Raw genomic sequence first — 143,705 nt, 5'->3', positions numbered from 1 at the left:
GGAATTTTTTTCTATAGAAAAAAGAGTCCTCAGAGTACTGAGGAATTTTTTTCTATAGAAAAGCGTCCTCAGAGTACTGAGGAATTTTTTTCTATAGAAAAAAGAGTCCTCAGAGTACTGAGGAATTTTTTTCTATAGAAAAAAGAATCCTCAGTGTACTGAGGAATTTTTTTCTGTAGAAAAAAGAATCCTCAGTGTACTGAGGAATTTTTTTCTATAGAAAAAAGAGTCCTCAGAGTACTGAGGAATTTTTTTCTATAGAAAAAAGAGTCCTCAGAGTACTGAGGAATTTTTTTCTATAGAAAAAAGAGTCCTCAGGGTACTGAGGAATTTTTTCTACAGAAATAAGTTGAAAAAAAATTCTTCGGAATTTTGACGAATTTTTTTTTATAAAAAAAAGTGTCACTCAGAGGTCCTGATGATTTTTTTTTTTATTGAAAAAAGTATTTTTTCGTCCATCTTTCGATGTTAATTAATTATCCATTCTACTTCATTTTTATTCTAAATCCCAATTATAAACACAAAACCGTATTCAATTATCCGGTTGTGGTTAAACCCAAAAGTAGGCAGGCTGTGCCTCATAGCCAGAATTATTGTCGAGTCAAAATTATGCAGTGGCAGGCGTTGCTGCCTGCCCGGCAGCCTGACGTTGACCAATAAAACTTTTAATTTGTTGCTGTTGTTGTTGCTAACAACCACAAATTAAATCGACTTTATTATTGTTTAAATAGCAATTTTTGTGATTTGTGTCGATGGGTGTCTGGGGGTCGGTAATTTTTTTTCTGTGGTGGGCCATTGTTCGGTTTTTCCATTTTTCAATTTATTATTTACCACACTTTTCAAACACCAACAAAAATGAAAAACAAAAACGAAAACTAATCACCCAAATAGAATAGATTTTCCACACAAAGGCTGCCTCAAGCTACTAACACCAGCATTTTGTTCTCTCCCTCTCCATTCCGAATATAAAGTTTTGAAACTTTTGATAGTTGGTATTTTGAGGTGGGGGAAATATTTTGTGGTTATCTCTTATTGGGTTTGTGAAACCACAAACTATTTTTCGGGATATATTTTGTATAGATTTTAAACAATTTTTTTTTGTTCCACACCGAATCCATTGTGTATATCTCTCTCGGCCCAACAATTGCTTAGGGGGTCTTATGTTGCAGCATAGCCGAACATTATTTGCTGTTATCATTGTTTCAAACTTGCGTCACATTTGGCCATGCATCTGTGGGCTGTTGCAACATGGGCAGGGTGGGGCCGCCTTAGATGGGTCGTTAGGTTAGGAGTCCAGTGGAACGATTATTATTTGTTCACTCGGTTTGAACTTTTGCATTTGCAGCGGCAACAGGAACGACAGCAACAGCTACAACAACAACAAATTGCATTGCAAATTAATTGCCTTCATAATTTGCCACTGTGAAGGGGGGAAGAGGAGGAGGTCACACTCAAAGAGGCTGATGAAAATGTGTGATTGTTTGACCTATCCTTGGTGTTTTGGTCATTTATAGGCAACACACAACCAACACACAACGTCATAACACGTCATATTTATTAGTAACTAATAATTATTTATTCAAATCTGAAGAAAAGAATTCCTCAGGCCAACCTGAGGTGTATTTTTTCAATAGAAAAAAAATTCCTCAGGTCCCTGAGGTGTCTTTTTTCTATAGAAAAAAATTCCACAGGTCCCTGAGGTGTCTTTTTTCTATAGAAAAAAATTCCTCAGGCCCACCTGAGGTGTATTTTTTCTATAGAAAAAAATTCCTCAGGCCCCCCTGAGGTGTATTTTTTCTAAAGAAAAAAAATCCTCAGGCCCACCTGAGGTGTATTTTTTCTATAGAAAAAAATTCCTCAGGCCCACCTGAGGTGTATTTTTTCTATAGAAAAAAATTCCTCAGGCCCACCTGAGGTGTATTTTTTCTATAGAAAAAAATTCCTTAGGCCCACATGAGGTGTATTTTTCTATAGAAAAAATTCCTCAGGCCCACCTGAGGTGTATTTTTCTATAGAAAAAAATCCTCAGGCCCACCTGAGGTGTATTTTTCTATAGAAAAAAATTCCTCAGGCCCACCTGAGGTGTATTTTTCTATAGAAAAACATTCCTCAGGCCCACCTGAGGTGTATTTTTCTATAGAAAAACATTCCTCAGGCCCACCTAAGGTTTATTTTTTCTATAGAAAAACATTCCTCAGGCCCACCTAAGGTTTATTTTTTCTATAGAAAATAATTCCTCAGGCCCACCTGAGGTGTATTTTTTCTCTAGAAAAAAATTCCTCAGGCCCACATGAGGTGTATTTTTTCTATAGAAAAAAATTCCTCAGGCCCACCTGAGGTGTATTTTTCTATAGAAAAAATTTCGGCAAGTCTTTTTATGAGGTGTCTTTTTTCTATAGAAAAAAATCCGACAGGTCCCTGGGTGTCTTTTTTCTATAGAAAAAAATCCGACAGGTCCCTGAGGTGTCTTTTTTCTATAGAAAAAAATCCGAGAGGTCCCTGAGGTGTCTTTTTTCTATAGAAAAAAATCCGACAGGTCCCTGAGGTGTCTTTTTTCTATAGAAAAAAATCCGACAGGTCCCTGAGGTGTCTTTTTTCTATAGAAAAAAATCCGTCAGGTCCCTGAGGTGTCTTTTTTCTATAGAAAAAAATCCGACAGGTCCCTGAGTTGTCTTTTTTCTATAGAAAAAAAAATCCGACAGGTCCCTGAGGTGTCTTTTTTCGATAGAAAAAATATGCCTCAGGTCCCAGAGGACACTTTTTTCTATAGGAAAAAATCCTCAGGTCCCAGAGACGTCTTTCCCTGAGGTGTCTTTTTTCTATAGAAAAAATATGCCTCAGGTCCCAGAGGACACTTTTTTCTATAGGAAAAAATCCTCAGGTCCCAGAGACGTCTTTTTCTATAAAAAAAAAACTTCAGGTCCCTGAGGTTTCTTTTTTCTATAGAAAAATTCCTGGAGTCCCTGAGGACACTTTTTTCCTCACTTCTCTGACTCCTTTTATATTCCATTTTTTAATCCTGGTTCAAGATCTCCTATGAATTGCATCACACTTCTTGTTTTATGTTGTACCTCAAACAAAGTTGCAACAAACATTGCCACCAAAATATCTGGGTTAGTTCTGTTCAGTCAACAGTATTACAGTCAATAGTCAACAGATTTATGGGTATTAGCTGCTGAGTACCTGCCTGCAGTTACATGCGTCCGATTGTGCGTCAAGTTTATCGCCACTACCAGCACCAGTGTCGATGGCTTGGTTATTTGTCTGGTTTTTCTTTTCTTCTTTAAGCGGATCAAGTTGTTACCATTTTGGGGGCTATTGGCCTATTCAAGTTTAACCACTGATTGCAGAGCATGGAGAGTGGCTGCACAGCAGCGATCCACAGCGATTCAATCCAACTAGCCTAGCCAGCCAAAGCCAAATTGCTGCCACGGACACCAGTGCGACAGGTCTTGGTGGCAAGATTCTTAAAATATGCCTTAATATTTTTTTGGTGGAGATTTTTGGTTACAAATTTGTTATTAAATTGTTGTTGTTGTTATTGTTGTAAAGCAAATGGTAATAGGATAGTTGACTAAACTTTCAAAAATTCATAAAAACGATTATTGAAATATTTTATTTTCAGATTTATTAGAAGGGTGCCTAACTTTATCCTCAACTTATTTGTTTGTTTGTTTGTATTTCGTCCCATATCGTATTGAGGCCATATTGAATATTTGATGCATTGCAAATATTTCAAAACCTCTGTCATCCTCAATTAACTTCAATTTCTAAAAAAAAAGAAAATAACTGCTTTGTTGGGACAATTTGTCAGTTTGCATTGTTGAAAACTGGCGGATTTCTCAATGAAATCTGGGCACTGTGGTTTTGAGATGTACAAAATTGACAAAAAATCTTCACCCATTCCCAGATTCTGAGAACTCTTTTTAATAGAATATTTTCTATAGAAAATAAGGAATTATTTTTTTATAATAGACATTCCCCTCAGGGACCTCCCTATTCTTGTTTTTTTTTTTTTTTTTTTTTTTTTAAAAAAACTTTCTTCAGGAACCTTTTTTTTTTTTTTTTTTGAAAAAAACTTTCTTCATTCCTTATAAAAAGTAGTCCTTAGGAACTTGAGTATTTTTTTTTTTTTTTTTTTTTTTGTATAAAAAATAGACCTCGCAGGCACTTACTCACCACAGGGACCTGAGGATTCTGAGAACTCGTTTTCTTTAAATTTATTTTCTACAAAAAATGAATTACTTGTATAGAAAAAATTGTCTTCAGGGACCTGACAATTTTTTTTGGGGAAAACTTTCCTGAGGGGCCTGAGAATTTTTTTATATACCATAGACACATAGTCACCACAGGGACGTGAGGAATTTTTTTCTATAGAAAAAAGTCACATCGGGTAACCAGAGGAATTTCCTCAGGGACCTGAGGAATTTTTTCTATAAAATAAAGTAGTTCTCAGGGACCAGATATTCAATAGAAAAATGTAGTCCTGAGGAATTTTTTTCCTGTCGAAATTTTTCTATAAAAAATTTTAGTCTTCAGAGACCTGTTGGATTTTTTTCTATAGAAACTAATTTTCCTCAGGGACCTGTCGAAACTTTTTTCTATAGAAGAAAAAATTTCCAAGGACTTTTCTCCAATAGAACAAGTGTCCTCAGGTGACTTTTTCCTCAGGTACCTGTCGGATTTTTTTTTCTATAGAAAAAAGTGTCCTCCTTTTTTCTATATGGAAAAAATTCCTCAGGGTCCCCTGAGGTGACTTTTTTCTATATGGAAAAAATTCCTCAGACCCTGAGGTGCCTTTTTTCTATAGGAAAAAATCTGTAGTACCCTAGGGACCCTTTATTCTATAGAAAAAAATTTCTTAGGTCCCTGAAGTGTCTTTTTTCCATAGAAAAAAATTCCTCAGGCCCCCGAAGGTGTCTTTTTTCCATAGAAAAAATTCCTTAGGTTCCTGAAGTCTCTTTTTTCTATAGAAACAAATTCCTCAGACCCACCGAGGTGTCTTTAGGTCTGTGAGGTATCTTTTTTTCTATAGAAAAAATTCGTAAGATCCCTGAGGTGTTTTTTTTCTATAGAAAAAATTCTTCAGGTCCCTGAGGTGTATTTTTTTTTCTATAGAAAAAAAAATTCCTCAGGCCCACATGGGGTGTCTTTTTTATATAGAAAAAATTCTGTACGGCCCTGAGGACACCCCGTTTCGTATGAAAAAAAACCCTCTATCCCTTTGGACTACTGTCTCCCCATTTTTTATTGTTGATGTTGTTGTTTTCATTTAGCAACATTTAATAAACTGCAAACAAATTGCCTACAAAATTTTCGAATTGCCTCGCCTGGCCTGGCCAGGCTTTGTTGGTTGTCACAGCGGCGTATCCATCCGTCCATCCATCCCCACCAACAGAAACAAAAATGAAAACTTTATGATTATGTTGTCACATTAGTTTTGTCACTCAACACGCAATGAGTGACTCTTTCCAAGCTGATGATGAATGCAAGTGGCGGCGGAGGCGACGGCCGTTGTTGTGGCATTTCCAGAGGTGCTCGATTACAAATGACAACAATGCTGATTGTCATTGTTATTGCGTTTTGTTGTTGTTGCTGTTTGGTGTTGCAATGTCTAGCAGCCATACCTTTGAAGTGACCAATTTGACCCTCCAAGCATATCAAATGTTTTTTTTTTCAAATTAATTGAGCTTCAATAATTTTGAAGGTTGACATTGTCAAGTGTGGTGGCAATGCGGTGGTAAAGGGGAGGGGGGATGGTAGGTGATTTAAGTTGGCTTGATGTCATCCGATGAAGATCTCCAACTAACGGATGTGTAGTAACTAATTTAATTAGCAATGACTTTGCTGGGGTCAGGTGGTTAAGTTGTTTTTTGCGGGGTAAGGAGAGAGGTGAAGGTAACTTCATATACATCTCCCCTCATTTGACAATCGGACTTCGAAGAAGGTAATTTCATACTTTTGACAATCAAACTTCGAAGAAGTCAGCGAAAATTCACGCCATTCTAGTTCTTTCCACAGGTGAAACGTTCGATAGACGAATTATTTTTTGGTTTCTAAAAGAATATTTTTTGATCGCAATAAAAAAATCTCCCCCACCTCCCACCACCCTCTAAGATTGCCAATTATTTTCAACAAATTTTGAATTAATAAACCATCAACTTTCAAAAAATTCACAATGCCAAACTGATTGCTACTAAATAAAGTAATCGATTATTTAATTTTTTTTATTTGAGAGGAACTCACGTTCTAATTGATTGGAGTAGCAGCCGCAGCACCACGACAGGCACGTCCCGCCACCGCATATTAACCAACCAACTTCTGTTTGTTTGTTGTAGGCAAACTAATAACAATAATCGAAATCCAAGCCAAAAATTCAAAATCGAAATTGTGCAATTTCCGCTAACATAAAAACGCCGCTTAATTTCAAACTAAACCAAGTTCGGAATACTAAAAAGGCAGCTAGAATTTTTATTTGGCTGATGTTCTTCAAATTTTGATCGATTTCGTCGTTGCTGCAACAACTAAACATCGATAGTGCCAATTTTTATTTTTTTTTTCGAAGCATAGCCTTGATTTCGTACAACACGTAAATAAATTTTGAAAATTATAGGTATTTCTAGAATTGAGAATTTTGCAGAAACGCATTATTCCAAATATTTCCGATAGAGGTTAATGACCCAGGTACCTGAGGAATTTTTTCTATAGAAAAAAGTCTTCTTCAGTGGACCTAAGGAATTTGTTTCTATAGAAAAGAGATACTTCAGAGACCTGAGGATTTTTTTCCAATAGAAAATAGTCATTCTCAGGGAACTGAGAAACTTTTTTCTATAGAAAAAAGATACCGCAGGGACCTGAGTATTTTTTTGTTTTCTATATAAAAAAGATACCGCAGGGACCTGAGTAATTTTTTTTATAGAAAAAAGATACCTCAGGGACCTGAGTATTTTTGTGTTCTATAGAAAAAAGATACCTCAGGGACCTGATCAATTTTTTTCTATAGAAAAAAGATACCTCAGGGACCTGATCAATTTTTTTCTATAGAAAAAAGATACCTCAGGGACCTGAACAATTTTTTTCTATAGAAAAAAGATACCTCAGGGACCTGAACAATTTTTTTCTATAGAAAAAAGACACCTCAGGGACCTGAGTAATTTTTTTTTTTCTATAGAAAAAAGTGTCCTCAGGGACCTGAGGCATATTTTTTTCTATAGAAAAAAGTGTCCTCAGGGACCTGAGGCATATTTTTTTCTATAGAAAAAAGTGTCCTCAGGGACCTGAGGCATATTTTTTTCTATAGGAAAAAAGTTTCCTCAGGGAGAGGTTAATGGCCCAGGGACCTGAGGATTTTTTTGTTATATAGAAAAAAGTCTTCTTCAGGGGACCTGAGGAATTCTTTTTCTATAGAAAAAAGACTTCTTCTGGGGACCTGAGGAATTTTTTTCTGTAGAAAAAAGTCTTCATCAGGGGACCTGAGGAATTTTTTCTATAGAAAAAAGTGTCCTTAGGGAACTGAGGCATATTTTTTCTATAGAAAAAAGTGTCCTCAGGGACCTGAGGCATATTTTTTCTATAGAAAAAAGTGTCCTCAGGGACCTGAGGCATATTTTTTCTATAGAAAAAAGTGTCCTCAGGGACCTGAGGCATATTTTTTCTATAGAAAAAAGTGTCCCCAGGGATCTGAGGCATATTTTTTCTATAGAAAAAAGTGTCCTCAGGGACCTGAGGCATATTTTTTCTATAGAAAAAAAGTGTCCTCAGGGACCTGAGGCATATTTTTTCTATAGAAAAAAGTGTCCTCAGGGACCTGAGGCATATTTTTTCTATAGAAAAAAGTGTCCTCAGGGACCTGAGGCATATTTTTTCTATAGGAAAAAGTGTCCTCAGGGACCTCAGGGACCTGAGGCATATTTTTTCTATAGAAAAAAGTGTCCTCAGGGACCTGAGGCATATTTTTTCTATAGAAAAAAGTGTCCTCAGGGACCTGAGGCATATTTTTTTCTATAGGAAAAAAGTTTCCTCAGGGACCTGAGGCATATTTTTTTCTATAGGAAAAAAGTTTCCTCAGGGAGAGGTTAATGGCCCAGGGACCTGAGTAATTTTTTTATATCGAAAAAAGTCTTCTTCAGGGGACCTGAGGATTTTTTTCTATAGAAAAAAGTCAACTCAGGGAACCTGAGGAATTTTTTTCTGTAGAAAAAAGTCTTCATCAGGGGACCTGAGGAATTTTTTCTATAAAAAGTGTCCTCAGGGAACTGAGGCATATTTTTTCTATAGAAGAAAGAGTCCTCAGGGAACTGAGGCATATTTTTTCTATAGAAAAAAAGTGTCCTCAGGAATCTGAGGCATAATTTTCTATAGAAAAAAGTACCCTTAAGATCTGAGGCATATTTTTTCTATAGAAAAAAGTGTCCTCAGGGACCTGAGGCATATTTTTCCTATAGAGAGAAGTGTCCTCAGAGACCTGAGGCATATTTTTCCTATAGAGAGAAGTGTCCTCAGAGACCTGAGGCATATTTTTTTATAGAAAAAAAGTGCCCTCAGGAATCTGAGGCATAATTTTCTATAGAAAAAAGTACCCTTAAGATCTGAGGCATATTTTTTCTATAGAAAAGTGTCCTCAGGGAGTGATTGAAAAGTGTCCTCAGGGTCTGGGGCATATTTGTTCTAAAAAAAGTGTCCTCAGGGACCTGAGGCATATGTTTTCTATAGAAAAAAGTGTCCTCAGAGACCTGAGCCATATTTTTCTATAGTAAAAAGTGTCCTCAGGAATCTGAGACATATTTTTTCTATAGAAAAACGTGTCCTCAGGGACCTGAGGCATATTTTTTCTATAGAAAAAAGTCTTCTTCAGAGGACCTGAGGAATTTTTTTCTATAGAAAAAAGTCTTCTTAATGCGACCTCTGAGACCTTAGGCATATTTTTTCTATAGAAAAAGTACCCTCAGGGACCTGAGTCATATTTGTTCTAAAAAAAGTGTCCTCAGGGACCTGAGGCATATTTTTCTATAGAAAAGTGTCCTCAGGGACCTGAGGCATATTTTTTCTATAGAAAAAAGTGTCCTCAGGGACCTGAGGCATATTTTTGCTATAGAAAAAAGTGTCCTCAGGGAACTGAAGCATGTTTTTTCTATACAAAAAAGTGTCCTCAGGGACCTGAGACATATTTTTTCTATAGAAAAAAGTGTCCTCAGGGACCTGAGGCATATTTTTGCTATAGAAAAAAGTGTCCTCAGGGACCTGAGGCATATTTTTTCTATAGAAAAAAGTGTCCTCAGGGACCTGAGGCATATTTTTTCTATAGAAAAAAGTGTCCTCAGGGTCCTGAGGCATATTTTTTCTATAGGAAAAAAGTGTCCTCAGGGACCTGAGGCATATTTTTCTATAGAAAAAAGTGTCCTCAGGGACCTTCGAAATTTTTTTCTATTGAAAAAGTGTCCTCAGGACCTTCGGAATTTTTTTCTATAGAAAAAAGAGTCCTCAGGGACCTTCGGAATTTTTTCTATAGAAAAAAGTGTCCTCAGGGATGTTCGGATTTTTTTCTATAGAAAAAGTGTTATCAGTGGCCTTCGGATTTTTTCTATAGAAAAAAGTGTCCTCAGGGACCTTCGGAATTGTTTTCTATAGAAAAAATGTCCTCAGGTACCTTCAGAATTTTTTTCTATAGAAAAAAGTGCCCTCAGGGACCTTCGGAATTTTTTCCTGTAGAAAAAAATGTCCTCGGATACCTTCGAAATTTTTTTCTATAGAAAAAAGTGTCCTCAGGGAATTTCGGCATTTTTTTCTATAGAATAAAATTCCTTAGATCCCCGATGTTAATTTTATCTATAGAATAGAACTTTGAAGTCCGCTTTTTTCATACAAGAAATTTTTCCGATTTTTTTATATATAGAGAAAACATTCCTACAATTGTCACTTATCCGACAAGCTGCAATTCTGGCATCGTTGTTATTGTTGTTGTTGAAATTGACCATACAACAACTGGCAAAACAAAAACATGACCTTAACATACCAACCGACTTAAAAACAATGTCCAAGTAATGAATGCGGCGACAGTAGCTAGGCCAAATATGTTGAAGTATGGGCGCAATATAGGCTATCATCATCATCTGCATTGTCTGCATCGTCGTCGGTACGCATAGCGGTCGGCGAAAAGAACAGCAGCATGACTTGGGCCTCAAAACAGCATTACAATGCCACATGATATATGAGACAAATAACTGAATTAACTTGTGGCAGCCAACGGACCAACACCAAAAAGAGCACCCGAAGAAGGTAGGTGCAGAACCGGCTGTAACCTGATATCACTTAACCATGGCCGGGTAGCATGGCACAGTTGCTTCTTGATTTTCGGCTAACCTCCAGTTATGTTTAACATAATAAAATTTTAATTAAAAAAAGATGGTGTGGCAGATACAGAATGGTACTTGGTGGTACCTCTCTCTCTCTCTCCTCCGCAGCAGTGGCTACCTTGGATCGTGCTGAATGGTACTTGCATTTGCGGTGAAGATCCTATCGTCTTGGCCAACGAAATTGGCATATATGTATCGGGTAATAAAACAAGATTCGTGTTTGTAAATAACAGGGGCAACCTTAGTGGTGCTGGCTGGGGCCGAAAAATAAACAACACCAAGAAAGAAAAAAAGAACGGCAACTAGAAGCCCCGGTTTTTGTTGATTTGGGTGCCGGGCAGCCGCAGCATAAAATTGCGTGAAGACGACAGACAACCAACGCCTTAACGACATTCATGAAAGTCGGAATGCCAAGATGACCTTTAAGGACGTTCAATTGCATTTTCGCGTGTCATAGCGCAATGACAACAACAACAACCACAACAACAATGCGGTTAATAACAAGAATTACAACATTAATACAGATGCCAACCGACAAAAATAAGAAATACAAAAAAGTTCTCTGATTGGTATTTTTATTGGGCCAAGAATGCGAATAAACGTCCTTAAAGGTCATTCTCACATTCCAATTTTTGTTGTTGTTTCTTTTTTTGTTTTGTGATTCAGCTAAGGATCAGGATAGGTAACTCAATTTGCATTTTGTAAAAGTTGACCAGAAAAAGATTGTGTTGTTTGTGATCAGCTCGAGGTGGTCAACATTGGCCCCTCTTTGAAATGGAGAAATAAAAAAACTTCAGCAACAACAACAACAAAAATAAATAAAGGACCTTGTCTTAATTTTTGCATAAATCTCTCAATTACTTCGTCAACCCTAAATTCGCGGAGGGGCATGTGGATGTGTTTATTACTTTTTTTATAGTCAATAAAACCTCAGGAACTATTGGATTTTTTTTTATTTAAAAACTCATCTGAGGGACCTGTCGGATTTTTTCCCCTATTGAAAAAAGGGTTCTCAGGGACCTGTCGGAATTTGTTCTATTAAAAAAAATATACTCAGAGACCTGACGAAATTATGTCTATAGAAAAATGTCACCTCATTAACCTGACGATTTGTTTCCATTGAGAAAAAAATCAGCTCAGAAACCATCGGAATTTTTTTCTATAGAAAAAAAACAGTCCTCCTGAGGTCCTTTGGATTATTTCCTTTAAAAAAACGTCACTCTAGTCACCAACAGTCATCAAGGAACTTCGGTATAAAAAATCGCTTCTGGAACCTGGACAAATTTTTCTATGGGAAACAGTGTCTCCTTGACCTGACGGAATTTTTTCTATAGAAAAACGTGTCCGCAGACACCTGAGGAATTTTGTTTTTCTATGGAAAAAAAGTGTCCTTATGCAACTTCCGAATTATTTTGTATAATGTCCTCCAGGTCCTAGTGGAATTTTTTTCCATACAAAGAAGTCCCTCTTTCGGGTTTTCCTTCTTTTCTATAGAAAAGTGTCCGCAGCAACCTGGTGATTTTTTTTGTGGAAAAAGTGTCCTCAGCTGTCTGAAGAATTTTTTTCTATAGAAAAAAGTGTCCTCAGCGATCTGAGGATTTTTATTTTTATAGAAAAAAAGTGTTCTCAGCGATCTGAGTATTTTTTTTTTCTATGGGAAAAACTGTCCTTATGGAACTTCCGAATTATGTTCTATAAAAAATGTTCTCACATATCTTTGAATATTTTTTCTATTGAAAAACAGTCCTCAGGCATATTCGAGATTTTTTGTATAGAAAAAAATCATCAGAGGGACATTCGGATTTTTTTCTATAAAAAAGTCACCTCAGACACCAATCATCAGGGACCTTCTGTATTAAAAATCACTTCTGATACCTGGGCCCTGGATGAATTTTTCCTGTCGGAATTTCTCTCTAAAGAAAAAAGTGTCTTTCGTGACCTGGCGCAATTTTTTCTAATAAGAACAGTGTCCTGACGGATTTTTTGTATACAAAATAATGCCCTCCGGGGCCTGTAGGAATTTTTTTCCTTCTCAGGAAAAAATTTATTTCTTTTTTTTTCTATAGAAAAAAAGTGTCCTTAGGGACCAGAGGATTTTTTTCCTATAGAATAAAAGAAAATTGTCTAAAGGAAACTGACGAATTTTTTTCTGTAGAAAAAATTGTCTTCAGGGACCTGGCGGTTTTTTTTTATAGAAAAAATTGTCCTCAGGGACCAGGCGATTTTTCCCTATAGAAAAAAATGTTCTTAGGAACCTGTCGGAAATTTTTTTTTATAGAAAAAATGGTCCTCAGTGACCTGACGAAATTTTTGAATAGAGAAAAATGTCCTCAGCTTTTTGAGGATTTTTTTTTTCCTACAGAAAAAAGTGTGCTCAGTGATGTAAGAAATTTTTTCCTATATGAAAAAAGGAGTCCTTAGGGACTTGACGAAATTTTTCCAATAGAAAAAAAAATTTCCTATATAAATGATTTAGGGACGCGAGGATTTTTTTCTATAGAAAAAAAGTAGTCATCAGGGATTTGTAGAAAAAATTCACATCAGGAATTTTTTTTTATAGAAAAAAAACTCGTCAGGTCCTTGAGGACAATTTTTTCTATACAATTTTCCTTCAGAAAAAAATCCGAAGCTCTGTGAGGACTATTTTTTTTTCTATAGAAAAAAATGTCCTCAGGGACCTGACAAAAATTTTTCCTATTGAAAAAGTGTCTTCATTAACCCGTGAAATTTTTTCCTATGGAAAAAAAGTAGTCCTTAGAGATCTTCGGAATTTTTTCTATAGAAAAAATAGTCCTCACAGAGCTTCGGATTTTTTTCTGAATGAAATTTGTATGGAAATAATTGTCCTCAAGGACCTGACGATTTTTTTTCTATAGAAAAAATGTGCTCAAGGACCTGACGAGTTTTTTTTTTATAGAAACAATTTTTCTATTGAAAAATTAGTCCTCACTGAATTTTTTTCTGTAGAAAAAAGTCACCTTCGAATTTGTTGTATAGAAAAAAACCAGTACTTAGTGATCATCGGAATTTTTTCCTGTAAAAAAGTTGTTCTTAGAGAACTTGTTATTCTATAGAAAGAGTCGTTTAGATATCTTCGAAATTTTTTCCTCTGGAAAAAGTGTCTTCGGGGACTTTCGGATTTCTTTTTCTGTAAAAAAAGTAGTCCTTGTGAACCTTCGGAATATTTTTCTTCGGATTTTTTTCTAAAAAAAAGACGTAATCAGCTATGGGGCCTGAAGATTTTTCTCTTTAGAAAAGAGGTAGTCTTTTCAGAGGATATGACTATTTCCTTCTATTGACAAAAAAATCCGAAGCTTCTTGAGGACCCCCTCAGGGACCTTCGATTTTTTTTTTTTGGTAAAAAAATTCATCAAAAACCTGACGAATTGTTTTTGTAGTAGTTATTTGATTTTCGACAAAGTTTTAAATTTTTCTTACCTAACCGAAAGAAAATCAAATATTTAAAAAAATAATATAAAATTTAATATTTTTTCCAAAAAATAAAATCGTATACTTTTTTTCTTAAATCACGTACTATTGAAACATTTCAATAATAATAAAAAAATAACTTAATATTCAACCGAAATTGTCATCTGTCTTAGGTTTTAATGCACACATATGGCCATAAATTGCATCTCGAATTGCAACAAAATAGCTCAAATAATAGTCATAATTTCATGTCATAAAGCAACAATGTATGTGGTTGGTTGGATGGATGGGGCATACACACATCCACTCACACACACACTCACATGTATGTAATTTATTTAAGTCACTGGGTTTATGGGACAAAACTTCGTTACACACATCCCAGGGTTTGGGGTTTTTTTTTTTTTGTTTTGTGTTAACTTGTAATACCCATCCATACCCCTATACTCAAATGGTTAAAGCTGGACCTTTTAATACGGAGACATAGCTAACTACGAGACCAACATACTGACACACAACATATGCACATATTCCGCATTAATTGACTTAGTGTTGTGGGCCAGTCAGTATTTCACAGAGAAAAAAAAACTACTACCTATTGTATATGGACTAGAGTTGAGCTTCAGTTCATTCCGAGTTGATTTACTTATGGTGTTAGTTTTTAATTGTGCGTTGGGTTTTTTGTGTGCCCCACATATCTCCTCTCAGACATCTGCCTCTGACGGACTGATCCGACATTATGTTGTTGTTGAAATGTTAGTTTTTTTAGTTGGCCACATTTTTGCGGTTTTCTGCGGCTAATTACTTCATTAAAAATTTTACTAATTTTTTGCAATGTTGATTTTATGTTTTCAGATGTGAGTGATGAAAATTTGATATATTTTTAATGCAAATAAAATCCTCAGCTCCCTGAGGGCTACTTTTTTCTATAGAAAAAAATTCCTCAGGTCCCTAAGGCTACTTTTTTCTATAGAAAAAAATCCTCAGGTCCCTGAGGACTACTTTTTTCTATAGAAAAAAAATCCTCAGGTCCCTGAGGACTACTTTTTTCTATAGAAAAAAATCCTCAGGTCCCTGAGGGCTACTTTTTTCTGTAGGAAAAAATTCCTCAGGTCCCTGAGGGCTACTTTTTTCTATAGGAAAAAAATCCTCAGGTCCCTGAGAGCTACTTTTTTCCGTAGGAAAACATTCCTCTGGTCCCTGAGGACTACTTTTTCCATAGAAAAAAATCCTTTGGTCCCTGAGAACTACTTTTTTTACATAGAAAAAAATCCTCAGGTCCCTGAGGGCTACTTTTTTCTATGGAAAAAATTCCTCAGGTCCCTGAGGGTTACTTTTATCTATAGAAAAAAAATCCTCAGGTCCCTGAGGACTACTTTTTTTCTATAGAAAAAAATTCCTCAGGTCACTGAGGTCTACTTTTTTCTATAGAAAAAATTCCTCAGGTCCCTGAGGACTACTTTTTCTATAGGACTACTTTTTTTCTATAGAAAAAATTCCTCTGGTCCCTGATGCGACTTTTTCCTAATGAAAAAAAAAATCGTCAGGTCCCTCAGTCGACTTATTTTTCGGAATTTTTTTCTATAGAAAAAGTGTCCATTTCCTTTGTGTAAATATCATGAATAGTTTTTGAAAATTATGAAATATCTTGATCATAATTCCAAAACATTCCAATGAAAGACAAAACATCGATCAATATTTGTTCAAAACATCGAACAATTTTTCCACGACAAAAACAATAAAAAAATATGCAATGCAGTTGGGCAAACAATGTGTAGCAAATTTGCTACAAACAAGACGTGGAAATGCATTTAATAAAAGGAAAAAGGGTGTTTCCATAGCGAGTGATAAAAATTAAAAAAATATATATTTCAGAAAGGAGCTTTAAGAGGGGTCAATGATTTCACCGAAGAAATTTTAAAAATATCCCCGAGCTATGAAATATTTTTGAAATTTTTTTGCTTTCACACCAAAATCCACACCCTTTTTACTTCGGTTTTATTCCAAAAACACACTTTATTATACTTTTAACCACACTCATATGAATTCATAGCCAGTCGGCTGTCAGCCAATATAAATCGCCAGCATAATGAAAATCACAATGGAAAATTCATTGAATTTTCTTTCTTTGCTTTCCAGTACACCACACACTTCACACATTGAGGTATATCTAAAAAATTGCATAATAGCCACAAATACATGTCTGCAAACAAGACAATGTATTTTGGGGTTCCCTTTCAAATATGAAATATTGACAAATATTTGTTCTACAGAAAAAGGTAGTCCTCAGAGACATGTCAGAATTTTTCCTATACAAAAAAGTTACCTCAGGGACCTGGAGGATTTTTTTTCTATAGAAAAAAGTCACCTCAGGGACCTGGAGGAATTTTTTTTTATAGAAAAAAGTCACCTCCGGGGCCTGACGGAATTTTTTCTATAGAAAAAAGTCACTTCAGGGACCTGACGGGATTTTTTCTATAGAAAAAAGTCACCTCAGGCACCTGACGGGATTTTTTCTATAGAAAAAAGTCACCTCAGGCACCTGACGTGATTTTTTCTATAGAAAAAAGTCACCTCAGGCACCTTACGTGATTTTTTCTATAGAAAAAAGTCACCTCAGGCACCTGACGGGATTTTTTCTATAGAAAAAAGTCAACTCAGGCACCTGACGGGATTTTTCTATAGAAAAAAGTCACCTCTGGGGCCAGACGGGAAAGTCACCTCAGGCACCTGACGGGATTTTTTTTATAGAAAAAAGTCACCTCAGGCAACTGACGGGATTTTTTCTATAGAAAAAAGTCACCTCAGGCACCTGACGGGATTTTTCTATAGAAAAAAGTCACCTCTGGGGCCAGACGGGATTTTTCTATAGAAAAAAGTCACCTCTGGGACCAGAAATCAATCCACGCCTTCTGCTGACCCTTTGAAAAAAATATTCTTTAAAAAATCCACGCCTTCTGCTGACCCTTTGAAAAAATATTCTTTAAAAAATCCACGCCTTTTGCTGACCCTTTGAAAAAATATTCTTTAAAAAACCCCCGCCTTCTGCTGACCCTTTGAAAAATATATTCTTTAAAAAATCCACGCCTTCTGCTGACCCTTTGAAAAGAATATTCTTTAAAAAATCCACGCCTTCTGCTGACCCTTTGAAAAAAATATTCTTTAAAAAATCCACGTCTTCTGCTGATCCTTTGAAAAAATATTCTTTAAAAAATCCACGCCTTCTATTAAACCTTGACAAATTAAAATCTGCGAGTAGAGGCATATGGTTTTATTTCAATAACGAATCACCAATCCACATTTGAGTCACCACTAAGGTTGCACTAGCGTCATCCTGCAACAAGTTGTATTTTTGACATGCACCCATATTCCACCAACTTCAACGCCATTTAAAAATAATAACAAATCTACGAGTAGGGGAATATGGGGTTACGTTCAATAACGAATCATCACTCCGGGTTTGAGTCCACACTAAGGTTGCACTAGCGCTATCTTGCGACTCGTGTCTGAATTGTTTTTAGGGGTTAAAATTATCCTATTCCCCCCACTTCAATACATTTTTCAAAGATGCTTGAAAAAATATTCTTCAAAAATCAATGTCTATTAATGATCCTTAAAAATATATTTTTTAAGCGCTAAGGTTGCACTAGCGCCATCCTGCGACAAGTTGTATTTTGGACATTGTCCCATATTCCCCAAACTTCAATGCCATTCAAAAATAATGACAAATCTACCAGTACGAATAACCACTCCAGGTTTGAGTCTACACTAAGGTTGCTCCAGCGCCATCTAGTTACACGTGGCTGAATTATGTTTACGAGTTAATATGATGCTGTTTTGGACATAGTCCCATATTCCCCCTACTTCAACGGATTTTTCGAAGATGCTTGAAAAAAATATTCTTTAAAAACTCAACGCCTATTAATGTCGCTTAAAAATATATTCTTAAAAAACCTTGGCTAATTTGATATAGCAAAAATCCAACTACCACAAATTGTTAGGGAGAAAAGAAACAGTATTCCAAATCCAATTTGAAAGCAATTTGCAAACAAGAAAAAATCCAATTGTTTCTTTCTGTTTTATTGAAAATGGGTGGGTGTTTTTTGAACAAAACTTTTTTATTGGATTTTTTCCATTTTTGTGGTTTGGTGGCACATTCTATTCCGCTTATCATTTGACCAAATGTTTACGACCAATTCAATTTTCCAATGAAAGCTAGGCAAATGGGTTCACTGCAGTTTTTTTTCTCAATCTGCAGTTTATTTTCTGTGGTTGAGAGGAATTGTAGCAACAATAAAAATATTATTACCAGCCACACTCCATCGTCAAGACAGGCGGACAGACAGAGGCAGACTATCAGATAAATTTACATATTTTTGTTAATTTAATAATAAATAAAATAAAAAATGAAAATGGCAACAACAATAAAACAAACATTAGCAATAACTTGTAATACTAAAGGCAGCGCCCAAATATTGTTCACCACCGGACAATGGATAAATTGAGAAATTGGGCAAGATTTGGCAAGTTAAAAACATTTGCGGATTATGTTTCTGGAATTGCTGAAAAAACTATTTGTAGCAAATCTGTGTCAGTTGTTTTTTTACATTGCTTAGGCAAGGCTGGTGAACTAATTTTTTAAATACCGACTTAGAAGAAAATTGCAATAGAGTTGAAATATTTTTTCACGCCCCTAAGAAGATCTCTGAAAATGGTAAGTGATGGTTTTGCAATAGCTATTAAAATATCTCCATTTGCAAAAAAGAAATTATAATTAAAGCCAAAGACACCACACTCTTTCTGACACTCTAAAAATATTTATTTTCCGCAACAAAAGTTGCCATCACCTCTTCTACCCAAAATGGCAATCAAAAAGCCATTACAACAATTTCCATTGAAAAACACTTTCATCTGCAAGGAAATGAAGTAAATTGTATGTAAATCTCCAAACTGCAAATCGCAGATTGACATACTAAGACATCTAAGTGATACCCAGACAAAAAACCTCGAAACATGATGAAAGCTATCATTCAAATATTGCTCAACAAAACGAAAAAAAATACCAATACTTCCCTTTATATTAACATGTTTTATTTTGCCTCATATCCCAACCAAGTGTCAAAATTGCTGCAATTACGAAGCTATTATCACCAATCGCTATAGTAACTGCTTAAAATTGTTTTGAATGTTTTTGTCATGATTATTGGAAAATGTGGAAAAGAGGTATGCTCAGGCAACTGCAGATTTTCTTCTATTGAAAAAAGGAAATATACACAAGAGACCCACAACAAAACTTTTACATTCGTTTCTATATAAAAAAAGTATCCTCAGGGATACATTTTTCAAGCATCAAGCATCCGAACATAACATAAAAACATTTTCAGACGTCAGCAAATGTTATTAATTTGTTAGAAATAATTTAATAAGCGACAACAGTAGTAGGAAGCATATGGGGCTACGCTCAAAATCGAATCAAATAACGTGTATAAACAGTATGGAAATTTGCCGCTAGATGGCATTGTTTGCATTTAATTATAGTGAAGACTTAAACCAGCAGTGATGAGATGCCTAAACTATGTTACAGGGCGATTCGATGATATTTTTAACCTTGTACCGTATTTCCTTACTCGTTGATTTTTTAAAGAATATTTCCTTTAAGCATCCAAAGAAGCTGTTATTTTTTATTTTAGGGCAGCTTGGGTTGATTTTTTTTTTAATATTTTTCAAGCAAAAACAGGCTGCGTTTAAAATAGCATCAAACTATGTCGTAAAATAATTCCGAAATTTAACGCTAGATGGTGAATTTAACGTTTAACCATATCTTAGAACCGAACCCAAGAGTAGTAAAATGTCTGGACTATGTTTGATGGTGATTCAATTCTATTTTTGAACGTGGATTATTTTACAGAATATTTTTTGGGCATCCGCAGACGACATAGAATTTTAAAAACATATTTTCAGACATCCTCAGAAGATATGGATGATTTTTGTTACGAATAGTTTCCAAGCAACAACAGAGGTAGGGGAATTTGGTGCTATACATTCAAAATCTGATCAAATTACATAGTAAAAATAGGCCAGATGTTTGTCGCTAGATAGCAACCATTTTGTCACAGGGTAGACTCAAACAAGCAGTGGTGAAACGTCTAAACTATGTTTACAGGGTGATTAGATTCTATTATTTTACGGTATGATCTATCCTATTTTGAACTTAGTTCAATATACAACATTATTAAAAATACATTTTCAGGAATCCGCAAGAGATGTGGATTTGTTTAAGAATATTTTTCATTTAACTGGAGAAGTAGGGGGAATATGGGGCTACGTTTAAAACATATTAAATTACATAGTTAAATTGTTCAGATACTTGCCAATAGATGTGGCAATTTCCGTTCTAACCAAGCGTACACTCAAACGGTATGATACGATCCTATATTGAAGGCAGTCCCATATGTCCCTACTCATTGATATTTTTGCAGAATATTTTTTTCCACAGGCAACGGGAATTTTATTAATAGAAAAATTTTCAGGCATAGACAGAACATGGCGCGACTTTAAAAATGAAATAAAACTACAATATAAAATAGTTCAACCATTTGCCGCTAGAAGTCGCTGTTCTCATTATAGCATAGACTCGAACTAGCAGTGGTGATAGTCTGAACTATGTTTACATTCACCAATCGATTATTTTTTGTACATAGTCCCATATTCCCTCGATCACTCGAACCAGAGTAGCTGTGATATGTCTGAACTATGTGTACGGTGTAATACGATCCTATATTGAAGGTATTCCCATATTTCACTACTCATTAATATTTTTGTGGAATATTTTTTCACATAAAACTGGAATTTTTTAAGAAGAATATTTTCAGGCATCTGCAGAATATTGGGCGTAGTTAAAAATCAAATAAAATTACATTATAAAATAGTTCAATCATTTGCCGCTAGAAGACGCTGTTCTCATTATAGCATAGACTCGAACTGGTGAAAGGTCTGAACTATGGTTACAGGGTGATTCGTTTATTTTTTTAACATAGTCCCATATTCCCCTACTATTTGATTTTTTAGATGCATTTTTTCAAACTTCCATACAATTCGTGAACTTTGTGACCTGAGGAATATCTATATCTATAGAAAAAACTCACCTCAATGACCTTAGGTATTTTATCTATATATAAAGAAATTAGTCAGAGATCAGTGCATTATGAATCATGATGGAAGCCAAATTTCAAACGATGCCCAAGTACATTTGTCAGAAATTAAAATGTTCGTTTGCATCGCAACCTAAGCAAGTGTCAAAATTCCTGCAATAACAGAGCTATTAGTGGCGAATCTCCTTAGTATCTATTTAAGATTATTTGAATTTTTTTATTATTGTCAAAAAAATATTTCTCTAGCTATTTTTTAATTTAATTTTAATGTTAATATTTTGGGATTTTTTGTGTGGTGGATACATGTGGTGTTAATACATTAAACGGAAATCACGTTTCTCATGTGGTCAACGATTTAAATTAATGAGATTTGCTGATGACCAAATCCGCGAGAAAAATAAAAACAAAACTATTAAAAATTGGAAACTTCGGGACTTTTTGATTGATAGATAAGTGAATCATCAAAGAAGCAAATTCTGATAGCTGCTCACAAAATAAGTGACAATTATGGAAAGTAGTGTGAAAAAAATGTATTTAAGCGTTTTCCACGCTTACCTGGCAGATGATGTGGCGGAAGAGATTGATCCAAGAAAATATAGATTTGGATGCAAAAAGGAAAGATGTCTGAGGAAGGGATCATATGTTCGGATGTTATTGATGCAGAGATAAACTTGTTGTTGTCATGGAGATTGGAAATCTATTAATAAACATTGAAGGGGATGCAACTAAAGCAAGCTCAGAGGATCTACTTCGAACTAGAAACGATCATTACTAGGTGGGGTCTTTTAATGGCTTGGATTGAACTAAAATTAATTATGGAACAAAATTTCTATTCCTATTTCTTTTTGCAAAGGGCAATCAATTGCAAATCACCAGGATGCCGAGTCAAATAAGTGTTGCGCCAAGGAACTTGGTGGTGACGGTTCTTCAAGTGATTTTCAAGTTTTTTGTGATGAGTGGCTAATCATCAAGCCAACCTGAATTGTCTTCAATCTTTATCTACAGAAAAGAAAAACTTTTTATTACAGAAAAAATCTTCAAGTCCCATTGAGAACTACTCTATTGATTCCGTCCGGTCCCTGAGGATTATAAAATTCCTCAGGTCTCAATGAAGTGTCTCCTTAATATAGCAAAACTTCCTCAGGTCCCCTGAGGTCTGTTTTTCCCCTGAGGTGTCTTATTCTATAGAAAAAAATTCCTCAGGTCTCCTGAGGTCTGTTTTTCTATAGAAAACAAATTCCTCAGGTCCCCTGAGGTCTGTTTTTCTATAGAAAACAAATTCCTCAGGTCCCCTGAGGTCTGTTTTTCTATAGAAAAAAATTCCTCAGGTCCCCTGAGGTCTGTTTTTCTATAGAAAAAAAAATTCCTCAGGTCCCCTGAGGTCTGTTTTTCTATAGAAAAAAATTCCTCAGCCCCAGCAGAGGTCTGTTTTTCTATAGAAAAAAAAAATTCCTCAGCCTCAGCTGAGGTCTGTTTTTCTATAGAAAAAAATTCCTCAGGTCCCCTGAGGTCTGTTTTTCTATAGAAAAAAAAAAATTCCTCAGGTCCCCTGAGGTCTGTTTTTCTATAGAAAAAAATTCCTCAGGTCCCCTGAGGTCTGTTTTTCTATAGAAAAAAATTCCTCAGGTCCCCTGAGGTCTGTTTTCCTATAGAAAAAAATTCCTCAGGTCCCCTGAGGTCTGTTTTCCTATAGAAAAAAATTCCTCAGGTCCCCTGAGGTCTGTTTTTTTCTATAGAAAAAAATTCCTCAGGTCCCCTGAGGTCTGTTTTTTTCTATAGAAAAAAATTCCTCAGGTCCCCTGAGGTCTGTTTTTCTATAGAAAAAAATTCCTCAGGTCCCCTGAGGTCTGTTTTTCTATAGAAAAAAATTACTCAAGTCCCCTGAGGTGGCTTTTTCTATAGAAAAAAATTCCTCAGGTCCCCTGAGGTGTCTTTTTCTATAGAAAAAAAATCCTCAGGTCCCCTGAGGTGTCTTTTTCTATAGAAAAAAAAAAAATTGCCAGGTCAGGTCCCATCAGGTGAGGTGTCTTTTTATAGAAAAAAATCCTCATCCCCTGAGTTCCGGTTTTCTAGAAAAAAAATCCTCAGGTCCCCTGAGGTGTCTTTTTCTATAGAAAAAAAATCCTCAGGTCCCCTGAGTTGTCTTTTTCTATAGTAGTTTTGGCTCAAATACAATGAGGATGGTGCAGTCATATCAATTCCTATTGAACACTGATTGGTGACAATGTTTAGAATTCCAAGCCCTCCAAAATTCCCCTCTAGCCTATAAAACCCATAAAAAAATAATACTCATCATCACCTTTGTTAATAATTAAACAAAAAACTGCCGACATGTTTGTCGGCGCTGTTCAACAAAAATTTATTTGTCGATTATCACATGCTTGTCACATAATTGTTATAAGCCGTGTTGTGTTTTTTCGAATCTTCTTTATTTAGTTGTAGTGTTATTTATTTTTTTGGCAACGTTCAACATTTTTTAAATTTCGGTTTCTGTTAATAAATGGTGACCTTGATTATTATGCAAAAATTTCACGTTCATGTCAATATCAGCGAACAAAACAAAAAATAAATAAATAACAAAATATAAATTGCAAAATTCCCAAAAGAAGAGGCTGAAGACCGACCAATGACCGGACAGACGGCTAGATAGGCAATGGCCAGCAGAGGCAGCAAATGGCAATAAAAACAAATACCAACATGGTCACTAGATACACAATGTCTTTAAAAATAATAACTAAACATCAAAAACAATCATCAGCTATAAAAATTAAACAGAAATAAAACTAACAACAGCAACAAGTTGTTAGTAATTTTATTAACACTTTTAATAATGGAATATCATTACAAAAACAATGGACATCAGCAACCACAAGTTTTGGTCTGGACACTTCTTGGATGTAACAAAAAAACATCTGCAGTACATTATAAAAAAATCGAAACGTCATCGCCACTAACCGTCCGCCTCGTGTGATGGCCATTATTTGAATTTCTTAATGTGGCAGCACGTAAAATTACTAAATTCGTTAAAATTTCTTGACGGCATCTGTTTTTTATTTTTCAACTCAAAGTGTTAACTATTTTTTGTCTTTTGTTTGATGCTGACGTAAAACCAAAATAAAATCGGGGCTAAACCCCAATTTTAGGGTCTATTGTCATTTAAACTAAACATTGACATTAAATACTCGATAAAATTCAATTTAATGCAGGCACTTGGTTTTAAAATGCACCTGAAGGCCACCATAATGCCTATAAAGGGGCGGGATCTTTATATGAGGACATTTTTTCCCATAGAAAAACCATTCTCAGGAGCCTGAGGACACTTTTTTCTAAAGAAAAAACCTCAGAACCCTTAGGATATTTTTTTCTAAGGAAAAAAATCCCCCAGACCCCTGATATGTCTTACTTCTATAGAAAAAATTCATCAGTCCCAAGTGAGGTGTCTCTTTCCATAGAAAAAAAAAATCCTCAGGCCCACCTGAGGAAGACTTTTTTCTATGGAAAAAAATTCCTCAGGCCCACCTGAGGAAGACTTTTTTCTATAGAAAAAAATTCCTCAGGCCCACCTGAGGTGTCTTTTTCTATAGAAAAAAATTCCTCAGGCCCACCTGAGGTATCTTTTTCTATAGAAAAAAATTCCTCAGGCCCACCTGAGGTGTCTTTTTCTATAGAAAAAAATTCCTCAGGCCCACCTGAGGTGTCTTTTTCTATAGAAAAAAATTCCTCAGGCCCACCTGAGGTGTCTTTTTCTATAGAAAAAAATTCCTCAGGCCCACCTGAGGTGTCTTTTTCTATAGAAAAAAATTCCTCAGGCCCACCTGAGGTGTCTTTTTCTATAGAAAAAAATCCTCAGGCCCACCTGGGGTGTCTTTTTCTATAGAAAAAAATTCCTCAGGCCCACCTGAGGTGTCTTTTTCTATAGAAAAAAATTCCTCAGGCCCACCTGAGGTGTCTTTTTCTATAGAAAAAAATTCCTCAGGCCCACCTGAGGTGTCTTTTTCTATAGAAAAAAATTCCTCAGGCCCACCTGAGGTGTCTTTTTCTATAGAAAAAAATTCCTCAGGCCCACCTGAGGTGTCTTTTTTCTATAGAAAAAAATTCCTCAGGCCCACCTGAGGTGTCTTTTTTCTATAGAAAAAAATTCCTCAGGCCCACCTGAGGTGTCTTTTTTCTATAGAAAAAAATTCCTCAGGCCCACCTGAGGTATCTTTTTCTATAGAAAAAAATTCCTCAGGCCCACCTGAGGTGTCTTTTTCTATAGAAAAAAATTCCTCAGGCCCACCTGAGGTGTCTTTTTCTATAGAAAAAAATTCATCAGGCCCACCTGAGGTGTCTTTTTCTATAGAAAAAAATTCCTCAGGCCCACCTGAGGTGTCTTTTTCTATAGAAAAAAATTCCTCAGGCCCACCTGAGGTGTCTTTTTCTATAGAAAAAAATTCCTCAGGCCCACCTGAGGTATCTTTTTCTATAGAAAAAAATTCCTCAGGCCCACCTGAGGTATCTTTTTCTATAGAAAAAAATTCCTCAGGCCCACCTGAGGTATCTTTTTCTATAGAAAAAAATTCCTCAGGCCCACCTGAGGTGTCTTTTTTCTATAGAAAAAAATTCCTCAGGCCCACCTGAGGTGTCTTTTTCTATAGAAAAAAATTCCTCAGGCCCACCTGAGGTGTCTTTTTCCATAGAAAAAAATTCTTTAGGCTCACCTGAGGTGTCTTTTTCTATAGCAAAAATTTCTCAGGCCCACCTGAGGTGTCTTTTTCTATAGAAAAAAATTCCTCAGGCCCACCTGAGGAAGACTTTTTTCTATAGAAAAAAATTCCTCAGGCCCACCTGAGGAAGACTTTTTTCTATAGAAAAAAATTCCTCTGGCCCACCTGAGGAAGACTTTTTTCTATAGAAAAAAATTCCTCAGGCCCACCTGAGGAAGACTTTTTTCTATAGAAAAAAATTCCTCAGGCCCACCTGAGGAAGACTTTTTTCTATAGAAAAAAATTCCTCAGGCCCACCTGAGGAAGACTTTTTTCTATAGAAAAAAATTCTTCAGGCCCAAATGAGGAAGACTTTTTTCTATAGAAAAAAATTCCTCAGGCCCACCTGAGGAAGACTTTTTTCTATAGAAAAAAATTTCTCAGGGCCACCTGAGTGTCTTTTTCTATAGAAAAAAAATCCTCAGGCCCACCTGAGGAAGACTTTTTTCTATAGAAAAAAAATTCTCAGGCCCACCTGAGGAATACTTTTCTATAGAAAAAAATCCTCAGGCTTACCTGAGGTGGCTTCTTTCTATAGAAAAAATTCATCAGGTCCCCTGAGGAAGATTTTTTTCTATAGAAAAAATTCCTCTGGCCCCTCTGAGGTGTTTATTTCTATTCTCATTTCAAATATGTTCGTTTCAAACATGTTGCTAAGTAATTGTAATACCAGAGAATTAATTGTCTTTTTCTCATTATTACCTCTTACAATTCGAATGAAATAGAAAGTGAAAATACAAGTTCCCGACAGTCTACAAAGCTGAGGTTTAACGATCGTTTAGATCCCGCGTAATGAATGTAAACAAAAAACGGCACGAGTGATAAACAAAAAATAAACAACAACAATGAAGACGAAGAAAGTTGAGAAGAGAAGGAAATTGGGCTATGACAACAACACCAGGTATCGGTGTGGGGCTTAGCTTGGCTTACCCCCCGAAGCAATTTGTAAACATTTAGCGTTGGTTATGACGTGATGGACACTGCAAGCCCCGCTCAAAATAATTATTGGTTAGCTGTGCTGACTGATAACAGACGCGGTTATGCGAGACATTTTTTTTTTCAAGGTTAAGACAACAAAAACATGGAAATATTTTTGGAAGTAAAAAAAATAACGTAACGTGCTAAATACAAATTTCGAAAAGTGTCAGATCATCGACAAGAAAACAAAAACCAGTAGCCAGTAGTGGTTATTGAATGGAAATGGGGCCAGTGTGGCAAAAAAAGCGATATGTAAACATCTTTGTTGATTGAGAACAAAGCTGCAAAAAAAAACATGTCTGGAAATTTTTATTGGAATGTTGTTGTGGTTTTTTCGTATTATTTAAGTAACTGAGGTAGAGGTATAGGTCAGTTATAGGGTGTTACTCTTTTGTTGAAGATGATACTTCATTTGTTATTTAATTAATGTTAACTTATGGACTGTAACCAACCTCCACCTTCCGAATTTTTGCATAGAGTGAAAGGTTTGCATCATCATCGTCATCATCTCCAAAGAAAGTACTTTTACTTTTTTTCTCCAGCCAGAAGCATAAAAGCTTCGCTTTACATAAATCAGAGCATTTAAAATGCTAATATGTTTATTATACACGATTCGAAATAAAATAAAAATTAAATGAATTGACAATCACTTCTTTATCTTCCTTCTTGTCTCGAAAAAAAAAACAAAGGCCATTGAACCAAGCACAGGGAAGTTATGGTGATTTCTTTTAAATATTTATTATAATTAAAAAAAATAGGAAAGAAAAATCATTAGTTCGGAATTAATTGGTTTTGAAACTAATGGCATTTTAAATGAAAAGGCTTCCTATTTTATAAGCAATTTTTTTTCTCTGGAAAGAAGACGCCTCAGTGAGAGCTGAGGATTTTTATACCCTTCACCACACTGTGGTACAGGGTATTATGTCTTTGTGCATATGTTTGCAACAGGCAAAAGGAATCGAAATAGACACATGGTTCCTTTTGAGAATATGCATAGAATCACTTTTTAAGTCGATTTATGCATGCCTGTCCTCCGTACGTCCGTCTGTCTGTCCATGTTAAATTGTAAACAAAGTACAGGTCGCATTTATGATCCGAATTGGATGAAATTTGACATAGGTAACTTATTTGGCCCAATGACGAACCCTATTGAAATTGGGAAATGGTGTACCAAAGTCCCTATATATCTTTCGATTTGCACGAAATTTGGTACAGCGTTATGAATTAGGTCTAGAATAATGTGTGTTAAGTTTCCTGAAATTCGATTTAGATTTAGATATAGCCCCCATATATATATATATATATATATATACATTCGTCCGATTTTATGTACATGGTGTACCAAAGTCCCTAAATATCTTTCGATTTGCACGAAATTTGGCACAGCGTACTGAATTAGGTCTAGAATGATGTCGGTTAAGTTTCCTGAAAATCGGTCCAGATTTAGATGTAATTCCCATATATATATATATATATATATATTCGTCCGATTTTATGTAAATGGTGTACCAAAGTCCCTAAATATCTTTCGATTTGCACGAAATTTGGCATAGCGTATTGATATAGGTCTAGAATAATGTGTGTTAAGTTTCCTGAAAATCGGTCCAGATTTAGATATAGCTCCCATATATATTTTCGTCCGATTTAATGTAAATGGTTTTCCAAAGTCGCTATGTATCATCCGATTTGCACGAAATTTGGCACAGCATACTGAATTAGGTCTAGAATGATGTGTGTTAAGTTTCCTGAAAATCGGTTCAGATTTAGATATAGCTCCCATATATATTTTCGTCCGATTTAATGTAAATGGTGAACCAAAGTCACTATATATCTTTTGATTTGCACAAAATTTGGCATAGCGTAATGATATAGGTCTAGAATAATGTGTGTTAAGTTTCCTGAAAATGCAGATTTATATATAGCGCACATATATATATATATATATATATTCGTCCGATTTAATGTAAATGGTGCACCAAAGTCCCTAAATATCTTTCGATTTGCACGAAATTTGGCACAGCGTACTGAATTAGGTCTAGAATGATGTTTGTTAAGTTTCCTGAAAATTGGTCCAGATTTAGATATAGCTCCCATATATATTTCCTTCCAATTTTATGTAAATTGTGCACTTGAGTGTCCGATTGCCACACAATTTTGTACAATAAACTGTAGTTAATCTCTGGCAAGTCTCATTGAAATCGGTTCAGATTTTGATATAGCTTCTACATATATATTTTCGTTCGATTTTACGCCAAATTGACACAAATTTTGCACAACGTACTGAAGTTAGTATAACCTAGATGTTGGATAAATGCTTCAACAAGGTGGGTCCAATCGGCACAAAATTTTGCACTACGTTCTGAAGTTAGTATAACATAAGAAGCAAACCTATATCTGACCAAATGAAAAATTTAGTATAGGTGGCAGATTGACATGGATCTATTTTCATGTTAATGATCCTTAAAAAATTCGACGTCTGTTAGGATTCATCTGTTGAATATGCCAAAGTGGTGAAGGGTATCATATAGTCGGCCCCGTCCGACTTTACTACTTTCCTTACTGGTTTTCTATAGAAAAATACACATGAGGATTTTTTTTCTATAGAAGAATTACTTTCTATTTTTTTAAGGACACCTTGGGATGATCCGAGGGATTTTTTCTATAGAATAAAATATAGAAAAATCCGACACCGGTTTACAGAGAGGTTTATATTTAAGCGTTTATTGAATACGAACACCGGATTTAAAATTTAATTGCCACCATTGAATATTGATTGTGGCTTCTGTGAAGGTGATTTTATTTTGGCTACTTCTTTGGAATGCTAAAAGAGGCAATGCTTCACACCAAGGGCTGCATAGTTTCAGTTGTGCTAAATACGTCATTGAAAGTGCGAAAACATATACATAACTTAAAAAAAATAAAAAAAAAATATCGCAGAGTGCGTAGAATATTAAGTTCAATTCGGGAATTCGTCTTTGAAACGAATTAATGAAGAATTTAAATTTTTTTCTACAAAAAAAGACACCTCAGGATTGTTTTCTTCTGTAGAAAAATCTTCCTCTGTTGGGCCTGAGAAAAATGTTTTTTCTATAGAAAATGATACCTCAGGGGGCCTAAGGAATTTTGTTCAGAGGGCCTGAGGATTTTTTTCTACAGAAAAAGCATTCCTTAAGAAAAGGCACCTCAAAAAAAGAACCTCAAGATTTTTTTCTATAGAAAAAAAAACCATCTCAGTTGGTCGGAGAATTGTTTTCTATAGAAAAAAGACACCACACGGGCCCTGAGGATTTTTTTCTATAGAAAAAAGTCTTCCTCTGGTGGGCCTGAGAATTTTTTTCTATAGAAAAATGATACCTCATGGGGCCTGAGGAATTTCGTTCAGGGTTTTTCTAAATTAATATTTTCAAATCTATGACATAGCCGCAAGAAAGGAGATTTGGTTATAACAGACATAGTGTCACCTAAAAATAAATGTATTCGAAAAAAATTGTTTGTTTTTGTATTCAAATTATAATAAATTATATAAATTTTAACTTGACAACATAATTCATTCATCAATTTAATAATTTTTCTTCTACTCTTCTTCTTCTTTTTCTCATTTTTGCTTTAGCCCTCATCCCGTCCCGAATCAGATTTCACATTGGATTTGCCTCGAGCCGAACAGTTGCGCATTAAAATGGAAAAAGAGAAGAAATTCCGCCAAAGATGTCGTGTTATTACCACATTTTTAAGTTTAGTCTTTTTTCTATTGACCGTAATGGTTGTAAGTCTGGTCTTGACCCGTGGCAAACGGATGTTTGGCAGTATGATATGATATAAAAATAACAACAACAACAACAATAGCAATAAGAACAACAAACATTCTAAAAATTATAGTCCTAGTTAGAAACACGCTCATTCATAATCCATTAAAAAACAAAACAACAACAACGATAAATAAATAAGTATGTATGTATGTCTTCTTAGAATATGAAAAATTATTCCTCAGCTTCTTCACACATTCGATTAGTTAAATTTTTGTTATTATTTTTTTTTATTTTTATATAAATGTGTATGTATATGAATATATTTAGTTATTAACTAATAATAAACGAAAAAATTTATGAATAGAAACTTTTTTATAAAAAATTAAAAAAAAACAATTTTATCATTTTTTGGAAAATAAAAAAATTTTTTGGGAGGGCAAAATAAATTCTTGGGTTCCTTGAGGTATCCTTTTCTATCGAAAAAAATTCCTCAGGTCCCCTGAGGTGTCTTTTTCTATAGAAAGAAATTCATCAGATCCCCTGAGGTGTCTTTTTCTATAGAAAGAAATTCCTCAGATCCCCTGAGGTGTCTTTTTCTATAGAAAAAAATTCCTCAGGCCCACAGAGGTGTCTTTTCTTATAAAAAAAATCCTCAGGCGCCCTGGGGTGTTTTTTTTTTTCAATAGAAAAAACTTCCTCATTCCTTTGAGGTGTTTTTTCTAATTAAAAAATTCCTCTGGCCCCCTTAGTTTCTTTTATCCACAGAAAAAAATTATTCAGACCCACCTGTGGTGTCTTTTTCTTTGGAAAAAAATCCTCGGGCAGCCTGAAATGCCTTTTCCTTAAAAAAAAATCTCAGGCCTCCTGAGGTGGCTTCTTTCATTTTTGTGTCCCAAAGGCTTGTTTACAGCTCGACCATGAACTTTTTAGAATTAGTTGAGAACATTGTGCCGTAAATAATATGAATGTAAATTTTAATGACAATACATAATTATGACCAATATCCTTTTCCCTAACAAAATAATCGTTAATATAATAAACATATGTATATGATATGTAATATATGTATATGTAATATTTGTTTTTTTTTTCTATTTTCTCTTCATCATATAGCAGCAGTATTGTTTAATAAATTATTTTTGTGATGTTAGCCATGTAAGTTTTGTTTGAATTTTTAATGAAAAATAACCATTGGGTCAGGGTACTCGGCTTCTGAAGATCCTAGCTCCTTTTTTGTAACAGCAAACTCCAATATTAAGTAAAAATATATTTCGTTTAGGTATGTGACACAATGACAAAGACTTTCGACGACTTTCATTGTAAATACCAACAACAAATTTTAAATATTAAAAAAAATAATAATAAAATATCATTTTTTAAAATAGAATAAAAAATAAAATTTGTAAAAATGTAAACTAGTTTTGTATAAAAATATTTTTTTACAAATAAAACGAAATTAAAAAAATAAAAGTGTTTTATTCAATCCTTATTTTGATTGTCGATTTTTTAAATCCACTCCTACAAATATTCTTTAAAAATCCACGCCATGTTGTGGTCTTTAAAAAAATCCACACCATGTTGTGGTCTTTAAAAAATCCACTCCATGTTGTGGTCTTTAAAAAATCCACGCCTTGTTGTGGTCTTTAAAAAGTCCACGCCTCTTATGACCGTTGAAAAATACTCTTAAAAAATCCACGCCTCTTATGACCGTTGAAAAATACTCTTAAAAAATCCACGCCTCTTCTGACCCTTGAAAAATATTCTTTAAAAGTCCACGCCTCTTATGACCCTAGAAAAAAACCTTTAAAAAACTCCCCAAAATACAAAAAAATTGCCTGCTTTTAGGCTGTTGAAATTAAAAACAACCTATTTCGATAACAAATATCGATAAATCGATTGCATTATTTTTTATCCCATTATGCTTCCCACTCATTCGTAAACACATTGCCGTATTCATGCATTTTGCTTTTATTCTCGTCTATGTCTCCCCAGCACATTCGTATCATTTGCAACGTTTTTCAATTCGGTGGATTAGAGGTTGATTCAGAGTCGAAGATAGAGGAGAGCAATAAAAATACAAATTTTCTAAAATTGAAATAATTTAGAAATAAATGTTTTTTGGGAATAAACGTAGAGCGGAATTAGTGAAAGCAAAATGCGGCTATATAGACAAAAACAAACAATTTTTATGGTAATTTGCGTTCTAATAATTTCCGGAAGCCTGGCGGAGGAAGTCGGACAACAACAACAAAATGCCAATGCATCATCATCTTCGTCGGCAACAAAAATTGAAGAAAACATAAAACCCGCAGCGGAACAGCCAATACCAAAGACGGTCAAAAAAGAATTGAAGGTAGCCGCATTGGAGACGACCCCAGAACCCATTGAGGTACCGAAAAGTGACGAAGCTATAAAAACTTCAAAAGAGCAACAGGCTGCCTCTCAGGCAGCAGCAGCACCACCTCAAGCAAAGCCAAATATAGAAACTGTAAAGACTCCTGATACAGTGGCCACGAGTCTTAATCGGACTGCGACCAACAACCCGGCATCCTCCACAAATGTCACCACCGACAAGAAGCCACCGTCATCACCTACCTCGGCCTCAGTATCACAACAACAACAACCGGCAGCAGCATCCTCCTCATCGGATCAATTCTACCATCAGGAGGAAACAATATTGAGAAGTAACGAGGAAATTTCCGATTCTCTAAAGACTGGTTTCTACTTTTTTGCGGCCTTGAGCTTGAGCTCGATAGTATTTATAATCTTTAAAATTTATAGGTAAGTATTGAAGGGAAATTTTTTTATGAGTCATTTGCAGGACCAAGATCCTTGGGAATTTATTAAAGAATAATTGGAACAACTCTAGTTTAGTAAAAACGCTCAACATTTTCTGAAATTTTTTGCAGAGGTAGGTATTTTTACCTAATTATGGGGATATCTTTTTTCTGGAGTGACGTACCCGGTTATTTGACCCGGAAGTTCGGATACGGGTACCCGTTTATATCCGGTTCTACGGATCCGGTTAATATAAAATGGGTATCATTTTAAAGGCTATAAAAATACCTATGATGGGGTGGAGATAAGTCAAACCGGTTTTGGACCCTGATTTATTGGAGATAAGTCAAAAAACTGGTTTTTGGACCCTGATTTTATTTAAAATCCCCCTAAAAGTCGAACTTGGGTCTATTATAGTCCCTATCCAATCCTGACCACAATTTGCCATTTCCAAAATGGTGCGACAAGTGGATGTATCTGTTGTAGATTAAAAGATATGTTCCTTAGAACCCTATAAAAACAAGGAAATTCTATCGCGTGGTGTTGGTATCTGTCCATAACCGGGTACCCGTACCCGAACTTCCGGGTCAAATCACGGGATACGTCCCCCAAGAAAAAAATATCCCCATAATTATGGTAAAAATACCAACCTCTGAAAAATGTTCAGAAAAATCTGATCGTTTTTACTAGAGTTAAGCCGAATAATTTTCCAAGACCACAACAAGGCCTGGATTTATTAAAGAATATTTTTTCAACACCCCATACAGGGTGTGGATTTTTTTAAAATAATATTTTTTTAAGACCCCATACAAGGTGTGGATTTTTTAAAGAATTGTTTTGAAGACCCCATACAGGGCGAGGATGTTTTAAAGAATAGTTTTCAATACCCCATACAAGGGTTGGATTTTTTAAAGAATAGTTTTCAAGACCTCATACAGGGCGTGTATTTTTTGAAGGATATTTTTTCACGACCCCATACAAGGTGTGGATTTTTTAAAGAATAGTTTTCAAGACCCCATATAGGGCGTAAATTCTTTAAAGAATATTTTTCAAGACCCCATACAGAGCTTGAATTCTTTAAAAAACATTTTTAAAGACCCTAACAAGTCTCGACTTACGTAAAGAATATTTTTTAGGGACCACAACCAGGCGTGAATATTTAAAAAATATTTATTCTAGACCAATGCGTGGATTTTTAAAAGAATATTTTTCAAGACCCCATACAAGGCTTGGATTTTAAAAAGATTGTTTTTTCAAGACCACAACAAGGCATTGATTTTAAGAGGATTATTTTTATAAGACCACAACAAGACATGGAGTTTGTAATGAATATTTTTTCAATATTTGAAGAATTTTGTTTCTGGGGTCTTAAGGTGTGGATTTTTGAAAGATGTTTTCTGAGGTCTTAAGGGACGATTTTTGTAAAAAAAATAAACTCAATTATTTTATATTTTTTCCAGGTTACGTCTCTCACGTGCCGAACGAAAATATGGCGTACAAGGTGATCGTTCCACCCAAGAACTAACACCCCTACCCATTGGCATTGAGGATGGTCACAGTGATGATGAAGATCAAACTGTTTTTGAAATTAATCGTCAAAATATCAGAATATTATGAAGTTCCAAGTAAACAACCCTAAAACAAAACTAAAAAAACAAAAGAAAAAAACTCTCCCAAAAATTTAGATTTAAGCAGCAAAATGCAAATGAAAAAAAAAATACGTGTGTGCTAAAAACAAAACTGAACTGTTTTCTAATACTGTTATTTTTATAAGCATATAAATGTCTTTTGTTATACGAAGAAGAAAGAACTACATGGCAACCAGAGTGGTATTTTTGTTCTTAACCATGAGCAAATCAAAAATTAACACAAACCAAAAAAAAAAAGAACGGAATCTTAAAAAGAGTCTCCTTTTCGAAATGCCATTGAGTGGCATTATGTGGGCCTAAGGCAATTTTTTGAAATGCCCTCTAACCAAAAAACCAAAATTCAAACAAGCCTTTGTTTACATTTCCGTTACAGAACCACAGAGCGCGCTAATGTTTATAGAACATTTTCTCCCAAATTTTTTTCTCAGTTCTATAAGTGGAAAATGTAACATAACTACTCTACTACTACTATCTATATATCTATCTACACAATGTTGTCTTATTTTTTCGTTGTTTATAATAATACTCTGTAAATGTTTGTGATACTAATAAAATGAAAAATAAATAAATAAAATGTGTATTTTATTATGCGGTTCAAACCCCGAAGGCGTGGATTTTTTCAAGACCACAACAAGGTGTGGATTTTTTCAAGACCACTACAAGACGTGGATTTTTTCAAGACCACAACAAGACGTGACTTTTTCAAGACCACAACAAGGCGTGGATTTTTTAAAGACCACATCAGGTCGTGTATTTTTTAAAGAATATTTTTTCAAGACCGCAAAATATAATATGCAATTCGCTACGGTTGAAGATAATGCCGATTTGCAGCCAGTCGGCGCAAAATTGTACATGAGTTAATAATTATATTCGCAGAATCCTCTATATTATTGATGAGCTTACCTCTTCGTTTATTCGTATATCACGATCATCATTCCATGTTGTTTCAGTACGATTCGAAACGACCCGGGGCTTACTCTGCAGTTTTGTTGAAAGTCGAACTTAACCGATTATTTCAATACTTAAGTTTAAATGTTGATGTTGTTTCACTACCGTATGCCGATTAGATTAAAATATGGATATATTTCTTCCCGAACAAAAAACCGCATGACAAGGATGTCCTATAAAATAGAAATTAATATGAAAAATTTAATTTAATGACAGTATTTAAAAACCTTACCTTTTTGCATTTTATATTGGATCATCAAATTTGAAAGGCGTGATTGGTAAGATCGTGTGTATAACATATACGAAATTATAATTCCAATAAGAAATTGAAACCATGATATTTTTTTCATAACAACACTTGAGGTATTGGCTGTTAGGTGGAAATTTGAATTCTCGGCTGATTATTATTTTCGCGACCCGCATACCGACTAGACCGACCGACCGAATAAAATGACGGAACATAGTTTGCCTGAAAAATTAAAGTAAAAAATATAAAAAAAACTTAATTTAATTAGAATTTTAAAACTCTCACCTTTTTTATATTCGCTGTCGCATAAATCGTTATCCATCATGCCTCTGATAAACACCAATTCAAAAAACACATTTTCCAATAAGAACTTGAACAAGATATTGCTTCTAAAGGCCAATACTAGAGAATGGCCAACACTATTTAATCTTGGAAACTTTCATTTCGATCACAATAACAACTATTTTATTTAAAATTGACAAAAGAAAAACCCGATGCAATACAAACGCCCTTATTATATTGCGCATTAAAAATCAATTATATTCAAAAACGAACATGCAAACTCCTTTGTTAACTCGACCGCACATAAATTAATCACAACAAACGTATACACTCGCGAATTATCAGCAAAATTAAACGCACGCAACACACAACCGATTTATATTTAATGAATTTTATGTAATTTTTCTAAAATAGTGATTTAATTCTTAAAAAATACACTTTTTTAAATAAATTCACGACAACGACGACTGGAAAATGGCGCAAAACTACAGTTATATTTGACGGATGTTCAGCATCATGCAAAGACGTAGTTGCATTTGCAACGGCGTTAAAAAGCTATACCAAAGCCACAATGGAGTTTTAAATTAAGGCTGCTTAAACGGCATATACATTAGAACTTTTTACCGGTTAACCTACTTTATGAGGATTTATTTAACGAAATCCGGTTAAATGTAAACGTACTATTATATGCAGTACAAATACAAAAACAATAAATACATATTTCAGCTATTTCATTGGAAAGACCAGATTCCTACCTCTAGAGGTAAACAGAAACCTTATAGGAATCCTCGGAAGACAAACTGGGACAAATTCAAAGCTAAAACAGAAGCCTCGACCCTGTATCATAAAGATCTTAAAACGGTTGAGGATGTTGAATTAGCTGTGAATAATGTCACGGCCAATCTTCTGAAGTGCTACCCTGGGAAAAAATCTCAGCCGGTATGGTGGTCACTAAACCTTGCAACCTTGCGGAAGGCTGCAAGGAAATCTTACAATAGAGCTAGTAAGACAAAGCTCAGTGCAGATTGGGATGTCTATGAAAGACAATTCAATTGGTACAAGAGCGAAATCAAGAAGGCTAAACGTGGGTCTGCTATAGCGAGTCAATCGAAGGAGTTAACGAAGCGGCCAGATTCCGCAGAGTACTATCTAAGGATCCAAAATCCATAGGTAGTATTAAGCGAAGTAATGGAACGTGGACAAACTTTGGCAGTGAGACTCTTGATCTTCTATCGTTAACCCACTTTCCTGGTTGTAGAGACTATAGGGAGGGTGCGCATTGTGTGCATTAGCCTAAAGTTCGGACGAGGTAGGAGGAGAAGTGGATAGAAGATACTATAAGACACTCAAAACTGATATGGGCGATTAACAATTTTCAACCCTATAAATCTCCTGGCCCAGATGGTATAATACCGGTCAAGCTGCAACACGCAGATGAACGAGTAATATCATCTCTGCAGGACATTTTTAGGGCTTGTTTACTTCTGTCGTACATACCAAGTCTATGGAAAGAGGTAACAGTTACCTTCATCCCGAAAGCCGGGAAGCCGAGTCATACGCTACCAAAAGACTATAGACCGATTAGTCTTTCTTCCTTTCTACTCAAGACTTTAGAAAGGTTACTAGACGCAGAAATTAGGAATACCATTGACCATAGTAAACTTAGCAAATCCCAACATGCTTACATCAAAGGCAGATCAGTGGATACAGCCCTGCATGAGGTGGTTTGGTGCATCGAGAAGAATATGGAGTCCTGTGGCTACACTTTTGCAGCATTCTTCGATATTGAGGGAGCTTTCAATAATGTGAAGCTAGAAGCCATCCATTCTGCTCTCGTAAGCACAGGTATCCCCTCACTCCTTACGGAATGAATTGATAGAATGCTGGAAAGCAGAATTATGCACTAATCCTTAGGAGGGAGTTCCGTGTGGAAATCTGTCAACAGAGGCACACCACAGGGAGGAGTACTATCCCCCCTTTTGTGGCTTCTGGTGATAAATTGAGATACATTTAACCGGATGAAATTCAATCATCTCATATATATCAAGGTTGTAGCCTATGCCGATGATGTAGTTCTAGTTGGGGTTAAGTTTCTAACGACAATTGCAGACATTCTGGAGGATATCCTTTCAACCCTGTCTAATTGGGCTTGCACCAAAGGTCTTGGTGTGAACCCCACTAAAACAGAACTGGTGCTCTTAACAAGGAAACGCAAGATTCCTAGTTTCCGTCTTCCATCACTGGGAGTAGTGACTTTAACCCTTTGTGAAGAAGCAAAATATCTTGGCACCATCCTTGCCCATTCTTAAACGACATGTACATTAGAACTTTTTACAGGGGTTAACCTTCTTTATGAGGATTTATTTGACATATATTCAAAGGAATTGACAATTGAAACCCACTGGGTTAACGAAATCAGGTTAAATGTAAACGTACTGTTACCTATGGTAAGCAATGCATATATAATTCTATACGGAGTAGCTATGTAATAAGGTGTAATCTTTGTAATTAACTTTAAATTGGCCACATGAATTATAAATTGGCTTAAAAAGCAACGGAATTAAATAAATAAAATAAAAGGCCCTAGAAAAAGCTCAAAATTCGCGTGGCTTAGTTCCGATCGTTCATTTCAAAGAGCCGCCTTTCTTTTGAACTACTGCGTTCACGAAACAAAACAACTCTAGACGACTTGTCAAAAATCGATCTACTCATCCCAACAGTAAATGAGAAAATTTACAATTACTTGGATGGAGAAAAATAATTTTTTGAACATTTTAAAAGAATTGAAAGGAAATTTTTAGTTTTTCACCTAAACAAAATACGAAATCAAAAGGTAATAATTGACAAGGAACGAGCAACAAAAACTATGTAAATTAAATAGCAATTGCAAAATGACGAATTTTTGTGGTTATGTTGCTAAAAAGGGAAAATGTCAGTGCTGTGACAAAAGAAAAAAAATAGACGTACAAATCAAAAAACCAATAAGAAACGAAATGAAAAAAAAAAATACAAATAAAACAACATTAAAGTGCGATGAATGTTAAAAAAGTTATTTATTAAATAAATGTATAAAAATTTATATTTTACAAAAGTGTTTTGCCAAAAAAAAACAAAAGAAAAAATTTTGTAAAGGCTGTGTGAACCAGAAAGAAAAAAAATTATTGAGAAATCATGGAGCCCCCATACATAATAACCCTTAGCGAGTAAAAGAGAAAGAGCACATCAAATAAGTGGTTTAATAACATTTGACATGAGTTGGAAAGAGTGAGCATGCTACACTAAACAAGGTTAAAACAAAAGTCAGCAGGAACAAAAAAAAAAAAATATAACAAGCCAACATTTCTTAACATTATTTTAATTTTTATTGCTTGATGGCTGGCTGGTTGTTGTTTTTCGTGTGCGTGTGTGTGTTTGTTGTTTTGGGGGAAAACAAAAATATATTTTGTGTGTGCAAAATAACAAACAAATAATAAACCAAGTGGCTCCAAAGGATTTATAAAATTAAAAATTATATATTTTTTAAATATATACCCTTAATTTTAATTTCTTCCTTGTGTTTTTTTGAGTATGTAAATTGTTAAGTATATGTGATTTTTTTTCTTTTATAAAAAATTAACTTCCTGTTTACTATCCCATTACCCAGTGTGAAACTTGAAACTCAAATTTGTGTGAGTGTTTGTGTGTGTTGCTCTTCAAGATGTTGAAATTATTAACTTTCACAAAAAAAAAATCGAGAAAAAACTAAATTAATTTGCAATTTTAAATGTAACATCATCATTGTTGTTGTAATGTGTCTACACATACACAATGTGTGGTTTGTTAAAATTTATTTAAATATTCTATGTGATTAACATATGGTGGTTTAACAAAACCAAGCAAACATCTTCCTGCTTGCCTGCCTGCATACATAACTGTTTTTCTTTTTTTTTACATCTTCTTTTGCTGCGCTTTGAAGTTTTTTTTGTTTTTGTGATCCATTTTGAAAACGATAACAACAACACCATAAAAAGCTTGGTTTATGGAGCCATCAGTGGCAGCTTGGCTTCTTTTTTTGTCCACTGCTTGACTTCTTCTTCTTTATGCTCATTGTTGTCCGTGGTTATGTGTGTTAATTTATTTTTTGGGTGATTTTGTTGTTGCATTGCGTTTTTTTCTGTATGTGTGTTTGTATGTACACAGAGGAGACAAAAGCACAGAGTGTGTTGTTGTTATGTATCATTACCCACACTCCACCAACAACAACGAAATAAAGAAACTGACAATAAATAACCTTCACTTTTTGTGTATTATTTTTTGGAGTTTATTTACTCCACCGCACTCTCGATATATTTTTCATTATCAATAATTTGTTTATTTGATCTTAATGGAAATATAAGTACGTGCGTACGTGATTATACGGATTATTTTTTGGAAAAAAAAAAATTGACAGCAAAACGATGACCGTTGTTGTTGGGCTTTGTGTCTATGAATTGCAAAATTTCAAGGCACTGAAGGTAAAACATAAACATATTTGTAGGCTTCGTGGAACTTATTTTTTATAAAATATGTTTAGTCATTTTCCTGCAGGAAACGATAATAAAAAATTAAGGATGTTAAAAATTAAAATCCTGGGGATGTTGGGCTTAAGGTCTAGTTTAAGGTCGCGGGTCATTACCACAGTTGATTAACCTGTGACCCCCTATTCAGGATAACCCAGCCAACTTTAACCGCTCATGAACAATCACGCGCGTTGTTATGATGATTTTTAGATAACGGTCAAGTAGTGACCAATGACGGCTACTTTTTGGTCATTCGGTAACATCCGTAAAGTTGTCGTTTCTGTCGTCACAGGTGAAAAGTTTAAGTTTCGAGATTTGTTTTTTCTGACATGTTATTTTCAGATTTAAATTTTAATCTATAAATTCCCATTCGACCCTGAAAAAATTTTTAACTTATAATAATTTGTAACACTTTATTTTTTCTATTTCAGATATTACAACAAATTTTCTCCAACACAACAAAGGAATTCTCAATTTTCTTATCATTTGCAATAATAACAACAACAAAAAATATTTTGTGCGTTTAAAAAACCCACTAGTAAAGCAAAGCTACAAACATACGGACCATTCGAACATTGAAAAGATCACGGCCACAATCACCACCTCCACCACCAATAAAAACAGAAGCAGCAACGGCTACAAAGGAGGATAACAATAAAAATCCATCAGCAGAAGTAGCAGCAACAACATCGTCGTCATCAGCAGCATCATCATCTTCATCACCAACCACAACAACATCGCATTATAGTAGGCCGTTGAAGACAGAACCACAAAGTAAACGAACATTACCATCCACAATTAATTCGTGTCCACACCCACATAAAATGCAACGTCCAAGTTCCCATGGAACTTCTTCTGCACAGAAACACACAAATTTGGATGAAATATGGACCGATTTGGAACAGGGCATAAAACAAGTATTCCAACAAGAACAATCACTGACAAAGGAACGTTATATGCAACTGTATACCTATGTCTATAACTATTGTACCAGTGTCAATACCGTTCAGAACAACAACAATCGTTCGAATAAGTTGGGTGGCGCCCAACTCGTGGGCAAAAAACTCTATGAACGTCTAAAGGATTTCCTTAAAGATTATCTAGCCGATTTGCTAACAAATTTCAAAGCCATCAAAGGTGAAGAAGTTCTCTTGGACCACTACACAAAACAATGGGTTCTATATCAGTTCTCCAGCACGGTTTTAAATGGAATTTGTTCATATCTGAATCGGCACTGGGTTAAGCGTGAATATGAAGAGGGTCAGAAGGGTATTTATGAGATTTATCGTTTGGCATTGGTCACATGGAAGGAACAATTGTTCAAGGTTCTCAATGAACCGGTTACCAATGCTGTCCTGAAATCCATAGATGAGGAACGTCGTGGTAAGACCATTAAACGATCATTGGTACGCGATGTCATCAATTGCTATGTGGAATTGGGTTTTGATGAGGAGGAGGATATGGACAACAAGGATACGAAAAAGCAGAAATTATCTGTCTACCGTGATCATTTTGAAAAGAAATTCCTGGCCGAAACAGCTGCTTTCTATAAACATGAATCGGAGGCATTTTTGAGCAGCAACACCGTGTCGGAGTACATGAAACATGTTGAGAAACGTTTGGATGAGGAACGTAAAAGGGTCAACAGTGCTGATTTTAATTCAGTGTTAACCTCATACTTGCATGTCAGTACTTTGGATAAACTGGTGGAGACCTGTGAAGTGGTAAGTGCATTACATGACTTGACTGAAATCAGTTTTAACTAATTTTCTTTTTTATCTTCAGGTTCTCATTGAAAAACACTTGGATATATTCCGTTCTGAATTCCAAAATCTCTTAAATGCCGACAAGAATGCCGATTTGAAACGCATGTACACCCTGGTAGCTCGTACGCCACGAAATCTCAACGAACTGAAAACCATTTTGGAGGAACACATTCTACAACAGGGATCACAGGCCATTGAAAAATGTGGCAATACCGAAGCCGCCAACGATCCCAAAATCTATGTCCAAACCATACTGGAGGTACACAAAAAATATAATGCTCTCGTTTTGACCGCCTTCAACAATGACAATGGCTTTGTGGCCGCCCTCGATAAGGCCTGTGGCAAGTTCATCAATTCCAATGTTGTTACCCAGGCCAGTAGCGCCAGCAAATCGCCAGAATTACTTGCCAAATATTGCGATATTCTCTTGAAGAAATCATCGAAAAATCCCGAAGAAAAAGAACTCGAAGATAATCTCAATCAGGTGATGGTCGTTTTCAAATATATCGAAGACAAAGATGTCTTCCAGAAGTTCTATTCGAAAATGTTGGCCAAACGTTTGGTGAATCACACCTCCGCCTCCGATGACGCCGAGGCTGTTATGATATCGAAATTGAAGCAGACCTGTGGCTATGAATACACCATTAAATTGCAACGCATGTTCCAGGACATTGGTCTATCCAAAGATCTAAATAATAATTTCAAACAATATCTACAGACGGCTAATATTCCAATGGAAATTGATTTTAGCATTGAAGTTCTATCCTCAGGTTCGTGGCCATTTAATCAGAGCAGTAGTTTCTCATTGCCGACGGAATTGGAGAAGGCTGTGCAACATTTCAATACATTCTATGCTGCTCGCCATTCGGGTCGTAAATTAAATTGGCTATATCATATGTGTAAGGGTGAATTGGTGACAAATTGTTTCCGCAACAAATATACACTGCAGGCCAGTACGTTTCAAATGGCTGTTCTATTGCAATTCAATGATCAGACACGTTATACCATAAAACAATTGTTGGATAATACACAAATACAATTGGAGAATTTAGTACAGGTAAATATAGCAACAAAACTCAATATTAAAAAAAACCGAATCTACTATAAAAAAAAATAATCCTGATTCAAAATGTATTTGTGTCAGAAGATGTTCAAAAGTCCTCCTGGTCGTTTAATTTTTTTAGTTTAATATCAAAGGTCTTCTTACGAAATAATGTTTACGGAAGTCCAAACAGTTTGTTTCTGCCTTTTTTGGATCTCGAAAAAATATTAATTTAAATTCTAAAATTTTAATTTATAATCCGCGCCTATTGTAGAAGACACTGTACATCCAGAAAAAATGTCCTCGCTCAGAAGAATTTAAAAACAAATTATTTTAAAATCCACGCCTATTAAAGACCCGGAAAAATATTCTTTTAAAATCCAAAACTATTGAAAAACCTGAAAAATATTCCCTTAAAATCCACGACTATTGATAACCCGAAAAAAAATCTTTTAAAATCCAAACCTATTGAAGACCCTGAAAATATTATTTTAAAATCCACAATTATTAAAGACCTTCAAAAAATATTCTTTTAAAATCCACGCCTTTTGAAGACCCTGAAAACATTTTCTTTTTAAATCCACGCCTATTGAAGATCTGGAAAACATAATTATTGCCCTTGAAAAGAATATTCTACCATGTAGATCCTAAGTTTTAATTCTTTTTTACTCATTTACAGGTTTTACAAATTTTACTCAAGGCAAAACTTCTAACCTGTCCCGATGATGAAAATTCCCTAACACCCAACTCGGTTGTGGAATTGTATGCCGACTATAAGAATAAGAAATTACGCATTAACATCAATCAACCTTTGAAGACTGAACTTAAGGTCGAACAAGAGGCCGTACATAAACACATTGAAGAGGATCGCAAGCTGTTGATTCAGGCCGCCATTGTGCGCATTATGAAAATGCGACGAAAGCTCAATCACACACAGCTCATTACCGAGGTCATCAATCAGTTGTCGTCGCGTTTCAAGCCCAAGGTGCCGGTTATCAAGAAATGCATAGACATTCTAATAGAGAAGGAATATTTGGAGCGGATGGAAGGACAAAAGGATACCTATAGCTATTTGGCGTAAACAACATTACACCAAACACAGCAAAAAGAAAACAAATCCAACAACAAGAATACAACAAAAGGAAACAAAAGCAACGATGTGTAATTGTCTCTCTGTGTAATTTGTTGTGTATGTATGTGTGTGTGCAGAAGCAGCAGCAGCAACTCATGCAAATTGAAAAAAGGAAATCTGCTGGTGAAGAAAATTAATGTTTCTTTGAATACAACCAGGGTTCATTCATTTTTTGTTTTCTATCACTGGCTCCTAGGGGCTCCCATCCATCCTCCTCCTCCTCCCCTAAAAGAAAAGACCAACTTTCACATCACTGCGCAGTAACAACTTCTTGTGTTTATGATCTTCAACATTTTTCATATTTTTATTACATATTTTTTTTAGTTTGTATTCATTGTCTCTGCACTTTATCGATCAATTGATTTCATTTTTTATTTACTTCTTTCCTAATTTCCTCCTCCCTAATTTTATCACATCATAAATTGAAATTATTATTTAAAAAATAAATTGTTTTATTTGTTTATAAGACGTTGTTTTTAAACATCGATATCCCATATATATTTTTGTGTTTTGCTTGTTTTCTAAATAACAAGACAATCTTTTTGTTTTCCCTCCCTCACTACCTTTGGCACTCAAAATTGATTTTGTTGTTCTCCATTAGAAATTAGTTAAAAACTAGAATATTAGATGAAATTTTTTTGAACAACTTATTTTTAATTTACAATAATTAGAGGACAATGATTTACCGCGAAATTCGATTAAGAGAAATTCTAGACAAAAAATAAATCAATATGAAATTATTCATGACATATTTGGTTATAAACATGTTTTAATATTTTGTTTATATACGTTTCCTACCACCCACCCGCACCCTCAAGCACAAATCCGCCAATATGTTCTTTGCTTAAAAACGAAATCGCCATCTCTCCACCCATACAAACAAAAAATATAAAAATGATGAAAACTAAAGTTTTCTTTAAAATTACGAAATACCACATTTTGCTCTTAGCTTTAAAAATAAAAATATAAATAACAAAAAAATAACAGATGTAAGCTTCGTATTTTTTTCTTGTAATATTTAAGATAATTTAAATAAAAAATATAAAACAATAAATTCTTATTTTATATTCTGTTTTCTTTTTGGTTTTCATATTTAAATATTATTATTATTATTATTTTTTGCCCATGACAACAACAACATTATAAATGATTTGTACGATGGGACGCGTCACCAGCAACACTCCTTCCCCCCTCATTCAAGAGAACAGAGAAAAAACAAAACATAATGTGTGTGTGTGTGTTAAATATAAATTAAGATATCAAAAATGAAATAAACAATAAAAATTATAATAAAAACTAATAAATTAATTTTTTAATCGAGTTGATTTCAATGAGGAGAGGCCGAAAGTGTTTCTATAGAGGACCTTAGGTCTATCTAGTGGACCATAAAAAATATTTTCTTTTAAAAGCAACGGCTAAAGGGGACACAGCCCTAAAAAAATTATTTTTAAAAATCCACGCCTTATGTAGACCCCTAAAAAATATTTAAAAAAACTTATGTAGACCCCTAAAAAAATTCACGCCTTATGTAGACCCCTGAAAATTTTGTTTTTAGAAAATAATGGATCCCTTAAAATAATTATTTTTGAAAATCCACGCTTTAGGTAGACCACAGAAAAAATTATTTTAAAAAACAACGCCATATTAGGATCCCTGAAAAAAAATTTTATTGGTATGTATTTATATACGACATTCTGGATTGGATCATGTTAATGCCACCGCAGTATTTAATTTTACTTCCATGATTCATCTATTAGCTGTGGCTCAGTCCACACTTGAAAAAGATTTCATCAGTTTTGTGTGTGCTTTAGTATATATAGCCTGCATCTGCAGTGATTTACTGTTGGCTATCGATCGTACCTTTTGTGACCCAATAAAATGGAACATCCGACATCTCCTAGAATTTCTCCACAGAAAAACACAAATTTTGATGAAATATGGACATATTTGGAACAAGGCATACAACAATTATATCGACAGGAACAACCACCAACAAAGGAGCGTTATATGCAACTCTATACACATGTCTATAATTATAAAACCGCTTGGGATAAAAACGGGCAAACCAATAGGTTTGTTACTGCCCAAGAGCCAGGCAAAAAACTCTATAATCATTTAAAAAATTGCTTAAAAAATTATGTTGCCGATTTAATTACGAATTTTAACGTGATCGTAGATGGAGAACTTCTCTTGGAACAATATACAAAACACTGGCTTCGGTATCAGACCTCCAGCAATCTATTAAATTCAATATATTCATATCTGAATAGGCATTGGGTACAGCGTAATTGTGATGAAGGCCAACAGGGTATTTATGAGATTTATCGCTTGGCCTTGGTATTATGGAAGGAACACATGTTCGATGTTCTCCATGAAACGCTAACAAATACTGCTTTAAAGTCAATTAATGAAGAACGTCGTGGTAAGATCATTGACCGCTCTATGATACATGATCTCATCAACAGCTATATAGAATTGGGTTTTGACGAGGACGAGACGTATTATTGGAGCAAAAGGATGACGAGAAATGCGAGCCTATCTGTTTATCGTGATTATTTCGAAAATAAATTTCTAGCTGAAACAGCGGATTTCTATAAACATGAGGCGGATGAATTATTGAGCAGCGAAAACTTATCGGATTATATGAAACATGTGGAGAAACGTTTGGCGGAGGAACGTGAAAGAACATATTTACATGCCAGTACTTTGGATAAATTGTTGGAGACTGGTAAAGAGGTAAGTGGTAGCAAACAATAAATTAATTCAATTCAGTTTTAACTTTGTTTTTCTCACTCCACAGGTATTTTTCCAACAATATTTGTGGTAATTTGTTACTCCGCTTGTTCCCAATGAACTGAAAAATGATTTTAAAGGACTCAGTTGTACAACAATCATATCCAAGCCGTAAATTACCCACTTCAATTGCAATCTGACCCATACCCAATTATTAAATATATCTACTCCTATATTAGCTCCTTTCAAAATCAATCCCCATTGAAGCTCATAAAAAAATGTTCTCATAAAAAAATATTTTAAAAAAATCCACGTCTTATGTAGGCCACTGAAAAGAAATTATTTTAAAAAATCCACGCCTTTTTTAGACCAGCTTTTATATGCCTCCTGTGCTATGGCATCTTCATCCATTCTCACAACATGACCTAGCCAACATAGTCGCTGGTACAACTCATGGTTCATTCGACGGCGATATTCACCATCAACGCAGATCCACCCATAGATCTTTCGGAGACTTTTTCTCTCAAACACTCCAAGAGCTGCCTCATCTGCTTGCGCAAGTACCCATGCTTCAGATCCATATAACAACACGAGTAGACCCCTTTAGAACTATTTTTAAAAATCCCCCAAAAGAAAAGAATAATTTGAAATATATTATATTCATATTATTTAAGAAAAAAATCTCTTTTCTTATACAAAAATATCTTAAAATTAACAAATGGCAACCATTTTCATGTGGAAGGCAAATATCAGAGAGAAATATTTAAAATTAAATTAAAAAATAAGAAATAATTTGCTTGTTATTTAGCAAATTTACAGAGAGACCATGATAAATAAAGGCAAGTTTGTGTTTTCGTAAAACTAAAAAAATTATGGAGGAGGTCATGAGGCCTCCCACCATTTACATAGCAAAACAAATTATTTGTATTATTGCTTTAAACAAATGCGTGATTTGTGAATGTTTTTTGTAATGTAATTAAGTATTGTTGATGATTGGATATTAAATGACTATATATGTATATATATATATATATATATATTGTATATAATTTCTTTAGCAAAAATTTGATTCTAACACAAATGAACAAAAATCTTATAACAATTTCGTTGTTAATTTTTTGTTTATCAGAAAATAGAAAATTTGTTCATATATTTCTTTTTCATTTTTTGAGAATTAGTTTGTAAATTTGTACGCAATGATGTGACACTTGGTTAAATTACACCTTCTTCATCAGAGTATATAAAGACAGACAGAGAGTGAAAGACAAAAAATGAGAATTGTTTTTAAGTTGTCTTATTCGACGACTTTTCATTGAAACGTAAAATACGTGTTAGCATCGATGTGAGGCAAGGTATTTGTTTTTGTTGATCCATAATGGGCCGCGAGGGTACACACGATTCAAAGCCCACAGCCACACGTTGGCTAACAAATGTCAATAGCGTAAGCATATCATATTTTTTACCATTTCTATTCAATTCTTCTACCAATGACTGAATATACCATGAGCCATCTGTGGTATTGCGCCAAGAATAGAAACCTAGAAAAAGAAAAAAAAAACGCAAAGAAAGATATTACACACACTAATTGTCATAATGGCAGAGCTTCAAACACAAACCTGGTATTGTTGAATAGGAGATTAGAAAATCCGCATGTACCGGTATACGATATGTCATTTCGGAAAATGTTTCACCATCCGTTTCAGTCTTTTGTAATTTAATTCCTGGATCTAAACGATCGCCTCGACAGGCTTGTATAAAGAACAATTTTGGTTTTCCAGCTAATGTGGGGCATTCATGGGCAGTAAAATAGTGCCAGATATTTTCGAGTTTATACATAACATCTTTGGCATATAGATAACCATGTTCACCATGGGTGAGTATTGCAACGGCTATACAATCATTATCGCTGTGATCTTGGGATGCAGCTGAAAGTATGGGGTAGAATATAAAATAGAATCATTAATAAATTATTTCATTTAAAAAAATTAAAAAAAAAATGTTTTTCAAGGTCTAATGGATAATAAAAATATTATTTCAGAAGCGTTGATTTTTGAAGATTATTCTTTTAAATCTAATAGATAATAAAAATATATATTTTGTCAATGCATATAAGTGGCGATGATATTTCTATACTAATAAAAGAGTAAAGTGATTGACTGACTGACTATGGGTTTTCGGAAAATCGAAATATATATATACGAAAAGTACTGAAATGTACTAAATTTGGTGCAATTTCGTAGCATGTGAATTGATTGAGCTAAAAACTTGAAATTTGGAATGCAAATTAAAGTTGAGAAGTAGGGTCGATATAAGGAGCTGGCTTTGGAAGCGTGTACTTATGTATACGAAAAGTACTATATGGTACTATATACGGTACAAATTTAATTTGGAGGTACAAATTGAGTTGGAATCCTGAAATTTGAAAATAACATTACCGTCGGAGTGTAGGATTGGGATATGTACGTAGTTTTGGCAATTTGTTAGTTATGTGTACGAAAAATACTAAATCGTAGTATAATCGGTACAGTTTGGATTTGGGTGAACCGATAGAGCGCGAACAATGAAATTTGTAGTCAGGATTACTGTTGGGGTGTAGAAATATTGTATGTAGAGAATTTTGAAAATTCGTAATAATGTGTACTACATGGTACCAAATTTGGGGTGAACCGATAGAGCTGGAATCATTACATTTGGAGTTAGGATCATTATTGGGGTTAAATTGAGCTATTTAGGAAGTTTTGGAAATTCCTACTAATGTGAACTAAATTTTGTACAATTTAAATTTTGGGTGAAACGATGCATGATGTTTTGGAAATTTGTACTAAATGGTACCAAATGCAGGTTTGTACTAAATGTACCAAATGCAGAACCGATTGAGCTGGAATTTTTAAATTTAACGTTCGGATCACTTTTGGGGTGTAGGATTGGGTTTTGTGGAAAGTTTTGGAAATTCGTTCTAATGTGTACTAAATTTAGTACAATTGAACTTTTAGGTGAACCAATTGAGATGGAAACATTGAAATTTGGAAATAAGGTAGTGTAGGATTAGGGGATGGATGCAGTTTTGGAAATTCATACTTATGGGTACTATGTTGTACTAGATTTGGTACAATTTGAATTTTGGGTGAACCGATAGAGCTGGAACATTGAAATTTGGAAATAAGGTTACAGTTGCAGTGTAAGATTAGGTTTGAGAAATTTATATTTATGGGTACTAAATTTGGTACAATTTGAATTTTGAGTGAACCGATAGAGCAGGGATCCTGAAATTTGAAGTTAGATCTTTGTTGGGATGTAGTATTGAGCTATGTAGAATATTTTGGAAATTTGAACTAATGTGTAAAAAATGGTACCAAATTGTGATTTGGATGAACCGATAGAGCTGGAATCTTGAAATTTGATGTTAGAATCACTGTTGGGTTGTAGGGTGGTGTTTGTAGAAAGTTTTGGAAATTCGTACTAAATTTGGTAGAATATTTTGTAAATTTGAACTAATGTGTAAAAAATGGTACCAAATGTGGATTTGGGTGAACAGATTGAGTTGGAATCTTGACATTATATGTTAGGATCACTGTTGGATTGTAGGTTGGGAGTTTGCTGGAAGTCCTGAAAATTCGTACTAATGTGTACTAAATTTTGTACAATTTAAATTTTGGGTGAATCAATACAGCTGGAATCCGGTAATTTGGTTATTGTTGGGGCGTAGGATTGGGATATGTAGAAAGTTTTGGAATTTTGTACCAATGTGTATAAAATGTTACCAAATAAGTATTTGAGTAAACCGATAGAGCTAGAATCTTGAAATTTGAAGATAGGATCACTATTTGGGTGTAGGATTTAGCTACGTATAAAGTTTTGGAAATTCGTACTAATGTGTAAAAATGGTATCAAATTTGCATTTACGTAAAATATCAGGTGAACCGATATTGATAATTTTTGGTAGGATTATTTACCACTCAATGATAATAGGAATGACAACTTTTATATACACTCCACCTTTTGGAGAAATGTATAAAAACACACACCACTTATTTATAAATATTCCTTTCTCCAATAAAAAAAAAATATTGAAGCAATTTTCCCAAACAAAAAATACTGAATAGAAATTAATTAGTGTAATTTATTATTTGTTTCGCAATACTGTATAAAAATTAATAAAAAGTAATCCCCCCATCCATGCCAAATTCAATCACGACAATGCAAAAATTATCTTATCTATTAAACGTCTATTCAAGAAAAAAATCCCTTTAAGTAGGCAATAAAATGCATTTCCAGTATTTCTATATTGTGTTTAGATTCTATATTGTGTTTACTTTAGATTAATACGATGACGATGACTACCATAATTTCGTTTCACTTTCATTTGCTGATTTGTGTGTGTGTGTGTTTTTTTTTTTTTTTTTTGTATTATTTGATTGATATTGGAGTATATACTTACCGCTTTCGATATGTTTATATAAATCACGCAATTTACAATCTTTGTAAATGTTCACATCAAAATCTAAATTCTTCAATGCCATCTTTAGTTTTTCACAGTCGACATTGGTACCTTTGCGCGGTTCCAACGATGGTATATCATAATATTCATGATTAAAAATTAGGGCTATACCGCGTCGTTTGTGATTCATATTGTATTCCATGGCGTTACGTTCGGTGGGCATGCGGGCGACCGATGCTATTTCAAAGCTAAAAAAGGAAATGATGAGAAATTTGAATGTACTTTTTTTGTTCACAAAGAAGAAGAAGAAAATTAAAAAATAATGATTTCTGTATGTTTATTATGCAAAGACGTATCACATCTACTACCTATGTTATCAGAAGATAAAACAACATTTCAGAGAACATTTTTCATAGAAGTCCAGCCACATTTCCAGGTTCCAGCCAGGCTTTATTGGTATTTCGGGTTCTCAAAGAATAAAATATGTTGTAAGTGTATTATAGCTTCTAGAGCGCTTAAGAGTTTGTAAAGCCGCGAAATACCCACCTTTTTGTATATCAATCATAATATCTCGACAAAGTCGAGGCCTTTGTAGCCATATGTGTCCGTCCGCCTCTTCCTTATAATTTGTAAACACGACACAGTCAAAGTTATGGACCAACTTTGGCAATGTACCAAAAACTTTATTTCTTTTGTTTTTCTGGACGCTGTAGAAGCTACAAGCTACATTTCATGGCCCGAATATCACAATAATCTACAAGGAGAAAGGGATCTGAACAAGGAACAATTGTGTCATTTTTCATGACAATCGGTCAATATTAAAATTTAGTGCCGAGGTTTGGGGATGCCGTTTTATGAGAGCTACCCTCCAACTTGGTCCAAATTAAGTGCAAGGATGTACCACACAATGATAACACCAATTTCAGTGAAACACGTGTCCAAAATCCTATGGGTGCTACACTGAAAATTGGGTCAATATTAATAATTATTGGTACGAAGATATGATATACAATGAGAACCCTAATAAAGCAGATCACAGCCAATTCCGTTGAAAAACGCGTCCAAAATCCCAAAAATACCGAATATTGCGGGCTACCTTTATATGGGGACTACCCTGAAACATGGGTCAATAATAATTAATTTTTTCGTAGTTAGAATTGATACCCAGTGAGAATACGAAATACCAAATTACAGCCAATATGGTTGAAAATCGGTTCCATACCTAACATCGAGGGTAACGTTATATGGGAGCCATACTGAAACTTGGGTCTATATTAATAATTTTTAGTACGGGGAAGTGCTATACAATAAGGACCCATAATATCAATTTACAGGCAATTCGGTTGGAAAATGTGTCCAAAATCCTAAAAAATACCGAATATTATGTGTGGTACCTTTATATGGGAACTACCCAGAAACTTGGATCAATATTAATCATTTTTTGGTAGTGTGATTTGACAGTCAATAAGAAACCAAAATAGCAAATCACAGCCAATTGGTTTGAAAACCCGTGTCCAAAATCCCAAAAATAACGAATATTACGGAGTACCATTATACGGAGGCTAAACCAAAACGTTTAACAAACTTAATGGGAGTACTAACAATGTCTGTGCAAAATTTCAAAGCTCCATCTTATGAGATAATTGGTTGGGGTGGTTTTGAAATTGTCCTGATCCGTCGTTGCATTCTTGGAAGATAATGTTTGTATTTTTTGAAATTCTTTGAAATTCGGTTCAAGATACTTTTTCAAAATCATATGCTGCAATAATGTTGAGGATAACTCCAAATTATGTTTGCATCCATATTTAAATGAATCTTCAAAATTTTGTTTTTTTCTCCTCTATACATGGACTTTAACCTAGACATTTCAGATTTGTAGCATTTTTATCTACAATTGGAGTTTTAGCATTTTTTATTTGTTATTATTAGATCTTCAGATAAAAAGGACTTACCTGGCGACTTTGCCATTTGTTTGATGCGATTGTAGAACACCGTTTGCAGTCTTATTTCCAGCAGATGGATCTTCACCACCCATAATGCCCATACCCAAAGCATCTGGACGATCACCAATCTCGTCGTAATCGTCGTCTGTACAACTACGACGAAACGTCGAATCCGTTGTTGCATTTCGTGTGGCAGCAGTTGTATTCATTTTTAGTGTAGCTTTTGTTATATATTCAATTGTTGTTGTTCTTCTAGTCGTTGTTGTAGTTGATATGCATTCGTCTGTCATTTTGATGGTTGGTGTCCACTCTGTTGATGTTGTTTTTATTTATTTGATTTTTTTTAATAAGTAATATGATTCAATAGTACTATATATTTTCTTTCAACTTAAGTTTTTCCCGATAAGAGAACGACGAACACACAATGTAAAACACCACAACGACGAACTGTGGCAAGCAGGCAGGCAATTTGAATAAAACAAAACTATTGCGTCGCGTTTGGAGGAAGTATTTGATTTGAGGAGTAGTGGAAATCAAAACACCATCTCTGTTCTTTAACTTTCCCAATGTTAATTCTGCTACTGCTCCTCCTCTATCCTTTAGTTTTCTCTAATTTCACCCACAATAAGGTATAGAGCGAGCATCGACGCCGACTATTGCAATGCACACGCACAATTCAAACACTCACTTTTCAGGACGAAACAAGCAGACACGCCAATTTTTTTTTTTTTTTTTTGGTTATAACCCCACACACTACTTATTGTCAAGGCCAAGAATAATCGGCCGGGCGCACTGTTTGCTGTTGCACTTGCCAGCAAAATAGATTAAACACTAGTTATTGCTATTTGTCACCGATTCAAAATCAAACTGTTTTAATTGTTCATTTTTTTGTCATTTCTTTGAACAAATTTGTTTACAAATATGGTCATCAAACGCCAAAACGGCTTTTATTGTTTTGCTGTTGTTGTAATGCATTTTTATGACGTTTGATTTTTTGGAGGTTATGCATTTTGTTTTAAAACTAACATCGTTCATCGAAGATGATAAAGTGCAACACACAAATCTATCGACAGCAACAACAACAAGCGGTATTTATTTTAACTGCACAATGCGCTCACAACACACGACTTTAATAATAATTAAAAAATAAAGCAAAACCGTCTCCGCCAGTCTAGAGTTCGATAATCAGTGATTTGTTGCTGTTGCTATTGTTTTTGTTCATTGATCTCTCTCTCTCTCTCAAGAGGAGAACCGATTGTTTATGCTCCGTCAAACAACGGCATAGAGTTTGTGGCCGCTTGACAATTGTGGGTGGCGGCGTCGTTGTCACAAGTGGCAAAGGTGTGTTTTGCATAACGGCGTCAAAAAACAAATGTTTGCAATTTAACCCTTTCGTTGCTAATAATTTTAAGTTTTTCTTTGAAATATTTTGATATTTCCTTTATTAAATACTTGTTTATATAATTTTCGTTTATATTAAATGTGTTTTATAATAAATCATTAGTAAAATTATACATTTCTTTGTATATATGTCACAAAAATTAACATTTTCATCCGATTAAAGAATTGAAATGTATTAAAAGAGCATTAAAAGTTCGCCCAGGGTGAACTTCTTATACCCTCCATCATAAGGTGGGCATCCTTAATATATGACATCGGTCGGGATCCATATATATATATATATATAAACATAAGTTACTAGTATCATGCGATAGAGTAACCAAGTTGATCCAAAATTGGCACAACTTTTTTCAAGATAATATAATGTTTGAACATTTGAAACATAGCCACAAAATTAATGAAAATTGGAAAATCCCATATGGGATTTATTGAGAATTCAAAAATTTTCAGGCCACCCTTAAACTTTTCCCAATAAATTGATGATTATTTAAAGCATTGTCCAACAAAGGGAAAGAGGTCCTGGATCTTTCCGTATTTTTGTACTACACGACGACAATGGCAGCTGTGAAATATTAATAACAATTGCCTCCACCTATGCAAAAATAAATGATACATGTCAAAATATTTTACAGCATATTCCGATTGGGAATTGTGTTTACAACAATGTCACAATATTTCACTTACATTCAGATATTATTGAATGAAACAAACAAATAAATAATAAATGTATACATTGTTGTTTTTTATGAAAGAAAAATAACAATGCAACATTTCGTAAAAATTCAACATCATCAAAAGAGGATACATTTTTTATTAAAAAAACACTACTTATTTTTTTACCATAAATATTGTTAACAGTTATTATTTTTTTATTTTTTAGTTTAAATTTAAATAACTTTACTCACTTTGAAAATGTTTTACTATTTTATACTTTTTTTAGATCGGAAAGCTTTGCCAATATTTGTGTTCATACTAAAGTTCGAAAGACACTCAAATCTCTGGGGAATAGGAACAAAGGGGGAACTGTGTGCTGTTTATATACAGTTTATAAAGGAAATATTCTACTATTTTTTTTCATGTGTTTTTTTGCATTCTAGCATATCTTTGTTGTAGATCAATCAAGAATCGGTCAAGAACCTTATAAAAAAAATAAATTTTAAAAAATTATGAAATCACAAGTAAAAATGTAGAACAACGACCAGGAAAATAATACTAAAACCAGTGAGCGGAGCAGTATAGACGGAAGGGATCGACCATACAATACCCTACACAACTACCACAGAACTCTATCTTTCTGCGGATTTTTATTCCGATCCTGGGTAATATTTCGTCATAGTTGCACCCTCTTGCCCGATTAAAGGTCAACAGTACCTTTTCCTTACACTGACATATTTTCCGAATATTACCAGTATTCCACACAGCCCTTCTAATTACTTGTCCATAATTCCTTCACCGCCGGTTGTGTTCTGATGTTCGGCTTATAATTGTAGCCTATATATGGAATCGCTATATTTCCGCCCTCCAGTGTGGCAATGGACTACTAAATAATATCTGAATACGTAAGCATCTGTATATATTTAACGTGTAACTCCCACATCCGAGTACATACCCCAATATTATTGGTATCAATTTAAAGGCCAAACACTCCTCTTGGATATACTATCATACGCTATAGAATACACATTTTGTCTTTTTTTCCATTTGACCCGCCAAATATTGACCGATCTTTATCAAACAGGGATATGGAGAAGGGTTCCATATAAAAATTCGCGATGTTTGGGCCATAATTGCGGCCTCTGGAGCGACCAGAAAATCAGACAAAAATAAAGTTTTTGGTCCATTTCTTCCCCTAAGATGAAGATTGGTCCATATCTGTGGCCTGTATCGTGTTTACAAATTATAATGGACAGACGTTCGGACACACATGTCTAGATCAACTCTGCTAGTCGAGATATGACCGGTATACTAAAAGGTAGGTCCTAGGACCAATATTTCGCGGCGTTACAAACTCTTGGGGCTGCACAAAGCTATAATACCCTGACAACATAGTTGTGTAGGGTATAATTAGGGTGGACGTCTTATTAAAACTTCCAATTTTTTTTTTTTTAATTCCAAAAACAATTTTTTTAATTAATAATTTTTTTTTAATTCCATGCCTTTTGAAAAAATCATGCATTTTGAATTCTTAAAAAACAGTTTTGAAAAAATCAACCCCTTTTTAGGTCTCGAAAAATATTTTTTTGAAAAATCCACGCCTTGTGAATTATAAAAAATATATATATTTTTAAAAATTCACGCCTTATGAAATATTTTTAGATTTTTTCTCTTTTTTAAATTAATTTTTTACTCTATCCAGCTTTTTAATTAATTCCCGATCAAAGAAAAAACCTCTCGGAATATTCCATAAATATTTATTTATCCGTTTTGTCAAAATAACATAAATTGTAGATATTAAAAATAAAATAGTAGAAGCATACATACATATATACATTATGTATTTTACTTCTAAATAAATACATATAGTGAACAATATATAAAAGAATAGTTCAATAATAATGCAAAAAAAAAAACTACAACTAGAGATATCAATTATAAAAGCATTGTTGGAAAACAAAACTGATAAAAAATATTTGTAAAAAAAATTTGAAATTATTTTTCCTTATTTAAAATCATTTGGCCATCTTTCATTTTAATGCGACCTTCTTTGACCAATTGTTCAGCCTGGGCTTTGGTAACACGCATACGTTGAATACGAACATTTGTAACGCCTGTTGGCGGAGAAGATGCCGACGATGATGTCGATGGTGAAACATTTAATGAGTTATTGGCGGATCGCGGAGATTTTGCGCTTGTGTTTGGTGATCGATTTTTATCATCAACCGTCGTTGAAGTTTTCTTTACAGTTATACCTTTGGGCATTTTCATTAGCGAATCTGCAATTGAGGGTTGATTCTTTTCTCTTGTCTGTGGTGCTGTTGTGGGCAGTTTACGTCGCAATTGAGATTGTGGTGACGTAGTATTTGGACTCACTACTTGAGCTATAATTTTATTATTGTTCATTTGGACTTTTCTTTGTTTCAGAGGAATTAAAAGACTGTTGTCTTCATTTTTGTTACCAGCTGCTGCTGCTGTTGGCTTTTTAGTGGCAGCACTTTTAATAATAACTTGTTGTAAAATTGCGGGAGCGTCTTTTTCTGTAAGGAAAGAGAAATATATCATTTATATATTTGAAATCAAATCCATATAATTTTTGTATGATTATCTCACCTTTCTTAATAACAACTTGTTCGTGATTATTTTCCCTCGACTCTGTGGCATCGTCAAACAGTATTTCATTAACCGTCTCTTGTAGAGGATCCTCTGTACCATCCGCCGTCGTTGTGTTTGGATTTGCCCCATCTTTCATTCGATCTGCCTGCATACGATCATCTTCATGATATGCTTCCATTTCTTGGGTATGCTCCGTATCAATATGTTTTTGTAATTTCTCAGCAACGGTAAAGATTAAATCGCAAAATTCACAGGCATACGCTTCGCCGACAGAATGTTCACTTATGTGTGCGGTTAGATCTTCCATATTTGCAAACACCTCTTTGCAGAGGGAACACGACAGGTTATTGGCATCAGCATGGCTGGCCGAGTGGTTTATAAGTTCATCGCGGGTTTGGAAACTTTCCGGACAGCGACTGCATATAAACGATGGTGTATTGGACTTATCGACATGCTCCTTGTGTGAACGCATATGACGTGTCAAATGATGTGACAGCAGATATGATTTGTTGCAATATTTGCAAGGATATGGCCGCTGGCCGGCATGGGCAGTTAGATGACGGGCCAATTTACTGGGTGTTGAAAAACTTTGGTTACAATATTGACATGGATAGGGTTGTTGGCGTGAATGGACAACTTCGTGGCGTTCTAGACCCTGCTTAAATGCAAAGCCCTTGTTGCACAATTTACATTGGAATGGTCGATTTATTTTATGACGTTCAGCATGTTTTTCCATGTCCTCCTTCGAAATGAAGGGTCGTTCACAGGTCACACATATAAATTTGGGTATTTCGGTGTGGGTTTTCTCGTGTCTCTGCAGTAGGGTTGAACGTGAAAAGGCCTGTAAATAAAAAAACATTTTAATATTTTTTAATAACGATTAAAAAAATGTTTTTTAAGACGATTTCAAATTGGGTTATAAAAATCTTACCTTATCACAAGCTGAACACTTGAATGGTTTTTCACCATTATGCGTAAAGACATGCCTCTGCAAGTCGTATTTGGAGAAGAAACTTTTGTCGCACTCCTCACAATCGAATTTCCTATCCCGAGTATGATTTTTCATATGCAGATCCCTTAGCTGCAGCAGTGGGAATGAACGATCGCAATGTGGACACGGATAGACTTGTGTGTCAATAACTTCAGCATTTTTGGGATCTGATTCATCTTCATAGGGTTGATCGGCATCTAGAATTTCCGCAACAATCTCCATATTACCATCCGAATCATGTTTAATTTTTGGCAAACTCAAACGTGGTTCATTATCACGTCCCGCCTCCTTGTTCAAAATACGTACCGAAGATTTATTCAATAATTTTGGTTTGGACTTTAGTCCAGCATCCAAATAAACTATCGGCATATCGGTGCTATTAAAATCTGTGGTACTAAAATCTGGCGTAATAAGTTCTTCTACACTTTGATTGGCTTCTTCTTCGGCCATCAATTGTTGTATATCATCGAAGGATATTTCGTCTGTGTTTTCCAGTTTAGCCAATAGACTTATTGTGGTATCTTCATCATCGACGTCGATCTTTTCGATTTTAGTACGTATTGGTGGTGTTTGGGGTTTTGCCGGAACCGTTGCCGGTGTGGCATTTAGAATTTTCTTTATTTGTGCCGGAGATTCCTGACCGGTTGATGATTGCCTGTTACCACCTCCACCACCCTGCTGCGGCTGCATACGTATCTGTGTTGTTTTGGTACATTGTTTATTGTTGAGGACATTCTGTTGCATCGGTCGAATAAGCACTGGTAAATTTAATGGTTTTGGCCATTGTCCCGTTAATGGAAACTGACGCAGTAAATTATCAGCTTGCTTACAAACTTGTTTGAATTGATAGGCAAATTCAAAGATGGCTGTACAATCGGAACATACATATCCCGGCATACCATCATTGCTGAATACCTGAAAATATACAGAGAAATATGGAAATTAGTAGAAAATATTTTTGGAAATTTGGGCAAGAATGATAAAATTCAGATTTTTATTTATATTGAGAATGAAAATAAGAAGCCATCATGTCAAAACAAGGTATGCTCTTCAGTGCTTCGAACTCAAGGCATTATTTATAAACACATTTTTTTGCAAAAAAATACACTTCGACCTCAACATCCCGGATTCCATAGCATTTACCCAACATCAATATTGGGTTTTGGTAGAGAGTTTCGGCTACAACTACAGTTGCTACCAAAGTTATGCACCACACACAAGTGGCGGGAATGTGGAGCTGCTAAACTATAACCATGACGCTTGTAAACACACAAAAACACTTTCACACTATCAGCTGCTGGTGGTCCGCGAAAAATGGTATTTGAATCTTGTAATTTGGACAAAAAAAAGAACTTACCTCAATTGAAGCTATGGCCATTATTTGTATGGGCAGCGGTGCTGATGTCTTAATTCGTGTATCACGCATATAAATATTACTCAGCTTGGGTATAGTTTCACACAAACAAAAACGACATATCTTTCGCTTTTTCAGCTCCTGCTGCAGTGTTTCTTGATCCAGTTGTTTTGCCATTTTTTAATGCACTCCTTTTTACCACCGGCACAACAATATTCTTGGAAATTAATAATTATTTTTCTTCAAAAATATCTATGCAAAAAATGCCGTAGTTTTAGGGTAAAAATTGGGTCTTGTCTTGTCTGTGACAGTAGTTAAGAAACCAAGCCACAATGAAATTAAGAATTGTCATTTTCTGTCTATTGGGGGCGCTGTAGAATGTCAATAGACCATTCACAATAGAGTTAGTCGTTTATGAATGGCATAAAGGCTCATTTAACTGGTCGACCAGTAAATAAGCAAATTACAACAATTTACCTCATCGAAATATTGATTTTCTTTGGACCCTCTTCATCTGTCTGTATCAGCCAGACACGAACAATTTCGGAGGAAGTAATCGATTTCATTTAAACCTTTCAAATCGCAAAAGTTCTTCCAAATTTAAATCAAGTTCAATGATGAGGATTATCGGCCCATTCTTTCTTCTACCTTAACCGCAAAGTGGTCAGAATTTACTTGGAAATTTATTTTATAATATCGTGATCTTTGCACAACCTAATATTTTAACCCAGCCTTTATGATGTTGGAAAACGGGACTTATATTTTGAAAACTTGTAAATATCAAAGTGAAGCGAACGGATTACCCTATTTCACGTTGCACATTACAATATTTTTATCATGTCTATATCACGTTAGAAAATTGGATCCTTCCATTGCCCTGTCAAGTCTATTTAACTTATTCCAAAAGATCTGGCTGCAGCCAGTGGAAGTAGATACATTTCTTAATTTGGAGACAAGTCCAGAACTGCTACAATAACCACTGCCCTGGCAGTGGGTTTCAATTGTCAACTCCTTTGCATATATGTCAAATAAATCCTCATAAAGTAGGTTAACCCGGTAAAAAGTTCTAATGTATATGGTGTTTAAGCCATTCAAAAATACAGGATAAAAATACCATCGGATAAAAACCGCCACAAATAGCAGCAAATTATATCGGAGAGACAAACTATATTGAGTAAGACCTGCCCCACGCTACACACCTTTGATTGTCCAGTCAAACCCACTAACGTAACCCCATCTTCCTATGTACTCAACCTATACCATTGCCTATAAATAAGGTCATCCATGCATATCTGCGCCATTTAAGTTTGCTGTCAAAATACATTATTTCGAATTGACTTCTATTATGAAAACGTAAACAAAGTCGAAATTTTTGACATTAGACTTGAGAACAAAACAGCTGTTTTCCGATTTTGATTGCTACATGGGTGACCTTATTAATAGATCTTGACCTATACAGTTCGCCTATTAATAAGGTCATCCAGGAAAAATAGTTAATTTTCAAGTTTGCTGTCAAAATCCTTTATTGTGAACTGACTTCCATTGTGAAAACGTAAACAACGTCCAAATTTTTGACATTTGACTTGACACTGCAATAAAATTTCCCACAACATCAACACCTACTTCAATAAACAATTCACAATAGATACGGAACTCAATCGCTGTATGTTGTTAACAGAGGGCGCTCGGTGCACTTCGTGCCAGAGTACATAGTTTATGTTCAACGGCGTAACTTTAGCGTTGTAGATACGTGTATGACGGCTATAGCAGTGTTCCAGCAAAAATATACCCGTTTGAAGTTCTTTTAACCTTTTTTAATAAAAACTAACAACATTTTAAGTAAAATTTCAGAGTGAAAACTGATCTCGAACTCAAATATTTAAAAAACTTTTCAAATATATATGAAAAAAATTGTTCTGAAATAGAGCAAATAATAAATGTATTGTATGTATTGACTCAAAAATTTGATTGAATAAAAATAGTTAAACGATTGTCTGTATATTTTTTTATCTTCAGCCTAAAGGAGGAAGCATATTAAGTTAACTTTGTTTTATTTAAAAGAACAAAGAAGAACGGCATCCAAAATCAAATTTGACTCTGATATTCCTTTAAAATGTTTATGATTTTTATTAAAATATTCATTGTGGGACTTCCCCCATGTCCCTTATGTTGTGAATTCAATTCTCAATTTGATTATAAGCTATCAGCTGATCACGCTGGCTGACCTTATTAATTGGCCTTGCCATTGTCGATACAAGCAAAAGTCGATCAGGCTATCCCTATTGGACACGTTTGTTGTGACTTATTACGAAGAAAAAAAACCTCGGAAAAAGTTGATAAATCGCTGAAAAATCTACAATTTACCAAATTTTCAGTTCGCATTCAACAGAAATCAGAATATCTATTAAAATGAGCGGTGACAATAACAAGAAATCATCAAAAAAATCCAATCAAAATGGAAAAACTAATGCTGTTGCTGCTTCCAATGGGTCCACCAATTCCAATGCCACCACGAACACCACCACTGTCGATGATAATGCCTGTGTGGTTTGTTTTAAGACGGTGGAAATATTTTCAATAGGAGAATGTGACCATCCCGTTTGTTATGAGTGTTCGACTCGGATGAGGGTGCTGTGTGAGCAGAATGAGTGTCCCATTTGTAGGCAGGTATTATCAAAGGTAAGTATCGATTTAGCTAATGACAAGGAATTCCAATTAGAAAAAATTACAAGGTTTTTTTTGCAAATAATTGAAATTTCAAAAACATTTACATTTTACATTTTTTCTAGGTTATATTTACCTATGATAAACTGCCTTACCGTGAATTAGAGGCCAAAAATCGTTCCGAATACTATAGTAAGAAATATAAGATATGTTTCTATACTAGTGACATACAGAATCGATTCTTTGAGCTATTGGATCATCCATGTCCCAAGTAAGTACTATGGCGACTTTTGTCCATTTGAATTTGCCCATTACATTGACTCTGTTGTTCTTTGTCTCTTTTGTGTGTTTGTAGATGTGATTGCCCACCGTATCGTACCTTTCAAGGCCTTCGCAATCACGTTCGCAAAGAACATGACCATTTCTATTGTGATTTGTGCGTGGAAAATTTGAAAATATTCACGTTTGAACGTCGTTGTTATACCCAGGCTGAATTGGGTATCCATCGGACCAAAGGCGACCCAGACAATCGTTCACATCGTGGCCATCCATTGTGTGAATACTGTAACAAACGCTACTTGGATCGTGATGAGCTGTTCCGCCATTTGCGACGAGAACATTACTACTGCCACTTTTGTGATGCAGATGGTTGTAATGAATTCTATCGAGATTATTCCGCATTGGCGGAACATTTTCGTCAGGATCACTTTTTGTGTGAAGAGGGAAAATGTGCCACGGAAGAATTTACGGGAGCATTTCGTACCGAAATAGATTTTAAGGCTCACGTTGCAAATGTCCATGGCAAAGGTATGAACAAGCAGCAGGCGAAACAAACGCGAACACTACAACTGGAGATAACATTGGGACCAAGAGGGAGATCGGGACAAACGGAGCAGGGTGTGGCCAATATGAGAAGTCGAGGAAGGTATGGCTAACATTAATTGAATGAGGATTTATGTATGCATGATTTCGAATGTTTTTTCTCCTTAGCAACAACCATGAACCGGAGCCTGAAATTCCGGAGCCCTCCTATCCCCAGCAAAGTCAAACCCCAACACGTCAAAATATTAATCCATGCAGTGAGCAGGAGTTCCCATCACTTTCCGGTGGTTCAACTGGACCAAGTTTGTCTCTTACACGACCACCGCCACCAACAATTATCAATCATAATAGAATATCGGGTTTGGCTCGAACAAAGGAGAACTTCCCCGCCTTAGGTGGCAGTTCAACCAGTGGTGCCAGCAATAGCGGTGATGGTGGTGGCTTCGGTGGTGCAGCTAGATCTGCCCAGCATCATCAACCGCAACCTATTTCAGCAATGTTGAAAAAGAAACCCACACCTGCCACGGGAGCTGTACCAAGAACACCTGCGCCTAAAGCTGGACCATCGACCAGCAGTGGTATGGTCATACATGTCTCAAATCGTCCAACAAATCCGCCGCCGCAAACCAAAAAACCAAGTGCAATGGATTTTCCAGCTCTGCCCACAGCCAGCAAATCTAAAAAGGGTAAAGCTGCTGTATTGACCGAAGATATGGGTACCTCTGGCCTACAATTACCCGTATCCACGGTGGCAGCCAAACATCGTACCCTTGTGGATGATTATGTGTCCGTTGCTAATCCTGCAAATTTCCAAAAAATCCAAATGGTACAAAAAGAAGAACTTGAGGCCAAGGCCAGAAGGGAAGCTGAGGCACGTAGTGCACCAAAATTAACATCTCAAGATTTCCCCTCATTGGGAGGCCCCTCAACGGCCAAGTCATCTGCTGCAAATACATGGGTAAAACCGGTTGTTAATGAAAAGCGTCAAAAGGAGCTGGAGAATCGTAAAAATAAAGTGGCACCTGCCCCTCTCCTACCGGCAAAATCAAACAATTATGCCACCGCACCAACTACTAAGCCTGCAGCGGCAGTATTAACTAACGGTAATGTTCAATCAAATGCAGCCAACATTGCTGCCAATAATAAAAAGGATAAAAAGGAAAAATCTAAAGAGAAGAAGACAAAGGAGCCGAGCAATAACAACAACAACAACGAAAATAAAGCGACGAACAATAATTTAAATAGCAGCAACAATAACAATCAAAAACAATCTTCCTCCCCACCACCAGCGGCAGCAGCGGCACCGTCTAAATCACCACAAGCCAAGAAATCATCATCATCGCCCTCATCAAAGGAACATCATTCGAATGTCACGGTTAATTCGGTGGCAAAGTCACCAAACAATTTAACATTTACCAGTTCTTTGGGTGAGAGTTATAGCATTTTGCCGGCTCACACTTTTACCCCGCCCACTGATGCTATGCTGCGCAATCAGGTAAGGAGTGACAATCAGTTAATGACTTTTTTCAAAGATTAGAAAAAAGTGTGGATTCTTTAAAATTATTTTTAAGGCGTGGATTTTTTAAACAGATGTTTTCTCAACGTGGATTTTCCAAAAAGATATTTTCTAACCGTGGATTTTTTAAGAACAATTTTTAAGATGTGAATTAAAAAAATATTTAAGGCGTGGATTTTTTAAAAATATTTTTTTTAGGCATGGATTTTTAAAAATATTTTTTTCAAGTTGTGGATTTTTTAAAAATGTTTTTTTCAAGGCTTGGGTGTTTAAAAATATTTTTTTCCAGGCATGGATTTTTAAAAATATTTTTCAAGGCGTGAATTTTTTAAAAATATTTTTTTCAAGGCTTTGGTGTTTAAAAATATTTTGTTCCAAATGTTTTTCAGGGACTATCAACAGACGTGGATTTTTTTAAAAATATTTTTTCAGACATGGATTTTTTAAAAAAAAAAATTTTTTTTAAAAATACACACGCGTGGATTTTTTTAAAAAATATTTTTTCAAGGATTTTTTAAAAATATTTTTTCAAGACTTGAAGGCGTGGATTTTTTAAAAATATTTTTTCAAGACTTGGATTTTTTAAAAATATTTTTTCAAGGCGTGGATTTTTTAAAAATATTTTTTTCAAGGTGTGGATTTTTAAAAAATAATTTTTTAAAGGTGTGGATTTTTAAAAAATTTTTATCTTTTTAACCCTTTTTTTGTTCTATTTTTTATTTTCTTTACAGAGATTAATTTTATACTTTAGAGATATTTTAGAATCCATGGAAGCCTTAGAAGAATTCCGTAATATTTCACAACTATATCGCGATGGTGTGGTCAAGGCGGATTCCTATTATGAACATTGCCAAGCTGCCTTAAAGGATAAATTTGATTATGTTTTTCCCGAGCTGGTAGTACTACTACCCGACATTAGCAAACAACAGGTATGAAGAAGATCGCTTTCAATACAAAACTTGAAATTTAAATAATTTCCTAATTTTAGGGTTTGTATTTGGTGCACCAACAACGTTTAAACACAATGTCTGCGGCTAAACGTAAAAATCTTCCCACCATGGAGGTTTGTTCGACATGTAAACAGGTTTTGCTGCCAGTCGATATGGCCGATCACAAGAAAATGCATGAAATTGTGCAAAACTTTCCCGAACTTAGTGGAAATCGCAAATCCCTTACAAAGGCTTAAACATGAACATCAACATTAACAGCAACAACAACAATAGCCTTTCGCATTTTCACAGATATTGACATGACAATGCACAGTGTTTATACTCTGGCGAAAGTAATGAAACAAAACTAAAATATACAAAAAAGAAACAAGAAACAAATCGCTTTAAATCGCATATGACTTTTTCCGATTCACCAGTTTTATTTTAGTTAGCTGTTGTTTTTTTTTTAATTTTTTGATTTTAATATACATACATTTTAGTAGTTAAGAAAACCAACAAAACTATTTTTTCAGTAGTCTTGAGCCAATGAATATTGATTTTTTCCAGATTTTAAGTGTTTTTTTATTTCAATTTTGACTAAACTTTTTTTTATAAAAATACGTTTTCGCAAAAATGTGTATAAATAGCCTAGCCATATGATATCGTCGTTGTTCCCCCTTTTCACTTGTTTCCTCTTTTTGCGAACAAAGCTTTATGAGTTTTATACTTTTGTTTTTGTCTCAAAGTCATCTTTTACTTTGTTTAAAACAAATGTAAACCATTTTGAATGGATTTAAATTTTAATTCGTTTTTTAATTACTACCGATCATATTTCTATTACACAATATCCGCCCCTTGCTTTATTGTATACCTTAGATATTATTTGTTTTTAGTTCAATTTCGATGATTTATTTGAAATAGAAAACAAACTGCAACAACAATACAAGGAAGTCGAACAACAACAAATCCTAAAGAAAAAAAATACATTTAAAAACATATATAAATATTGCAACAAATGGTGATTTCATTTTGTTTAGAACAAAACTAAAAAAACAAACAGTTTATGCATAATATTGTTTACAATAACAATAACAACAACTACAATAAACCATCAACAAAATACATATATATATAATTTATATAAGAGAGAGAGTGTTCGTTTTTTTATATTACAATATATATACAATTATATGAAAATATGTACGTAAAACTAACTGAAATGTTATTTTGAGATAATAATAATACAAAAAGAAAAATAAAGATAATAACAGAATAATAAAAACAATACACTCCAAAAAAATAAAAGTATGTAATTGTCTTTTTAATGTCTTATAGGGATGAGAATTTGTTTTTAAATATTTTTTCGAGGTCCTTTTTTTTAAGGTTATATAGTCAATAAAAGTTATTAGCCATGTTGGCTTATTATACCCTACACAACTATGTTGTCAGGGTATTATAGCTTTGTGCGGTCCCAAAAGTTTGTAACGCCGCGAAATATTGGTCCTAGACCCACAATTAAGTATACCGATCTATCTATCATATGTCGACTAGCTGTATGTCCGTCCGTCCATAATAATTTGTAAAAGCGATACAGGCCACAATTACGGACCAATCTTCACGAAATTTTGCATGTAGAATGGGTTCTGGCCAACGAAGACCCTTATTGTTTTTGGTAAAGATCGGTTAATATTTAGGGGATAAAATGGGCCAAAAACTTTTTTTCTGATTTTCTAGTCGCTCCAGAGGGCGCAATTATGACCCAAACTTCGAGAATTTTTACATGGAGAAGGGAATCGGGCCAATAAGGTTCCAGTTATGGTCAAGGACAATACCTATAATATTCGGTGATGATCAGATAATAATTTTGGGATGAAGTGGAGCAAAAACTTATTTTTTTGTGTTTTTTTGGAGTCGATATATAGACTACATTTGAAAGCAGAACATCACAACACAACCCACGGTACAGGGAAGGGACAAGTATTTAGAAGAGCTGTACTGAATATTATTAATATTTGTTGACCTCTAGTTATTCAAAAGGGTGCAAGTATCGCGAAATATTGCCCAAGCTCAGAATGTAGTACCACAGAAAGTTAGATTTTCGTGGAAGTTGTGTAGGGTATCATATGGTCGGCCCCCCGACTTATAGCCATATAGCTTGAAAAATTAAGCTCCCATGGCGACCAGCGCAAAAGCGGGATCTTTATATGGAGGTTATACCAAAAAATGGGGGGTAAATTGAACATATTTTGTTTATCCATCTAGAATACGTTCACATGGTCAAGAGAATTCCTAAAGCCTTTTTATAGAGGGACTACATTAAAAATTTGATTTAAAAATTGGAAATTATTGGCAAATATGTTTTGTAACATTCCGAGTATTCAGGAAGTAAAATTACAGCCACCTCGTTTGGAAAATGCTCCCATGAACCTACAGTGAACATTTTTTTGAAAATGTTTTTCATTCTCCATGAATCTTTAATGAAAAATTCCAATCTGAGATATCGTCCATATAGACATCCTATATCATATTTTCTATAAAAAGCTAGTCTATAAACATTCAGATCCCAATGTTTATAAACTTTCATTGTTCTATCAAGACTCCCTTCAGCTGTCTATAAAGACTCCACTCAACTTGTCTGTAAAGACTTCATTTAGTTCTTCCCTTCAGCTCGACTATAAATCAATCGGCCCTTCAATTCGTCTACAAAGACTTCCGTCAATAAAATTCAGTTGGTCTATAAAGACTCCTTTCAGTATATATGGACCGCTTCATTCCTTTCAATACATAAAATATCTAAAGCAATTGGTCAGCTCCAAAAGGACTTTCTGCTGTAAAATAAATTAAACGTTTCGGTGTGGTATTCTTAAATGTATTTAATAAAAAGTGGGGGTATTTTTTGAACTTTGGAACCCCATATCTCGGGAAGTACAGATTTCCCCCCGAAAAAAATTATGCTGCTGTAATCAGCATCAGAAGGGCTAAGGGCTAAGCCAAGGCATGATTTGTCAGGATTCTATTGATTTGTTTGATCTCGCTTGGCTTGGCTGTGGTTTTATGGAACCATAAATACTCGCATTTCTGGAACAACTCAACACCCGCCATTAGAAAATAAAAATTAAATGTATAATTGATACACCCTGTTATTTCGATAACAATTCTTATCGAAAGCTCTCATGTTGTTATGTGCTCTCAGGTGATTTCTACGCCGCAACACTTCGATTCCCCAATAAATCGATTTATTTGCCTTTTTTGCACCGTTTTTTTTCTGCATCATGTCGATGGCAGTTCGATTTGTATTCACAAAAATTCCGAGCCATAACGTGTTTGGCAGAAACTTGTTTTCGTCATCATCAGCTAAAGGAACTCGACGTTTCCACGCCACGACCGCTGCGGCACAACAACATTTGCAAACGTTAGCTACAGATAAACGCAAGAAAATGTCCAACTATCAAATTGTCGAGAAGGGTGCTCCCAATTCAACAAATTACAGCATTTATTTCAGTAAGTATAGAATACCAAATAAATTTTGAGAATATAGAAGAAAAAATCGACCGGCTTTTTCTGTGTGAGCTGCATACATTTATTAATTCCGATGTGTCCAATTGAAATGACATTGACCGTAACCCATTCATCCCGACGATGTTTAATTATTATTGAAAATGTGAAGTGGTTGTATTCTGACTGCTGTTATCTGTTCGGTGTTCGGCATTAATTGTCCTAAGCCTCTGTAAGCTTATGCAATATTTTTTATAAACGGTGAAATTGATAAGAAACCCCCATCAGCACCGTAAATTGCCTTTTGTGGTGTGTCCGATTGTTTGTACGTCTGTCACACCGTCAAAGTCCGTTGTGATTTGTTGTTATTGTTTTTTACATGCATTTGCGTGTGCGGAAGGTATTTGAAGAGGAGGTATTCCCCCGAAAAAGATTAGAAATGTAACAATTATTGTTTTTTTTTTTTTTTTATGTGAAATGTTTGCAGTTCTGCTGATTATGCATTTTACATGCGCACCTGAGTTCCGCTTTCCGGAAATTATTCTAAGAACATTTGACATACAAGTGAAATGCTTGTTTGAGGCACAGTGTTTTGAGGTGTTTAAAAAATTTGCAGATAAAATAAAATAAAAAAAATTAACTTGAACTGGCGACTTAGACGATCTGATGACAGGCATTCTATATAGAACTTTGGTAGTGTTGAAGGGAGTCTTTTATAGACGTGGTGAAGGGAGTCTTTTATAGACGAGGTGAAGGGAGTCTTATAGACGAGCTGAAGGGAGTCTTTTTATAGACGAGCTGAAGGGAGTCTTTTATAGACGAGCTGAAGGGAGTCTTTTATAGACGAGCTGAAGGGAGTCTTTTATAGACGAGCTGAAGGGAGTCTTTTATAGACGAGCTGAAGGGAGTCTTTTATAGACGAGCTGAAGGGAGTCTTTTATAGACGAGCTTTTTAGAGGAGCTGAAGGCGGTTTTCATAGATCAGACAAAAGCATTCCTTAGGTCCCCAAGAACTACAACTTCCTATCAAAAAAAAATAAATAAATAAATAAAAATCCTACTACTTTTTTTCTATAGAAAAGAATTTCTCAGGTCCCTGAGGACTACTTTTTCTATAGAAAAAGATTCCTCAGGTCCCTGAGGACTACTTTTTTCTTTAGAAAAAAATTCTTCAGGTCCCTGAGGAATACCTTTTTCTATAGAAAAAAAATCCTCAGGTCCCTAAGGACTACTTTTTCGATAAAAAAAAAAAAAATCCTCAGGTCCCTGAGGACTACTTTTTTTCTATCGAAAAAAATCCTCAGGTCCCTAAGTACTACTTTTTTCTATAGAAAAAATTCTCAGGTCCCTGAGGATTACTTTTTTTCCATATGCATTTTATGCAGAAATTTAAAAAAAAATCTTGAAAGTCTTCGATTTTGATGAAAATTTTAAATAAAATACTAATCTGCTTATTCATCTCCTCTCTTCCATTTTTATCTTATATAAACGTGACTTTTTAAATAAATACGAACAACAAAACTTTCCGTGCCCAATACACAGACCCATAATCATAATTTCAATATGATGATTTAGCTATTTTTATATTTATATTCATTTTGTTTTATTATCTCCCTCTCTCTCTTATTGTTTTTTATCTTTTGTCTGATCACTTGAAATAATCCCGCAACCCTTTTTCTAAAGATAGAATTATTTGTTAAGGTCCAAAGACTATCACTTTTTGTGATAATAAAGAAGCGGTAATTTCCACTTTTGATTTAAATCTCAAAATTTTGAAAAATCAAATAATTTAGCTGGTAAAGCTATTGCTATATGGAAAAAATAATACTTTAGTTTTTTTTTTAATTTTATATATTTCATACCACAGTGCTGCGGGTTTCTTTGTACTGTTGTGTATTGGTCATCACTGTTATCAGCGATTAGCTGGTGAATATAAACCCTACCTATTTCAATTAGAATTTTTGTATTTCGTAATAAGCAAAAATTCGAATTAATTTATTGGTCAAATGCAAAGTACAGTGGTAAAATGATATTTTATCTAGCTTCAATATAATTGGTAAGATAAAATATTTTTTTATCATTTATTTAATTTGAAAAATTTATAAAGCAGAAAAAGAGTGGGTATGAAGAGAAAGGAAGTAAATTGTTGAATATTTTTGTATTTTTGAGAAAAGAAGCAAGGGGAATTAGTAATAGCTATTAAAATGTCCCCATATTTGTGTAAGTCCATCCTAATGTATTTACACACAAACAAATTTATTCAACGTGTTTTTGACACACAGACACAAATTGGTTTTTTGAATTGCTTGTCCATCCATTGTTACTCGGTCGTTTTTTTATTAATGATTAATTGAAATTATAATTGATGTCTGCTCCAATTCTTGTATTTGTATTTGTTTTGTGTTTTCTTTAATTGATTTTCCTTTGCAGAAACTGCTTGCGGTAAAGGTGTTTCTCCATTGCACGATATCCCCCTCTATGCCAATGAAGAGAAGACCGTGTACAATATGGTGGTTGAAGTACCACGTTGGACAAATGCTAAAATGGAGGTAAGCATGTCATGGTTTATAAAAGAAAAACAAAAGAAAAAATTGTCCTCATAGTTTTTTCTATAGAAAGAAGTGTCCTGAGGATTTTTTTCTATAGAAAAAATTGACCTCAAAGTCCTGAAGAATTTTTTCTATAAAAAAGTATCCTCTAGTCCCTGAGGATTTTTTTCTATAGAAAAAAGTGTCCCCAGAGTCCTGAGGAATTTTTTTCTATAGAAAAATGTGTCCCCAGAGCCCTGAGGAATTTTTTTCTATAGAAAAATTTTCCTCAGAGTCCTGAGGAATTTTTTTCTATAGAAAAATTTTCCTCAGAGTCCTGAGGAATTTTTTTCTATAGAAAAAAGTGTCCTCAGAGTCCTGAGGATTTTTTTTTCTATAGAAAAAGGTCTTCAGTGTCCTGAGGAATTTTTTTCTATAGAAAAAAGTGTCCTCAGTGTCCTGAGGAATTTTTTTCTATAGAAAAAAGTGTCCTCAGAGTCCTGAGGAATTTTTTTCTATAGAAAAAAGTGTCCTCAGAGTCCTGAGGAATTTTTTCTATAGAAAAAAGTGTCCTCAGAGTCCTGAGGAATTTTTTTCTATAGAAAAAAGTGTCCTCAGAGTCCTGAGGAATTTTTTTCTATAGAAAAAAGTGTCCTCAGAGTCCTGAGGAATTTTTTTCTATAGAAAAAAGTGTCCTCAGAGTCCTGAGGAATTTTTTTCTATAGAAAAAAGTGTCCTCAGGCTCCTGAGGAATTTTTTTCTATAGAAAAAAGTGTCCTCAGAGTCCTGAGGAATTTTTTTCTATAGAAAAAAGTGTCCTCAGAGTCCTGAGGATTTTTTTCTATAGAAAAAAGTGTCATCCGGTAACTGAGGAGTTTATTTCTGCTTTTGCAAATGTAAACAAAAAAATTATATTTAATGACCGTATCGATTGATTCCTCTTCGTCTTCTCTTGTTTTTAGATTAGCTTAAAGAATCCCTTGAACCCCATCAAACAAGATGTTAAAAAGGGTAAATTGCGTTTCGTTGCCAATTGCTTCCCCCACAAAGGCTACATCTGGAATTATGGTGCCTTCCCACAGACATGGGAAAATCCCGATCACATTGAACCCAGCACTGGCTGCAAGGGTGATAATGATCCCATTGATGTCTTGGAAATTGGTTATCGTGTTGCCAAACGTGGTGAAGTTGTTCAAGTTAAAATTTTGGGCACCATTGCTCTAATCGATGAGGGTGAAACTGATTGGAAAATTATTGCCATTGATGTTAAGGATCCATTGGCTGATAAGCTGAATGATATCGGTGATGTTGATAAACATTTCCCCGGTTTGTTGAGAGCCACCGTTGAATGGTTCAAAATCTACAAGATTCCCGATGGTAAACCCGAAAATCAATTTGCTTTCAATGGTGATGCCAAGAATGCCGCCTTCGCCACCAATGTTGTGGCCGAAACTCACAAATTCTGGCAGGGTTTGATTAGTCAACAATTGGAGGGTGGTTCTATTTCAAGGTACATTTAATTTTAATTGTTAAAATAAATGAAACAATATTTTATTAAATTTATTATTTTTTCATAGATTGAACACAACCGTCACCGATTCACCATTCCTTACAAATCCCGATGAGGCTGAAAAAATTATCTCTGAAGCACCCGAAGGTGGTGATGTTGAAGAGGTCACCGACATAGGTAAGATACATTTTCTTCACACAAATGTCTATGCTAAATTGTAGCTAGGTGTACGGGACTACCGCTATTAGTTTTGGAATGCTTATGCACATAACACCCTTACACAGAAACAAAACAACAACTAATACACAATAACAATGGTGATTTTTAGTAACTAAGTAAAATATTTTTTTTATAACCAATGTATATATTTCCCTTTTTTACAAATAAAATTTGTGGTGTGTGTAGTTACTTTTTAACATACATTTTTGGATCTAATTAAAAATTGACTATACTTTTCCCTTTTCTCCAATTTATTTTTCATTTCAGTCGATAAGTGGCATTTCATTCATCTTAAGTGAAACAAACAAGGCTCCGCAACATTGATATTTATGAAAAATGTTTGTATTAAATGGTATAAGAAACCTTGAATTTACTTACTTGCATATTGTAATGTAATACAAGTTCTTAGACACCCTAGTTTGTATCCTTATATTATTAATTAAAAAAAAGAATAACAAAATGAAGAAAAAATACACCACTGAAAAAGAAACTTTGCACTTGAATTTAAATTTGTTTTTCTTCGGGATTTTTTCAAGAATATTATTCAATACCTATAGGAGGAGTGGATTTTGTATAGAATATTTTTCACGGCCCACAAAGCGTGGATTTTGTAAAGAATATAAAGAATATATTTTCAAGGCCTACATAAAGAATATGTTTTCAAGGCCAACAAGGGGATTGGATTGTTTAAAGAATATATTTTCAAGGCCTACAAGGGGCTTGGTTTGTTTAAAGAATATTATTAAAAGGGCTATTAAATAAAAAAATCCTCAGGGGTGAGAGGATTTTTTCTTTAGAAAATAAATACCGTTTTTATGTTTTCCTCAGAGTACTGTTTTTATATTTTTCTATAGAAAAAACAGTTCTAAGCGTCTCTGAGGAATTGTTAGTAGAGAAAGAATAGGTCTCAGTTCACTGAGGATTTTTTCCGTAGAAAACTCACCTCAGCGTCACTAAAGTTTTTTTTTCCTATAGAAAAAAAGAGTCCTTAGAGTCACAGAGGAATTTGTTCTATAGAAAATATAGCACTCGGATTACTGAGAATTGTTTTCTTCTAATAGAGTACTCAGACATTTTTTATATAGATAATAGAGTCCTTAAAGTACTGAGGATTTTTTTCTATAGAAAAAAAGAGGCCTCAGCGAACTGAGAATTTTTTCTGTAGAGAAAAAAGAGTTCCCAGCTGACTGAGGAATTTTTTTCTATAGGAAAAAGTCTCCAGCTCACTGAGGAATATTTAAATATTAGTATTAGTTCTTTCGACAAACACTGTGTGTAATGCTAGTCGTTATTGTGAATGATATGCTACTATTGTAAATGAAAACTTTGGCTGACGAATCATTAACGATTGTGAATTACGACTTTGGGTGTAACAGCTGATTTTTGCAATTGTTTGTGTTTGACCGGCATACCATGGGCCAATGTAAATGAAACGAAGAGATTTTAAGAAAACAATTTACACAAAATTTTAAATAAAACCCTATAAAGTGTTATTACAAATAGTCCTTTTAATATTATAAAAGCACATCACCGAAAAAAATTCAATTATAAAAATTAAACTTGGGAAACCCCTAGTTCACATAATTTCATTTAATGAATATTGATATTGAACCATATACAACTCGAATGTCCACATAGGCCAGTTGATCTCAATTGTTGTCCCTAACAAGAAACGGAAGGCAGAATGTCCTCAAAGGAAACAAAAGCTTTGTTTAAAGAAATCCGAGAAGCTATAAAAACGGAAAAATACGAAGAGGCCATAAAGAAATGTGAGGTTGGTGTTTTGATTGGTTGTGGTTTTTGGTAGATCTTATTAATGACCATTTATTATTATTCCCGAAATTTAGGAAGTCTTGAAGCTAGAACCTAAAAGTTATATGGGCCATATATTGCTGGGAGCAGCCTATCAAAATAGTAATAAACAAGAAGCGGCCAAATATTTGCGTAAAGCCGTCGAATATTCGGCACCTCAGCCACCAACTGTTGCACTTCAGGTATGCAGGTCGACTGAAAAAAAATACAGTCGAAATTGTTTATAACGATAACGTTTTTAAGGACACGTAGTTTATTACCACGTTATACAAAAGTCCGGAAAAAAGCTTAACTCTGTACTTATAACGACTAGGGCTTTTAGTGATCAAACCTGTAGGTCCCTTGAATATCGTTATAAATGATATCGATTGTAAATAATTGAATGTGGTGTTTTTGTTTTTATTGTTATTAATAATATATTTTGCTTAATAGGGCCTGGCAAATTGTGCCCCCAGTGAAGAGCTGCCACACATTTTTGAACAATTAATAAAATTGGTTCCGTAAGTACTACTTTTTGATAATTTTGTAAATAAATTTCTAATTTTTGCATATTTATCTTTTAGAGAAAAACAATTGGATTATTTTGAGAAATTATATAATGTCTCCACGAATAGTTCCAAGGTGGCCACGGAGTGTTTTCATACATTTAAACGTCTATTAGCCATCACGGATTTAGAAACTCACAAGACTGTTTTATTAAAATATTATGGTAGACTTTTAATACAAAAGGACATCACAGTTGAGGAGGAGGATGAGGAGAATGTAAGTTTAACTGTTTTTAAGTGGAATATAAGAACTGGGCTAAGATCGGAACTTAAACAAATATAACGTCTAGAAATTTCATACTTCCTAGACAATGGACACGTGAGGACTTTTTATAGGACTTCTATGGGTCTTCAGCTCAATTCGAAATAAATATAATGTCTAGAAATTTCATACTTCCTAGACAATGGACACGTGAGGACTTTTTATAGGACTTCTATGGGTCTTCAGTTCAATTCGAGTCCAGCTCTTATATTCAATACAAGTCATATTTCTTTTGATTATTTGTTCCATTAATTCAATATCCTACTTTCAGTACAAATCAAGTTTGGAAGAATTATTAAAGGACAACGCATTGGATGTTTACCTGCCGGCCTATAAACGCTATTTAAAACTTTTATATAAACAACAAGATTTGGCAAAATGTTTGGAATATGCCTGCAAACTGGTGGATTTGTATCCACAAGATATTTATGCCTATGAATGGATATGCAAAATATATTGTGAAAATTATGATTGCACAGAGGAGAATAACAATTGTTTAGAAAGTTTACAACAAAATATCGAATACTATGCAACAAAACTGGGAGAATTAAATTCTGAATCCAGTTTGGCTTTGCTAATACAAGCCATTGAAAAATATAGTGCCGAACAATATGTTGCCGCCCGAGATATATTGTATAGGGTGTTAGTGATACAACCAAATTATTCAGTAGCAATGAAATTATTAGCTCGTTGTGAAATGCATTTAGAGGCGTTCGGTTTGGCCTATCCGTTATGGCAACAATTGAATGATAAAACCAATGTTGATTATGCCATATGTGTTTCGTATTCGTGTGTGGATTCAGAGATATTAAATGAAGCAGTTGATGTTCTAAAGGCACTGGAAGAGAAAGAGAAAACTGAAGATGCTGTTAGAGCATTGGCAAGGTAGGTGGATACATATATTCCTATTCAATTTATAATTGTTCCCTCTTTTCTAGATGTTATTTAAAATTGGGCGATGCACGTAATCTCAATCGTCTGCAAATGAGTGATGTTTCGAAGGCGGAATTTTTCTAGTAAGTATTTCACCAATCATACATTTGATTTGAGTATTTTTTTTTTGTATAGAAAAAAGTGTCCCCAGCGGGCCTGAGGTTTTTTTCAGGAAATTGGAATCCTCAGCTCAAGTAGGATTTTTTTCATAGAAAAAAATAGACCTCAACTCACAAAGTTTTTTTCTGTATAAAAAAGTCTCCACAGCGGACTGAGTAATTTGTTTCCATTGAAAAAAGAATATTTTCTATAGTAAAGTTATAATTTCAAAAAAATTCTATGATTTTTCCAGCTATGATACACCCTCCGAAGCCATTCAATTCTTAGGCTCAACATGGGAAGATTTGGAAACTTATAACGCATTAGTTTTACGCGCCCAATACTATTATGAATTACAGGACTATGATGTAGCCCTGACATGTGCCTTAAAAGCCACTCGCTTGAGGCCTTACAGTTCCGTGTGTTTTTATCATTTGGGTAAAATATATTTGGCCACCAATGATATGGTACGTTCACGTAAATGTTTTGAGAAATGTATTACCCTGAATCCCATCAATGAGGATGCTGTGGAAAATCTTTCGGCAATTTATCAGCAATTGGGTGAAGAGGTAAGTATCAAATCAAATTTGAAATAATAGCAGATTTATTGAATAATTATTATTTAATATTTAGGATCTCAATGTTGCCTTACTTTTGAATACCTTGAAGAAAGTCAAAACGCCATCGAAATTTAAACACATTCACTATAAACTGGGTCTACACTATTTGAATGTGAATAATTGTGATGAGGTAAGAAGAAAATTCCCTCAAGAGGTCATGAAGGAAAATAGGAGTCTTGTCTTCCTTTCCCCAAACCTCATTTTTCTTTATTTGGATTCCACATAAAAACATTCTATTTTTTCTTCTAGGCCATTCACTGCTTCCGCACGGCCATAAAACATGATGTCTCTTGTATGATATATTGGGAGTCCTTGGGTGATGCTTATGCAGCCAGAGGTTCATACAATTCAGCAATAAGAGTTTATCAGAAAATTTTGGAAATGCAGCCGGATAATGTATATGCCAAGCTACAAATGGCCATTATGAAAACAACAATACGCATGTATTCCGAGGCAATAGAAGATTTTGATAATTTACTAAAAGAACATGAAGACTATTTGCCGGCCCTAAAGGGAGCTGCTGAGGCGCATATTGGTTTGGCCAATTTTCTGAATCAGGAAAATCGTTATGGTCGGGCCAAGGATCATTTTCAAATGGCCATCAATATGTTGCAAAGGTACCATAAAAATAATCTAATTAAGGAACATATATCTAAACCGTTATTTTTTTCCATTTTAGATGTTTCCTAAACCCCGATAATTTAAATATGGTTTGGCTATGGCGTCTAACGGCCAATGTGTTTGTTTCAACCGCCCAAATGCCTGAGTCCTTGGCGAATTTAGATGTTAGCGGAAAACTGGCCAAGCGGGAGTCGGATATAGCTTTTTTGACACGCAAAGATTTGCTGAATTTGGCCTTGAGGTGGGGTATAATTTTTTGTTTCTAAAGAATAAAATCATTTTTTTGGTTTGTATTTTCAGATTCTATACCTGCGCCTTGAAAATCAAACAAAACACCTACCTTTGGTATGAGCTGGCTTTGTGTTCCTATTACTGTGCCAATATTTTATGTGAGGAATCCGAGTCACATTTGGAAATGGCCACCAAGGCCTGTCAAATGGCAATTAAAGAAGATCCAAACAGATGGCAGAACTGGAATTTATTGGGTGTTATTAATATGCATACATGTAAGTGGATAAGAATATTTTTCAAAGGCTCCTGTAGTCGTCGTTTTTTAAGAAATATTTATTCAAAATATAGTTCAAGGCTTCATTTTAAATAATATTCTTCTCCTCTCTCTCTCTCTCTCTCTTTCCAGCCATCAACAATTTACCCTTGGCCCAACACTGCTTCGTTCAAGCCCTAACCCTTGAACGTAAATCCTATACCACCTGGACCAATTTGGGTGTGCTGTATTTAAAATTAAATGAAATTCGCATGGCCAATCAAGCTTTCCAGAGAGCCCAACAATCCTCTCCAGTCTACCAAAATGCATGGATTGGTCAGGCCATGATTGCTGAATATATTCATGAAGAGGAAGAGGCGGTGGATTTATTCCGTCATTGTCAACAATTCGATTATCATCCGGAATCCGCTATAGGCTATGCTCATTGGGTTTGCCATATTTTATCCGATGAAGAGAAATGCAAATTACCCCATTATAAACATGCCATCGATTCAATGTATGCTGATGTGGTTGCCTTCGATGCCATTAGTTGGTATACGATAAATGAAGAGAATGATGCCTCCACGAGTGCATGGTCTTTTTTGGGATTCCTATGTGAACGTCATCGTCTATATCGTTTGGCCACGAAGGCCTATAGTAAGGCGGCCGAAAAGGCCACGGGAAATGAACGTGATTTAATGTACACAAATCTGGGCTATAGTCATTTGCGTTTAAATGAACCCAATGAAGCGATTATGGCTTTTAATAAAATTGCTCATGCCTCGTTTAAGCCAATGATTGGTTTAGCATTAGCCTATTACAAGGCTGGGCAACATCAGGAATCTTATTCGGTATATAAATCGGTATTGAAAAGTGTGGCCGGCATTGAAGATGATAAGGCATCGCGGATTTTGGTGGCAATGGCTTCGATGGTTTATGCTTTTCAGGGTGAAGCGGATACGAAAACTATTTTGTATCAATGGTAAGCTAAACATGATCTAAGTTATTAATATTTTTGAATAAATGTTTATGTTTTTAGTATCCTCCTAAAAGACTCTCCCATACAAGCCTTGTTTTCGGCCTGTGCCTTGGGTATTTTACATCATGACAATCAATTATCCGAAACTATTTTAACTGAACTGAAGAAACGTGAAAACTCGGAAAAACATGTGGCTGATATTGCCTATCTAACAGCCCAATATTATTTAGTAAATGTAAGTTTTCAAGGCCTGTAAAAATCCAATCAAAATATTTTGTTTCGGAATTTGCAGGAAATATTCTTATTTTTTAATTGAATTTTATTTACATACACCCTCGTTCCCCTATTTAGAATCAACCTCGCAAAGCTTTATGCTACCTCATGACACGTGTTCACATCTTTCCCAACTGTGCCCAATTGCGTAAAGTTTTGGCCAATTTCCTATTGGAAAACTATGGACAAAAACGTCAATATCAAACGGCCACCAGTCAAATAGCATTGAGTGCTATATCCCTGGTGCATTCAAGCAAGACAAAGAAGTATGCCACTCTGCATTTTTTCCCAATAAAATTCTAATTTCATTTTGTTCTTTTTCAGGAGTGACTCTCTGGAAGATTCTCAAACCTTGTTGGTTGCCAGCCAAGCTTTAGAGCCAGTCAATAGAAATCGTTCATTGAAACTGATACAAAAGGCAATTTTATTGCATCCCAAAAATGTAAATGCCTGGAATGCTTTATTGGCCGTACACTAAATTCGCAATGAAATTTAAAATTTATAATTGTGGAAATAAATAAATGCAGAAAATTGATTAAGTTATATAATTTTTTACTATATGCAAAAACTGAAATTTTAATTAATTGATAGGACTACAGAATATTTTTTTTAAAAATATTTCCTCAGCTACAAGCATTGTTTTTCAAGGGCTACAAGAGGCGTGGATTTCACCCATAAGAACTATAAAAAAAATGGGTTGAGGAGTCGGGTTAGTTGCCCACACTTGGAAAACCGAACCTACTATGAAAAAGCAAAGAAAAAGAAAACCAAACCCACCTAATGTTGACGACCCCCGCAAACGTATAAAGGACCACGATCTGCGAATCAGCACTTGGAATGTGCTCACGTTGTACAGAACAGGCGCAGTGTTCGCTTTAACGGATGTACTCATGAAGTACAAAGCCCATATTATTGCCTCACAGGAAATGCGATGGAAAGGGACTGGCATAAGTAAATCAGAAGATTACGCCCTGTATTATAGCTGTCATGAAACGAGACATGAATTTGGCTGCGGATTTATGGTTAACAGGAGAATAAAAGACCTCGTCTACAGATTCACTCCAGTAGATGAGCGAATTGCTATAATCACAGAAAATTCTGGTAGGAGATTTTAATGCAAAAATCGGAAGGCAACAAAAAAAAAAAAAACATGGTAGTTAGCAGCACCAGATTCAAGCATTTCGATATACACAAGGCCACTTGGATTTCTCCCGATCGAACAACGAGAAATCAAATCGATCATGTTGTGATAGACGGAAGGCATTCATCCAGTGTTTTAGACGTCCGATCGATCCGGGGAGCGAATATCGATTCGGACCATTACCTTGTGGCAGCCAAGGTACGCACCCGTCTTAATGTAGCAGCAAAAGTGCGATCTAATGTAATACGGACATTTGACGTCGAAAAGCCAAAAAAATTGACACCTAGCCAAGATGGAGTCAGAATAGCAATCAATCGGCTGAAGAATAATAAAGCAGCAAGTGCCGATGAGCTACAAGCCGAACTATTCAAGACTGGTGGTCAGATGCTGGTAAGCAGCATGCATCAGATGATTAGTACAATTTGACTAGTAGAATGCATGCTCAATGATTGGAACCTCAGCATCGATATGTGCCAACTATAGAGGAATAAGTCTCCTTCCCATCGCATATAAAGTGCTATCTAGCGTACTGCGTGAACGACTGAAGCCAATGGTCAATGACATTACTGGACCATACCAATGCGGCTTCAGACCTGGCAAATCTCCCATTAACCAGATTTTCACTCTCCTCCAGATCCTGAAAAAGACCCACGAAAAACACATCGACACATTCCACCTATTCGTCGACTATAAAGTCGCATTCGTCAGCCCTATCCGTTCAGAGGTGTATAAAGCCATGTCTGCGTTTGGCATTCCTGCAAAATTAATACGACTATGCAGGATAACTTTAACTGGCACAAGATCAGCAGTTAAAGTCGGAAATGACCTCCTCGAGGATTCGTACAAGGTGACAGTTTGTCGTGTGACCTTTTTAACATCCTGCTGGAAAAGGTCATCCGAGAGGCAAAAGTGAACAGAAATGTACACCAAACTACACATGTTACTCGCCTACGCCGATGGCATCGACACGATGGGTCGAACACTGAGAGCGGTAACAGCCACCTTTGAACAAATTAAGAAAGAGTCTTCCAAAGTGGGTCTGGCAATAAACGGCGAGAAGACCAAGCTGATGGTATCAATGCGCAAGACGTCCAGTAGACTCGGATCAGCTGTGGAACTTGAGAACTACAGCTTTGAGTTAGTCAAAGATTTTATATATCTTGGTACCGCCATAAGTAGAACGAATGACATCAGTTTTGAAATTCGAAGAAGGATAGTGATGGCCAACTGGTGCTACTATGGTCTGAGCAAACAACTCAAAAGCAAGACCACCTCCCGCCAAAACAAACTCACACTCTACAAGACGCTAATACTACTCGTGCTGTTATATGTAACTGAAGCATGGGTACTTGCGCAAGCAGATGAGGCAGCTCTTGGAGTGTTTGAGAGAAAAATTCTCCGAAAGATCTATGGGGCGATCTGCGTTGACGGTGAATATCGCCGTCGAATAAACTATGAGTTGTACCAGCTATTCTCGGACATCGACATTGTTAGACGTATTGAGCTGCAGCGACTACTTTGCCTAGGTCATGTTGTGAGAATGGATGAAGATGTCCCAGCCCAGAAGGCATATAAAAGCGAACCAGCTGAAGGTTCACGCAGAAGGGAAAGGCCATGAATAAGATAGAAAGATCAAGTGGAAGATACCATTGCCGAACATGGTCTTTCAAATTGGAACAACTGCACAAAAGACCGATGCGCCTGGAAATCTTTTTCAAACTCGGCTTATGGAACGAAAGTTCTGTCACAAGCCAGCTAAGTAAGTAAGTCTTTATGCGTGGATTTTTTAAAGATTGATTTTTAAAGACTATTTTTTTAACTCTTCTTTAGGCGTGGATTTTTTAAAGTGCTTGATTGTCCATCCCTGGCAACCGTATGAGTAATATTAATTCGTATACGCACCCATGAGCACATCTTTCATCATTTACCACTCAATGTGCTATATCGTATGTATGTACGTGTGTGTGGATCTGATTGCAATAGTTTCTTTCCTCCGAATATTACTATTCTAATTATAAATGTTGTAGCATTTTTTTTTTCAATTATTAGTTTAGTACCTAATGAGGTGAATAGCAGCAATAGTAAAAAAATAAAGAAAGGGATGTATACCCAGTTCGGAAAATCGTAAACAAATTTCAATATTTTCTATAAAAAAAAAAATAGAAAAAAACACAAATTAGTAAATTATTTGTGTAAAATTAATTTTTTTTTTTAAATTTTATTAATTATTAAGCACCGAAAAATAATCTTGGGATTATTTCCTCTTTTTGGAAAATATAGGTAGGTGATAATAATAAAAAAATGTATTGAAATAACCCCAGCTACCAGTAACAATAATAATCATGCTCATCGTTTATTTTTTTTTTGTTCTGGTGCAAGTATACAAATCCCGAAAAAATGTAAACAAAATATTTCACACAGCCCAGCTGGACTAGTTCTCACAATGGAGGATGAGCGAGCGAACGAACAATCAACCTATCGACCGACAAAGACAACCCCCAATTTCACTTTCATTCAATACTGGCTCGGCTGGAAAAAATATGTGATAGATGTTCATGCATCCGCCAAGTGCGTGTGTTTGTGTGTAATAATAAATATCATTAGAAATCGATAACATCAACTAATGAGAATTGATAAGAAGACAGCTGCAAGCTGATAAAAAAAACGAAAACTTCGAAACTAAACAGGTTCGCTTGAAGTCCTTGCAAAAATTCACGAAATCGCTTACATTAGTCTATAGAACGCAATATTAATAAACGGTACGGTACGGTTCCACAAACGCTTAGGCAAATGTAGACACACACAAAAGAAATTTCTAATTTTATATAAAGATAATAATTCGCAGATACGTTTTCCGAAAAGAGAAAAAGCTAATGATTTGTCGAGAATTAAATTTTTATAGAAAATATATTGTAAAAAATTAAAAGGATTTAAAAAGAAAATAATTTTTGGAAAATTATATTACAACAAAAAAATAGTTATTTTAAAGTTGACCACCAATAAAATGCTTTCAAAGCATTTTATTTTATGTGCTGTGTGCTTCCATATTTTTGGTATTTTCAATAATTCCTGGTCATTGGATATTACCAAATCAGCTGCAAATTTAGAGCTCATGAAAAATGTAGTCAAAATAATGGATAACCAACTTCAAGTGACGTGAGTATAGAAGAAAAAATTTCCAAAGACTTCCATAGGTCTTAAAAACATTTGAAATTGATTTTTTTTTTCGTTGACATAAAGCCAAAAAACACATTTTTATTAAAAAAAATTAATTTCTGAAGAAGAATAATATATGTATAAACGTTCTCACTAATCTGCTCGGCCTAGTTTTGTATGTAAATAATTGAAAATAGTGGGAACATGCGAAAGAAAAATGATTTCCTGTCGCCATTGCAGCTGGGGAGCCAATATGTCTACCATACGTAATCCCATGTAAATAAATGATAGCTGTATAGACATTTTATAGGTGGGATTATATTGAACACAATAGTTACAGGTTTTATTGCTAGCATGTTTCTCTATCATAAAACTCAGACAATTTACGGAAAAAAAATAAATTAAGAGACCTCTACAAAATCAACACAATAGTTACCACCACTCTGTAGTACAGGGTATTATGTCTTTGTGCATATGTATGTAACAGGCAAAAGGAAACGAGATAGACACATGGTTCCATTTGAGAATATGCATAGAATCACTTTCTGAGTCGATTTATGCATGTCCGTCCGTCTGTCCATGTTAAATTATAAACAAAGTACAGGTCGCATTTATGAAATACGACAATTGGCATATGTCACTTATTTCGCCCAAGGAAGAACCCTATAGAAACTGGGAAAAAATCGGCTCAGATTTAGATATAGCTCACATATATATTTTCAGCCGATGTAATGTAAATGGTATATCAACGTCCCTATATATCTTTCGATTTGCACGAAATTTTGCAAAGCCTAATGATTTAGGTCTACAATGCTGTGTGTCAAGTTTCCCGGAAATCGGTTCAGATTTAGATATAGTTCCTATATATGTTTTGGTTCGATTTAAGGTAAATGGTATACCAAAGTCCCATATCTTTCGATTTGCAAGTAATTTGGTACAGCGTAATGAATTAGGTCTAGAATGTTGTGTGTTAAGTTTCGTGAAAATCGGTACAGATTTATATATAGCTCCCATATATATTTTCGTCCGATTTAAGGTAAATGGTGCACCAAAGTCCCTATATATCTTTCGATTTGAACGAAATTTTGCACAGCCTAATGATTTAGGTCTAGAATGATGTGTGTTAAGTTTCCTGAACATCGGTTCAGATTTAGATATAGCTCCCATGTATATTTTCGGCCGATTTAATGTAAATGGTGTACCAAAGTTTCTATATATCTTTCAATTTGGATGAAATTTTGCACAGCGTAATAAATTAGGTCTATTATATATTTTGGTCCGATTTAAGGTAAATGGTGTACGAAAGTTCCTATACATCTTTCAATTTAGATGAAATTTGGCATAGCGTGTCTAGAATGACGTGTGCTAAGTTTCGTGAAAATCGGTTCAGATTTAAATATAGCTCCCATATATATTTTCGTCGGATTTAATGTAAATGGTGCACCAATGTAATTCTATATCTTTCGATTTGCACGAAAGTGGGCATAGCGTAATGAATTAGGTCTAGAATGAAATGTGTTAAGTTTCCTGAATATCGGTCCAGATTTAGATATAGCTCCCATATATATTTTCATCCGATTTAATGTAAGTTGTGCACCAAAGTCCACATATATCTTTCGATTTGCACGAAATTTTGCACAGCCTAATGATTTAGGTCTAGAATGATGTGTGTTAAGTTTCGTGAAAATCGGTTCAGATTTAGATATAGCTCCTATATATATTTTCTTCCGATTTTATGTAAATTGTGCACTAAAGATCCGAAGTTTGTCCGAAGTTAGATATAGCCCCCATATATTAGGATTCATCTGTTGAATATACCCAAAGTGGTGAAGGGTATCACATAGTCGGCCCCGTCCGACTTTACTACTTTCATTACTGGTTTATAAATATTTTTTGAAGGCCTCTAAGTGGCGTGGATTTTTTAAAGAATATCTTTTCAAGGCCTCTAAGAGGCGTGGATTTTTTAAACAATATCTTTTCAAGGCCTCTAAGAGGCGTGGATTTTTTTAAAGAATGTCTTTTCAAGGCCTCTAAGAGGCGTGGATTTTTTAAACAATGTATTTACAAGGCCTCTAAGAGGCGTGGATTTTTTTAAAGAATGTCTTTTTAAGGCCTCTAAGAGGCGTGGATTATTTAAAGAATATCTTTTCAAGACCCCTAAGAGGCGTGGATTTTTTAAAGAATATATTTTCAAGGCCTCTAAGAGGCGTGGATTTTTTAAGGACATTTTTTTAAGGCCTCTAAGAGGCGTGGATTTTTTTAAGGATATTTTTTTAAGGCCTATAATAGGCGTGGATTTTTTTAAGGATATTTTTTTAAGGCCTATAAGAGGCGTGGAGTTTTTAAAGGATATTTTTTTAAGGCCTCTAAGAGGCGTGGATTTTTTCAAGGCTTCTAAGAGGCGTGGATTTTTTAAAGGATATTTTTTCAAGGCTTCTAAGAGGCGTGGATTTTTTAAAGGATATTTTTTCAAGGCCACTAAAAGGCGTGGACTTTTTATAGAATATCTTTTCAAGGCTTCTAAGAGGCGTGGATTTTTTAAAGGATATTTTTTCAAGGCTTCTAAGAGGCGTGGATTTTTTAAAGGATATTTTTCAAGGCTTCTAAGAGGCGTGGATTTTTTAAAGGATATTTTTTCAAGGCCACTAAAAGGCGTGGACTTTTTATAGAATATCTTTTCAAGGCTTCTAAGAGGCGTGGATTTTTTAAAGGATATTTTTTCAAGGCCACTAAAAGGCGTGGACTTTTTATAGAATATTTTTTCAAGGCCACTAAAAGGCGTGGACTTTTTATGGAATATTTTTTCAAGGCCACTAAAAGGCGTGGACTTTTAATAAAATATTTTTTCAAGGCCTGTAAAAGGCGTGGACTTTTTATAGAATATCTTTTCAAGGCTTCTAAGAGGCGTGGATTTTTTAAAGGATATTTTTTCAAGGCCACTAAAAGGCGTGGACTTTTTATAGAATATTTTTTCAAGGCCACTAAAAGGCGTGGACTTTTAATAAAATATTTTTTCAAGGCCTGTAAAAGGCGTGGACTTTTTATAGAATATATTTTCAAGGTCTATAAAAAGCAACGATTTTTAAAGAATAGCCTTGAAAAATATTCTCTATAAAGCCTCGAAAAATTATGTTTTAAAAAATCCACGCTTTTTATAGACCTTGATAAAAATATTCATTAAAAAATCCACGCCTCTGTCTGGGCTTGAAAAATTATTCTTTAAATATTAAAGTATCTAATTATTTTGTTCTTTTATTCTTTGTAGCCCCTTCCTGAACATCACCATTTCGGCTGTACCTCCCAATTGTGTCCAGATGGTCTGTAAATTCGTTTGCTTTAATGGCCAATCATCGGAAATCGATCAGGACATTGATATTGTGGTCAAGAAAAATGTAAGTTTCGAAATTCGATTTTTATTTTTTTTTATTCTCCAACATTAAAACTCTCTCCTTCTTCTCTCCCAGGACCAACCCTGCGATGTCATTGAGGAGTTACGTTTGTATAACTACAAATTTACGGATAACCGCTTATACCATGGCTTCCTGGGTACTTATACGGATAAGGTGGAGGCATTATATGTGGCATCATCGAATGTCAGTGACGTGGCTGCGGGTACCTTTGCCGGGGGGATATTTCAAAAAATCTACTTCGAAGATTTGAAATTACGAGAATTGCGTAAAGATTTCTTTGAGGATATCAGTCGGGATTTTCAACTCCTCTCGATAATCCAAAAGGAGAATCCCTTGCGCGCGGTCAATGGAGATTTTTTGGATTATGTCAAGTATCAAATTAAACATTTGACCATGCAAGTGGGCCTGTCGTGTGTTCGCAACATCACCGGAAGTTCAAATTTATTGAATAATTTGATTTATGTGGATTTTAGTTACAATAACTTTAGGGACCATTTTACGGATAAGGTATTCAGCAAGGTATCGATGGTCGAGCATATTGATTTGTCCCACTCGAATTTGGAATATTTACCACCCTATGCGTTTGCGGATGTTGTGGACACTTTGGAATATTTGGATTTGTCGCACAATAAGTTGAAGACCCTGACGCATACGATTTTCGGTTGGCATGAAATTCCGAGGGAATTGAAAGTCTATGCCCATGGTAATCCGTGGGAATGTTCGTGTGATTTGCAGCGGGAAATGAAAGAGATTTTTATTTATCAAACTACGAAGTTGACATGTTCCGAACCAGAATCGTATGAGCATTGGTCGCTATTTGATGATCGGATTTGTGAAGAGTTTGAAACGGAGACTACAAAGATATTGGAGGTGGAGAATAACGATTCAACGCTGGCCATTGAAAAGGAGGAGGAACAGGGTGATGGGGAGAGAGATGTGGTAATTTCAACTACGACCTCCACCACGACCACCTTGGTAGCGGAGGAATTGCCGGACATTATAAATCAAGTACCTCTGCTACCGTCTTTCCCTATTGTAGTGGAATTGAAATGTTGGATCCCAGAGGCTGATAAATCTAAGGAGAATTATACGAATCAGCCTTTGAAGGTTCCCATTGTGCAGTTTGAGTTGGTACCCAGGGACCACCTAAGTGTAGATGTGGTTGTGGAAAAAATTGAAGAAAATTCAGATCCCAACTCCTCATCATCGGAATCTTCATCAGATAGTTTATCTTCGTCCACCTCCTCCTCCTCCTCGGCATCCCTGGAAGCCTACAACGAAACCATTGGCCTAATTTGGTTCAGCAAAGCCACCACCCAATTTTATAAAATGGAAATCAATTACAATGAATATGGACTGGGCTGCTACCATTCGATAACCTATACGAACACGGTCACCGAATTGGTACCCAATGTGGCCTATACCTTTTGTATGATCATTAAAGATCAATTGATGATATCTCCCTTCAATTGTAAGTCCATACATGTTAGCGGTAATCTATCGATCCAGAGTAGTGCCTGGTTGACCCGAGACATGAAGGTGACTGGACTTTCGTTGGTCGTTTTTGGTATTGTCATGTTCTCCTTTGCTGGGATTCTGATGATTTATTTGCTGCTCAAGAGGAAACCGATTCTATTGAAGGGTAGCAAAAGGGTAACCACCGTGGGTTCGCACAGTGATGAGATTGTGGTAATGCCCCGGGCCAAGTCCATAAAAGTTATGAAGGAGAAAGAAAATGCCCTGGCCAGAAAGAGGTGGGTTCTGAAGATCATTTTTTATATTCAAAAAAATTTTACATTTTCTCTCTTCCCACACAGCTCCAAACCCATTGTCATCAAGCGTCGCAAATCCACCGATAGCGTGGCCAGCTATCAAAGCTATATGAATACGAATCTGTATGAGGTAATACCAGCCTATTCTCAGATAACCGCCTCACCTACACAAAGTCGCAGCTTCGATAGCAATACTTCTTCCTCGCTTTCGTCAACCCTAACCTTGGTTAATAATGATGCCAACGCTGATTCTCAGGTGGAAATGCAGTCGTCAGCAAATCTTCATCAGCCGAAGACGAATGACACTTACGATTTGGAATCGTGCTATTTAACACCTCTAAATAGTACCGTTTCCAGTTCAGCAGATTTGGTAAATTATGCCGAAATACCATATCGTACGAAACGGGTCTCCAATGATCCGCTGCCGGCAGTACCGAAGGAGCAAAGGCGCCTGGAAGAGAGTGCCAATCGAGATATTGGTGTCATTTATATGTTGGACAGTCAGGTGTGATGGGCGTGTGTGAAGTGCCATGGAGGGTAGGGAGAGAGGAGGATTAAATACATTGAAATATCAATTTTATGTAAAATATTTTTTCCCATTTAATGTAAAGACCAATAAAGATTTTTTGCAAAAAATTCTAAACTTTAAAAATATATATATTTAAAAAAAATCACGCCTTCTATAGGCTCTTGAAAAAATATTCTTTAAAAAATCCACGCCTTCTATAGGCTCTTGAAAAAATATTCTTTAAAAAATCCACGCCTTCTATAGTCTCTTGAAAAAATATTCTTGAAAAAATCCACGCCTTCTATAGGCTCTTGAAAAAATATTCTTTAAAAAATCCACGCCTTCTATAGGCTCTTGAAAAAATATTCTTTAAAAAATCCACGCCTTCTATAGGCTCTTGAAAAAATATTCTTCAAAAAATCCACGCCTTCTATAGGCTCTTGAAAAAATATTCTTTAAAAAATCCACGCCTTCTATAGGCTCTTGAAAAAATATTCTTTAAAAAATCCACGCCTTCTATAGGCTCTTGAAAAAATATTCTTTAAAAAATCCACGCCTTCTATAGGCTTTTGAAAAAATATTCTTTAAAAAATTCACGCCTTCTATAGGCTCTTGAAAAAATATTCTTTAAAAAATCCACGCCTTCTATAGGCTCTTGAAAAAATATTCTTTAAAAAATCCACGCCTTCTATAGGCTCTTGAAAAAATATTCTTTAAAAAATCCACGACTTCTATAGACCCTTGAAAAAATATTCTTTAAGGAATCCACGCCTTCTATAGACCCTTGAAAAAATATTCTTTAAAAAATCCACGCCTTCTATGGACCCTTGAAAAAATATTCTTTAAAAAATCCACGCCTTCTATGGACCCTTGAAAAAATATTCTTTAAAAAATCCACGCCTTCTATAGACCTTTGAAAAAATATTCTTTAAAAAATCCACGCCTTCTATAGACCTTTGAAAAAATATTCTTTAAAAAATCCACGCCTTCTATAGACCTTTGAAAAAATATTCTTTAAAAAATCCACGCCTTCTATGGACCTCTGGCAGGACTTGAAAAAATATTCTTTAAAAAATCCACGCCTTCTATAGACCCTTGAAAAAATATTCTTTAAAAAATCCACGCCTTCTTTAGACCCTTGAAAAAATATTCTTTAAAAAATCCACGCCTTCTATAGACCCTTGAAAAAATATTCTTTAAAAAATCCACGCCTTGTTGTGAACCTTGGAAAAATATTCTTTAAAAAATCCACGCCTTCTATAGACCCTTGAAAATATATTCTTTAAAAAATCCACGCCTTCTATAGACCCTTGAAAAAATATTCTTTAAAAAATCCACGCCTTCTATGGACCCTTGAAAAAATATTCTTTAAAAAATCCACGCCTTCTATAGACACTTGAAAAAATATTCTTTAAAAAAGCCACGCCTTCTATAGACCCTTGAAATATATCCTTTAAAAACTCCACGCCTTCTATAGACTCTTCAATAAATATCCACGCCTCTTTAAACCTTGAATATTCTTTAAATGTCCATAATGCTGCCCCTCGTTGGGCGCCATTATTTTTTTTTAACTTTCATTGCCTTCATGGAGGTCAAAAAATTTACTTTCATTATCAGTAGTAGAATCTATTAAATAGAAAAAAAAATTATTCATCCAACTAAAAATAGGTACAACAAAACGAAAACAAAAATGAAACACAGCTTTACACTTAGATCAAGTTCTGCCCTCTTCACCTGCTAACCCCTAAATTCCGATACATTGAAACATTTGATAAGCGTAAATCTAATTTATCAATTAAAATCAGTTATAAATCATAATTGCCGTAATAAAGATAAGCTAATCGAATCAACAACAAAAACACTACACAGGGATGATGGTGATGGAATCCAATCACTCCAGTCCAGGCAGGGCAAGTTTCTGTTAGTTGCGGGTGAAATTCGGTGGCATAAGGATCAGTGCAAATATTTTTTTTGGGAAATTTGAAGTTTTGAAAATCAAAAATGGCGAAGAGAAAAACCTTTGTCTTGAGACAAGAGGATAATACAACCAAGGCCCAGGAGAAATTATATCAGCCCAAGAAATTTCGGTAGGAGAGATATATTGGAAATAAAAAATGTGTTCTTTGTTTTATTAATGACGAAATCTTACTTCATAGTTGGTGTAAATTTGTGGTCATCCCGCTGCTAATTGGTTTTATTTTATTGCTGGTCTTATCAAATGTGGATTTTACGGGAACGGCCTATAACCAAACTTCGTTGATGTTAAAGGATAATACAGTCAATATTGATAATATATCGTCGGTGGCCAAACGAATCAGGTATGTATTCGAATTTCTATTTTAGGAAAAAACTGGAAAGAATTATAAGGGCTTTGAAAAATATTTTTCAAAAAAAAAAAATCGGCTCTTGGAGGTGTGCTGGATAACAATTAAAATTAATAAATAAAACGAGTCTTAAAGGACAGTCAAAAATATTTATAAAAAATGTCTAAACAAAATGTTTTTTGTGCTGGTCGTCCGATAGGCATTGAAAAAATATTCTTTAAAAACCCACGCCTTGTAAAGGCCTTGAAAAAGTATTCTTTAAAAATCGATGCCTTGTAAAGGCATTGAAAAAAAATATTCTTTAAAAATCCACGCCTTGTATAGGCCTTGAAAAATATTCTTTATAAGTCCATGCCTCTTATAGACCTTGACAAAAATATTATTTAAATAAAATCCACGCCTTGTAAAGGCCTTGAATAAAATATTCTTTAAAAATCCATGTATCTTATAGGCCTTGAAAAAAATATTTTTTTAAAATTCCACGAATCCAAGGCCTTAAAAATATATTCTTTAGAAAGTCCACAACTTTTATTGACCCTGAAAAAATTCCTTAAAACATTTAAGCCTCTTAATGACCTTGAAAAAATGTCCGCAACCTCCAGAAACTTCTCATATGTTCATAGGATCCGTCGATGAAACCCACGTTGGGCGCCAATTAAAAAAAAAACTTTAGACGGTCTTTTATACATGTAGAGAACGTATTGATGTTCCTTAATCTATATACCCCATACTCCATATGTATATATATATATATAATTAGGAAGATCACATATTGGGCGCCATTTCCCATAACCACATTTTTTATGCGATTTATTATAAAATATTGGGCGCATATAAATTGCCTTTATGGGGACGTAAGGCCAACATGCTTAAAAAGTTTCACATTGGGCGCCACCATTAGAAGACCTTGGAAAGTTGTTCCATACTTAGGGAATCAGTACAAACTTTTCGATGTAAAACGTGTTGCTTGTATTATCTAAGGCAAAATTAATGAAGAGGAAACATGTTGGGCGCCATTAATAAAACCAGTAAGGAAAGTAGTAAAGTCGGACGGAGCCGACTATATGATACCCTTCACCACTTTGGGTATATTGTACATATGTACCCTAAAAGACGTCGCCTTTTTGAAGGAACTTTGACATGAAATTGAACGAACTTAAATATGTGATTTTTATCTATATCTAAACCGACTAACACCAATCCCTCACATGTCATTCCGCAACCTATGCAAAATTTTGTAAATCGATTTAAGGCAAACTTGACACACGCTATTCGGTATGCTGCACTCTTTAAAATTTAATCTTAATCGGACACCCATTGATTATTTGGTGTACAATTAACATGAATAAGTCGAAATGGAAGCTATTCTATATCTGAACCGATTCTTGCACCAATTACCTTAAATCGGAAGAAGATATATATGGTAGCTATATCTAAATCAGAACCGATTTTCACAAAACTTTGCACTCATCATTCTAGATATAATTCAGTACGCTATGCCAAATTTCGTGCAAATCGAAAGATATATAGGGACTTTGGTACACAATTTACCTTAAATCGGACGAAGCTATATATGGGTGCTATATCTAAATCTGAACAGATTTTTACAAAACTTGGCATATATCATTCTGGACCTTATTTATTACGCTGTGCCAAATTTCGTGGAAATCGAAAGATATATAGGGACTTTGGTACACCATTTACCTTAAATCGGACGAAAATATATATGGCAGCTATATCTAAATCTGAACAGATTTTTACAAAACTTGGCATATATCATTCTGGACCTTATTTATTACGCTGTGCCAAATTTCGTGCAAATCGAAAGATATATAGGGACTTTGATACACCATTTACCTTAAATCGGACGAAAATATATATGGGAGCTATATCTAAATCTGAACCGATCGTCACGAAGCTTTGCAAACATCATTCTAAACTTAATTTAGTACGCTATGCCAAATTTCGTGCAAATCGAAAGCAAAGATACATAGGGACTTTGGTACACAATTTACCTTAAATCGGACGAAGATATATATGGGAGCTATATCTAAATCTGAACCGACTTTCACGAAACTTTGCACACATCATTCCAGACATTATTCATTACGTTGTGCTAAATTTCGTGCAAATCGTAAGATATATAGGGACTTTGGTACACCATTTACCTTAAATCGGAATAAAATATATATGGGAGCTATATCTAAATATGAACCGATTTGTCCCAATTTCAATAGAGTTCGTCCTTGGGCCAAACAAATGACCTGTGTCAAATTTCATCCAATTCGAAACATAAATGCAACCTGTACTTTGTTTAACATGGACAGACGGACGGACATGCATAAATAAACTTAGAAAGTGATTCTATGCATATTCTCAAAAGGAACCATGGGTCTATGTAGAGTCCTTTTGCCTGTTACAAACATATGCACAACGAAATAATACCCTGTACCACAGTGTGGTGAAGGGTATAAAAAAATTTGTAGACGCTCTTCGAAGAGACTGTACATCCCATAGAAAAATCGCTATTTATGTAACATACCGAGAAGAAACGTTGGGCGCCATTTTTTCAAGTATTATTATTTTGTTTGGTAATTGTTAAGGTTATGCATAATAGAATTTAAAAAAATTGTAGCTTGCTATAAAAACCATCCGAAGTATATGTAATACCCTAAGGCTATACAGTGTAGATGAAGCGTCACGTTGGGCGCCACATTTTTAAGTTTTATTTTTTTGTTTCTTTTTAAGGTTATTATTTATGAAATATCCAAAAATTATTATTCGTTATTCCTTAGGAAAAAACCAACGTTGGGCGCCATTGTGATGCTATATTTTTTGGGCTATTTTTAAAGATTTCTTCTTGAAAATCCCATGTTCCATTTTTAATTGTTTTAATATTAGAATTTAAAAATATTTTTTTAGCTGATGTTGGGCGCCATTTTTTAAAGTCTCATTTTTGACAATTGAATAATATAAATTCGTAATTAATTTTCATTTTCTAGGTTAATACAATTTCTTGTTTGTTATAAGAAGCCCCACGTTGGGCGCCAGCTCTGAAATATATGTTGAAGCTACTCTATATATAGAGGAGCTCTAGAATTTAATCTCTATATACAAAATATATAAAGGTGTGGTTATTTCTTTAGTTTTCGTTTGAAGTTGCCCCACGTTGGGCGCCATTTTTTTATTTGGTAATTTTCATAAATAAATATTAACTTACTTTTTTGTAATTTATGATACCCAAAAGATAACAGAATAATTTGTAATCTATGACTAAATTATTATGATGATTGTTGTTATTGTTATTTTTTTCATTTTCAGACAACTACCGTCTGCACGTGGCCTGACGTGTATTCCCGCAAATTGTCGTCTGACCTGTTATGGTGGCAATGTGAATAATTTATATCAGGCACTAGAACCCATGTATAAATCATGTGGTACAGATGTGGAATTATTTCTCTACAATTGTAGTTTTCCGGCGAATACAATGAAATCCAATTTTCTGGAAGGAAATTTCCAGTTGAAGGTGCTCCTGATAGACAATTGTGAATTGTCATCTATTGAAGAGGGGGCATTTGAAAAAAATTCCGTACGAAATCTGAAAAGTCTGCATCTACTGAATAGTCAATTTACGAGATTACAAGAATGGAGTTTCGAGGGTCTACAAGCTTTGGAGGTGCTAAATATTAGTAATCGAAATTGGTATGGTTCGTCATTTTATGGAAATAATTGTTTGGCACCGGTAAGTGGAACTTTGGAGATTTTAAAGATATGTCATCAAAGCAAAGGTAGTGAAACTTTTGATCCTAAGGATTGGTTAGGTGGGAGTGTGATGAAAAAATTACGTTCGGTGGATTTTAGTGAAAATTATTTTCGTGACATCTTGACAGCAAAGAGTTTTGAAAATTTGGGTCCAGTGGAGTCTCTCAATTTGGCCAATTGCAGTTTGAGTTATGTGCCCTTGCATACATTTGATCGGATGTTGGATACCTTGCATTATTTGGATTTAAGTCGTAATCAATTGAGGCGATTGGATGTTGAGTTGCTGACAAAGCTAAGGGATGTTACAAATTTGAATCTGGCCCACAACAACTGGGATTGTAGTTGTGAGAACTATCAATTTTTGGAATTACTGCAGGGAAGTTTTTACACCAAAATTGTGGATAAGGAGAATACCAAATGTTATTCGCCGGCTTATTTAAAGGGTGAAGGAATTTTCACGGTGAAATTGTTATGTAAAGAAGAGACCACCACCACCACAGATTTAGCCAGCTCCTCTACAGCTGTCCTGACAACCGAAGAAAGTATTACAACAACTTCGGAGGATACAAATTTAACTACCTATGGAACAGAATCTGATGAAGAGACCACTAGCGAAGTCATTACGACTACCACAACCTATCCAGAAGGGCAACCCACAACAATAGAAGTACAGACCACAACAACGATCCTACCCTGCATAGAAACTACCACAATTTTTATAACGGAAGAGCAAACAACAACAACAACTATTCCAATAATGACTACAACATTACCTGGCATGGAGGATACAACAACCCCCAGAGATGAAGTAACAACTACAGCAGGAATTAAGACCACCACTACGACACCACTGCCAACCTCACCTCCTTCCTCCATTGTCCAAATTTGTTGTCGCAATTTTTACAATGGACATTGGAATTTCTATTTGGCCCTATATCCCTCCCAAAGTCCCTTTACAATAACGCCCCTCTCATCGACCAGTGTTCGCATACACGTACCACACAGTTCGCTGATTTTCGATATTATACATTTTACCAAATACACACAAGATCTACACTGGCTAGGCGGGGGAGGCAGGGGCCGGACATTGGGTTCCCACATATTCGACTATAGCCTACTAATCAATGATTTGAGTCCTGGATCGGTCTATGTTTTTTGTCTCATCTCAAAATTCAGCAACAAAGTATCACCATTCGATTGTAAAAGTTATTATGTCCCCACACCGGATGACTGCGTCATCGAAGCCTGGGTGTGGGAAGATGATAAGGGTTGGATATTGTCGTTGGTCGGATTGGGTATTTGCCTTTTTATATTTTTTGGTCTGATTATTAGTTTTGCCGTGTTGCGTTTGAAAAATCATCGTCGGGCTAAGCGGCAAAGGCAGCAAATGATACAGGCCCAGTCTGAGCAGTCGATGGAAGGAGGAGAGTAAGTTTTTGGATTTTGTTTTTCAAATTAATTTTTTTAATTTTCTTTTTCTTGTTGTAGTGTGGCTCTACAACCTTCCACGGGAATTTCATTGGCCGAAGTCCAGTCCTATTTGAGGGTATCCCTGGATCCAGCCTCGAGATCTTCGAATTTTTTTAAAGAACAATATTTAAATTTGAACATGAATTACTATGAAGAGTTGCAAATGTAAAAAGAAAGTACAGAAAGAAAATAAAAAATAAAATTTTAAAAAATCTGGCTCTTGAAAAAATTAAAAAAAATGATTTTTTAATCAATGGTTTTTGATTAAGAAGATTCACGTTGGGCGCCATTGTCTGTATCACGTTGGTCGCCAACTTTAGAAGATAATCAGAAGCTATTCTACAGAACATGTAGACTGTTCTGAGATCAAAAGACCCATGTAAAAAATATTTGTCTATTATTATGTATTTTCTGTGAACAATGCTGAAATGATTATGAAGACCCACGTTGGGCGCCATTTTTTTTACTATGCACAATGAAACTCTTATTTTTAACACAAAAACATCATTCTTTAAAAATTGAAATTTTATTGAAAATATTTAATTTTTTTAAAATATATTTTTGAAAAAAATACTTTATTAAACTTTTAATTATTGACAACCTCATAATGATCTATTTCATGATATAGCTCCTCTTCTATTTGTTGCGGATTAATTATGACCTCAGTTTTACATAGCTCGGCAGCAAAATTATTCACCGAACTTCTTCTGCCCATCTCAGTTATATCTTCGTAAATATTCGTGTCATTATTTAATTTCGAATTTAAATTATATTCCGAATTAATATTTTGATTAGGTATTTTCTTCGAATATCCAGGTGACTGATGTAGGCCATTATATTGTTGTGGTGGATTGGGAGCCGATTCCTGGGGTGGTTGGTGAAATGAATTGTATAACAGGGTGGGCGTGTCATGAAAATCATCCATAGACAGGCTGGGATTTAAATATGTGGTGCCATTGTTAATGGAGAGACTAAAAAAATGGGAAGAGAGAAAAATTAAATTGAAGAGCAAAAATTTGGGGACTTTTTTCCGCTCACCTTGACATCCTCAGCAACAGCGGAGACTTTCTTGTGGTCCACTCATGATAGTCGATGGAGCTCAAATTCCAATGTGGTTTCTTGCGCAGCAGTACGAAGCCCAACAACATAGCCAATAGATAGCTACCAAGGCAGCCAATAGCCATGACCAGGGAAAACCAATGCAAATCGGAATGGTATAGCCATCCTTCTTCCGAAAACTGTAGCTTCACAGCCTGACAATCATAGGGCGAGGGTATGGTGTTGGTATTGTTTAGGACACAAAAGAGATATGACCCTCCAATTTCTAAATTATCGACCTTCCATTGATTTTGGGCAATTTGCAGGGTATTATTGTGAGCCTCTGTGGAATTTCGAAAGTAGATGAACTGGAAGGGGAGGATTGGGATGGTTTGTGGTTGTTATCAGCACACTATTTGCGGTATGGGGAGTTACAGAAAATTCCAATAATTTATTGGCTATGTAGAATGAGAAACATAGCTCATAGGAGTTTTGAACATCCCTACATTCCACAAAGGTTTCATTGTCCATTGGAGGGGTAACCGACGGGGTGGATGTTGATGTGGAGGGTAGAGAAGTTGTGGTACTAGGGGTTTTGGATGAAGTTGATGTTGTTGTTGTTGTTGACAATGTGGTAATCGGATCCAATGGTTGCTCCACACACTTCAACTCCACCCTTATCATTGGAACCTCTTGATATTCCTTCGGGTCATGGCATATTAAATCCTCAACATGAATTGTGGTCGTGGTGGATTCCAGCTCCTGTAAATATTCAATAATTTCCCGGTGTTCACAATCACACTGCCACTCATTACCCTGGAGGCCAACTTCAATATCGCGTACATGGAAATGTTGTAAAAATCCCAAATCCAAAGATTTCAAATGATTGAAATTTAAATTTAACAACATCAAATTGGTCAAAACTCCGAAGGGGGCCAGGTCCAAGGCATTTAAATTACAATTTTCCAAATATAAATCTTCCAAAACCCCGAAATTTCGGAATGTTTCCACATTCAGCGAATCTCTGAAATTATTGTGTCTTAAATTCAAATAAGTTAGAAGTGGGAAATCTCCACCCGACCACCATTCCAGAGGATTCAAAATTTTCTCATCCTTCGTTAATTGTTGCACAAGGGCCCACTGCAGAGTCTTGCCAAATGTATTAAGAAATTTCGTACCCCGAAATTCCTTTCCCTCGCCCAATAGCTCCTGGGAAAATTCAAAATATGTCAAAGCTTTGAGACCCGCAAAAGTCTCCGCAGTTAGTGTTGTTATTGTATTATTTATTAACTGCAGTTTTAGTAAATTTTCCACAGTGGATTTTTTGAAAGTTCCCTCCTGTATGGTTTCCAGATTACAATTTTTAATTTGTAACTCCTTTAGCTTGTAAAAACCCGAGAAGAATGTCGACTTCATAGTTCCACCGGTGAAGGTACAGTCTTCCAATATTAACGTCAGCTCTTTATTGGTACAGGCCGTTTGTAAATATTCCAAATCCTGATCCAAATAATTGACGCTGCCACCGGAACATGAGAGCGTACAAGTTGGCACATCTTCTTTGCAGGGTATGGCATTTACCAAGGGTAATTGGATAACATTTTGTTGAAGCAGCTCACGTTTTTGGCGATTTTTCAAAATTGGAGTTGCCAACTCAGATGTTTTTATATTTATAAAATGGCCAGATTTATTTAAATTTGCTTTAGATGTAAGGTTAAAATAATAATTTGGCACTTTTTTATACTTTTCATTAACATTTGCATAATTTGGAGTTGCCAACTCATTCATGTTTTCGTCCCTATTGTCATAAAAAATCTCCAATTCATCTTCATAATAACCTACATTTGTTCTAGAGTTATTATTTTCAACAAATTCATTATTTCTCAAAATTCGCGTTGCCAACTTATGTGTGTTTATAGCCTTAAAATGATAATTTTCATTGAAATCTGCATCGGATGTAGAATCGAAATCATAATGTGTAACATTTTTATAATTTTCGATAAATTCTGCCTCATTTCGCGTTGCCAACTTGATTATATATGAATTTAAGTCATTTTCATCTTTAGCCACTTCCAATATATTACCAGCGTCATAAGGCGTAGTCGCTCTAAAGTCATTCTTTTGTACAATTTTATGATTTTCCAATTCATGAGTTGCCAACTCATGTTTGCTTATAGCCTTGAAATGTTCATTTTCATTGAGAAATGCATTAGGCGTAGAGTTCAAATCATAATTTGAAGCATTTTTATAATTACCAACAAGATGTGTTTCCTTTTCCCGAGTTGCCAAATCTTTCATATTTGAATTTCCACCAATATCGACATTAGAAATCTCAAATCCATTTCGATCACTAATTGAACTTGTTCTTAGGTTATTACTTTGTGCATCTTTATGAGATTTCAAACTGTGAGTTGCCAACTCTGGTGTGTTGATTGCCATTAAATGTCCATTTTTATTTGAATCTTCGTTTGATTTATTGGTAAAATCATTAATTGAAATGTTGTTATTAATTTCAATACTGTTTGTGTGGTTTCGAGTTGCCAACTCTTTCATATTTGAATTTCCATCAATGTTTTCATTAGTAATCGACAATCCATCATCAGAAATATGGGAATTAATTTCAGATTTAGTATTTTGTTCGATGTTAGGGCTTTCCAAAATTCGAGTTGCCAACTCCTGCATTTTTACTGCCTTTAAATACATCTCTTCATTGAAATCTCCATTAGTTGTAGCGGTAAAATCATATTTTAAATCATTTTCATTATTTTTAACAATATTTCTTCCTTTTAGTGTTGCCAACTTGTTCATATTTGAATTTTCATCATCATTTTCTTTAACAATTTTCAATTTGTCACCTTTATTATGTGAATTTGTCTCAGATTTATTATTTGTTGCGACTTCATGCAGCAAAACATACGTTTTCAGATTTGGAGTTGCCAACTCCTTACTCAAGGAAGCATTTAAACTTACATTTCCTGCGTAATTTTCAATTATTCCATTTAAATTACTTTTATTTAGTGGATTTGTCTCATTTTCTTCATTTGGCGTTGCCAACCCTACATTATTTGTTGCCTTTATAACATGATTATTGCCAATTTGTGGGGAAGTCTGACCTACTCCAGTGACATTTTCTTTGTCAGTTACTTCGTTCTGTAAAGAAGTTTTACTTTCTTGCTTTAGAGTTGCCATCGGCATCTTAGTAATGACCTTTAATTCATGATTTGCACTATCAGATGTCTTGTAAACATCACTTGGACTCATAATTTGATTTATGTCACTTGAATTTAGCAACATTTTGGGTGAAATAACAATTTTTTCCTTCCGAGTTGCCAACTGAATCTTGGTGGTTGTGTCTAAATCATTGCCCGGTAAAATATTTTGCGATATTAGACTTGTGACGTTAGTACTGACTTCCTTTGCTGATAAACTAGTGTTTAGTGTTGCCAACCCGTTAATAATTGGCCTCTCCAAATCATTGGAAGAATGTAGTTTTTGCATCATTGGCCTTATGACATTGTTAGTTGTTGGTTTTTGTGCCAGAATATTGGGTTTAAGTTTTTGAGTTGCCAACCATTTATCATTTGGAGTCATTCTCAACTCATGGTTTGCGCCTCTTCCTTTCAAAACTAAATGGGGTTCATTATAATTTTCTATTTTATGTGCTTGCATGCGATTAAGTTTATTTGGAGTTGCCAACCATATATTGTTGTTTACCAAAACATCATTTCGTGTGGATGTTTTCTTCAGAAATGCATTAATGTATCCATTTTGTTGATGATTTTTCTCATATCTTTGAATTGAGTCCGAACTTGAATTGTGTATTTTTGTAGTTGGCAACACTGTTGATGCATTATTTAACCTTGTTAATCGGTGTGTTGTATTTTCATGAAGAAACTCATTCGGATTGTTGTTTTTGAAATTTTGATAATTTCCTGGGGATAAACTGATGTTCGTGGCGTTGCCAACTATATTGCTAGGAGTGTTAATTTGCAGTTTTGAAGTTTTTAAAGTTGTTTGTATTAAATTTTTGCCATTCAGAACAGACTTCTTTGTAAGTGTTTGAATATTTCTATCCGATTTTTTATTAGTTGGCAACGCATCGGTGTTAAAGGTATTGTGTTGTAATTTCTTCGTTATAAGGCGTTGAGATCTCCGTCTTTTATTTTTATTACGTTTTGACAGACTGTTGCTGACCATAAGGCTATTCACCTTAAATGAGGGAAACTTTTCTGCTAACATGTCGAATTTTTCCGAAGATTGAACTTCGGCTCTTTCAGGTTCTTTGTTGGTTATTCCGCCGATAGAGGCCTCCAATTTTTTGTCTTTCATTTCAATTTGAAGTGAAAAGTCATGGGCTTCATCCTTACCATGATGCTTCTCATTAAAGTCCACATTTATTAGAATGCAGAGCAGCATAAATCCAATAACAGCTGGGACCAATAAAAATTTCAAATATCTGGGGAGATTTTAGAGAGAAATTAATTTGCCGGAATTTCCAAAAAACCTCTACTTACGGATATTTTTTGTCCGGCTCATAGAACCTTCTTTCCGATTCCCTTCTTTGGGATATATCAAAGGATTCATGTTTGATTAACATATTCACCGCGATGTTCGATTCATCAAAAAAAAAAACTTGACTTGTGCTTGTGATCCTGGCTAGTTACGGACTGATTCAATAAACGTATCAAAATCAATCAGAAAAATTCGAAATGTTCTGCATTCGGTTATGCTTATTAAGCGTTAGACAAATAATAAAATTAAATCTGTTTAATATAATTTCTATCTTATCGCGGAGATAGCGAGGACAATTGTTATTGAATTGTTGCGATTGATTATTTGGCGAAATTAATTCGCAGCATAATTGAAGGGAATACCCCTACACAATGCCAATACCTCAACAAGGCCAACACAAGGCGTGGATTTTTTAAGAATCATTTTTCAGGGCCTATAAGAGGCGTTGATTTTGTAAAGAATAAGAGACGTGGATTTTTTAAAGAATATTTTTGAAGGCCTACAAGAGGCCTGGATTTTTTAAAGAATATTTTTTCGAGGCCTACAGAAGGCTTGGATTATTTAAAGAATATTTTTTCGAGGCCTACAAGAGGCGTGGATTTTTTAAAGAATATTTTTTCGAGGCCTACAAGAGGCGTGGATTTTTTAAAGAATATTTTTTCGAGGCCTACAAGAGGCGTGGATTTTTTAAAGAATATTTTTTCGAGGCCTACAAGAGGCGTGGATTTTTTAAAGAATATTTTTTCGAGGCCTACAAGAGGCGTGGATTTTTTAAAGAATATTTTTTCGAGGCCTACAAGAGGCGTGGATTTTTTAAAGAATATTTTTTCGAGGCCTACAAGAGGCGTGGATTTTTTAAAGAATATTTTTTCGAGGCCTACAAGAGGCGTGGATTTTTTAAAGAATATTTTTTCGAGGCCTACAAGAGGCGTGGATTTTTTAAAGAATATTTTTTCGAAACCTACAAGGGGCGTGGATTTATTTTTCGAGGCCTACAAGAGGCGTGGATTTTTTAAAGAATATTTTTTCGAGGCCTACAAGAGGCGTGGATTTTTTAAAGAATATTTTTTCGAGGCCTACAAGAGGCGTGGATTTTTTAAAGAATATTTTTTCGAGGCCTACAAGAGGCGTGGATTTTTTAAAGAATATTTTTTCGAGGCCTACAAGAGGCGTGGATTTTTTAAAGAATATTTTTTCGAGGCCTACAAGAGGCGTGGATTTTTTAAAGAATATTTTTTCGAGGCCTACAAGAGGCGTGGATTTTTTAAAGAATATTTTTTCGAGGCCTACAAGAGGCGTGGATTTTTTAAAGAATATTTTTTCGAGGCCTACAAGAGGCGTGGATTTTTTAAAGAATATTTTTTCGAGGCCTACAAGAGGCGTGGATTTTTTAAAGAATATTTTTTCGAGGCCTACAAGAGGCGTGGATTTTTTAAAGAATATTTTTTCGAGGCCTACAAGAGGCGTGGATTTTTTAAATAATATTTGTTCGACGTCTTTCAAGGCCTACAAGAGGCGTGGATTTTTTAAAGAATATTTTTTCGAGGCCTACAAGAGGCGTGGATTTTTTAAAGAATATTTTTTCGAGGCCTACAAGAGGCGTGGATTTTTTAAAGAATATTTTTTCGAGGCCTACAAGAGGCGTGGATTTTTTAAAGAATATTTTTTCGAGGCCTACAAGAGGCGTGGATTTTTTAAAGAATATTTTTTCGAGGCCTACAAGAGGCGTGGATTTTTTAAAGAATATTTTTTCGAGGCCTACAAGAGGCGTGGATTTTTTAAAGAATATTTTTTCGAGGCCTACAAGAGGCGTGGATTTTTTAAAGAATATTTTTTCGAGGCCTACAAGAGGCGTGGTCTTCAGGGAAATTATGATTTTTTTCAATAGAAAAAGAAGTCTTCAGGGACATGATGATTTTTTCAATTGAAAAAGAAGTCTTCAGGGTCATGATGATTTTTTCAATTGAAAAAGAAGTCCTCAGAGACCTGATGCTTTTTCTATAGAAAAATAATTTATCATGGACCTGACGGATGTTTTTCTATTTAAAAAGATGTTCTCAGGGATTTTTGGATCTTTTCAAGAATATTTTTTTCAAGGCCTACAAGAGGCGTCGATTTTTTAAAGAAAATTTTTTCGAGGCCTACGAGAGGTGTGGTCTTCCGGGACATGATTTTTTTTTTCAATAGAAAAATAAGTCCTCATGGACCTGATGCTTTTTCTATAGAAAAATAATTTATCATGGACCTGACGGATTTTTTTCTATTTAAAAAGAAGTTCTCAGGGACCTGACGCATTGTTTTTCCGTAGAAAAAAAGGAGTCTTCAGGGACCTGACGAATTTTTTTCTATTGAAAAATAAGTCCTTGGGGACATGACGATTTTTTTCGATAGAAAAATCTGCCTAAATAAATATTTACATTACTCTTCAGATGTTTAGGAAATTATGCAAATTTATTTTTACCTAATCAGTGGAGGTGGCAGAGCCATCACACACGCCACAGTAAACAACAAATCGAACTTAAATGATTAGATAAACAATGATAATAGACTATCATGAAATGGTAAAAGTCCCCGGGTGGGTGGGGAGACAAACATAGGTCCCAGATAGACTAACCTGTTCGATGTGTAGATAAGAGTTATTAAATCTGATAACAAATCCGATAGTGTATGTCCTTAAAATTACTGGTGTCACAGAGCACGGCAGTCAGTAGTTGCCTATCAGTCTTGGAGACATGACATTCCTGGCAATAAATAATTCAGCAGAACCCTCCAAAACGGATACCAAGAAGCTCCAAAAGAAGGGAAATGGAACAGAATCGGAAAAGTAAGTTCAAGTTCGAGATAAGGAAAATATAGGTTAGTATTATTTTCCGGCTCTCTTCTCTATTTCTTTTTTTTCTTTCTAGAAACTCTCTCTGCGGTATGAGCGAAGTTTGTATCCAGACCTGCGCCTGGATATTACTAACCGTTGGACTTTGTATTATCATTGTGGTCTTCTATTTGGCCATACACCAACAGAATCATGATAATGTCCGCTCATTTGACTTGGATTCCCGTAATGAAATTTCCATTGCCAATGTTTCCATTGTCCATGAGGATGCGGCTGTAGTCGTCAATGAGAGTGGTGGTGGTGATGATGATGACGATGATTCCGACGATAACAATTCGGAAGATAATTTATTGCGTGTCAACCAAGATAATGAATGGCTGGATTCACCACGCAGCAGTCGGTAGGTTATTGATTCTATTATTTTTAATTATTGGGGGAACTGATTTATGAGGCTTATTTTTTGTTGCTCTTCGACAGGATGATTATTGAAAATGTATTCGGTTCAATATCGACGAATTTAATTGGTTGCCAAGAGAAGCTTTGTAAGATTGCCTGTTCGAATGATAAACATATTTATACCTCATTGTTTGCGACCATGAAGGTAAGTGGAAGAAAAAAGTCCCCTGAGGCTATTCTTTTTCTATAGAAAAAAATTCGTCAGGCCCCCTGAGGCTATTCTTTTTCTATAGAAAAAAATTCGTCAGGCCCCCTGAGGCTATTCTTTTTCTATAGAAAAAAATTCGTCAGATCCCCTGAGGCTATTCTTTTTCTATAGAAAAAAAATTCGTCAGGTCCCCTGAGGCTATTCTTTTTCTATAGAAAACAAATCGTCAGGTCCTCTGAGGTTATTCTTTTTCTATAGAAAAAATTCGTCAGGTCCCCTGAGGCTATTCTTTTCTATAGAAAAAAAATCGTCCAGTCCCCTGAGGCCATTATTTTTCTATAGAAAAAAAATTCGTCAGGCCCCCTGAGGCTATTATTTTTCTATAGAAAAAATATTCGTCAGGTCCCCTGAGGCTATTCTTTTTCTATAGAAAAAAATTCGTCAGGTCCCCTGAGGCTATTCTTTTTCTATAGAAAAAAATTCGTCAGGTCCCCTGAGGCTATTCTTTTTCTATAGAAAAAAATTCGTCAGGTCCCCTGAGGCTATTCTTTTTCTATAGAAAAAAATTCGTCAGGTCCCCTGAGGCTATTCTTTTTCTATAGAAAAAAATTCGTCAGGTCCCCTGAGGCTATTATTTTTCTATAGAAAAAAATTAGTCAGGTCCCCTGAGGCTATTCTTTTTCTATAGAAAAAAATTCGTCAGGTCCCCTGAGGCTATTCTTTTTCTATAGAAAAAAAATTCGTCAGGTCCCCTGGGGCTATTCTTTTTCTATAGAAAAAAAATTCGTCAGGTCCCCTGGGGCTATTCTTTTTCTATAGAAAAAAAAATCGTCAGGTCCCCTGGGGCTATTCTTTTTCTATAGAAAAAATTCTTCAGGTCCCCAGAGGCTATTATTTTTCTATAGAAAAAATTCTTCAGGTCCCCTGATGCTATTTTATTATTCTAATGAAAGCATCGGTTATGTTTTTTCTTTCCCTTTTCCAGACCACCTCCTGCCCCTCCATTGATGTATTGCTCATGGAATCCCAAAATTTCCCCGATAATATTTTAACAAATTCCTGGCTGCCGGCTAATCTTTCCGTGTATGAGATTATCTTACGGTCAAGTAATGTAACCCGGATCAAGGGCAACTCCTTTAATACGCCTATGTTTATGGGTGTATTTCTAATGTCCTGGTTCGATTTGGAACTGGATACAGTGGAAAGTGGAGCCCTATTGGGCCTTTTTAAACTGAGATATCTGACGATCGATAGTAAAATTAAAAAATTGGAACCGGCCTTCTTTCAACCGGTCCAAACTACCCTAACCCATTTGAAATTGAATGCCCGACTCGAGATGAGTGGCAATCGGAATCTCTTCGATGTCGGCTATATGAGTAAACTGGAATATTTGGATTTAAGTTATAATAACATCAGCGGAACATTGACACGACGAATGTTCCAGTCCACACCGAATTTGAAATATCTGATCATGATCGATTGTAAATTGGAACATATCGAGGAGCATGCCTTTCGGAATTTGACGAATAGGTTGATATTTTTGAATTTAGCCAAGAATCGTTTGATCACACTGGAGGCACAGATTGTGGAGCCGATATTGCGGAACAATGTCGGTGCTATGGTTAGCCTCAGTCGCAATGAATGGCGTTGTGATTGTGATATGGAACATCTGGCATCGCTGTATCGTGAACAGCGGAATAAATTTATAGAAGATGTTTATTGTACGGCCCCTAGGATTCTCTATGGCATACCCATTGATGAGGTGAACTATGAGGAGCAGGGTTGTGATAAATTTGTAACCACCGAAGCTACCATTGAAGAAATAGAAATTTCGCCCACGATCCCCCTGACAACTCCCAAGACAACTGATAGTACCCCGAAAATGGATTTCGATGCCAGCGAGGATGATAATATCGATGATTCCGGGGAAATAACGAAGTTGTTTAAAATGCGTTGTGTCAATGCCGAATCGGCAGAGTCGAGTGTGGCGGAAATTACCGCCTCGGCAGAGGTACTCGAACGCAATTTGGATGCCGGTGATGACAATGATATTTTCCAATTGCCACCACCCTCCCATGAATTCGATTTGGAATTAATCGAAGAAAACAACACCGTCATTGTACTGGTCAAGGATCCCGGGGATCTGGTCATTATGTGGTTCAGCGAACAAGAAGAAGCCGACTTTGTAACCTGTAATGGTCGCACTGTGGACTATGAATGTATGCGTTATGCCCAGCCCCAGCTAATGGTGGGCCCCTTGGTGGAGAATACCACCTACACGTTTTGTTTGGTACCACCCTATCAAAATGCCATATCCCCATTCAATTGTATGCCTCTCCACGTGCCCCTCAAGAGGCAGGAGAACATTTGGATATCTCAGGACAATAAACAATTTACCATTGGCATGTTGTGCCTCATCTTTTTGGTCTCCACCATTATGGGGGCCTTGGTTGCCTATTTTGGCATTAAAACCTATCCCGATCTCTTGGAGGGTTCGAAAAATGTTTTAGTTGTCAAGAAACCTGACAAGTCGTGTTATGTTTCAACCATATCGGAAACGGAATATATGAAACAGAATTCGCTGAAGAAGCGTAAGACCTACATCAATAATGAGAAAAAGGATTCGCTGAGCAAAGAGGTCCTAAGGAAGAAATCGTCCATCAAGTGAGTCCAAGTTTCATTAAAAAAAATTGAAATTTATAATCATTAATTTCCTCTTAGACTACCCCTACCCGCCATACCACCCGAAACACCACCACCTTCCTTTCAAATGTCTGTACAAAATTTGCCGCCCAGCTTGATATCGAATTCGCCCTATTTGGATGATCCATTCTCTTCGGATTTTATTTGTCGTGATGAAAACTATGAGACACCAAGATCCTGTGAAAATGAATATACCCTGGAACAGCGTTCGGCCCCAAATAATTATGCCATGAGTCCAGCATCACCACCTCCGCTACCGAAAAGGAATTCGAATTTATCGGATACCTCTACACTTGTTCTGCAACGATCCTCTAAGGAAATGTAAAATCCGAGGGAAAAGTACTTCGAAGTAAAATAAAAAATCCTTAGGACCTTCAGGATTATTTTTTTATAGAACAAACTAATCATCAGCTCCTAATCGGATTTTTGTTTTCTTTCGAAAATTATCCCTCGGAGTGACCCGATGTCTATTTTTTCTATTGAAAAATATCCTCAGCTTCCTGAGGATTTATTTGCTATTGAAAAAAATCCGACAGGTCTCTATCCACTTCTTTTTCTATACAAAAAAAAAAAGAAAAAAATCCGACGGGTCCCTGTCGACCTCTTTTTTATAAAAAAATGCTGACAAGTCCCTGTCGACTTCTTTTTCTACAGAAAAAAATTCCCACAGGTCCCTGTCGACTTCTTTTTCCATAGAAAAAATTCAGACAGGTCCCTGTCGACTTCTTTTTCCAAAAAAAAAAAAAAATTCCGACAGGTCCCTGTCGACTTCTTTTCTTTTTTTATAGAAAAAAATTCCGACAGGTCCCTGTCGACTTCTTTTTCTACAGAAAAAAAAATTCCGACAGATCCCTGTCGACTTCTTTTTCTATAGAAAAAAATTCCGACAGGTCCATGTCCACTTTTTTTCTATAGAAAAAAATTCCGACAGGTCCATGTCGAGTTCTTTTTCTATAGAAAAAAATCCGACAGGTCCCTGTCGACTTCTTTTTCTATAGAAAAAAATCCGACAGGTCCCTGTCGACTTCTTTTTCTATAGAAAAAAATTCCGACAGGTCCCTGTCGACTTCTTTTTCTATAAAAAAAATCCGACAGGTCCCTGTCGACTTCTTTTTCTATAGAAAAAAAATCTGGCAGGTCCCTGTCGACTTCTTTTTCTATAGAAAAAAATTCCGACAGGTCCCTGTCGACTTCTTTTTCTATAGAAAAAAATTCCGAAAAGTCCCTGTTGACTTGTTTCTATAGAAAAAAATTGCTCTGGCATGCTGAGGGGTTTTTCTATAGAAAAAAATCTGTCTTCTTTTTCTATATAAAATATTACTGTACTATTTTTAAATATATTTTTTCCATCGATATCGTATTTGTATTTTATGTTTAAAAATTAATTTGGAAAAAAAATAATTCAAACAAACCTTCCGAACCCTTATCACCGATTTTTTCCCTAAATATATTTTCATAAATTCAATTTTTTCCAAAAATATCACAATGGTAAGTTCTAATCCCGTAAGGAGATCCCATACCAACACCAGATTTGTTATCCCTTTCCTAAGGATCCTGATAACAACCATGATGCTGAGGAACGAATTCAATCACCATTTGTTCCCATTACCCCTAAGGATTCCCTATCCGCCATGGATTCCGAACCACCAATTTCACCACCCAAAAAACCCATGCCAAGAAAAATCGCCCCGCTTCCCACTCGAAAGACAATACCAACAAAAACAATGGTAATGGAGGCCCTAAAGACCATAACCAAATTAGACGAACCACAACCCGATCCCTTATCACGACAACGTAAAACTCTTAGCTTACGTGGTATTCAGAAATTTATGGCCCTGAAATATTTCGTAACAAAGCCGGATATGAAATCGCGTATGCCTTATGTGAAGAAATACGTTCGAGATTTATTGGCCAAGGGCCAATTGAAGAGTGTCAAACCGGGTGCCGGTATAACGGGGTCATTTTGGGTGCCAGCTAAAAGTGAATTAAAAAAGGAATTGAGGAGTAAACCGAAAAGAAGGGGTTCTAAGCCCAAGAAATCTTTGGCAAGGAAGCAAAAGGGTGGTCGGAAGGTCAGACGAGGTGGTGGAAAAATGCGAATGTCGGGTCACAATTAAAACATTATTCTATTTTGTTATTTTTCGATATTGGTTAATAAAATTTATTTTCAAAACCTACTTCACCGCTGTACACATTTTTATAGAGGTCGGAACTTGTCATGGTAAGTCTCCCTCTGAGGTGCTTCACCTATAGCACAAAATATGCCCCAGTGACCTCCTTGAACAATTTAAAAGTCATAACGGAAAACTAATTGCCGCTGATTGATATTTTCAGATCTTTTCTTTGTTAGGTTCCGACCGAACTTCTCTATTACTTATTTTTTAAAAATAACGCAGAAACATGTGGTCTCCATCAAAATTATGAAGACGAAAGCGGGGCGGTTCCTTTATAGTACCTACAAATAAATCAAACGCAACATTCTTGCAATCTACAACGACAGGAACACTTATTGAGGCAAACATACACGCACACATACAAAAAAAGAAAACAAAATGTTACAGGGTTGCCAATTCACATTGCAAAGAATAAGAAGAGGGGACTTAAAAAAAATAATATTTTTCAAGGCCTACAAGGACCTACAAGAGGCGTGGATTTTTTAATGAATATTTTTCAAGGCCTACAAGAGGCGTGGATTTTTTAATGAATATTTTTCAAGGCCTACAAGAGGCGTGGATTTTTTAATGAATATTTTTCAAGGCCTACAAGAGGCGTGGATTTTTTAAAGAATATTTTTTCAAGGCCTACAAGGACCTACGAGAGGTGTGGATTTTTTAAAGAATATTTTTCAAGGCCTACAAGAGGCGTGGATTTTTTAATGAATATTTTACCTACAAGAGGCGTGGATTTTTTAAATAATATTTTTCAAGGCCTACAAGGACCTACAAGAGGCGTGGATTTTTTAAAGAATATTTTTTCAAGGCCTACAAGGACCTACAAGAGGCGTGGATTTTTTAAAGAATATTCTTTCAAGACCTACAAGAGGCGTGGATTTTTTAAAGAATATTTTTAAGGGGCGGGCTATCAAGAGGCGTGGATTTTTTAAAGAATATTTTTAAGGGGCGGGCTATCAAGAGGCGTGGATTTTTTAAAGAATATTTTTCAAGGCCTACAACGACCTACGAGAGGTGTGGATTTTTTAAAGAATATTTTTCAAGGCCTACAACGACCTACAAGAGGCGTGGATTTTTTAAAGAATATTTTTCAAGGCCTACAACGACCTACGAGAGGTGTGGATTTTTTAAAGAATATTTTTCAAGGCCTACAAGAGGCGTGGATTTTTTAATGAATATTTTTCAAGGCCAACAAGAGGCGTGGATTTTTTAATGAATATTTTTCAAGGCCTACAAGAGGCGTGGATTTTTTAATGAATATTTTTCAAGGCGTGGATTTTTTAAAGAATATTTTTCAAGGGCCAACTGAGGCGTGGATTTTTTAATGAATATTTTTCAAGGGCCAACTGAGGCGTGGATTTTTTAAAGAATATTTTTCAAGGGCCAACTGAGGCGTGGATTTTTTAATGAATATTTTTCAAGGGCCAACTGAGGCGTGGATTTTTTAAAGAATATTTTTCAAGGGCCAACTGAGGCGTGGATTTTTTAAAGAATATTTTTCAAGGGCCAACTGAGGCGTGGATTTATTAAAGAATATTTTTCAAGGGCCAACTGAGGCGTGGATTTATTAAAGAATATTTTTCAAGGGCCAACTGAGGCGTGGATTTATTAAAGAATATTTTTCAAGGGCCAACAGAGGCGTGGATTTTTTAATGAATATTTTTCAAGGGCCAACTGAGGCGTGGATTTTTTAATGAATATTTTTCAAGGGCCAACTGAGGCGTGGATTTTTTAATGAATATTTTTCAAGGGCCAACTGAGGCGTGGATTTATTAATGAATATTTTTCAAGGGCCTACTGAGGCGTGGATTTATTAATGAATATTTTTCAAGGGCCAACTGAGGCGTGGATTTATTAATGAATATTTTTCAAGGGCCAACTGAGGCGTGGATTTTTTAAAGAATATTTTTCAAGGGCCAACTGAGGCGTGGATTTTTTAAATAATTTTTTCTCAGATCTACAAGAGGCGTGGATTTTTTAAAGAATATTTTTCAAGGCCTACAAGAGGCGTGGATTTTTTAATGAATATTTTTCAAGGGCCTACAAGAGGCGTGGATTTATTAAAGAATATTTTTCAAGGGCCAACTGAGGCGTGGATTTTTTAAAGAATATTTTTCAAGGGCCAACTGAGGCGTGGATTTTTTAAAGAATATTTTTCAAGGCCTACAAGAGGCGTGGATTTTTTAATGAATATTTTTTCAAGGCCTACAAGAGGCGTGGATTTTTTAATGAATATTTTTCAAGGCCTAAAAGAGGCGTGGATTTTTTAATGAATATTTTTCAAGGGCCAACTGAGGCGTGGATTTTTTAAAGAATATTTTTCAAGGGCCAACTGAGGCGTGGATTTTTTAATGAATATTTTTCAAGGGCCAGGCGTGGATTTTTTAATGAATATTTTTCAAGGCCTACAAGAGGCGTGGATTTTTTAATGAATATTTTTCAAGGCCTACAAGAGGCGTGGATTTTTTAATGAATATTTTTCAAGGCCTACAAGAGGCGTGGATTTTTTAATGAATATTTTTCAAGGCCTACAAGAGGCGTGGATTTATTAATGAATATTTTTTCAAGGCCTACAAGAGGCGTGGATTTATTAAAGAATATTTTTTCAAGGCCTATAAGAGGCGTGGATTTATTAAAGAAATTTTTTTCGAGGCCTATAAGAGGCGTGGATTTATTAAAGAAAATTTTTTCAAGGCCTATAAGAGGCGTGGATTTATTAAAGAAATTTTTTTCAAGGCCTATAAGAGGCGTGGATTTATTTTTTTTCAAGGCCTATAAAGGCGTAGTCCTCAGGGGACCTGATGAATTTTTTTAGTCTAGGGGACCTAAAATTTTTTCTATAAAAAAAAAGTCCTCAGGGGTGAATTTTTTTCTATAGAAAAAAATAGTCCTCAGGGGTGAATTTTTTTCTATAGAAAAAAATAGTCCTCATGGGGACCTGAGGAATTTTTTTGTAGATAAAAATAGTCCTCAGGGGACCTAATGATTTTTTTTTTTTCTATAGAAAAAAATAGTCCTCAATATTCCTCAGGGGGCCTGATGAATTTTTTTCTATAGAAAAAAGTAGGCCTCAGGGAAAAGTAGTCTCAGGGACCTGAGGATTTTTCTTCTTTAGAAAAAAGTAGTCCTCAGGGGACCTGATGATTTTTTTCTATAGAAAAAGATAGTCCTCAGGGGACCTGATGATTTTTTTCTATAGAAAAAAAATAGTCCTCAATGACCTGGGGAATTTTTTTCTATAGAAAAAGTGGTCCTCAAGGACCAGAGGAATTTTTTGTTATAAAAAATAGTCCTCAGGGGACCTGATGAATTTTTTCTATAGAAAAAATAGTCTTCAATGACCTGGGGATTTTTTTTCTATAGAAAAAGTGGTCCTCAAGGACCAGAGGAATTTTTTCCTATAAAAAAATAGAAGAAGTATTTCTCAAGGACCTGAGGTATTTTTTCACAGAAGGTGGCCACTCTGCACACACATCATGAGAAACAAATTTTAGAAAGAAAAACATAAAACCCTTGAATCACCTGTTACATGTCGAATGTGTGTGCGGTGTGTCGCCGAGTGCCAAAGACACGCGATGTCATTCACGCGACATAAGAGTAAAATGAAAATTAAAAAATACAAAAACAACAACACGTAGGGGGAAAAAGTACCCATTCACCATCGCAATAATGTAGTCGTTTTCGTTAGAACAGCTATTTGTTGTTGTTGGCCATTGGGTAGGATGTTCGAACTGTTTGTTTGACTCATCTAAAAATAAATTGATGCCGCATTAAAAGATGCGTATAGCTGAAGTACTTGACAAGTATCGAGATATATGCATGTATGAATGTGCGTCGATTCGTTGTGTGAGTGGATACAACGTATTTTCGATGTTCGCATGTAAAATTAGAAATTCAAATTGTTTTCGATTTGTTTTCATTTTCTTTTTGTTAATCTTTTAATTTTTTTTGTTTGTCGGTCTGTCTGTCGGAAGATTATAGGGATTGTGGGAAGATATAAATAAATGTGTGTCAATAGAGGTAAAATGGAATGGATATACCTGTAGGAAAGAGGGTATTTTCTGTCATTAGGATAAAGGAGGGGGTTTTTCTGCACAAATGTCCTCAAGTTAATTCAGGAAGAAAAAAAAACAAAAGCGTTCCCTGGTTCCTGACGATTTTTTTTCAAATGAAAATAATGATGATTTTTTTTCTACAGAAAAAAATCGTCCTAATGAACATGAGGCCATAAAAAAATATTCTTTAATGAACATGTAGGTATTTAAAAAAATTCTTTATTCTTTATGTAGGCCTTGAAAAAACATTCTTTAATCCACTCCTTATGTAGGCCTTGAAAAAATATTCTTTAAAAAATCCACGCCCTAGATAGGCATTGGAAAATATTCTTTAAAAAAATTTAAGCCTCTTGAAGGCCTTAATAAATTATCTTTAGAAAATGTGTCGGATCAAAATTTTTTATCGTGTTCGATATATTGCCCCGCATAAAATAATTGTTTACAAATATAGTTGGTTTGTTGTAAAAAAAAAAATTAAAATAGAAAATCAGGAAAAAAATCCACTTGTTGATCATTTCGTGCAGTTTGAGGTGCATTGAATGCCTCTCTGCAACGATGCCAAAAAACAATTTCATACCGACAGACAGACGAACGAAATGAAAAGTCAGAAGCTTATCGTACAATTGTCGAAATAAAAAGGGCAGCAATTGCCAAAAAACATATACATCCAAATCAAATACACATACACACACCATGAAACAACACCCAGCCACACATGCACTCACAAAAAAACACACACACACAGAGACAACTACCCTGAACCAGAAATAGAAAAATGTTGCTTAAAAATAAATTGCAAATTTTTCAGCAAATGACTACAAATAAGATGAACAACAGCTAGAAAAAGCGGAAAACGTCATTTGGCCCACCGGTATGCCACAAAAACGGCGCAGCACCCCCAGCAACCAACCAAACCAACCGCCAACACTAACAAGGAATTCAATTATTTTTTCAAAAAAAATTAAGAAAATAGAAATGAAAATTTAACTAAGTGAACAAAACAAATGAAGAGGAAAATAATGAAAACCATAGCTCTTTGCTGTGGCCACTCAACCAAGATAAATTGAATTCTTGGCAGAACACATATTTTTTGGGTACTTGAAAAAAATTAAATGAAAAAATTTTTATAAAAAATCCATGCCTGAGTCCCCAAAAAAAAAAATATTCTTTAAACAATCCACGCCTCTTGTAGGCCTTGAGAAAATGTTCTTTAAAAAATCCACGCCTCTTGTAGGCCTTGAGAAAATGTTCTCTAAAATATCCACGCCTCTTGTAGGCCTTGAGAAAATGTTCTTTAAAAAATCCACGCCTCTTGTAGGCCTTGAGAAAATGTTCTCTAAAATATCCACGCCTCTTGTAGGCCTTGAGAAAATGTTCTTTAAAAAATCCACGCCTCTTGTAGGCCTTGAGAAAATTTCTGTCAAAAATCCACGCCTCTTCATCAGGTCTCCTGTAGGCCTTTTGCTATAGAAAAAATTCATCAGGTCTCCCTCTTGTAGGCCTTTTGTTCTTTAAAAAAAAATTCATCAGGTCTCCTGAGGACTTTTTTTCTATAGAAAAAATTCATCAGGTCTCCTGAGGACTATTTTTTCTATAGAAAAAAATTCATCAGGTCTCCTGAGGACTATTTTTTCTATAGAAAAAACTTCATCAGGTCTCCTGAAGACTATTTTTTGCTATGTGTTTTTCATATCCTGGCAAAAAATTCATCAGGTCTCACGTTTTTCTTTTTTTTACCTTTAGAAAAAAATTCATCAGGTCTCCTGAGGATAGTTCTCCGTCGCGTTATGAAAAAATGTCCGCAGGTCTCCTACGCTGTTTTTTTCATATCAGAAAAAAATTCATCAGGTCTTTTGCTGCAGTTTGTAGGACTATTTTTTTTACCTTAAATCGAAAAATATATGCATCAGGTCTCCTTTTCACGAGGACATATTTTTTTCCCTATAGAAAAAAATCATCTTGGTGCACCATTTACATAAATTCGGACTATTTTTTTTTCTATAGAAAAAAATTCATCAGGTCTCCTGAGGACTTTTTTTCTATAGAAAAAATTCATCAGGTCTCCTGAGGACTTTTTTTCTATAGAAAAAAATTCATCAGGTCTCCTGAGGACTTTTTTTCTATAGAAAAAAATCATCAGTTCTCCTGAGGACTATTTTTTTTTTTCTATAGAAAAAAATTCATCAGGTCTCCTGAGGACTATTTTTTTCTATAGGAAAAAAAATCATCAGGTCTCCTGAGGACTATTATTTTCTATAGAAAAAAAATCATCAGGTCTCCTGAGGACTATTTTTTTCTATAGAAAAAAATTCATCAGGTCTACTGAGGACTATTTTTTTATAGAAAAAAATTCTCCTGAGAAAACCGTAAGGACAGTAGTAAAGTCTACATATGTATCCTAACAGACGTCGCCCTTTCGAAGGAATACTAATTTCAGTACGTTTTGCCAATCAGTTTACATTAAATAGGACGAAAATATATATGGGAGCTATATATAAATCTGACCCGATTTTCTCGAAACTTAGCACACTTTGTTCTAGACTTAAAAAAAAATATATATATATATATAAAGATATATAGGAACTTTGGTATACCATTTACCTTAAATCGGACGAAAATATATATGGGAGCTATATCTAAATCTGAACCGATATTCAAGAAACTTAGCACACATCATTCTGGACCTAATTCAGTACCTTAAATGCGACCTGTACTTTGTTTACAATTTAACATGGCCAGACATGCATAAATCGATTCAGAAAGTGATTCTATTCATATTCTCAAAAGAAACCATGGGTCTATCTCGATTATTTTTGCCTGTTACAATCTTATGCACAAAGACATAATACCCTGTGGTGAAGGGTATAAAAATCCATGTCTTAAAAAATATTCTTTAAAAATTCACGCTTCTTGTAGGCCTTGAAAACAACATTCTTTAAAAAATCCACGCCTCTTTTAGGCCTTGAAAAAAATTCTTTAAGAAATCCACGCCTATTATAGGCCTTGAAAAAAATATTCTTTAAAAAATCCAAGCCTCTTGTAGACCTTGGAAAAATAGTTTGAGGACTATTTTTTCATGTCATAGACTGAAAATAATCCTCAGGGGACCTGATGTATTTTATTTTCCAGAGGACTATTTTTTCTATAGGAAAAAATTCATCAGGTCCCCACAGGACTATCATCTGTATCTTTTCTCCATTCTCTTTTCGTCTCAATATTCTTCATTCCATTTTTTTGTTCTTTATTAAATAATTTATGACATCAATTCCGAAAACCTCATTTGATCTATAACACGAGTGAATAATCCAAAAGAATTCGTCGAAAAAAAGAACGACATAATTTAGCACTTGTCTGCCAATATTTTATAATGGAGACATTTATCGGGTCCATTTCTCCTTTAATGTTGTCATCGCATAAAACAAAACAATTTGTACCAATCACCAAAAAACAATTCATTTTGGTGTTCAACGAATTCTCACGCCTCACCCACCACCCTCCAACCCCAATAGTGGATAATGGACTATTCGAAAATAATAGCCAGCTTCTGGTTGTCATTCTTTTCGTTTGTACGAGAATAACGTCAGAGGAAAGATATTTTTTGCTTTCAAGAGCATTTGCGTTGACAATTGGGGAAATTAATTGCTACGATATTGGAAGACGAAAAAGGGGTTAGGGGATCCAAAATATTCCATTAAAGAATCTGAAATACTTATTTTCTATAATGACTCCTCACATCATCTTATTAGGCCCCAGATTAAAAAGGGTCGACGAAAGGAACCCCCTACCTCAAGAGTTTGTCAGGAGGTCGGTATTTAGTCTTTAAATATCTCATGATCCTCTTTGCCTACCTGTTTACAAATGTCGTACAAATATTTTTTGTTTAAATTTTCCAAGAAGCTCATAAATCACCTTGACATTTCAATGGGAATGGATCACGCCCCATCCACACAATGTACCGTTCACAGCATTTTCCGGTTGCTGATGATGTGGATGAGGTGCTAACAGATACATTTTCGATGTTTGACATTTATTTGATAAACATCCATAGATCATAAAGGTGTATATTAGGGTGGTTGAGTGTTTTTTTAGTTGGGCGCCATTTTACATTTCAGATATCCAGTAGTAACAAAAATCTTGTCAACACAGGTATCGATATTGGAACTCAAAGCATTGTTATTTATTCACTCTAATATACATTTATATGTTTCTGTTCTGTCAACAGTCAATTTGCATTGGAATTTCGAATAAACAATTTTGTATTGAAAACTCATTCATTATTTAGAAATAGGCCTTAAAAAAATATTTTTAAAAAATCCACGCCTCTTTTAGGAGTTGAAAAATATTTTTTAAAAAATCCACGCCCCTTTTAGGCCTTAAAAAAATATTTTTAAAAAATCCACGCCTCTTTTAGGAGTTGAAAAATATTTTAAAAAATCCACGCCTCTTTTAGGAGTTGAAAAAATATTTAAAAAAAATCCACGCCACTTTTAGGCCTTGAAAAAATATTTTTTAAAAAATCCACGCCTCTTTTAGGCCTTAAAAAAGTATTTTTTAAAAAATTCACGCCTCTATTAGGGCTTAAAGGGTGGCGAAAGGGATGATAGATACCAAGCAACGGCTCTAAGTAGCTTCAACATGGCCAAGTCCAGTCTTATCATGGCCCCTCGGTGTCACCTGGGTACCTATTTTCATCACCCGATGAAATAGTGGGCTAATATGTTCCGCGAGTTCACCCATAAGAACTATAAAAAATGGGTTGAGGCGTCGGGTTAGTTGCCCACACTCGCAAAACCGAACCTACTATGAAAAAGCAAAGAAAAAGAAAATTCTGCTAGGAGATTTTAATGCAAAAATCGGAAGGGAAAATATCCCACCCACCGTCGGAAAATTCAGCCTCCATGAAGAAACATCAGACAACGGCATGAGGTTGATTGACTTCGCGGCAGCAAAAAAACATGGTAATTAGCAGCACCAGATTCAAGCATCTCGATATACACAAGGGCACCTGGACTTCTCTGATCAAGCAACGAGAAATCAAATTGACTATGTTGTGATAGACGGAAGGCATTCATCCAGTGTATTAGACGTTCGATCGATCCGAGGAGCGAATATCGATTCGGTTAGCAGCCAAGGTTCGCACTCGTCTTAATTTTGCAGCAAAGGTGCGATCTAATACAAAACGGAAACTCTACGTCGAAAAGCTACAAACACAACAGGTAGCAGAGGCCTACCTCGCTCAACTTACCTACCTGCTTGACAAAAGCACTTCTTGTCCCGATAATAGTATAGAAGCACAATGGTAAAGAATTGCACACTCCCTACGAACTGCAGCAAAAACAACGCTTGGATACCAAAAAAAGAAATCTATGGTACCGTCAGGAGTGTCGTAATGCTACTGATGTGAAAAACGCAGCGTATAGGTTAACCTTGGAGAGGAGAAACGTATTTTCAGAAAAAAGAAGAAGAAAAACGTGAATGTGTGCAAATCTAGATGTATAGGAGCCAGAATCAAGTCCGGAAATTTTACCAACGAGTAAAACACCATACCGAAGGTTTTGGTGCAGGCACATCCTCCTGTAGATATGAATAAGAAAACCTGGTGACAGATACAGACAGCGTGCTGAGGATCCTGGTGACAGATACAGACAGCTTGCTGAGGATCTGGAAGGAGCATTTTGAAAAACTTCTGGTATGAAATAGTAGCGGTGTAGAGGATACCCCAGAACCAATAATAGATGACGGTATAGAGTGTATACCACCTAGCCAACATGAGGTCATAAAATCAATTAATCGTCTCAAGAACAATAAAGTAGCTAGTGCCGATGGGTTACCAGCCGAACTATTCAAGACTGGTGGTCAGATGCTGGTCAGGAGCATGCACCAGCTGATTAGTACAATTTGGCTAGAAGAATGTATGCCCAACGATTGGAACCACAGCATACTGTGTCCCGTGCACAAAAAAGGAGACAAGACGATATGTGCCAACTATAGAGGAATATAAAGTGCATATAAAGTGCTATCTAGCGTACTGTGTGAACGACTGAATCTAATGGTCAATGGCATTATTGGACCATACAAATGTGGCTTCAGACCTGGCAAATCCACCATTGACCAGATTTTCACTCTGCGCCAAATCCTGGAAACAGCCCACAAAAAACACATCGACAAATAGAATCTATTCGTCGACTATAAACCCACATTCGAAAGCCCTATCCGTTCAGAGATGTTTAAAGCCATGTCTACGTTCGGCATTCCTGCATAATTAATACGGCTATGCAGGATAACTTTAAGTGACACAAGGTCAGCAGTTAACGTCGGAAAGGCCCTATCGGAGACCTTCAATGCCGAACGTGGATTCATACATGGTGGCAATTTGTCGTGTGATCTTTTTAACATCCTGCTGGAAAAGGTCATACGAGACGCAAAGGTGAACAGAAATGGCTCTATGTACACCAAACTACACATGTTATTCGCCTACGCCGATGACATCGACATAATGGGTCGAACACTGAGAGCGGTAATATCCACATTTGAACAAATTGAGAAGGAGTCTGCCAAAGTGGGTCTGGCAATAAACGGCGAGAAGACCAAGATGATGGTATCAACGCACAAGACGTCCAGTAGACTCGGACCAACTGTGGAACTTGAGAACTACAGCTTCGAGGTAGTTAAAGATTACCTTGGTACAGTCATAAATAAAACGAATGACATCAGTTTTGAAATTCGGAGAAGGATAGTGATGACCAATCGATGCTACTATGGTCTAAGTAAGCAGTTTAGAAACAAGATCACCTTTTGCCAGACCAAACTCACACTTTACAAGACGCTGATACTACCCGCGCTGTTATATGGATCTGAGCATGGGTACATGCGCAAGCAGATGAGGCAGTTCTTGGGGCGTTTAAAAGAAGAATTCTCTGAAAGATCTACGGGCCTATCTGCGTCGATGGTGAATATCGGCGTCGAATGAATTACGAGCTCTACAATTTATACGCGGACGACGTAGTCAGTCGTATTGAGCTGCAGCGACTACGTTGGCTAGGCCATGAATGAGAATGCCCCAACTCAAAAAGCATATATAAGCAAGTCTATTGATGGTTCCCGTAGAAGGGGAAGGCCACGAATCAGATGGAAAGACCAAGTAGACAAACAACATCTCGGAACGTGGTCTATCAATTGGAGGACGCGCTTGGAAATCTTTTATAAGCTCGGCTTATGAAACAACCGTTCTGTAACAAGTCAGCTAAGTAAATACTCAGTTGAACTTCGGACATTTATCCCCTCGAATATTTTTTTTCTATAGAAATTAATTAAAGAAAATTCTTAACAAAAAATGTCATCCGGATCCTGTAATTTTTTTTTAATTATCCCCCAGGTTGGTGGTAATGTTTTCTGTAGAAAAAACATGTTTCCAGGTTCCTGATGAAATTTTTTCTACAGGATAAAAATTTCGCGATTTTTTCTTCTTTTCCTCAAAGCTGTCTACTTGTGTTCAACATTTTTAATTGAATTTGTTTTAATTATTTCCTCATAACTTTTTTTTGCTTGTTCTTTTTTTGAAATGTTCACAACAACAACACCACCATATTTATTATAGTGGATTTCCAAAAGTAAACAAGATTGCGATTCAGAATTCATTTATTTTGGCCGTCTGGGATGTCTTATTTCTGGTCAGATTTATTATTTTTATTTGGCTCTTGCAGTTGCCGTTTATTGTTCTTATTTTCGAAGGTATTTCACTTAGATGCCCCCAAAAGACCTCCCCCACCTCCAACACCCGCACTTCTCAAGATGTGTCATGTCAGTCAACCCAAGAAAATAAATAATATTCTATTCGGTGGATACTTTCGACGTCATAATGGATAACAACAAATACCAATACTAACAACAACCCCAACCCGCGAATGGCATTACTAGAACGAACAGCGATTTTGGTGAAATGTAGACGGCTGGCTGGCAGGGCAAAAGCAAAAAAAAAGTTCCGACTATATGATCTGTTGGCTATGGATTTCTTGTTATTGTTTTTGTTCGGGTTCTATTTTGTTGTTGTTGCTGATAATTATGGATATGGTATATTAGTTTGCAAGTATGTCGACGAAGTCTGGTGTGTGCATGTGAGGGTGTGTGTGTGATCTTTTGTTTGACTTTTGGTATCCGCCATAGAAATTCTAGCCAAAATAAATTATGGCTTACCTCCATAAAGCACATCCAGTCAGCCAGTTTAGTTTTGTCACTAATTCGGAACGGAAAATACCAACCTCCTCCATACAAAACGTAACCTAACCAAATTCCGAGTGCTGAAACTCAAATTCGGGAAACTTTGTTTTTTTCTATTGTTCTGTGCTGCCAAGTGAAAATAAAAACCATTCAATATGACCAGCTCCAGTATTATGGTAAATAATTTTGTGTTGTGAAATGTGAATTAAAATGGGACTGAAAATTCTTAGAAAATATCTTCGGAATTGAATTTAAGTGATAATTGATTACTTCTAAGACAAAAAAGGCCTACAAGAGACGTGGATTCTTTAATAAAGATTTTTTCAAGGCCTATCCAAGGCGTGGATTTTTTAAAGAATATTTTTTCAAGGCCTATCCAAGGCGTGGATTTTTTAAAGAATATTTTTTTCAAGGTCAACAAGAGGCATGGTTTTTCTATAGAAAAAATTTCCTCAGGTTCCTGACGATTTTTTTCTATAGAAAAAAGTGCTCAGGTTCCTGACAATTTTTTATTCTTTAAAAAATGTCCTTAGGTTCCTGACGATTTTTATTCTATAGAAAAAATGTCTTCAGGTTACTGACGAGTTTTTTCCACAGAAAAAATGTCCTCAAGTTCCTACCGATTTTTTTCTATAGAAAAAAATTTCCTCAGGTTCCTGACGATTTTTTTCTATAGAAAAAAAGTTCTCAGGTTCTTGGCGATTTTTATTCTATAGAAAAACTGTCTTCAGGTTACTGACGAGTTTTTTCTACAGAAAAAAATTTCCTCAGTTTCCCAACAATTTTAGAAAAAAATTTCCTCAGGTTCCTGACGATTTTTTTTCTATAGAAAAAATGTCCTCAGGTTCCTGACGATTTTTTTTTTCTATAGAAAAAAGTGCCCTCAGGTTCCTGACGATTTTTTTTCTGTAGAAAAAAATGTCCTCAGGTTCCTGACAATTTTTTTTCTGTAGAAAAAAAAATGTCCTCAGGTTCCTGACGATTTTTTTCTGAAAAAAAAATGTCCTCAGGTTCCTGACGACTTTTTTCTACAGAAAAGAATGCCCTCAGGTTCTTGACGATTTTTTTTCTATAGAAAAAAATGTTCTCAGGTTCCTGACGATTTTTTTTCTATAGAAAAAAATTTCCTCTGGTTCCAGACGATCTTTTTTCTATAGAAAAAAATTTCCTCATGTTCCTGACAATCTTTTTTCTATAGAAAATATGTCCTCAGGTTCTTGACGATTTTTTTTCTATAGAAAAAAATGTTCTCTGGTTCCTGACGATTTTGTTTTTTATATAAAAAAATGTCTCTAATTCCAGACGATATTTTTTCTATAGAAGAAAATGTTTTTTATAGAAAAAAATGTCCTCAGGTTCCTGATGATTTTTTTTCTATAGAAAAAAATTCGTCAGGTCTCCTGACGACTACTTTTTTCCATAGAAAAAAATTCGTCAGGTCCCCTGAGGACTACTATTTCTTATAGAAAAAATTCGTCACGTTCTGTGAGGACTACAAAAAAATTGGTCAGGTCCCCTCAGTTTCCTGACGATTTTTCCTATAGAAAAAATATTTTCAGGTTCCCGACGATTTTTTCCATAGAAAAAAATATCATCAGGTTCCTGGCGTTTTTTTTTTGTATAGAAAAAATGTCCTCAGGTTCCTTGCAAATTTTTTGTATGTAAAAATATCCTCGGGTTCCTTACAAACTTATTCTTTAAAAATAAAAAAAAATGTTCTTAGGTTTCAGACAAATTTTTGTTTCGAGATTAAAACCAGTGAGTAAAGCAGTATGGTCGGACGGGGCCGACCATACGATACCCTACACAACTACCATGGAACTCTAACTTCCTGCCGATTTTTATTCCGAGCCGGAGCAATATTTCGTGATAGTTGTAACCTCTATATATTTAAGTGTAACTACCACCTCCGAGTACATAGGACAATATAATTGGTATCAATTTTAAGGCCAACCACTCCTCTAGGATATACCATCAAATTCTCGGGTCTATGTCCTTCAGGAGTAAATATATACGCCATAGAATATAAATTTTGTCATTTTTCACACAAAAATCAGGGTCCATATTGAAAGATCTTCATCAAAACAAACATGCTTATTCTTTGGCCCGATCCCCTTCTCCATGTAAAATTTCGCGATGTTGCGGCCTCTGGAGTGATCAGAAAATCAGGCAAAAATAAAGTTTTTGATTACTTTCATCCCCTAAATATTAATCGATCTTTACCCAATAGAGGTCTTCATTGGCCAGAACCCATCCTACATGCAAAATTTCTTGAAGATTGGTCAATAACTGTGGCCTGTATCGTGTTTACCAATTATAATGGACAGACGGACGGACGGACACACATGTCTAAATCGACTCAGCTAGTCGAAATATGACGATCGATATACTTAAAGATGGGTCTAGGATAAATATTTCGAGACGTTACAAACTCTTGGGGCTGCACACAGCTATAATGCCTTGACAACATAATTGTGTAGTTGTGTATCCTCAGGTCCTGGCGATTTTTTTTTTCAAATGGATCCTAATGATTTTTTATTAAGAAAAAAAATGAGCCATTTTTTCTATAAAAAATGACTCAGGTTGATGGCGAGGTTTAGTGAACTTAAAAAAAACATTTCGCCGGTGTTGTGTTGAAAAAATCATAGTCACACAAAATTATTACCGCTGTTGAACCAAACGCATTAACCCCTCAGTTAATTGTTGCGTATGAGTAACATTGTTTACAACCACACACATTATTACTCATACGTCTAAATTACCAAACAATGAACTTTGGTTTGGCGAACCACGAACACAATGAACATGATTTTCAAACCTCTAAAAAAAATAAAATTGATTATCTTCAAAATGTAAATAAAAAACGTGCATTTTGTTCGCATTTGTTTAGCATCTAATCAGCATGTGAGCTAAAACATATGCTGACATAGAAGCATGACACACACACACACACACACACACACAAACTCATCTATTCACATTGTACTTAACATATTTTCTTATTATTATTTTTTTCTTTTCTTTTCCTATGACACTGTTTATAGTTGTTTATACATTTTTTTTTGATTTCCTAAAATTTTTGCGGGTTAGCATCGTCTCAATATTCTATTGAAATAAACAATAAATATTTTAAATGACATTTTTAGCTATGACACTCCGAAACCTTCTCTACGTGTACCTTAATCTCTATATTCAGATGTATGTGTGTGTGTGTTTTAATGTTTATAATATGAAAATTTATTGCTGTTTGCATGCAGCAGCCAAAACACCCCTGAAATAAACTAAATTTCGGAATACTTGAAAAAATACACTTCAGGGTCAGAATAATTAGGCGTTGCTCTGTTTAGAAATTATCTCGGAGACTGACAGCAGCAGAAGAAGAAGAGAAGCTAGTGCAACAGGTTTTTCGTTGACGATATATGTATGTATATATTGTTGAAAATAATTGATGATGATATATGACTTATGATATATGTATAAATATAATTTTGTTTTTGAAAAATAAAATATTTGAATTTTTTATTATATTTTAAGGAAAATCTGAAAAATTTCAAAATTTTGAAAATGATAAAGATTTATTTTTATATTTTTTGTGTAGAAAAAATGAGGTATTTTTTTCTATAGCACAAAAAAATGCTTCCGAATTTAAGGTATTTTATCTATAGGAAAATTTCGTCAGGAACCCGGGGATAATTTTTTATCTACAGAAAAAATATTTATTAACCATAGGATATATTTTTCTATGGAAAAACTTCCTCAGGAACCTGAGGATATTTTTTATTAAATAGAAATTCATTTGTATTCTCTTACCCTTTGGCAAACTGCATTGTGTTCGGGCCTACCATATAAAATCGAAAAAGGCACATTTTCTTCTATGCAACATGAAGCACATGGCAAAAGTCTCATTTCTCTTGCCACAGCAGCGGAATGTGATCTAAAATAGTAGTCAAGAGAAAATTTGATGCCTGCCTATTTTATGGTACTTTTCTCTATTTTTTAATTAAATTCAATATTTTTTCTCAAAATTAAAAAAAGAAAAAAACTCGTGTTGGCAACATAAGTAGCAAACATTGGATTATAGTGTTTAACAAAATGAGCAATTTATTATTACAAAATTATATCATATTTACATTGAAGTGTTTCCCCCGGCGCGGAATTTCTATTTCAATTTTTTGTCATTTGCTGCTGATGGTGGTGATGACGTGATCATAAAGATAAAAAATAAAACTAATAACAGAAAAAAATTGAACTCCCACATCCGAGTACATACGCCAATATAATTGGTATCAATTTAAAGGCCAACAACTCCTCTTGAATATACTATCAACTTCTCGGGTCTATATCCTTCGAGAGTAAATATATACGCTATAGAATACAAATATAGTCAATTTTCACACAAAACTATGGGTCCATCTGACCCGCTAAATATTGACCGATCTTTATCAAAACAGGCATGCTTATTCTTTGGCCCTATACCCTTCTCCATGCAAAAATTCGCGATGTTTAGGCCATAATTGCGGCATCTGGAACGATCGGAAAATCAGACGATTTTTTCCAAAAACAATAGGGATCTTCATTGGGTAGAGCCCATCCCACATGCAAAATTTCGTGAAGATTGGTCCATAACTGTGGCCTGTATCGTGTTTACAAATTATAATGGACAGACGGACGGAAGGACACACATCTCTAGATCGATTCAGCTGGTCGAGATATGACGATCGGTATACTTAATGTTGGGTCTAGGACCAATATTTCGCGGCGTTACAAACTCTTGGAGCTGCACAATGATATAATACCATGACAACATAGTTGTGTAGGGTATAAATATTTATGAATGCCGAATTATAAAAAATTATCCAAATGTGCCAAATTTTATCCAATTCGAATCAAAAATGAGACCTGTACTTTGTTTACAATTTAATATAGACAGACAGACGGACTGACAAAAAATGGGATTCTATGCATCTTCTCAAAAGGAAATGTGTGTCTATATCGTTTCCTTTGTGGTGAAGGGTATACAATTTCTTAAAAAAATCATTGGACTTTGGAAGCAACATTAAAAAATGAGCGACTGTAAACAAATATTTTTGACATAAGATCTAAGACTGGTTCTTTCTTCCACGTTATCCTTTCTTCTTCTGGATGGTTCTTCTATCCAAAAGTCATTAAAAATATATATTTTTTTAAATATCCACCCTCGGAGGACTAGAAAAAATATATTTTGTTCTAAAAATCCAGGCCTAAGAGTCCTTCACGCCAAGCCTTATGATCTTCGGAAAATATTTATTAAAAATCCACGCTTAAGGGTTTTTTAAGGGTTTTTATTGGAGTATAAGACATCCTCTGGTCATACGACCTTCTATAGATCTGAACATTAAGGACAGAGGACCTTCTATAAATCTGTGCTTCCATAGACAGTGGACTGCTTCTGCACAAAAAAACTCCCAATAGGTTGTCGGTTGTCTAAGACCATCACTGGGTTTTCCACAGTCCGAAGACCTGCTTTAGGTCTTCTATAGACAGTTCCTCCAAAATAAAGGTTCTGTAATATACATTTAGTACGTTTCGTACACATAAGAACGATTTTGTACAGCTATCTCAATTCAGTACTCCAATAGTAATTCTAATTCTTATTTTTAAGTATTGGCTCAACTAAATGCAATTACACATAAGCACGAATTTCAAAAATGGAACATCTACATCTTTCTAACTTTCCATCAGTGAACCACATTCCAAATTTCAGAACTCTAACACATCCCGTTTGTCAAACCTTGATCCGGAGTCAATGACCTTAAACCGGACCTTTAATCCGGATTAAGCCTTAATCCGGGGTCCATGACCCTTAATCCGGGGTTAATGACCTTTAATCCGGGGTCAATGTCCCTTAATCCGTATTAAGACTTAATCCGGGGGTCAGTGACCTTTAATCCGGGGTCAATGATCTTTAATCCGAGGTCAATGGCCCTTAATCCGGGGTCAATGACCCGTAATCCGGATTAAGCCCTAGTCCGGGGTCAATGACCCTAAATCCAGATTAAGCCTTAATCCGGGGGTCAATGACCTATAATCCGGGGGTCAATGACCTATAATCCGGGGTCAATGACCTTTAATCTGGGGTCAATGACCTTTAAGCCGGGGTCAATGACCTTTAATCCGGGGTCAATGACCCTTAATCCGGGGTCAATGACCCTTAATCCGGGGTCAATGACCCTTAATCCGGGGTCAATGACCTTAATCCGAGGTCAATGACCTTAATCCGAGGTCAATGACCCTTAACCCGGATTAAGCTTTAATCTGGATTAAGCCTTAATCCGGGGTCAATGACCTTTAATCCGAGGTCAATGACCCTTAATCCGGATTAAGCCTTAATCCGGGGGTCAATGACCTTTAATCCGAGGTCAATTACCCTTAATCCCGGGTCAATGACCCTTAATCCGGATTAAGCCTTAATCCCGGTCAATGACCTTGATACGGGGTCAATGACCCTTAATCCGGATTAAGCCTTAATCCGGGTCAATGACTCTTAATCCGGATTAAGCCTTAATCCGAGATCAATGACCCTTAATCCGGATTAAGTCTTAATCCGGGGTCAATGACCCTTAATCCGGATTAAGCCTTAATCCGGGGTCAATGACCTTAATCCGGGGTCAATGACCTTAATCCGGGGTCAATGACCTTTAATCCTTAATCCTTTAATCCTTAATTAATTAAGCCGGATTAGGGGATTAAGGTTTAATCCGGATTAAGGGATTAAGGCTTAATCCGGATTAATGGATTAATGTTTAATCCCCGGGTTAAGACTTAATCCCTTAATCCGGATTAAAGGTCATTGACCCCGGATTAAGGGTCATTGACCCCGGATTAAGGATTAAAGGTCATTGACCCCGGATTAAGGCTTAATCAGGATTAAACGTCATTGACCCAGGATTAAGGCTTTATCCGGATTAAGAGTCATTGGCCCCGGATTAAGGCTTAATCCGGATTGAGGGTCATTGACCCCGTATTAAGGGTTAATCCGGATTAAAGGTCTTTGACCCCGCATTAAGTTTAGACAAACGGGAAGAGCTAGAATTCTGAAATTTGGAATGTGGCTCACTGATGGAAAGTTAGAGAGATGTAGATGTTCCATTTTAGAAATTCGTACTTATGTGTATGAAGAGTACTAAATGGTACTAAATTTGGTACAATTTGGATTTGGGTAAATGGCTAAGTCTGAAATCCTTAAATTTGGAATTTAAATTACTGTTGAAGTTTAGGATTGAGCTATGGAGACAGCTTTGGAAATTCGAACTTTGTGTACGAATAGCACTAAATTCGGAACAATTTGAATTTGGGTAAGGGAAAGAGCTGAAAACCGAAAATTGGGTATTAACTGGATTGAAAGTTAGTGAAAATAGAAATACGATTGGTATATGGAGGTAGTCTTGAAAATGTAGAAGTCTTTTGTGTTCGAAAAGTGTTGAATGGAACTAAATGTGGAACCTGTAGGTATTTGCTGGAATATATATTTGTAATTCTGATCAATTTTGAATCTGTATAATAGAAAAAGGAACTAGGTTTCAGAAATTAGTGCTTATGAGTATGAGGGTACTAAATGGAATAGAAGTGGAATTCGGAATTGCTGTACAACAATTTATACATTATTCAGGATTTCCATATAAAATACAAGAATTTCAAACTCTACCACTTTCAGTCGCTCAATATCCATGTTCCATTGTAATATAGTATTTAGTACAACTTTTAGTACTAATTAAAACTATACATATTTATCCATAGCATTCTATTTGTAATAGATGAAGTTACGTACTAAGTTTCAGGTTCCTCTTTCTACCGGTTCCATTTTATTTGTTTTTCAGTGCTCTTTTTTAAATTCCTTCTTTTATCTCCCAAACAGTGGACTCGATATGCAATGATGTTGCAAAAATATGCCTGCTGCATCATGCTCTGTCAATGTTGCATGAGATGAGACAAATGTTTTGAGGTGTGTGTGTTTTTTTGTCGGTTCATATATTCGATGTATTTATTGTTGTTGTTGCTGATGGTGGTGGTGCTTCTGCTGCTGCATAGAGGCTCTGGCTAATGTTGATGTGTGGTTTTTCGCCAAGAAAAAAAAATCGACAGCAAAAAATATTTTTATAGTTTTTGGTGTTTATTTGTAGTTCTTTACACCTTTTTTGTACTGAGTATAGATGTTGGCGGTTGTTTTTCTAGCCACTCAAACGACACATCTTTTCATATTCATTCAAATTTTGTTGTTGAGTTTTGTTGTTGTTTTTTTTGGTGCGATTTGTTTGTGTAATAGAAGAGCATTATTTGGCGTAAATTTTTGTTTTTATGGTGGATGATGGTGGTATGCTGAAGATGATGCGGATGATGATGTTTTTGAGAGGAGACAGCTAGGGGGGTTTTTTCTTTCGCTGCAGCCGAGGAAAAAAGTTCTAAGCCTTTAGATTTTGTAATTGATTTAGTTCTTCTAAATCATTTCTCAGCGTAACAACAGACCTGTGCACCCACCAGCGCACCACTCAACGCCACAATCTTGGGCTTAGCAGGCGATAACGGCACCACCTTAACCAACACAGTTAATCGGACGTACGAAAGGCATACGCTGTCGAGACGTGGTTTTTATTGAATCCGCATAATCGCGTTAAAGTCGTTTATAGGCGATTTTTTTTAACTTTAAAACTTCTTTAAAGTAACAACAACTACAGCAACAAGAACAAACATGGCGGTTAGTGTTAATTTTATGTAGAGCAAAAAAATGATGTCCTTTGAAAAAAATTCCTTTAAAAAATTAAAAAAAATCTTCATTAATATGTGTGTGTGTGCGTGTTTGAAATTCTTCATATTTGTGTGTACCATAATATTTTCAACATCGTCATCGTCATCATCCTCAGCCACTGTCATAATCCCAGCCATTATTTTTTTGCTGATGACGATGTTGTAATTCTATGGCCAAAATAAATCATCAAAAATTCCAATTTCAAGTGAAATTTATGATCCCATTAACCCAAACACAAACTATTTTTATTGATCTGCATAGACGGCGGTGTGAGACTGCGGACCTACGAACTGCATCCATATCGAGCAATAAATTATATTGCATTTTTTTTGGTATCCTACAATGTGTTATGATGGACTTGATTGCAAGAAGAGTGGAATAGGTTCAAAAATTTTTAATGAAATTCACAAGTTTTTTTAAGAAAAAATTTCACTCAAAATTAAGGAATCTTCAATTCGAAATATGTTTTTTAAAATCCTAGGCAAAAATGTCATCAAAAAGTTTGTTTAAGTGAAATTAACAAAAAAAGGTTAATCAATTTATACAGGAATGTTAATATATTCTGGGAAAAAAAAATAATGGCTCCCAAGATAATAACTAATTTTTCACACGCAAAACTTGTGAAAACTTCTATACAAATCGTAACTGCTGCCATACAGAGCATTTCTACTGTTAATATGCCTATGTTGTACACAAAACCCTTCGATCTTGCAAATCTCCTTAAATGGCGCCCAACGTTATAATGAAACTAAATATTGAAGGAAACACAATTTATAACAAGATTCAATTATTATTTTTCTTAATATTAACCCACACGAATTGCAGTCATCAGAACCTAGAAAATCTTTAAACTTTTAGAATACGTTCCATTTTCTTATGGAAGACATTCTATTGGGCTTAAAGTGTCCCTAAATGTAGACTCAAGCTTTTAAGGATTATTGGTGAAATAATTACTTTTCATTTTTTTTATTCAGTTACTTTTGTAAAATGGCGCCCAACGTTGAAGATGAGAGTAGAGCATGAATCTCCATCAAGAATTTCTGCTGCACACCTCAGTAAGTTTTAGATTTGGAATAAAGGATTTATATTGACTGTCAATGTGTAAATCGCAGGCCATGTCCCCTTTTTCTATAGTCAGAATATATTTAATAGTTCTTCTAAGTCATTCATTGGTGGATGGTCTTAAGTGAAAAGACTATTTCCCCTAAGAATATATATTTAGAATAAGACCATCAATATATATTGTTAAGGAGTTAAGGCTATTCCATTACTAACTACGAAATTGCTAGACACTTTTTTTTTTTTGCAAAATGGCGCCCAATATGGCAACATATATATTTTTACCAAATATGAATTGAATATGATATGAATTGAAGATGAGCCCAAAGCAACACTTTATGAAACATTTTCCGTTGGAAAAGCAGATCCAATAAGAATTTGAGGTACATATCCCGGTAAATTTCAGATAGGTAATGAAAACCTTATTTTTTGGTGGCCAATTTGTTTTCCAAAGGCCAAGCCCCATTTAAGATTTTATGTGTAATGCAAATTTTCTTCTATATTTAGCATAATACTTTCTTGGGACAAGAATTGCACCAAAAAATTGGAGGTAATATACCTTTTGCATCTGTTTTACAAAATGGCGCCCAACGTAAATTAAAGTGAATCTCTGATATGGAATGATGGCTTTTTATTGATCGCCAATGTATTATTACAGGTCATGTCCCCTTCAATGCATTCTATGGACCGATTTTTTTTTACGAAAAAAAAACATTGCATTAGAAGCGTGGAACCACGTCTGAACCACGATGTTACAAAATGGCGACCAACGTAAAAGAATATTAAATTCCATTAAAGGTCTAACTAAATGAGTAGAGTGGACTTTTGAAGGACGTGTATTAAAAGGCAAGGGCCAGAAGCTTGGGATTTTTAGAATGTTTTTTAAAGAACAAACTTAGCTAGAAGTGAGCAATTTTTTGAGGACATATTTTTTTTTTTTTTTTTGAACATAAAAGTGGTGCCCAATTGTTAAAAATGGCGCCCAACGTTAGAAATTTTCCTTTCATAGACATTGTGATGAAATTTCTTGGGATATCAGACCCATATAAAGGGTCAACTCAACAACAATGTTATTAAAGGATACCATTTAGCCGAAAGCTTAGGTTTTTTAACCAAAATGTAAAATGGCGCCCAAAGTAAAAAATATTTAATTCCAACTAAACCTGTACAGTGACCGTTTAAAGGGTGTGTTTTAAAAGGCAAGAAGCAGAAGTTTGGGATTTGTGAGAATGTTTTTAAAGCCCCAACTTAGCCAGAAGTGAGCATATTTTTGAGGATGTTTTTTTTTTGAATTTGAAAATGGCGCCCAACGTCAAAAATGTTTCCATTCAAACAAATTCAATTGATACAAAGGATTTTTTTTGAGAATATTTTTTTAAGAGCCAAATGAGCAAGTTTTTTTTTAACAAAACCAAAAGTTTGTGGTTCTTGTAAGCATGTTTTAAAAGGCAAGGGCCAGAATTGAGGTTTGTAAAAGGTCATTTGAATCAGAAGCGTGTACATTTTACGAATTGTTTTAATGGCACAGTTTATACAGAAGCCTACCATTTTTGAGGATTTTTTAAGGGCCAATCTAACCAAAATGCTATATGGCGCCCAAATGCCCAGCGTTAAAATATTTTATTCAAACTGGGTCAAATGATACAGAAACAAAATTTTTGGGATGTTTGTAAAGGGTCATTTGAACAAGAAGCGTACAATTTTTAAGTATTTTTATTTGTTTTGTTAAGGGCCAACCTATCCAATATGCTAAATGGCGACCAAGATTAAAAATATGTTACTGAAACTGGGTCAAATGATACAAAAACAAAGTTTTTCGGGATGTTTGTAAAGGGTCATTTGAACAAGATGCGTAAAATTTGTAAGCAATTTTTGGCCCAACGTTAAAAATATGTTATTCAAACTGATCCAGAAGCGAAGATTTTTTGGGGATGTTTGTATTGTTCAGGTGAACAAGAAACGTACAATTTTGAACTAATATTTTAAAGGCAAGACCAAAAGCAAGGATTATTGACCAACTAAACCATAACCATGGACTTTTTAGGGATGCTTTTGAAAGTGTAACTCAGCCCGAAGGTAAATTTAACAAAAATGCAAAATGGCGCCCAACGTTAAAATAATCTATTCAAAAATCCATACCTCTTGTAGTTCTGAAAAAATATTCTTTTAAAAAATCCACGCCTTTTGTAGTTCTGAAAAAAATATTCTTTAAAAAATCCACGCCTTTTATAGTCCTGATACTCTTCAAACTATCCAAGGTTCTAAACCAAGCCCATCAACAATGTATTCTTAAAAAGTTTTAGAATATTGTATTGCCGATTTTTATAATATATTATCCTCTTTAAATATTATTTTGTTTTGTATGCTTGAAGATCTATTTTAGGATTATAGAAAATGGTTACATAATATTTGGTATAGAGCATTCATAGTTTGCTGCGGCACAGAGGGGTAAATATCTGAAATATTTTTTTAATTTCAATTCAAAGAATAGGCAGCCCTACATTTTAATTTCTTATTGTAGGTTTGTCAATCCCTTCAATGCCGACAACTACAGGGAGATATGTGAATTTGTGAAATCGTTGTGGCAACGACAACGTGAAACCTATCGTTACACCAAGGTGAACAAATATATTTTTGTTTGCTTGCATCTTAGTTGAAAGCTTATAAATATATGTAGTGCAAATTAATATTGGTCAGGGATGGAATTTTAAAATAATAAAAGATGGATATAGGAAAAACACTCCTAAGGAACTCATATAGGAAAATAATATGTTTAAGAATTTTCATATAAAAGACCCTCTAAGAGGACTTCTCGAATATAATTAATTTTGTATACAATAGCTATACAGGTCTTAAAAGGTTTACATTGGTTCATACTTTCCCAAAAAATCGAATCAATATCCTGATAAAGGAGTATTTATATAGATGTCATCAATATAAATACTCGATAAACATTTCCATTGCTAGGGTTTATCAAAAAAAAAAAAAAAAAAAAAAAAAAAAAACAATTTAAAGCCTGTTTTTATAAAAAAATATCCACTAATTAGCCATTCTGCTAGCTGAGATCACATTCTCTGATATTTTCTTCTATTTCATTAATCCGCATAAATATTAATAGTTTGTCACCTTTTCTCTTATATTTTCAGGATGATTTGAACAAGGAACAAATTGTTCGTAAGTATTAACCAAATTTCATAACTAATTATGATGGAGATAAAAACTCTAACAAATTATGACAGAGATTAAAGTAAACGAAAAACAAAGTGGCGAACACAAAATAGATATCCGAATATACGATGGCTATGAAACTACTTGGCTTGGCTATGAAAAAACAGAGGCGTCGGATTCTTATTTATCAACAATTAGTTTTATTAGCTCCTGGGAATAAATCCAATAATAATTAAAAAATCCGGAAAAATATCCACGGCTTTTATAGTCCTGAAATAATATTCTTTAATTAATCCAAGCCTCTTATAGTCCTGAAAAAAATATTCTTTAAAAATCCCCAGCTCTTATAATCCTAAATCAAAAATATTCTTTAAAAAATCCCTTTCTTATAGTCCTGGAAAAAAATATTCTTTAAAAAATCCACGCCTCTTGTAGTCCTGAAAAAATATTCTTCAAAAAATACACGCCTTGGAATAAAGCCATAAAAGGCTACTGTCCCCTTTCCAGATTTTTTAAATCAAGGAACTATTTAAAGCTACGCTAGTGCTGGCTACTTTCCATTTCAGACAATTTTTTTCAAAAATAAAAAACCCAAAAAACTCTTTTAAACGATTTATAATCACTTGACAGTAAGCGATTAATGTGAAATTAAGAGATTGCTTTAAATAACGAACGAAAATGCAGGCAAACCTCAAAGAAATGGCCTCCGACAATTAAATGAATGGTGTTTACCAAAACGCTAAACAAAACCCACCAACACACAGCAGCTGTCCACCAATGGTGCACTAAAAAACACCCACGTAACTAGCCGCAGACGCTGCTGCTTACCGTGCTACAGTTGTGGCACATCAGCTCCGTTGATGAATAGACAAGCACAGCTGGATTAGTGGACAGATAGCCAACTACTACACACAAAAATCTTATTCAATCTGCAAAGATAACAAAAAGAGGGACGAAATGTTAAGCGGGATATAGGAGAGGGCAACTTAAAAATGCCAAAACCGAAATGTAGCCACTGAATAAAAAGAGAAGGTAAAATATGCCAAACGAGGAGTGGAATTTCAAGAAATTACGCATGGCATGGACTGCCATCACCCATACTAAAATGGTTAAGTGATGTTAAATCGTAATGGTTAGCTTTAAAGTGATGGATGGGACAGTGGGTAATCTACACTTGTCTGACCCCCCATATTTTTTTAAAAAAATCTACTCCTTTGTGAACCATTCGAAAAAATATTCTTTAAACATAAAAAATAAAAATATTCTTTACAAAATCCGCTCCTTTTATAGCCCTCGAAAAAATATTATTTACAAAATATTCCTTAATAAATCCACGCCTCTTACAGACCTCGAAAAAATATACTTAAAAAAATCCACACTTCTTATGGCCCTCGAAAAAATATACTTTAACAAATCCACGCCTCTTATAGCCCTCGAAAAAATATACTTAAAAAAATCCACACTTCTTATGGCCCTCGAAAAAATATACTTTAACAAATCCACGCCTCTAATAGCCCACGAAAAATATACTTTAACAAATCCACGCCTCTTATAGCCTTCGAAGAAATATACTTAAAAAATCCACGTCTCTTATAGCCCTCGAAAAAATACTTTAAAAAATCTATGCCTCTTATAGCCCTCGAAAAATGTTCTTTAAAAAATCTGCACCTCTTAAAGCCTTCGAAAAAAAATTCTTTAACAAAATCCACCCATTATATGGGACTTAAAAATAATAATAAAAAAATAATAAAGCGTACTGAATTAGGTCCAGAATGATGTGTGTTAAGTTTCCTGGAAATTGGTCCAAATTTAGGTATAGCCCCCATATACATTTTCGTCCGATTTAAGGTAAATGGTGTACCAAAGTCCCTATATATCTTCCGATTTGCACGAAATTAGGCATAGCGTAATGAATTAGGTCTAAAATGATGTATGTCAAGTTTCGTGAAAATCGGTTCAGATTTAGATATAGCACCCATATATAGCTTCGTCCGATTTAAGGTATATATTTTTCGATTTGCACGAAATTTGGCATAGCGTACATAAAAAGGGCTAGAATGATGTGTGTTAAGTTCCCTGGAAATCGTTCCAGATTTAGATATAGCTCCCATATATATTTTCGTCCGATTTAAGGTAAATGGAGTACCAAAGTCCCTATATATCTTTCGATTTGCACGAAATTTGGCATAGCGTGATGAATTAGGTCTAGAATGATGTGTGTTAAGTTTCGTGAAAATCGGGTCAGATTTAGATATAGCTCCCATATATATTTTCGTCCGATTTAACGTAAATGGTGTACTAAAGTCCCTATATATCTTTCGATTTGCACGATATTTGGCATAGCGTACTGAATTAGGTCTAGAATGATACGTGTTAAGTTTCCTGAAAATAGGTCCAGATTTAGATATAGCCCCCATATATATTTTCGTCCCCATATATATCTTTAAGGTAAATTGTGTACCAAAGTCCCTATATATCTTTCAAGTTGCACGAAATTTGGCATAGAGTACTGAATAAGGTATAGAATGATGTGTGTTAAGTTTACTGGAAATCGGTCCAGATTTAGATATAGCTCCCATATATATATATATTTTCGTCCGATTTAACGTAAATGGTGTACCAAAATCACTATATATCTTCCGATTTGCACGAAATTTGGCATAGCGTACAGAATAAGATCTAGAATGATGTGTGTTAAGATTCCTGGAAATCGGTCCAGATTTAGATATAGCTCCCATATATATTTTCGTCTGATTTAAGGTAAATGGTGCACCAAAATCCCTACATATCCTTCGATTTGCACGAAATTCGGCACAGCGTAATGAATTAGGTATAGAATGATGTGTGTTAAGTTTCGTGAAAATCGGTCCAGTTTTAGATATAGGTCCCATATCTATTTTCGTCCGATTTAGGTGTACCAAAGTCCCCATATATCTTCGATTTGCACGAAATTTGGCATAGCGTAATGAATTAGGTCTAAAATGATATATGTTAAGTTTCGTGAAAATCGAGTCAGATTTTGATATAGCTCCCATATATATTTTCTTCTGATTTAAGGTAAATGGTGTACCAAAGTCCCTATATATCATTCGATTTGCACGAAATTTGGCATAGCGTAGTGAATTAGGTCTAGAATGATGTGTGTTAAGTTTCCTGAAATCCCGTCCAAATTTAGATATAGCTCTCATATACATTTTAGTCCGATTTAATGTAATTGGTGTACCAAAGTTCCCATATATCTTTCGTACTGAACTTAGTATAACCTAGATGTCAGATATAAATGCTGCACCGAACTCCCCAGGTGGGTCCGATTGACACAAAATTTTGCACAACTTATTGTAGTTATGATGAGATAACGTGTAGCAAGTTTTCTTGAAATCGGTTCAGATTTAGATATAGTTCCTCTATATTGTTTCGTCAGATTTTAAGTAAAAGGTGCACCAAAGACCCAAAGTTATATAATTTATATAACCTAGCATGTGGAAAGTTTTATTGAAATCGGTTCAAATTTGTATAGAACTACCATACAGATTTCCTGCCGATTTTAAGTAAATAATGCTCCAAGAACTCAAAATGTGGCCGATATTCTGCGACAAGTTTCAATGAAATCGGCTTAGATTTCGTTATAGCTTTTATAAATATTTTCGTCCGATTAAATAGATTTACATAATTTTGGCCCATCTGGCCAAATGAAAAATTTAGTATCGGTTGCAGAATGACATGTTTATGGGCCCAATTTCATTTTAATGATCCTTCAAAAATGCCACATATGTTGAATATACCCAAAGTGGTGAAGGTTAACATATAGTCGGTACCTTCCGATTGTTACTACTTTCCTTACTGTTTTTTTTAATTAAATGTGCGCCTAAAAGTATGCTTTGAATTTGTTAAAAAGTTATGATTCTATTTATTTCATAAAAAATATTAATAATTTGTTGTTGTTTTTTTTTCTTCCAGTCCTTCGCAATGCCTTCAATGCCTTCGATCCCGAAAAGAATGGTTACATCAATACCCAGATGGTGGGTACCATTCTCAGTATGTTGGGTCATCAATTGGACGATGCTACCTTAGCTGAAATTATTGCCGAAGTCGATGAAGATGGTTCGGGACAAATTGAATTTGAAGAATTCACAACACTGGCCGCCCGTTTCCTTGTTGAAGAGGATGCCGAGGCGATGATGCAAGAACTGAAAGAGGCTTTCCGTTTATATGACAAGGAGGGTAATGGCTATATCACTACAGGGGTGTTGCGTGAAATTCTCCGTGAATTGGATGATAAGCTGACCAATGAAGATTTGGACATGATGATTGAGGAAATTGATTCTGATGGTTCCGGCACTGTTGATTTTGATGGTGAGTTAAGGGAAAGAAGGGGGAGAGAGGAAGAAATGGGGGATTAATGAATTTTTTTCTATTTTCTGTTTTACAGAATTCATGGAAGTCATGACTGGTGGTGATGACTAAATTCAAATTGCAAATTTTGAAATTTTAAAATCTTTTTGCAATTTCGCCATTAGAGGGAATACCGTTCGCATGTATACGTTTTTATTCAAATTTATATAGTTACTATAATTCTACATATATATACATACATAATAATATAAATATTTGTTTCTTTTGTAAATCCAACAACAATAAGAAGAAGAACAACAACAACAATACACACACTCAACATTTTATTTAATTATTAATAAATTTTAATTATTAAATAATAAAAACAATTTACTAAAACCAAAAACAACAACAAGAACTCATTACAAAAGCAACAACAACAAATCAGGACATTTAAATTTTGAAATCAATTAATTTGAAAAAAAAAACACACACAGAAACAAAAGTGATACCCTTCACTAAAGACCACCCACAGAACTCCTTTCACTTCGAATACAATGCCTTGAGATGGCAGGGTATGGATTAGGAAGTAAACCTCCAAAAAATCCACCTCCAAAAATTCAAAATGCAGACAAAGTCACAGAACAATAAACAGCCAAACATAACAGAATTGTCATAATTATTGTTATTATCTCTCATGTCCAACAACACACATTGACACATGTCAACTGTCAATATTTTGAATATAATTTTAAGACAATACATTATTCGATATTTGTATTCGATTACAATCGAGAGTCATTTGTTCTGCCTTATTTGAATAATTTTTGAATTTGTTTTCAATTTTTTTTTTTCAAATTAATTGACTTTGAATATGTGTTTTTTCATTTTTATTTATTTGAAATTTCCGTATTTAATATTTAATTGCTTGCATTGATTTTTATTTGAATTATGGTATAGTTTTCAAAACAAAAAAAAAAAAAAAAAAAGGTTTCAAGTGATCACCATAATAAGGAATAGAAGGTTTTTAATAAGAAAAAATAAAACAACAACAACAAAACATTCATTAACGTTATTGATACAAAACTGTAGTTAAATGTAAATTAAATAAAAAAAAAAAAAATACAGCAATTGGCCATGTTACCTTAGCCATGGTAGGAGACAATTGTTAATGTGAATAAAATAAAAGTCGTTGACAAACTAAGCCGGATGTAACAAAGTGGAAGACATAAATTATAATGGAGTTTCATTTTATTGAGGGAATGGGGGAAATCCAAATCTTGGGAAAAATATTCTTTAAAAAATCTACGCCTTCGAAAAAATATTTTTTAAAAAATCTACGTCTTCGAAAAAAAATATTTTTTAAAACATCTACGCCTTCGAAAAAATATTTTTTAAAAAATCTACGTCTTCGAAAAAAAAAATATTTTTTAAAACATCTAAAAAAATCTACGTATTTTTTAAAACATC

At 35.0% G+C, this 143,705-nt stretch overlaps 11 protein-coding genes across 11 annotated transcripts; 9 read left to right on the top strand and 2 right to left on the bottom strand.

The window, feature by feature from the left end:
* Positions 1-41,663: 41,663 nt before the first annotated feature.
* LOC133324271 (cullin homolog 1-like) lies at positions 41,664-44,732 on the top strand. The gene is made up of 3 exons (XM_061533121.1): positions 41,664-42,567; positions 42,629-43,666; positions 44,331-44,732. Exons 1-3 carry the CDS (start codon positions 41,668-41,670, stop codon positions 44,730-44,732), a joined length of 2,340 nt encoding a protein of 779 aa, XP_061389105.1. The 5' UTR covers positions 41,664-41,667.
* A 1,929-nt stretch (positions 44,733-46,661) lies between these two features.
* On the top strand, positions 46,662-47,610 carry LOC133324229 (cullin homolog 1-like). The gene is made up of 3 exons (XM_061533078.1): positions 46,662-46,855; positions 47,054-47,519; positions 47,584-47,610. The coding sequence occupies exons 1-3, from the start codon at positions 46,662-46,664 to the stop codon at positions 47,608-47,610; spliced, it is 687 nt and encodes a 228-aa protein (XP_061389062.1).
* A 1,190-nt stretch (positions 47,611-48,800) lies between these two features.
* LOC133324218 (caspase-1-like) lies at positions 48,801-54,028 on the bottom strand. The gene is made up of 4 exons (XM_061533067.1): positions 53,907-54,028; positions 51,955-52,202; positions 49,133-49,441; positions 48,801-49,054 (listed from the first exon to the last, which is right to left on the bottom strand). Exons 1-4 carry the CDS (start codon positions 53,996-53,998, stop codon positions 48,801-48,803), a joined length of 903 nt encoding a protein of 300 aa, XP_061389051.1. The 5' UTR covers positions 53,999-54,028.
* Positions 54,029-57,947: 3,919 nt separating this feature from the next.
* On the bottom strand, positions 57,948-61,090 carry LOC133324207 (zinc finger and BTB domain-containing protein 17-like). Its single transcript, XM_061533056.1, has 4 exons — positions 60,917-61,090; positions 59,500-60,474; positions 58,566-59,409; positions 57,948-58,492 (listed from the first exon to the last, which is right to left on the bottom strand). The coding sequence occupies exons 1-4, from the start codon at positions 61,088-61,090 to the stop codon at positions 57,948-57,950; spliced, it is 2,538 nt and encodes an 845-aa protein (XP_061389040.1).
* Positions 61,091-63,322: 2,232 nt separating this feature from the next.
* On the top strand, positions 63,323-67,110 carry LOC133324195 (E3 ubiquitin-protein ligase ZNF598). The gene is made up of 6 exons (XM_061533046.1): positions 63,323-63,592; positions 63,703-63,848; positions 63,933-64,502; positions 64,568-65,894; positions 66,647-66,844; positions 66,904-67,110. The coding sequence occupies exons 1-6, from the start codon at positions 63,323-63,325 to the stop codon at positions 67,099-67,101; spliced, it is 2,709 nt and encodes a 902-aa protein (XP_061389030.1). The 3' UTR covers positions 67,102-67,110.
* A 3,001-nt stretch (positions 67,111-70,111) lies between these two features.
* LOC133324239 (inorganic pyrophosphatase) lies at positions 70,112-75,001 on the top strand. The gene is made up of 5 exons (XM_061533090.1): positions 70,112-70,345; positions 72,770-72,888; positions 73,830-74,377; positions 74,445-74,554; positions 74,864-75,001. Exons 1-5 carry the CDS (start codon positions 70,117-70,119, stop codon positions 74,893-74,895), a joined length of 1,038 nt encoding a protein of 345 aa, XP_061389074.1. The 5' UTR covers positions 70,112-70,116; the 3' UTR covers positions 74,896-75,001.
* A 1,279-nt stretch (positions 75,002-76,280) lies between these two features.
* LOC133324179 (tetratricopeptide repeat protein 37) lies at positions 76,281-81,712 on the top strand. The gene is made up of 15 exons (XM_061533045.1): positions 76,281-76,370; positions 76,444-76,590; positions 76,841-76,908; positions 76,972-77,170; positions 77,487-78,100; positions 78,154-78,231; positions 78,501-78,816; positions 78,881-78,997; positions 79,117-79,484; positions 79,547-79,729; positions 79,789-79,994; positions 80,126-80,954; positions 81,012-81,186; positions 81,303-81,490; positions 81,549-81,712. Exons 1-15 carry the CDS (start codon positions 76,281-76,283, stop codon positions 81,700-81,702), a joined length of 3,732 nt encoding a protein of 1,243 aa, XP_061389029.1. The 3' UTR covers positions 81,703-81,712.
* Positions 81,713-85,774: 4,062 nt separating this feature from the next.
* Positions 85,775-91,214, top strand: LOC133324163 (uncharacterized). The gene is made up of 4 exons (XM_061533043.1): positions 85,775-85,797; positions 88,787-88,913; positions 88,986-90,122; positions 90,213-91,214. Exons 1-4 carry the CDS (start codon positions 85,775-85,777, stop codon positions 91,212-91,214), a joined length of 2,289 nt encoding a protein of 762 aa, XP_061389027.1.
* A 15,832-nt stretch (positions 91,215-107,046) lies between these two features.
* Positions 107,047-110,776, top strand: LOC133324150 (uncharacterized). Its single transcript, XM_061533037.1, has 5 exons — positions 107,047-107,138; positions 107,221-107,544; positions 107,622-107,745; positions 108,734-110,412; positions 110,470-110,776. The coding sequence occupies exons 1-5, from the start codon at positions 107,047-107,049 to the stop codon at positions 110,774-110,776; spliced, it is 2,526 nt and encodes an 841-aa protein (XP_061389021.1).
* A 1,160-nt stretch (positions 110,777-111,936) lies between these two features.
* Positions 111,937-112,568, top strand: LOC133324262 (histone H1-I-like). Its single transcript, XM_061533112.1, has 2 exons — positions 111,937-111,954; positions 112,002-112,568. Exons 1-2 carry the CDS (start codon positions 111,937-111,939, stop codon positions 112,566-112,568), a joined length of 585 nt encoding a protein of 194 aa, XP_061389096.1.
* A 12,424-nt stretch (positions 112,569-124,992) lies between these two features.
* Positions 124,993-142,397, top strand: LOC133324250 (troponin C). Its single transcript, XM_061533101.1, has 4 exons — positions 124,993-125,070; positions 137,882-137,909; positions 141,861-142,256; positions 142,333-142,397. The coding sequence occupies exons 1-4, from the start codon at positions 125,050-125,052 to the stop codon at positions 142,365-142,367; spliced, it is 480 nt and encodes a 159-aa protein (XP_061389085.1). The 5' UTR covers positions 124,993-125,049; the 3' UTR covers positions 142,368-142,397.
* Positions 142,398-143,705: the final 1,308 nt, after the last annotated feature.

This window comes from Musca vetustissima, unplaced genomic scaffold, assembly GCF_032173495.1.
Source record: "Musca vetustissima isolate MV318-11 ecotype Yass unplaced genomic scaffold, APGP_CSIRO_Mvet_v1 utg16721, whole genome shotgun sequence".
NCBI classification, from domain to species: domain Eukaryota; kingdom Metazoa; phylum Arthropoda; class Insecta; order Diptera; family Muscidae; genus Musca; species Musca vetustissima.
Note: the sequence above shows the minus strand (reverse complement) of the source record. Positions and strands in the feature narration are given on the sequence as shown.

What these genes read in the sequence shown, in the direction of transcription:
- LOC133324271 (XM_061533121.1), top strand. Translation starts at nt 41,668, where the DNA reads ATGCAACGTCCAAGTTCCCATGGAACTTCTTCTGCACAGAAACACACA. An exon ending in TGGTGGAGACCTGTGAAGTG is followed by an intron (nt 42,568 to 42,628) that starts GTAAGTGCATTA and finishes TTTTATCTTCAG; the next exon opens with GTTCTCATTGAAAAACACTT. An exon ending in AATTGGAGAATTTAGTACAG is followed by an intron (nt 43,667 to 44,330) that starts GTAAATATAGCA and finishes ACTCATTTACAG; the next exon opens with GTTTTACAAATTTTACTCAA.
- LOC133324229 (XM_061533078.1), top strand. Translation starts at nt 46,662, where the DNA reads ATGGAACATCCGACATCTCCTAGAATTTCTCCACAGAAAAACACAAAT. An exon ending in AAAAACGGGCAAACCAATAG is followed by an intron (nt 46,856 to 47,053) that starts GTTTGTTACTGC and finishes ATATCTGAATAG; the next exon opens with GCATTGGGTACAGCGTAATT. An exon ending in TGTTGGAGACTGGTAAAGAG is followed by an intron (nt 47,520 to 47,583) that starts GTAAGTGGTAGC and finishes CTCACTCCACAG; the next exon opens with GTATTTTTCCAACAATATTT.
- LOC133324218 (XM_061533067.1), bottom strand. Translation starts at nt 53,998, where the DNA reads ATGGGCATTATGGGTGGTGAAGATCCATCTGCTGGAAATAAGACTGCA. An exon ending in ACAAATGGCAAAGTCGCCAG is followed by an intron (nt 52,203 to 53,906) that starts GTAAGTCCTTTT and finishes TTCCTTTTTTAG; the next exon opens with CTTTGAAATAGCATCGGTCG. An exon ending in ATATAAACATATCGAAAGCG is followed by an intron (nt 49,442 to 51,954) that starts GTAAGTATATAC and finishes CCATACTTTCAG; the next exon opens with CTGCATCCCAAGATCACAGC.
- LOC133324207 (XM_061533056.1), bottom strand. Translation starts at nt 61,090, where the DNA reads ATGGCAAAACAACTGGATCAAGAAACACTGCAGCAGGAGCTGAAAAAG. An exon ending in AGTGTTCAGCTTGTGATAAG is followed by an intron (nt 59,410 to 59,499) that starts GTAAGATTTTTA and finishes TTTTATTTACAG; the next exon opens with GCCTTTTCACGTTCAACCCT. An exon ending in ACAAGTTGTTATTAAGAAAG is followed by an intron (nt 58,493 to 58,565) that starts GTGAGATAATCA and finishes CTTTCCTTACAG; the next exon opens with AAAAAGACGCTCCCGCAATT.
- LOC133324195 (XM_061533046.1), top strand. Translation starts at nt 63,323, where the DNA reads ATGAGCGGTGACAATAACAAGAAATCATCAAAAAAATCCAATCAAAAT. An exon ending in TTGGATCATCCATGTCCCAA is followed by an intron (nt 63,849 to 63,932) that starts GTAAGTACTATG and finishes GTGTGTTTGTAG; the next exon opens with ATGTGATTGCCCACCGTATC. An exon ending in AATATGAGAAGTCGAGGAAG is followed by an intron (nt 64,503 to 64,567) that starts GTATGGCTAACA and finishes TTTTCTCCTTAG; the next exon opens with CAACAACCATGAACCGGAGC.
- LOC133324239 (XM_061533090.1), top strand. Translation starts at nt 70,117, where the DNA reads ATGTCGATGGCAGTTCGATTTGTATTCACAAAAATTCCGAGCCATAAC. An exon ending in AAATTACAGCATTTATTTCA is followed by an intron (nt 70,346 to 72,769) that starts GTAAGTATAGAA and finishes TTTCCTTTGCAG; the next exon opens with AAACTGCTTGCGGTAAAGGT. An exon ending in GAGGGTGGTTCTATTTCAAG is followed by an intron (nt 74,378 to 74,444) that starts GTACATTTAATT and finishes ATTTTTTCATAG; the next exon opens with ATTGAACACAACCGTCACCG.
- LOC133324179 (XM_061533045.1), top strand. Translation starts at nt 76,281, where the DNA reads ATGTCCTCAAAGGAAACAAAAGCTTTGTTTAAAGAAATCCGAGAAGCT. An exon ending in AGGCCATAAAGAAATGTGAG is followed by an intron (nt 76,371 to 76,443) that starts GTTGGTGTTTTG and finishes CCCGAAATTTAG; the next exon opens with GAAGTCTTGAAGCTAGAACC. An exon ending in AAAACTATTTTGTATCAATG is followed by an intron (nt 80,955 to 81,011) that starts GTAAGCTAAACA and finishes TTATGTTTTTAG; the next exon opens with TATCCTCCTAAAAGACTCTC.
- LOC133324163 (XM_061533043.1), top strand. Translation starts at nt 85,775, where the DNA reads ATGTCTACCATACGTAATCCCAT. An exon ending in ATATTGTGGTCAAGAAAAAT is followed by an intron (nt 88,914 to 88,985) that starts GTAAGTTTCGAA and finishes CTTCTCTCCCAG; the next exon opens with GACCAACCCTGCGATGTCAT. An exon ending in AAATTGAAGAAAATTCAGAT is followed by an intron (nt 90,123 to 90,212) that starts CCCAACTCCTCA and finishes GCCTACAACGAA; the next exon opens with ACCATTGGCCTAATTTGGTT.
- LOC133324150 (XM_061533037.1), top strand. Translation starts at nt 107,047, where the DNA reads ATGACATTCCTGGCAATAAATAATTCAGCAGAACCCTCCAAAACGGAT. An exon ending in AATGGAACAGAATCGGAAAA is followed by an intron (nt 107,139 to 107,220) that starts GTAAGTTCAAGT and finishes TTTTCTTTCTAG; the next exon opens with AAACTCTCTCTGCGGTATGA. An exon ending in CATTGTTTGCGACCATGAAG is followed by an intron (nt 107,746 to 108,733) that starts GTAAGTGGAAGA and finishes TCCCTTTTCCAG; the next exon opens with ACCACCTCCTGCCCCTCCAT.
- LOC133324250 (XM_061533101.1), top strand. Translation starts at nt 125,050, where the DNA reads ATGACCAGCTCCAGTATTATG. An exon ending in GAACAAGGAACAAATTGTTC is followed by an intron (nt 137,910 to 141,860) that starts GTAAGTATTAAC and finishes TTTTTCTTCCAG; the next exon opens with TCCTTCGCAATGCCTTCAAT. An exon ending in CGGCACTGTTGATTTTGATG is followed by an intron (nt 142,257 to 142,332) that starts GTGAGTTAAGGG and finishes TCTGTTTTACAG; the next exon opens with AATTCATGGAAGTCATGACT.